The 144,179-nt window shown below is 38.5% G+C and overlaps 4 protein-coding genes across 5 annotated transcripts; 2 read left to right on the top strand and 2 right to left on the bottom strand.

Moving 5' to 3' along the window:
- Window positions 1-15,602: 15,602 nt before the first annotated feature.
- LOC6653163 (ras-related protein Rab-18) lies at window positions 15,603-16,425 on the top strand. The gene has a single exon (XM_002075512.4). It carries the CDS (start codon window positions 15,628-15,630, stop codon window positions 16,225-16,227), a length of 600 nt encoding a protein of 199 aa, XP_002075548.1. The 5' UTR covers window positions 15,603-15,627; the 3' UTR covers window positions 16,228-16,425.
- An 11,309-nt stretch (window positions 16,426-27,734) lies between these two features.
- LOC124459892 (myotrophin-like) lies at window positions 27,735-53,322 on the bottom strand. Its single transcript, XM_047009671.1, has 4 exons — window positions 53,232-53,322; window positions 50,398-50,508; window positions 27,898-27,981; window positions 27,735-27,821 (listed from the first exon to the last, which is right to left on the bottom strand). Exons 1-4 carry the CDS (start codon window positions 53,301-53,303, stop codon window positions 27,735-27,737), a joined length of 354 nt encoding a protein of 117 aa, XP_046865627.1. The 5' UTR covers window positions 53,304-53,322.
- A 559-nt stretch (window positions 53,323-53,881) lies between these two features.
- On the bottom strand, window positions 53,882-84,824 carry LOC26529313 (myotrophin). Of its 2 annotated transcripts, XM_047009934.1 has the most exons (4): window positions 84,669-84,821; window positions 76,261-76,371; window positions 54,067-54,150; window positions 53,882-53,990 (listed from the first exon to the last, which is right to left on the bottom strand). In XM_047009934.1, exons 1-4 carry the CDS (start codon window positions 84,750-84,752, stop codon window positions 53,904-53,906), a joined length of 366 nt encoding a protein of 121 aa, XP_046865890.1. In that variant the 5' UTR covers window positions 84,753-84,821; the 3' UTR covers window positions 53,882-53,903. The 2 variants fall into 2 exon arrangements, with proteins under 2 accessions (XP_046865890.1, XP_046865891.1); XM_047009935.1 differs by lacking the exons at window positions 53,882-53,990; window positions 54,067-54,150 and adding an exon at window positions 61,370-61,498 and having other exon boundaries at window positions 84,669-84,824.
- A 49,704-nt stretch (window positions 84,825-134,528) lies between these two features.
- On the top strand, window positions 134,529-136,331 carry LOC124459893. Its single transcript, XM_047009672.1, has one exon. It carries the CDS (start codon window positions 134,529-134,531, stop codon window positions 136,329-136,331), a length of 1,803 nt encoding a protein of 600 aa, XP_046865628.1.
- The last annotated feature ends 7,848 nt before the right edge of the window (window positions 136,332-144,179 follow it).

Consider the following 144,179-nt stretch of genomic DNA (forward strand, 5'->3'; position numbering starts at 1 on the left):
TTTAAATTTCAACTAGTGCGCCACTTTGCCCCACCCTTAGTTTTAGCATTTTAAACTAAATATTTTAAAAACGTGTGAATTAAAAAAAAAAACGAAGTGCACACCATAAGTTAATACATGTCGGAACCTGTTTTAGTTAACATCTATCAAAATTAAAAATTTATTCAATGTTTTTTGTCTTTCAGATCTCACTTTAATTAATTTTCTTTAATTAATACTTTTACATAAATTTGTCCATCATATTCGTCGTTTTAGCACTTCTTGCTATTTTTTCACATCATTTAGCTTAAGACTTCACATTTCTTAGTTATGTTGAACCGTTATATTTTTCTTCGTTTAAGTAAGGTTGAGCCCCCATATTTGTGGGATTGGTGCCCACAAGAATTAGAATAGTTGCTATATTAAGTAGATTATTTATTAAATTAGGTAATTAATAACGGAACAATAGGTTTTGACAAAATTATGTATTGACTCATTTTACACACACGTCGTTCATCGTTCTCTCTAGACTCCTCGTTTTCGACTCTGCCTTGCCACCTCGTCTTCTCTATCATTGCCACCTCGTCGATCAGCTGCTTCGGGAGTAGGTCTGGCCTTACAGCGTTACCATACCATCCCCACAGATCGGCCATCCTTAAATGCATTTGCCCCAAATGCGTCGTCGTCGTCTTCAAAGTCGTCATCATCGGCTTTGGAGTCATCTTCATTTTCGTCGTCTTCATCACTCTAGTTTTGGAGTCGTCTGTATCGTCGTTAGAGGTGTCATCATTAAATTCGTGGTTTTCCGCATCGCCTTCATGGTGGTCATCATTGGTTTTCAGCATCGTCGTCATCATCTTCGTAATCGTCATTCTCATTATCATCGTTGTAATCATCATTATCGTCATCTTCGGAGTAGTCATCATCATTAACGTCGTTGTAATCATCATTTTCATCATTGTATTTATCATCGTTAACAGCATTGTCCTTTCCTTTCGTAAGTTTTCTTAGTTATCAGCAATATCTTCATCATCGTCTACATAAGGGATCCATTTCTTCATATATTCGGCGCAAGTAGTTGTATTTTTTGGACCATCTACAAAGTGTGTATCTTTAGTGACATCATAAGTATCCTTTGATTTGACTTGAGTTATTCGATAAGGACCTAAATACTTTGGTTTTTACTTCAGTCCAACTCCGAATTAGTACGTTTAATTGCAACAAGATCGCCTTCTTTATGCATTGATGCATTTTTTCGTCGAAGATTATAAGTGTTCTTGTTTTCCTCTTGTAGATTTACGATTTGCTGCTTCGCATGCTTCCTTAGGTCATCTCTTTTTTCGCTAAACATAGCTATCATTTCCTCATCAATTATTTGCTTCAATTGGATAACAAACTTCGTACGCATTTTAACTCCAACTAATATCTCGAACGGCATAATATCTGTGCTTCTGCAATGAGTTGAATATATTGTTTGCTGAACTCTTCCAACAAACTTATACCATTTGCTCGGGTCATCAACAGAAAGCTTGGATAAAACAGATATAATAATAGCATTAAGTCTCTCTACTTGCCCATTTGCTCTAGGCAGTCCGGTAGTAACAGCGTGGTGAAGTATATTCTCTGAACGGCAATACTCCTTAAAGTCTTCTGATGTGAAAGCAGATCCTCTATCTGTAATAATCTGGACTGGGTTTGCAAATGTGAGACTTTGTGTTTGCAATCTCGATATAACTTCTTGGGCGGATGTCGTCTTAGTCGTATATAACCAGCAGTATTTGGTGAATGCATCTATAACAGCAAGGATGTGTTTGTATCTCTTGTCAGTAGATTCAAGCGGACCCAAAAAATCAATGTGGAATGTTTGCAGTGGTTCTTCTTCCTTAGGCAATGGATTTAACAGTCCCTCCTTTTTTCCTTGTTTGCGGTTTGAGATAATACACGGAATGCAGCACCTAATATGTCGTTCAACTTTGGCCTAAAGTTTCGGTATATAATATTCTTTCGCAATTATGTCTTTCGTCTTCCTAACAGAAAAATGTCCGATAATTGCTTTTATCTCGTCGTCATGTTCTTGAAGATACTTTAGTTTGCTGATTGCGCTTCCATCGGTGATTAACATTACTGGATTTCGGCTTAAGGCGTCAGCATGCCGAATACGTGTTCCTTCTCGATGCTCCACCTCGAAGTCAATTTCTTGCAGCATTAGGATCCATCGGGCCACTCGTGTGCCAAGGTCTCGTTTCTCCATGGTTTTGGTGAAAGCATTGCAGTCGCTTACGAGTTGAAGCGGATGCCAAGTAAGTAGACTCGGAATTTGTTGAGAGCTTCAATAACGGCTAGTATCTCCAGTTCGTAGCTTGAAAACTTCCTTTGTGCGTCCGTTGTGATCCTGCTCATATAATATACGGGGTGTAGTTGTCCATCTTCAGGTGAGACTTGTAAAAGTACTGCTCCAAACCCGTCAATCGAAGCATCGGTGTGGAGCTCCGTCTCATGGTTAAAGTTAAAGATTTTTAATACGGGCCTCTCTGTGATCAATATTTTTAACCTCTTGAATGATTCGATTTCAAAATCATTAAAGTGGAATCTAGCATTTTGTTTAAGTAGATTCGTTAGAGGCTTAGGTATTAATCCAAAATTTTTAATAAATTTCCTAAAGTATCCAACCAATCCTAGGAAACTTTGAAGTTGCTTCTGGTTTGTGGGCTGGGGAAATTTAGTTACAGCTTTGGTTTTCTCTTCAGAAATACATATCTTTTGGTCTTGGATTTCGTGCCCTAAAAACTCAACTCTTTTCTTTAAAAAACTGCATTTTTTTAGGTTGATCATCAGGCCGTAATTTTCACATTGTTTCAGGACTTCTTTGAGATTTGATATGGCCTCGTCTTCATCTTTAGCTGGAATAATGATGTCATCTACATATGGAATCGCAATATTTTTACGAGTCAGCTCTCGAAATATAGCATTGATGTGTCTTTGAAAAACACTAGGAGAATTCGCTAGTCCAAATGGTACCTTCAGAAACTGGTATTGCCCGTTGTGGGTTACAAAAGATGTATATTTTCTGCTTTCCTCCTCGACATCAACATGGAAGAATCCATTTTTCAGGTCAATAGTGCTGAATATCGTCGCGCTTACCAATCTGTCCAGTTGGTCTTCGATTAAGGGTAAAGGAAAATGGTCTCGTAATATTACCTTGTTAATCCTTCTATAGTCGATACATAGTCTTGGAGAACCATCTCGTTTTTTTACCAGGACTACGGGGCTGCTGTACTCTGACGCAGAGTGCTCGACTATACCTTCTTTTAGCCATTCATCAACTTTTTGGTCTACTACGGAACGTTCGTTATAGCCGATTCTACGCGGACGCGAGTAGATTGGGGTATCATCATTAACTACGATTCGCATTTTTACGTTTGTCGACTTTGCCTTTACGGGTTTATAGTTTTTTATCAGTTCGCGTACTTTATACTTTGCGGAATTGCTTGCATTAGCTTCGATATTTAAATCAATCTCGTTAACATTTGATGCATTTATTTTCATCAACACCGAAATTTCTGTTTCAAGCTCGATACTGTCACTCTTTCTTACAATTATCCCGTCACGATTTATTTTTACTTCCGCAATTTTACAAAATTCTTCACCTAACAGCAAGTCTTCATCAAGAAATTGTGCTTCGATTACTAGAAATACTGATTTGAATTCGTGACCGTCAATTACGAATAGTATTTCGATTGAACCCATGGCTTTGACCGCGTCGCCATTACCGAACCCGATTAAAAATTTGTTGCACTCACATAGCTTCGACTGTTTTATTCTTTTATAAATCTTTTCGGACATAAGATTGTATTTACTTCCAGTGTCAATAAAAGCATTCATCTTTAAACCGTCGATTGTTATCTCTTTATACATACGTGAGGTTGATGTGTTTAGTTTTCGTGTATTACTCACTTCGCGTTTTTCCGATTTCTTGGGACAATCTTTGCCAATATGGCCAAACATGTTGCATTCAAAACACTTTTTACCTTTGTTTTTATCGTCACAGTCAGCGGCTGTATGACCTCCATACAACATTGATTTGTTCGTACCACTGTCGTCAATACCATCAATAACATACTGGATCAATGCAGACTCTTCGATATTTCCTCGCGTGGATAACTCTTTCATCAGCAAAAAATATTCTTGTAAATTCTCGTTCTTTCTAATTTTCCGATCTGCCATCATTTTATGCAATTGGGCACTGTTTGTCGTCGATTTAAATTCATTGAGTAGCGCCTTTTTTAATTTTAACCAGTTAGAAATACCTCGTTCGCTCGCAACAAAAAGCTTTGCTAATCCTTTTAATGACCGTTTTGCGAATATAAACATATGTAAATCATTCCATTAATCCACATTCCATTAATCCACACTTCAATGGAAAGGGTATCTTCACCATTAAACGATCTAATTGAGTCTTCGACATCATGAAAATTTAAAGCAAATCTTGGAACACTTTGAATCGGAACGTTTTGAATTGAAACACTGGCTACTGAAGGGTTGTTTTTGTTTCTTTCTTCTTGTGCATCATTATCGTCAACGTCATTATTATCATCATCTTCGTTTTCGCTTTCGTCAGAGACTTCGTCATTCGCGGCATTAAAATCAGCATCACGCAGTAAATTTCCCTTTTGCAAATTACAAAATATAAAGTTAGGCAGGTCGCTCTCATTATGGTGTAAATGTAGCATATTACATATTACAGCTAAGTCATTATCAGAAAGTTCATCGGCAATATATGACATTTTAATTGCATACTCTTTATCTGTTCTTTCGTAGTCGTAACCTTGAAATTCGCGTAACCGTTTTCTGTTATTTCTGTCTCCATCCCTTTCGAATACATATTTGTGAAGCAATGCAATGTTCTGTCTCTTTTCGTACGCAGTTTTTCATTTACAGCACCGAAATCTGCGAGCTTTGCCATGTTCACTTTTGTATGTCTGTATTGGTAGCGTCACTCTTATATGTGTGTATTTTAAACGTTTGACAAATTCTTAGAACTGCGTTAAAACACTTTTGTTTTTTGTCTTTCAGATCTCACTTTAATTAATTTTCTTTAATTAATACTTTTACATAAATTTGTCCATCTTATTCGTCGTTTTAGCACTTCTTGGTATTTTTTCACATCATTTAGCTTAAGACTTCACATTTTTTAGTTATGTTGAACCGTTATATTTTTCTTCGTTTAAGTAAGGTTGAGCCCCCATATTTGTGGGATTGGTGCCCACAAGAATTAGAATAGTTGTTATATTAAGTAGATTATTTATTAAATTAGGTAATTAATAACAGAACAATAGGTTTTGACACAATTATGTATTGACTCATTTTACACACACGTCGTTCGTCGTTCTCTCTAGACTCCTCGTTTTCAACTCTGCCTTGCCACCTCGTCTTCTCTATCATTGCCACCTCGTCGATCAGCTGCTTCGGGAGTAGGTCTGGCCTTACAGCGTTACCATAGCATCCCCACAGATCGGCCATCCTTAAATGCATTTGCCCCAAATGCGTCGTCGTCGTCTTCAAAGTCGTCATCATCGGCTTTGGAGTCATCTTCATTTTCGTCGTCTTCATCACTCTAGTTTTGGAGTCGTCTGTATCGTCGTTAGAGGTGTCATCATTAAATTCGTGGTTTTCCGCATCGCCTTCATGGTGGTCATCATTGGTTTTCAGCATCGTCGTCATCATCTTCGTAATCGTCATTCTCATTATCATCGTTGTAATCATCATTATCGTCATCTTCGGAGTAGTCATCATCATAAACGTCGTTGTAATCATCATTTTCATCATTGTATTTATCATCGTTAACAGCATTGTCCTTTCCTTTCGTAAGTTTTCTTAGTTATCAGCAATATCTTCATCATCGTCTACATAAGGGATCCATTTCTTCATATATTCGGCGCAAGTAGTCGTATTTTTCGGACCATCTACAAAGTGTGCATCTTTAGTGACATCATAAGTATCCTTTGATTTGACTTTAGTTACTCGATAAGGACCTAAATACTATGGCTTTAACTTCAGTCCACCTCCGAATTGAGTACGTTTAATTGCAACAAGATCGCCTTTTTTATAAATTGATGCATGTTTTCGTCGTAGATTATAAGTGTTCTTGTTTTCCTCTTGTAGATTTATGATTTGCTGCTTCGCATGCTTCCTTAGGTCATCTCTTTTTTCGTTAAACATAGCTATCATTTCCTGATCAATAATTTGCTTCAATTGGATATCAAACTTCGTACGCATTTTGACTTCAACTAATAACTCGAACGGCGTAATATTTGTGCTTCTACAGTGGGTTGAATTTATTGTTTGCTGAACTCTACCAACAAACTTGTACCATTTGCTTGGGTCATCAACAGAAAGCTTGGATAAAACAAATATAATAATAATAGCATTAAGTCTCTCTACTTGCCCATTTGTTCTAGGCAGTCCGGTAGTAACAGCGTGGTGAAGTATATTCTCTGAACGGCAATACTCCTTAAAGTCTTCTGCTGTGAAAGCAGATCCTCTATCTGTAATAATCTGGACTGGGTTTCCAAACGTGAGACTTTGTGCTTGCAATCTCGATATAACTTCTTGGGCGGATGTCGTCTTAGTCGTATATAACCAGCAGTATTTGGTGAATGCATCTATAACAGCTAGGATGTGTTTGTATCTCTTGTCAGTAGATTCAAGCGGACCCAAAAAATCAATGTGGAATGTTTGCAGTGGTTCTTCTTCCTTAGGCAATGGATTTAACAGTCCCTCCTTTTTTCCTTGTTTGCGGTTTGAGATAATACACGGAATGCAGCACCTAATATGTCGTTCAACTTTGGCCTAAAGTTTCGGTATATAATATTCTTTCGCAATTATGTCTTTCGTCTTCCTAACAGAAATGTCCGATAATTGCTTTTATCTCGTCGTCATGTTCTTGAAGATACTTTAGTTTGCTGATTGCGCTTCCATCGGTGATTAACATTACTGGATTTCGGCTTAAGGCGTCAGCATGCCGAATACGTGTTCCTTCTCGATGCTCCACCTCGAAGTCAATTTCTTGCAGCATTAGGATCCATCGGGCCACTCGTGTGCCAAGGTCTCGTTTCTCCATGGTTTTGGTGAAAGCATTGCAGTCGCTTACGAGTTTGAAGCGGATGCCAAGTAAGTAGACTCGGAATTTGTTGAGAGCTTCAATAACGGCTAGTATCTCCAGTTCGTAGCTTGAAAACTTCCTTTGTGCGTCCGTTGTGATCCTGCTCATATAATATACGGGGTGTAGTTGTCCATCTTCAGGTGAGACTTGTAAAAGTACTGCTCCAAACCCGTCAATCGAAGCATCGGTGTGGAGCTCCGTCTCATGGTTAAAGTTAAAGATTTTTAATACGGGCCTCTCTGTGATCAATATTTTTAACCTCTTGAATGATTCGATTTCAAAATCATTAAAGTGGAATCTAGCATTTTGTTTAAGTAGATTCGTTAGAGACTTAGTTATTAATCCAAAATTTTTAATAAATTTCCTAAAGTATCCAACCAATCCTAGGAAACTTTGAAGTTGCTTCTGGTTTGTGGGCTGGGGAAATTTAGTTACAGCTTTGGTTTTCTCTTCAGAAATACATATCTTTTGGTCTTGGATTTCGTGCCCTAAAAACTCAACTCTTTTCTTTAAAAAACTGCATTTTTTTAGGTTGATCATCAGGCCGTAATTTTCACATTGTTTCAGGACTTCTTTGAGATTTGATATGGCCTCGTCTTCATCTTTAGCTGGAATAATGATGTCATCTACATATGGAATCGCGATATTTTTACGAGTCAGCTCTCGAAATATAGCATTGATGTGTCTTTGAAAAACACTAGGAGAATTCGCTAGTCCAAATGGTACCTTCAGAAACTGGTATTGCCCGTTGTGGGTTACAAAAGATGTATGTTTTCGGCTTTCCTCCTCGACATCAACATGGAAGAATCCATTTTTCAGGTCAATAGTGCTGAATATCTTCGCACTTACCAATCTGTCCAGTTGGTCTTCGATTAAGGGTAAAGGAAAATGGTCTCGTAATATTACCTTGTTAATCCTTCTATAGTCGATACATAGTCTTGGAGAACCATCTCGTTTTTTTACCAGGATTACGGGGCTACTGTACTCTGACGCAGAGTGCTCGACTATACCTTCTTTTAGCCATTCATCAACTTTTTGGTCTACTACGGAACGTTCGTTATAGCCGATTCTACGCGGACGCGAGTAGATTGGGGTATCATCATTAACTACGATTCGCATTTTTACGTTTGTCGACTTTGCCTTTACGGGTTTATAGTTTTTTATCAGTTCGCGTACTTTATACTTTGCGGAATTGCTTGCATTAGCTTCGATATTTAAATCAATCTCGTTAACATTTGATGCATTTATTTTCATCAACACCGAAATTTCTGTTTCAAGCTCGATACTGTCACTCTTTCTTACAATTATCCCGTCACGATTTATTTTTACTTCCGCAATTTTACAAAATTCTTCACCTAACAGCAAGTCTTCATCAAGAAATTGTGCTTCGATTACTAGAAATACTGATTTGAATTCGTGACCGTCAATTACGAATAGTATTTCGATTGAACCCATGGCTTTGACCGCGTCGCCATTACCGAACCCGATTAAAAATTTGTTGCACTCACATAGCTTCGACTGTTTTATTCTTTTATAAATCTTTTCGGACATAAGATTGTATTTACTTCCAGTGTCAATAAAAGCATTCATCTTTAAACCGTCGATTGTTATCTCTTTATACATACGTGAGGTTGATGTGTTTAGTTTTCGTGTATTACTCACTTCGCGTTTTTCCGATTTCTTGGGACAATCTTTGCCAATATGGCCAAACATGTTGCATTCAAAACACTTTTTACCTTTGTTTTTATCGTCACAGTCAGCGGCTGTATGACCTTTAAGACCACAATTGAAACATTTGATATCTTTATTTACACTTCGAACTTGCTTTGGCTGAGAATTGCGATCACTTTTCTGGATTTGTTTATTAAAACTTAGTACATTCTTATTCTCACTCTTAGATTTCTCCCGCATTATTTCGTAGCATTTCAATTTGTCTTTAAAGTCTTTTATGTTTTTAGCTCCATACAACATTGATTTGTTCGTACCACTGTCGTCAATACCATCAATAACATACTGGATCAATGCAGACTCTTCGATATTTCCTCGCGTGGATAATTCTTTCATCAGCAAAAAATATTCTTGTAAATTCTCGTTCTTTCTAATTTTCCGATCTGCCATCATTTTATGCAATTGGGCACAGTTTGTCGTCGATTTAAATTCATTGAGTAGCGCCTTTTTTAATTTTAACCAGTTAGAAATACCTCGTTCGCTCGCAACAAAAAGCTTTGCTAATCCTTTTAATGACCGTTTTGCGAATATAAACATTTGTAAATCATTCCAATACATTAGCTTTGCAAGATTTTCGAATTCATTAATCCACACTTCAATGGAAAGGGTATCTTCACCATTAAACGATCTAATCGAGTCTTCGACATCATGAAAATTTAAAGCAAATCTTGGAACACTTTGAATCGGAACGTTTTGAATTGAAACACTGGCTACTGAAGGGTTGTTTTTGTTTCTTTCTTCTTGTGCATCATTATCGTCAACGTCATTATTATCATCTTCTTCGTTTTCGCTTCATTATGGTGTAAATGTAGCATATTACATATTACAGCTAAGTCATTATCAGAAAGTTCATCGGCAATATATGACATTTTAATTGCATACTCTTTATCTGTTCTTTCGTAGTCGTAACCTTGAAATTCGCGTAACCGTTTTCTGTTATTTCTGTCTCCATCCCTTTCGAATACATATTTGTGAAGCAATGCAATGTTCTGTCTCTTTTCGTACGCAGTTTTTCATTTACAGCACCGAAATCTGCGAGCTTTGCCATGTTCACTTTTGTATGTCTGTATTGGTAGCGTCACTCTTATATGTGTGTATTTTAAACGTTTGACAAATTCTTAGAACTGCGTTAAAACACTTTTGTTTTTTGTCTTTCAGATCTCACTTTAATTAATTTTCTTTAATTAATACTTTTACATAAATTTGTCCATCTTATTCGTCGTTTTAGCACTTCTTGCTATTTTTTCACATCATTTAGCTTAAGACTTCACATTTTTTAGTTATGTTGAACCGTTATATTTTTCTTCGTTTAAGTAAGGTTGAGCCCCCATATTTGTGGGATTGGTGCCCACAAGAATTAGAATAGTTGTTATATTAAGTAGATTATTTATTAAATTAGGTAATTAATAACAGAACAATAGGTTTTGACACAATTATGTATTGACTCATTTTACACACACGTCGTTCGTCGTTCTCTCTAGACTCCTCGTTTTCAACTCTGCCTTGCCACCTCGTCTTCTCTATCATTGCCACCTCGTCGATCAGCTGCTTCGGGAGTAGGTCTGGCCTTACAGCGTTACCATAGCATCCCCACAGATCGGCCATCCTTAAATGCATTTGCCCCAAATGCGTCGTCGTCGTCTTCAAAGTCGTCATCATCGGCTTTGGAGTCATCTTCATTTTCGTCGTCTTTATCACTCTAGTTTTGGAGTCGTCTGTATCGTCGTTAGAGGTGTCATCATTAAATTCGTGGTTTTCCGCATCGCCTTCATGGTGGTCATCATTGGTTTTCAGCATCGTCGTCATCATCTTCGTAATCGTCATTCTCATTATCATCGTTGTAATCATCATTATCGTCATCTTCGGAGTAGTCATCATCATAAACGTCGTTGTAATCATCATTTTCATCATTGTATTTATCATCGTTAACAGCATTGTCCTTTCCTTTCGTAAGTTTTCTTAGTTATCAGCAATATCTTCATCATCGTCTACATAAGGGATCCATTTCTTCATATATTCGGCGCAAGTAGTCGTATTTTTCGGACCATCTACAAAGTGTGCATCTTTAGTGACATCATAAGTATCCTTTGATTTGACTTTAGTTACTCGATAAGGACCTAAATACTATGGCTTTAACTTCAGTCCACCTCCGAATTGAGTACGTTTAATTGCAACAAGATCGCCTTTTTTATAAATTGATGCATGTTTTCGTCGTAGATTATAAGTGTTCTTGTTTTCCTCTTGTAGATTTATGATTTGCTGCTTCGCATGCTTCCTTAGGTCATCTCTTTTTTCGTTAAACATAGCTATCATTTCCTGATCAATAATTTGCTTCAATTGGATATCAAACTTCGTACGCATTTTGACTTCAACTAATAACTCGAACGGCGTAATATTTGTGCTTCTACAGTGGGTTGAATTTATTGTTTGCTGAACTCTACCAACAAACTTGTACCATTTGCTTGGGTCATCAACAGAAAGCTTGGATAAAACAAATATAATAATAATAGCATTAAGTCTCTCTACTTGCCCATTTGTTCTAGGCAGTCCGGTAGTAACAGCGTGGTGAAGTATATTCTCTGAACGGCAATACTCCTTAAAGTCTTCTGCTGTGAAAGCAGATCCTCTATCTGTAATAATCTGGACTGGGTTTCCAAACGTGAGACTTTGTGCTTGCAATCTCGATATAACTTCTTGGGCGGATGTCGTCTTAGTCGTATATAACCAGCAGTATTTGGTGAATGCATCTATAACAGCTAGGATGTGTTTGTATCTCTTGTCAGTAGATTCAAGCGGACCCAAAAAATCAATGTGGAATGTTTGCAGTGGTTCTTCTTCCTTAGGCAATGGATTTAACAGTCCCTCCTTTTTTCCTTGTTTGCGGTTTGAGATAATACACGGAATGCAGCACCTAATATGTCGTTCAACTTTGGCCTAAAGTTTCGGTATATAATATTCTTTCGCAATTATGTCTTTCGTCTTCCTAACAGAAAAATGTCCGATAATTGCTTTTATCTCGTCGTCATGTTCTTGAAGATACTTTAGTTTGCTGATTGCGCTTCCATCGGTGATTAACATTACTGGATTTCGGCTTAAGGCGTCAGCATGCCGAATACGTGTTCCTTCTCGATGCTCCACCTCGAAGTCAATTTCTTGCAGCATTAGGATCCATCGGGCCACTCGTGTGCCAAGGTCTCGTTTCTCCATGGTTTTGGTGAAAGCATTGCAGTCGCTTACGAGTTTGAAGCGGATGCCAAGTAAGTAGACTCGGAATTTGTTGAGAGCTTCAATAACGGCTAGTATCTCCAGTTCGTAGCTTGAAAACTTCCTTTGTGCGTCCGTTGTGATCCTGCTCATATAATATACGGGGTGTAGTTGTCCATCTTCAGGTGAGACTTGTAAAAGTACTGCTCCAAACCCGTCAATCGAAGCATCGGTGTGGAGCTCCGTCTCATGGTTAAAGTTAAAGATTTTTAATACGGGCCTCTCTGTGATCAATATTTTTAACCTCTTGAATGATTCGATTTCAAAATCATTAAAGTGGAATCTAGCATTTTGTTTAAGTAGATTCGTTAGAGGCTTAGTTATTAATCCAAAATTTTTAATAAATTTCCTAAAGTATCCAACCAATCCTAGGAAACTTTGAAGTTGCTTCTGGTTTGTGGGCTGGGGAAATTTAGTTACAGCTTTGGTTTTCTCTTCAGAAATACATATCTTTTGGTCTTGGATTTCGTGCCCTAAAAACTCAACTCTTTTCTTTAAAAAACTGCATTTTTTTAGGTTGATCATCAGGCCGTAATTTTCACATTGTTTCAGGACTTCTTTGAGATTTGATATGGCCTCGTCTTCATCTTTAGCTGGAATAATGATGTCATCTACATATGGAATCGCAATATTTTTACGAGTCAGCTCTCGAAATATAGCATTGATGTGTCTTTGAAAAACACTAGGAGAATTCGCTAGTCCAAATGGTACCTTCAGAAACTGGTATTGCCCGTTGTGGGTTACAAAAGATGTATATTTTCTGCTTTCCTCCTCGACATCAACATGGAAGAATCCATTTTTCAGGTCAATAGTGCTGAATATCGTCGCACTTACCAATCTGTCCAGTTGGTCTTCGATTAAGGGTAAAGGAAAATGGTCTCGTAATATTACCTTGTTAATCCTTCTATAGTCGATACATAGTCTTGGAGAACCATCTCGTTTTTTTACCAGGACTACGGGGCTACTGTACTCTGACGCAGAGTGCTCGACTATACCTTCTTTTAGCCATTCATCAACTTTTTGGTCTACTACGGAACGTTCGTTATAGCCGATTCTACGCGGACGAGTAGATTGGGGTATCATCATTAACTACGATTCGCATTTTTACGTTTGTCGACTTTGCCTTTACGGGTTTATAGTTTTTTATCAGTTCGCGTACTTTATACTTTGCGGAATTGCTTGCATTAGCTTCGATATTTAAATCAATCTCGTTAACATTTGATGCATTTATTTTCATCAACACCGAAATTTCTGTTTCAAGCTCGATACTGTCACTCTTTTTTACAATTATCCCGTCACGATTTATTTTTACTTCCGCAATTTTACAAAATTCTTCACCTAACAGCAAGTCTTCATCAAGAAGACAAGAAGAGCAGGTCGCTCTCATTATGGTGTAAATGTAGCATATTACATATTACAGCTAAGTCATTATCAGAAAGTTCATCGGCAATATATGACATTTTAATTGCATACTCTTTATCTGTTCTTACGTAGTCGTAACCTTGAAATTCGCGTAACCGTTTTCTGTTATTTCTGTCTCCATCCCTTTCGAATACATATTTGTGAAGCAATGCAATGTTCTGTCTCTTTTCGTACGCAGTTTTTCATTTACAGCACCGAAATCTGCGAGCTTTGCCATGTTCACTTTTGTATGTCTGTATTGGTAGCGTCACTCTTATATGTGTGTATTTTAAACGTTTGACAAATTCTTAGAACTGCGTTAAAACACTTTTGTTTTTTGTCTTTCAGATCTCACTTTAATTAATTTTCTTTAATTAATACTTTTACATAAATTTGTCCATCTTATTCGTCGTTTTAGCACTTCTTGCTATTTTTTCACATCATTTAGCTTAAGACTTCACATTTTTTAGTTATGTTGAACCGTTATATTTTTCTTCGTTTAAGTAAGGTTGAGCCCCCATATTTGTGGGATTGGTGCCCACAAGAATTAGAATAGTTGTTATATTAAGTAGATTATTTATTAAATTAGGTAATTAATAACGGAACAATAGGTTTTGACAAAATTATGTATTGACTCATTTTACACACACGTCGTTCGTCGTTCGTCGTTCTCTCTAGACTCCTCGTTTTCAACTCTGCCTTGCCACCTCGTCTTCTCTATCATTGCCACCTCGTCGATCAGCTGCTTCGGGAATAGGTCTGGCCTTACAGCGTTACCATACCATCCCCACATTAATGCAAACCAAAAAAAAAAAACAAAAGGCAACATTACTCTTTACACATTTCGTTTTGTTCATCTGTTTTGCTCTTATTCGTAGACATAACGGTAATTTACCGTTAACTATGCTTTAAGAACTTCATCACGCAGCTGTTCTTTTGCATTCCCTTTGATTTGATTGTGAAAATTCACTGCGTAAGAATCGTAATCGTTATAGTACAGCATAACCTTTGTTTCATCGCACCGTACCAGAAGCGAAGGTAAAGCGCTTTTCAATATTAATTGAAGACAGTACGGGTATTAAATGGTGGCCAAACATATTTTATGTATCCATGTGAGCTCTGCGACAAGCGAGAAAGTTTTTTCGTCATCAGGCACAGTATAAAACGCAAAAGATTGTCAAGCGCGAATCTCAATAAGTGACTTTTTTTTGGTATGAAAGTGCTGCTTTGAAGAATGCCGAATTTTTATTTTTTTATTTCTACCATTAGTTATTAAATATATTTAATGTAAGTACTATATTTTTTTGATTACATTTTTTAAATTTTAGTATTTGAATTTTTTAGTATTCGAATGCGGGTAAAATTTACCTCTTGGGCCCATGGGGTGGGACGATTTGGGTGCAAAATTTCGGGTATTTTATTTTCAAAACTATCACATTACAGAATATCATATTCAGGTTATAAATTGCTTAAATACTGAGTTTCAGCCTAATAGCTTTTATGATGGCTGAGTAAAACGCAAAGGCACCGACGGACGGACGGACATGGCTATATTGACTTAGCTTGTCATGATGATTAAGAATATAGCACTTAATGATATAGTGGTCTGATCCTGACGATTTTATTTTCGACGTGTGTTATGACGATTTTCTAAACACATTGTTTTTTAATTCAATGTATTTCGAAACCGTAGAAGGGAGGGTGCGGTACACAGTCATATCGCAATTCATATCGATTTTGAATGTCAGACTCTACTCAAATTATGTGCACGAAATCCGATGTTAGTTCGGGTTTATTCATTTGTCTTGAATCGAATTTTACAAACGATCAATTCGGGTGAGCGTTTTTGCTACAACAATCAAGGTTGCGACTTGTTCGAAAAGCTAATATTATAGCAATTGATTCAAACCAATTGGTTGCGATACCGTGAATGATTTTTTCGTTTTAAGTGAGTGAGCGGAGTAAACCCACCCACACACATACATACCAATGCTCCATATTAATAATACTCCGCAACTTGCTTAAAACAATAGGAAATGATTAAATATAATTGCTGTAAATTGGCATAAAAAGTAGACTAATTGAATTAAACAATGGCAGATAGAGCTATCAAGTTGCTGGTCATTGGCGAAAGTGGCGTGGGCAAGTCCAGCCTCATACGTCGATTTGTCGAGAACAAGTTCGATGAGAATCATGACGTCACAATTGGAATGGACTTTAAAAGCAAAGTCATGAACGTGGATGGAATTGACTATAAGGTTGCACTTTGGGACACAGCTGGAGCAGAGAGATTTCGCAGTCTTACGCCCAGCTTCTATCGCAAAGCCTTGGGCGCCATTCTAGTATATGACATAACAAATCGTGACACATTGGTTAAACTGGAAGCCTGGCTGGCCGAATTGGATAGCTACAGTGATAATCCCAATATAGCTATTATTGTGGTCGGCAATAAGATAGATCAGGATCGTGTGGTCGATCGTCAGGAGGGACGTAACTTTGCACGTAAACATCGAGCCCTCTTTATTGAGACATCTGCCCGTTGTGATCAGTTTGTCAGCGATGTGTTCAAGGAAATAGTTGAGAAGATTGTTTCATCCGAATATTTTGACAATGGACAAATGAATCCCAATGGCATGGAAATCGGCAGCAACGATTCGGATCTGGATGGAAATGCATCAACATGTTATTGTTGATGTTCTTTCGTTTCTCGTCTTTTTTCTATTGTTCTGTCTATCATGTATTTATTCATTGAATTCATTGTTTTAATATCATTAGCATTAAAATTCAATTTCAAAACTCTAAATCTCTTGTACACGGTCTAAGGCTGCCAGTTACCACCCTTTAAATATATTTAATGTAAATATAAAACGATACAATATGATCTAATCTAAGCATATTTTTGAAATGGTTTTTGGAGAGAGATCTAAAAAACAAAAAATAAACATGTTGTAACATAGGTGTTGAGTGGTATGATTTGATTTTTTGAAGTTTGATTGATCCTTCTCAATCATACTCGTTGCAGTTCTCTGATTGATATAATAATAATAAAAAAAAAAAAGTTGATGTTAATTTTTAAAATATTTCGCTTAAAATGGAAGGCTTGCTGATTATTTTTGTGTATTTTTTTTTCTTATACACATATTTAATTAATAACAAAGTAAATAACATATTACATGTAAGCTTACATTAACATCGGCTCCTATATTAATGAGATATTGCAACACTTTGAGCTGACCGAAGTCAGCTGCATAATGTAAGTTAACAGCCAAGTCAACGAACGGCCTTAGCAATGATTTCGAGCAACCCGCGCGATACAAATGCAACGTAATCAAAATAGCATTGGCCGAAGCAACGGCCTGCCGTTTTAGTTGTGTCGCAAGCGTTGAGTTCTTGTTGGGAATATGCTGAGTCGGCTTTGCTGACCACAAGCCCGTCGCATGATTTTCTATGTACTTCTTATGTATTTTGTGTAGATTCGTATTTCCTGTTTTATGTACTTAGCTTTAGCCTTTATTTCATTCCATTCTTATAATCAGTTTCTGTCAGACGATTGACTAATAAAGATATTAATCATTTAACATTTACTCCGGCATACTGCCGTTAACTATTTGCTTATTAATACACCGTTGAGCCACAAGGCCAACCGTTCAGCAAGAGGACGAAGTCAAGTCCTCCACCATAATCATTTTGATATACAACTCTACCCGCCGCTACACCGGTGACGTCACAACTGCCGTCAGAGGGAAAAGTGGAAATAAATAATTGGCGCCCAACAGGCTTTATACTGGAATCCGTTAATCTTACGATATTGGAATACCATATACTACCATATACTATTATATAGGAATACCATGGCCCTAAACAAAAACATGTAAGTGAATGTTTGGTAAAAATTGAAAAAATTTTATGAAAATTTAAAAAATATAAAAATAAAAAGTAAAGAATTTGTGAGTGAATTAGCAGCGCGAAATTGTGCATTGCGGTACAGGTTAATTGTGATATTGTTGACATGCAAGTGCGTTTTTTTTTTTTTTTTAAATAAATAAAAAAGAAAAAAAACAAGAAAATAAATAAATATTTTGCGCTTCGTTGGTTGCTCATGACTTGGGCTTATAGAAATATAAAGGTAGAGTACGACAATGACGAAGAACAAGAAATAGGATTTAGGCCAGAAGTCAACAATCAATTAGAAATGGAAACGGCTCTGCTAAAAGCGTTAGTGGAAGGTGCTGTTAACAGTGCACTCTTAGAACAAGAGAGGAGACTGAAAGACGAGTTCCGAACTTTAAGGATAGAGACCCCACAGGTTGAGGTATATCAGAGAGTGACAATTGACCCTAGTGTGAAGTGTGAAGTTAAGTTAGACATTGTAACGTCAGTGCCTAGCTTTGATGGAAATCATGAGGAGTACGTGTCTTGGCGACAAGCGGCTACAGACGCATATGAAATTTTCAGAAGATACGAAGGCAGTGAGGCGCATTACGAGGCTGTGGCCATTTTTAAAAATAAAATCACTGGGCCGGCTCGAGCAATCCTTACGTCGCACAACACAGTGCTTAATTTCGACGCCATTATTGCCAGACTGGACTGCACATACGCAGACAAAACGTCCTTACGCGTACTAAGACAGCAACTCGAACTAGTAAGGCAGGGTGACCTAAGCCTAATGAATTATTACGATGAGGTAGAAAAGAAGCTTACTCTCGTGACAAATAAGATAGTAATGACACATGACGAACAGGCTGCGTCCATTCTTTGTGCAGAAATTAGAGACGACGCATTACATACCTTCATGGCAGGACTCAAGAGGTCCCTAAAATCCTTGGTGATCCCAGCGAAGCCCAAGGATTTACCATCCGCACTAGCAGTGGCCCGTGAGGCTAAAAATAGCATTGAAAGGAGTGCATTTGCTGCATCGTATGCCAAAGTAATAGAAGAGAGAAATCATAACAGTGACAATAATAAGTTTGGCAGTCGTAACCAGGCTAAACAAGGTAGGAGCCAGGAAAGAAACCCACATTTTGTTGGGAATCAAGGACAGAACAGGGCACAACAGGCTGACCCTAAAACCTCGTCGAAGGACAAAGAGGCACAGTTAAGAAATCAGGCTCAACCCATGGACGTTGATCCTTCGATGTCCAGGTTAAGACATAACACCAACTGGGGAAAGCCACAGGGCCAGTCTACACAAGACGGGGCTCAAAAGAGGTATAATAATTCGGAGCGTACATCTGGCAATAGGCGCCAGAGAGTTAACAATGTTACCCAAAAAGCACCTAGCCAAGACGATGAAAAATATGAAGAGATAGCCGAGAATACCCTTACAGAAATAGATGACGAGAGTGACGGATCTGAAAGCAACGATCTGTTGAATTTTTTAGGGGATGTTCCCAACTGCCGTTCGTCGAACGTCAGTTGGCTGGCAGAACATTAAAGATCCTTGTCGACACTGGGGCGGCAAAAAATTACGTTAAACCCGTAAAGGAGTTAAAAAACGTAACACCCGTCGGAACCCCATTTACTGTGAACTCCATTCATGGGTCCAGTAAAATCCAGCAAAAATGTTCAATGGTAATTTTTGGGAAGGTTGCCACGTTTTTCTTATTAGATACCCTGGACACGACGCAATAATAGGCTTCGATCTGCTCACGCTGGCGGGGGTAACCATGGACCTAAGGAAAAATACTATAAACTACGGTAATACTTCGGAGGTACTCAAACACCATCCGTGCGATAATGTGAACTTTACACGTGTCGATGATATCGTAGTCCCAGATTCTGTAAGAGCCGTATTTAAGAAAATGATACTAAAAAGAATTAGTGCATTCGCGACCCCTAACGAGGCGCTGCCTTATAATACTTCAGTCGTTGCTAGAATCCGAACTGTAGATAATAAGGAGATATATTCAAAGCTATATCCGTACCAGGTAGGCGTGTCAGATTTTGTAAACAACGAAATCGCACAGCTGCTAAAAGATGGCATCATAAGGCCATCAAAATCTGCGTATAACAGCCCGGCCTGGGTTGTTGATAAGAAGGGGACAGACGCCAACGGTAATAAGAACAAGCGGCTTGTCGTTGACTTTAGGAAGTTAAATGAGAAAACCGTCGCCGACCGTTATCCGATGCCAAGTATCCAACTAATTTTAGCTAACCTCGAAAAAGCTAAGTTTTTCACAACCTTAGATCTTAAATCCGGGTACCACCAGATTTACCTGGCGGAGGGCGATCGGGAAAAGACGTCCTTCTCAGTAAATGGCGGAAAGTACGAGTTCTGTCGGCTACCTTTTGGTTTAAAAAATGCGGGTAGCATTTTTCAAAGAGCAATCGACGATGTCTTGCGAGAACAAATTGGCAAGATATGTTACGTCTATGTTGATGACGTAATTATCTTCTCCGAAAATGCCGCGGATCACGTCCGCCATATTGACATAGTACTTCAGCAACTTTGTGAGGCTAACATGAGGGTCTCTAAAGAAAAGACAAGGTTTTTTAAAGAAAGTGTTGAATACTTAGGTTTTATTGTTACTAGCGAGGGAGCAAAGACAGACCCAGAAAAGGTCAAAGCGATCCAAGAGTACCCTGAGCCAAAAAATTTATATTCTCTGAGATCTTTTCTAGGCGTAGCCAGCTACTATAGGGTGTTTATCAAAGACCTATGCATCCATAGCAAGACCTTTGACTAATATACTCAAAGGCGAAAATGGCACTGTAAGCAAACACATGTCTAGAAAAGTAACAGTCGAATTCGACGAATCTCAGCGCGACGCCTTTAACCGTTTGAGAAACATACTAGCATCGGAAGACGTTATGCTTATGTACCCTGACTTCAAAAAACCTTTTGACTTGACTACGGACGCGTCTGCGATTGGCCTTGGAGCAGTGTTGTCTCAAGGTGGGAGACCAATCACCATGATCTCCCGAACGCTAAAAACGTGCGAAACTCATTATGCTACCAACGAAAGAGAGTTGTTAGCAATTGTGTGGGCTCTCGGCAAACTACAGAATTATCTTCACGGTACAAAAGAGTTGCATATTTTTACAGATCATCAACCGCTCACATTCGCAGTGTCTGAGAAAAACACGAATGCGAAAATCAAGAGGTGGAAGGCGTTTATCGAACAATATAACGCCCAGTTGCACTATAAGCCAGGGAAGGAAAATTTTGTCGCAGATGCCTTATCTAGGCAAGAGCTTAACGCTCTCCAAGACGGAGCGCAGTCAGACATAGCCACTGTTCACAGTGAGATATCCCTTACATACACTAAAGAAACTGCCGATAACCCATTGAATTGCTACAGAAATCAAATAGCTTTGGAGGAATCACGTTATTCACTGCATAGAAAATTTATTTTGTTTGGCAAAAAGACCCGTCACGTAATTCAATTTATAGATAAGACCGATCTTATAAAAACTTTAAAACTTGCTGTAAACCCCGACGTCGTAAACGCGTTTTATTGCGACCTCCCAACTCCAGCTGCATTCCAACATGAGCTAGTTGCACTGTTCCCGACAACCAAGTTCTGGCACTGCAAAAAGATGGTGTCGGATATCACTAACAAAGACGAACAGGTAGAAATAGTCAACACCGAACATAATCATGCGCATAGAGCGGCACAAGAAAATGTAAAACAAATACTTCGAGACTACTACTTCCCAAAAATGACTAAACTGGCCAACGAGGTTGTACTGAATTGTAAAGTCTGTGCTATTGCCAAGTACAACAGGCACCCCAAAAAACAAGAACTCGGGGAGACGCCAATTCCCTCATTTGCTGGAGAAATGTTACACATTGACATATTTTCTACCGATCAGAAGCTTTTCCTAACTTGTATTGATAAATTTTCCAAATTCACCGTTGTCCAACCTTTAGCTTCTCGAGCGATAACCGATATTGTCAACCCCATTTTACTGATAATTAATACCTTTCCGGACACAAAAACTATTTATTGCGATAATGAACCATCGTTTAACTCCGAAACGATCGCTTCATTGTTGAAGAATCAGTTTAACATCGACGTGGTGAGTGGAGCGCTTCCACAGTACATTACTAGAAATTGCCAGGTGTTTAAAATTGGACAAAAAAATTAGCGATACAGTTCAAGCTATCATGAGAGCAACGATAGAATATAATAAAACTATACACTCAGTAACAGGACATAAGCCACTCGATGTAATCCACTCTATACCAGATGAAACTAAGCAAGAAATCAAAAGTCGTTTAATAAAAGCCCAACAAGACCAATTAGCCAGATACAACCCAAACAGACAAAACAGGGTGTTTGATGTAGGTGAGAAAGTTTACCTCAAAAATAACAGAAGATTAGGTAACAAACTATCCCCCTTGTGCACGGAGGGCGCCATACAAGCAGACCTGGGAACGTCTGTACTTGTTAAGGGGAGGGTGGTCCATAAGGACAATGTGAGGTAAACATAGGTCATACCACATAAGATTATTACAGAAAGCTACTAAAATTGAGTCTAATCGTTTCATTCAGGTTCGTCGGAGTAACCCTAATACTTTTGGCCACAACTCGCGCACTTCTCACCGATTTCTCGCACGCAAGCTATATTCCTGTGTTGGATGGCAACGTCTTCGTATGGGAACAACATAATTACGTAAAAAACTCTACAAATTTATCCAATTTCGCGAGCATGATAGATAATACAATAAAATTGTCAGAACTTTTCCCTCAGTCACATATGCGAAAATTGTTAGATGTAGATATCGATCATATCCAGAGTATTTTTTCTAGCTTAACGGTACACCATAGAATGGCCAGAAGTTTAGACTTTTTAGGAACAGGGTTAAAAGTCGTCGCAGGCACGCCCGATGCGTCAGACTTAGAAAGGATTAAGATTACCGAAGCCGAGCTCGTAGAATCAAACAACAGACAAGTAATAGTAATCACTGAAGCGCAAAAACAAATCAACCTATTAACTGATACAGTAAATAAAATAATTAAAGAAAAGAAAGGCGAGTTTGTAGACTCCCCTCATTTGTATGAAACCTTACTTGCGCGCAATAGAATGTTATCCACCGAAATCCAAAACCTTATGCTCACTATAACGCTTGCCAAATCTAACATCATAAACCCAGCAATTCTCGACCACGAAGATTTGAAATCCATTTTTACCAAACAGCTCACAAAAGTCCCAATAGTTAGTTTAATGGCAGTGTCAAAAATAAAAATATTTCAATTAGATAGCGTAATCCACATAATAATTAATTACCCTAATGTTAAGACTATTTGTAAGAAGGTTATGATATTCCCTGTTGCCCACAATAACACTGTTCTGCAAGTACATGATAACGTAGTAGCTGAATGCAACGATGGAGTTTTAGCAGTAACAGAGTGCGCTACAACCAACTAAGCGACGTTCTGCAAGAAGTCGGCTCATGACACTTGCGCCAGCAGATTACACTCTGGAGGTTTAGCAGCATGCCACACACAGCCAAGCCACCTGGAACCAGTTACCGTAGTCGACGAAGGGATAATCATCGTCAATGAGATACCAGCAGGAATAAGAATAGATGACGGCCCACTGATGACAGTCAGAGGTACACACCTCGTCACATTCGAACGCTTCGCGACCATAAACGATACCACATACATTAACTACAACGGTGTTGTGAAAAAAAGTCCAGGCATCGCAGCATCACCATTGCTGAATATTACAGGACACGACCAAGTTCTTAGCCTACCATTGCTACAAAGAATGAATGAACATAATTTGCACGTAGTTCGACAACTAAGAGACGACGTGGATTCCGGAGGGGTCTCGCGAGTTTGGTTCATAGTCGGTATAACCCTCAGCCTCACCATTGGCTGCATTGGCATAATCTACCAGTACTGGTACCGGAGAAGATACTCCCTCAAGCTGCAGGCTGTGGTAAATGAACTAAGTGTCACCGAGGACGGCAACAAACTTAAGGGGGGACTAGTTAACAGCCAAGTCAACGAACGGCCCTCGCAATGATTTCGAGCAACCCGCGCGATACAAATGCAACTTAATCAAAATAGCATTGGCCGAAGCAATGGCCAGCCGTTTTAGTTGTGTCGCAAGCGTTGAGTTCTTGTTGGGAATATGCTGAGTCGGCTTTGCTGACCAAAAGCCCGTCGCATGATTTTCTATGTACTTCTTATGTATTTTGTGTAGATTCGTATTTCCTGTTTTATGTACTTAGCTTTAGCCTTTATTTCATTCCATTCTTATAATCAGTATCTGTCAGACGATTGACTAATAAAGATATTAATCATTTAACATTTACTCCGGCACACTGCCGTTAACTATTTGCTTATTAATACACCGTTGAGCCACAAGGCCAACCGTTCAGCAAGAGGACGAAGTCAAGTCCTACACCATAATCATTTTGATATACAACTCTACCCGCCGCTACACCGGTGACGTCACAACTGCCGTCAGAGGGAAAAGTGGAAATAAATAATTTGTATAGGGCATCGTCCTTCTATTTCCTCATTTACCTTATGAAGCTGTAGATAAAAATGATGACACTAGTTAAGCATATGAATCAATTACAGTCAATCACAAAAGTATATGTCGCTCAAAAATTAGACTTCTAGGTCGTCCCGACGACTTCGATATATATTGACTCAACTGACACTAGCTTTTATACAGTGGCACTTGTAAGGTGTCACAGAAATTGTGTTAGCAAAGTGAAAGATCATCGAGACTATCTACACGTAGATGCCTCTAATCCATTTTGGATCTATTCTCTAGTCTCTCTCACAAATGGTCAAGAATTTATAGTCCGTCAGTAGTAATGGACCAAATATTTTAGGCGGTAACCAAAAGAGCCCTAGCGTTTATGGTGGACTAACAGAACAGAAGCCATGTTTATTATACGCTCATGAGCTGGTCTACGATGAAGTCAAAAGATGCATTATCTATTCGGTGGCAATCCAGTCATTAATCAGCGTCAGCGTTCGGTTGTATGACCTGTGGCTAGTTTTTTTTGGAAAAGTAAATGCCCATACCGTATACATATACCCTTGCAGTTCGAGGCCAAAATATTTTTACATGTTCCAAAATCCAAAATTTTTCCGTAACTCAATTCATCAGTGCTTAGACAAAACCTTCCAAATATCATTTCCATTTCTTTTCCTTCTTCTTCCCTTGTTCATGCATGCCGTCATTGGCACGCATACACACACAGTTTATGTAGTGTTGTTTTACGTGCAAAACTGTCTTATTAGTAAAGTCCTTCACCGATTTCTATATCCTTGCAAAGAGCATTATAAAATTGGTCAGATGTTTGTAACGCATAGAAGCAGACGTTTCTGACCCCATAAAGTATATATATTCTTGATCAGAATGAGAAGCTGTGTCGATATAGTCATGTCCGTCTGTCCGTCCGTTCGTCGGTGCATTTTACTCAGCCATCTTAAGAGCTATAGCGATGAATCTTGGTATTTGAGCTACTTATAACCCGGGTAAGATGAAGTATGAAAATCATCAGGATCGGACCACTCTATCATGTAGCTCTAAAAAGAAACATTTCAATAAAAATTGCAGTATCCCCATGAAATTACTGATAGTATTGGATATTAAATCTCAGATCTCTAAATTTGAAGCTGATCGGATAAATAGAACACAAGTTACAGTCAATACAAATCGGCTTTGTTTGTGTATTGATGAATTGAGTTGCAGGGAAAGAAATTTCAAAATGATATTTTGTATAGCACTTAATGATATAGGTGTCCGATCCTGACGATTTTCATATCAATAGCTTTTAAAATTGTGGCGTAAAGTTAATTTGCACCGAAGGACGGACGGACATGGCTATATCGACTCAGCTTCTCTTGCTGATCAAGAATATATATACTCGAAAACGTCTCCTTCTGGGCGTTATAAACAATTGACCCATTTATTAATACCCACTCCAAGGGTATAACAATAAACCAAGTCGGCAACCCCTCAAAAAAAATTAGAATATAGTTCTTACTTTTTACCCTACATCGTTTGAGCTGGGATCCAAAAGTACATCTTCCATCTTATTCTAATCGACTTCAGTTAATTAACCCACCTTCTTTAACTAACGTTGGAATTATGATTGGTGTAACTTTTCTACACTAACTTTTAAATGTTGAGATTGACTCTTTCGAGATATTAAGCCAGATTAATATTTATGTTCCAGTCCGCAATTACACACCACTTCCTACCTGCGCAACTAACTTCGCACTGCTTAAACATTTTCGTATACTACACTACGACTACAACACGCTATCGGTTCAGGAACATGGCTTTTGGTTATAAAAAAAAGCGCTCTTGTCCTTCTTCTCTCGTTATTAATTGTATTCATATTTTAACCTATCCTATTTGTATACCCTCGCAAAAAGGCCCTTTGGTTCTGTATAACCTATTCTCTTATTCAGGTAAGTCACAGAAATCGATAACAACCTAAAACCAACCCAAAGGAAATGTGGGTGTCACAGAAATGTCGTTTGTCAGTTTTAAATGTCCCAGCTTTTTCTCCAACATTTGGATAATATTGCAGTTGTTGCGACTGTAATATAAAATAAAACATTGCTTTTTTGCATGGATCTGCATTTTAGCTATCGCTAAAGATGGTTGTTTTCATATTCAATTTATTATTTTACGAAAATGGAAATGGAAAAAAATCACAGTTTTTGGCTTAAAAAAGTTACAATTTTTTTTTGGGTTTTAATTATAACTTTTAAAGCTCTTAAGAGCTTTACAAGTTAATTCTTATTGTTTTTCAACGGATTTATTTCTTTTTAATAATGTTTCAAAAAAGCACACAAATATTAAGTTTAAAAACTGGTACATTTTTTTCTTACTATATACAACCTTTCTTGACTCATTAACAATCGAAATAGCAACTAACGTTTATCGTGGCAGCTGACAGTTGCTAGCAGTAACAGTGAATCAAAAAGGGTGACCAAAAATGAAATATCTGGGATTTCTGTGACACCGACATTGATTTGGTAGATTTCAAAAACAATCTGCCTTAAAATCTCTACAGATTTCTGCGACACACCTGATTACATTTAATATTTTCTATTTCTATAGTTTAATTTATGTTTTTTATGTAATACGCCTTTGCCCTTAGGATGGAGAGGGTAAAGGTTGTAAACACTAACTTTACTTAGGGTCATTCGTAACAGCTTACAATCTTCGGCTGGAGCTACGCGACGCGTATAGCATGACGTTTCATCATAAGTTTATTTGACATCTGTGTATCGATTTTGGTCAAATTTGGAACAGTCATGAACAGCTTCATTAAATCTTACATTCGTCGATGTATTTGTTATTTGTAACATTTCTAACGTAAATCGTTTGTTGTAGTGCCGTTCTTATCCTAAGATCTTGATGTTACGGTCATTTACAGGTATACATAAATGAAGTAAGCAAGTCGACTCGTAGACTTGGGTATACCATGCACCAGGTGAAACAAATATTTCAAATTTCGAAAACCAAATGTATGTCTGTTAAATTGATTTTACATGCCTCATACCACATGCTATCTCGCTCACTCACTCACACTAGCGCCGCCACGGCCAATTTTGCACTTATGGACCGCGTAGTAAAATATGTTCATACGCATATTTTGCATGTTTTTACTCCGATTTCAATCAAATTTGGTAGTTTGGTAGAAATAGACAAGATTAATTGGTCTGCCGATTGATTGTGATGGTCAAAAAATTGCAGCTGGTAATCGATTATTTTTAAATTATGGAGGCGGAATTGGCCGTGGAAAAATATTAAAATGTATAAATTCTACGCGCATTCTAAACGAATCTACATATTAAATTTGGTGACTTTAGTTTTGTTAGTTTTCGAAAAAATCAGTTTTATTCAATTTGCGGGGGCGGAAGTGGGCGTGTCAAAACTTTTAAATAATTAATATCTGCGCGTCTATTATGCTAGTTAACATACTAAATTTAATGTCAGTAAAACCGACGAAACTCTGGTTCAACCCCCGCCTGAAACTAGTTGGTTTTGAGTTTTTATTTTTTTTTGCTTTTTCAATAATTATTTTTGTCTAATAGCGTTATAGGTCTTATTAACGCTTTCTTAGAGATTAAACAAATATTTAAGTTTGTACATTATTAATATTAATTTTAATAACAATATTTTACATATATTTTTTCAAATACAGGGTTCAACTCCCTCAAATATTTGTATTGTACATGTTGCACACTTTTTACAAATTTCAAGAAAGTAATGTTTTTATTTCATCGTTTTTTGCTGCACTTATATAACTCTGTCCGTCAGGAGTATAGCCGTGTTTGTTTGCACCCTAGAATACATATTAAAAAATAATTAAATGTTGACTACATAAAATTGAATTGCATTCTAAACATTATGCATCTCACCTTTTCCAGAAGCAATTTTACACAACTAGTATGTCCTTCCCAAACTGCTCCTAATAACGGTGTAATCCCATGTTTAACTCGCTTCTTTAAAAATAAGTATAATTAATAATTGTTAGTGTCTCTTTGTTAATCTTTTTAGCTATACAAAATTAACATTTATGTATGCTCAAGGTCAATATATAAGTACATAAGCAAGTCTCACATTAGAGTACAAAATTTCAGAGAGTGAAATAAATAAGCGGATTCGTTTTATTTTCATTATAACGATTCGTGGCCCCAAGGTAAGTCAATTCAGGATTCATTAAGAAGGCATATTATTTTCAATCGAAATTCCAAAAACAAACTAATTCTAAAATGCCTGCCAAAAATAACAGGCTTATTCTTTTTATTTTTTGTAAAAATTAAAATGTTTGCCAATTCATTTATTTTATCACAAAAAAAACTGTTGAGCTCGCCTGATCTATTGTTATAATAAAACAGAATGCGTGTGGTTGGTTGTGCAGTTTATTCGCGACTAACTTCTATTTGTCTCTCATCGAGTCATTGTTCTCTTTAACGCATCTCGAGAGAGAGTATATAAAGTTACATATATATATATATTCGTATGTGTGTGATCATGCATGCATTGAGTTGAGAGAGAATTATTTCAACACCCTTCCTCAATGCAAGTATGTCCACAAATTTATCTTATACTTAACAAATTCCTAAACTCTACATGCTTCTTCTTCGCAAGATTCTTGGTTAGGATATCAGCTATCATTTCATTAGTAGACTTATACTTTAAAACAATCTGACCATCATTAACTACTTGTCTAACAAAATGATATCTAATGTCCACGTGCTTCGTCCTTGAATGGTGTACCGGGCTCTTAGCCAATTGCTGCGCGCTGAGGTTATCGCCATACAAAACGGTAGATGTATCTTCCTCTCCGCAACCAATCTCGATGATTAATCGACGTAATACAATGGCTTCTTTGCACGCTGTTGATAACGCCATGTACTCTGCTTCGGTGCTGCTAAGAGCAACACTCCGCTGCTTCTCCGATTTCCATGATATCGGACCGCCAGCCAGAAAATATACATATCCTGTATAAGACTTGCGATCAATCCTATCGCCTGCCCAATCTGCGTCCACGAAACCAGTAAACGCCGCATCCGACTGCTTGTAATGAATCTTGAAGCCAACTGTCAAAGCCAAATATCGTAAAACATGCTTTATGGCTGCAAGGTGTTCATTATGGGGGTCCTTGTTACGTTGAGCCAACTTCGATACTGAGTGGAGTATATCTGGTCTAGTAGTCAACGCAAGCCACATTAGCTCGCCTATGATTGACTGATAAAGAGTTGCATCAACCCTTTTACACTCCATTTTATCGCAGGCTACCTGATACCCTGCTTCTAACGGTGTTGCAGCTGGTCTGCACATATCGCTCCAGTAGATCCTTGATGTACTGTGAATGACCCAATGATATTTCGCCAAGTTCGCCATCACGGTGAACCTCCATGCCAAGGAACAGACGCACAGGTCCCTTGTCAACACATTTAAACACTGCCATTATAGCTGACTTAATCCTGTCAAGATCTGACTTCTCCTGGCATCCAATAAGAAGACCGTCTACATAGACAAGGATTAGTGATAGATTACCTTTTGCTTGCTGTTTGTATAGACATGGTTCATTGTCGCAAGGTATGAAACCATTAGCTCGCAAAACACTATCGAGTTTGGAGTTCCACTCCCGTCCAGACTGTTTGAGTCCATATAACGCCTTTTTCAACAGAAGTACCTTACTTTTGTCTTCAGTTGCGTATCCTTCGGGCTGCCTCATGTATACGGTATCGCCCAAATCACTGTTTAAGTAAGCCGTGCATACATCCATCTGGTGTAGATACAATTTTAACTGCGCTGCTAGGGCCAAGATGAATCGAACACTCTCCAAGCGACATACAGGCGAGTATGTTTCATTGTAGTTCACTCCATAGCGCTGTGAACATCCTTTTGCTACTAGTCTCGCTCGACTTCTTCCTTTGCATCACGCTTTACACTGTAGACCCACTTGCAGCCAACAGGTTTATACCCTTCCGGTAGCGTACTAAGCTGCCAAGTGTGATTGGACATCAAGGAATCATACTCCTTTTGCATAGCCTCACGCCAATGCGAAGCAAACGGACTACTAAGCGCCTCCTCATAGGTCTCTGGTATGATCACCTCACTTGTAATCAATGCGCTTAAAATATTGAACTGCTTTTTTGGTCTGCCAGGCCTTCCAGTTCGAATCAGCTTCGGCCTGCCGGGTCCAACACGTTGTTCAACCACAGGTTCTGCCACTTCTTGTTCAATTGCCATGTCTAAATCTTCGTTACTGCTGCCCTTCTCGCTGACCTCTGCATCAGAGTCGTCTGTACTGCTGAAGTCATCTGCTGCATCAACAGATCCTGAATCCTGATCATCCGCATATGGAAAATCAAACTTGACGATATCACCATTCGAATCGCCATTGCCGAAACGCTCGTCGAACAAAACGTCTCGCTTCTCAACAACTTGCCTGGTTTCGGCGTCGTACAACCGATACCCTTTCGCATTTCGAGAATAACCAACCATTCGGTATTCTTTGCCCTTTGGATCAAACTTGCCCTTATGATGTCCTTTGTCCAGTGCTACTGCAATAGACCCAAAAACTTTTAACCCTTTCGACCCCAACGTTGCCTGTGAGCAACATCAGCTGTTTAAGAGCGTACCGTTTGCTCTTCTTTTGTTTTTGTCTGCTCTTTCGCAGTGATAACGGTGCTTTCAAGTATGTACCCAAAATATGTGAAAAAAAAATACGTTTGAAGATCAGCTGGCAAAGTTATTTTCAATAAGCTGCACGTGCATCGAATAAAAATTTCATGTGAAATTTGGAAGATTTTGTAAAGGAACTGTTATACATATCTAAAACATATATTACAGACAAAGTTCGTTTGTAATATTTTTAGATATAGACTTAACTTAACGGAGCTGAAGTTAAATTTGATAAACATAAATAAATAATCAGGTGAGTAATTTTCAAAGTTCAATGTTGCTTGTGGGCAACCTTGGGCCATTGTGGTTATATTTATTTTGTTATTTAGTTATGAGACCGAAAGAGAAAGGTTTGTCGGATGAAGATGTTGCGAGAATTATCAACTTCGATTGGGATGCCTCAACTGACGAAGAAAGTGATAATGATATGGATGACATTTCTGCAGTGCTGGAGAAAAATTTGGAAGGAATCGTGGAAAGAGGGGAAACTTTAGAGGTTGACCTTCTAGAAAATTTGATTACGGAAGAATGTGAGGCGAAATGTCGTTTTGTTGTGGATAATTGCTTTGAAAAAGTTGACAAGAACACGGCTTAGAGCTGAAATGCACTGGTGATGATATCAAACGCTATATTGGTATTTGGTTGTACTTGGGTGTTCTAAAATTGCCGCAACTCAAAATGGCATGGTCAAATGATTTCAAATTGACCGCTATCACAGACGCAATGCCCTGCGTAAAATTTGAAAAAATAAAGAAATATTTACATTTCAACGATAATACCAAACAAAGCAAAAAAGGCGATTTGAATTATGACAAACTGTACAAAATACGTCCTTTACTAAATGGCCTCAAGGAAAATTTTGGAATGCTACCCCAGGAAGAACATCAAAGTATTGATGAACAAATTATTGCGTTCAAAGGTATACATTCATAATTGTCATAATGTCAAAACTATAATTCAATTTTTTGTTTCAGGTCGATCGTCATTCAAGCAATACAACCCAGCAAAGCCTCATAAATGGGGTCTAAAAATGTTTACACGTGCTGGAACCTCTGGATTAGTGTACGACTTTACGTTGTACGTTGGTGAAGGCACCTGTCCAGCTTATGGCTTGGGCCTATCTTCGGATGTTGTCTTATACCTGGCAAAAGGTCTTCCCAAGAACCAAAATTTCAAGCTCTATTTTGATAATTGGTTTACGTCAGTTAGCCTTCTGATCTCATTGAAGGAAATGGGTATATTTGCAACAGGAACTGCGATTGTTGCTTCGTACAATAAGGGTATGGGAGGAGTAGATTTGGCCGATATGCTCATGGAGTTTTACAAGGTCAACCACCGTTCAAGAAAGTGGTATATAAGAATTTTTTATTGGTGCCTTGGGACTTGTGTTACAAACGCGTGGCTATTGTACAGAAAGCATCTAAAATTGGCAAATCCGAGGCAAAAGCATATTCCTCTAATAAAATTTCAGTTAGAAATTGCTCATAAGTTGCTTACTACCAATACCTCGTTCGAAAAAAAGAGGGGTCGACCGTCGAATGTTGATAGGGCTAGCTCTGAAGCAATCCTGAGCTCCCCATCAAAGCGTGTCTTCTCAACCGTCAAAAAAGTTCAAGTTCCAGCCAAATCCTTCCATCTCCCAGCGAAATGATAATATGGAACATTGGGTTGTATTTGGTGAAAGAGGACGTTGCAAATTGTGCAAGACTGCGACACCAATGTCCAAATGCCGTAAATGTAAAGTCAACCTTTGTTGTAATAAAAACAAAAACTGTTTTTTGACTTTTCATACTTAATTATTTGAAATCAATAAAAATCATTTAAACAAAAAAATTTCTTTGTTTTGTATACCACCATGGCCCAATGTTGCTCACAAGCAACATTTCGTAGCCCCCAAACCGGTGGGCGTGGCGACTTAAAATTTTGTCCTAAATTCTTCTAAAATTGATATAAAAAGATTGTGAGTAAAAAAAAAATTTTCATTCCACAGGAAAAAAGTTGGGGTCGAAAGGGTTAAATGACTTATTGATGGTTTCTTACCATTCCATGCTTCCATTGGAGTCATGTTAACCAGGGCTCGAGTTGGTGACCTATTCCGCAGATAAGCAGCTGTATAAACTGCCTCAGCCCAAAGAGATTGATGTAGACCAGACTGGATGAGCAAGCATCTTGACATCTCCACAAGAGTTCTGTTAACTCTCTCTGCTACACCGTTCTGCTGCGGCGTGTATGGTACCGTGAGCTGCCGCAATATTCCATTGCCCTTGAGAAACTCGTCAAACGATTTATTGACGTACTCGCGACCATTGTCGCTCCGAATGCACTTTAGCTTCTTTCCAGTTTGCCGCTCTGCCATGTTTTTAAACTCGACAAACTTTCCAAATACTTCATCCTTTCCCTTCAGGAAATATACAAATATGCGACGTGACCTGTCATCGATAAATGTCAAAAAGTATCTGCTGCCTCCAAGGCTTTTTGTATCGAACGGGCCGCAAACATCTGAATGCACCAGCTCCAAGATTTCTGTAGCTCAGTTCTTGGTCGAATCTGGAAATGGCTGTACTATGATCTTGCTTACCATGCAGATCTTGCAGGGTTCCAACGACGTTGAGTCAAACGTTCCCATGCCACGGGCCAAATCCTTTAGTGCAATTTCAGCCAAACTGCCATAGTTGAGATGTCCGTACCTTTTATGCCACAAATCTTCGTAAGACTGTTCAATGGCATAGCATTCGCTCGCTGCTGTTCCAAAAATATACAAACGGCCAACTTTGTCCGCTTTCAGAATGCATTCACCCTTTTGGATCACTCGTGCATACTTTTGTCCAAATTCAACAATGCTTCCATGTTCAACTGCTTTACTCACCGACACGAAATTACCTCTTATTTTGGGTACATACAATACATTCTTTAATGTAAGTACACGTGAAACCATATTCAGCTTTACCTCGCCCTTTCCTTCAGCCTGAAGAAAGTTATTATCAGCCAAAACAATTTTCTCCGAATGTTTCACAAATGTTGAAAACAAATCTCTGTTACAACACATATGGCTGGTGGCGCCACTGTCCAGACACCAGTTCGATCGTTCAACACATTTCGCGTCCAACGCGTTCAGCAAACCTAACGATGACTGTACTGCCTTATTCGGGTTCGATGCAACCTTCCGACCTTTTACAACACTGGGACAATTTGCTTTAAAATGGCCTTTGCCACCACACGCAAAACAGTTCAAAACTTTTTGCTTTTCTTCCAATTGTCTCTCTGCATCGATTGCTTTTCCACCACTGTAAACGCTTTTGCGCTCTCGATCGGTTTTTCGCTCTCTCTTTTGCGCTCTCCTTCTTCTCTCAGCTTTATGCATAACATGTCGAAACTCGGCAAACTGTCGCGCGTCTTTATGGCGACAACGAAATTGTTCAAATTGGTCTGGAAGACTGGATAGCAAAATAATCGTTACAAGCTCGTCCAATATTTCAATTCCAACGCCAGCAAGTTTGTCCAAGATTTCCTTGAAATCCGACAAATAACTCTATATGCTTTGACCCTCCTGTATGCGTTTACTTAGCAATTTCTTGAAAAGAGCTACTTTTCTAACGGGTCCTCTGGGTTGATGAGCTTCCTGAAGCTTCTTCCAAGCCTCATGTGCACTTGCACAGTGCTTCACATGTCCCAACTGTGAAGTCTTGACGCTCAAGGTGATCATTGCCAATGCCTTCTGATCCAGCGTCGTCCATCCGGTGTTCTCCCCCGTAGTTGGCCTTGCCAATACGCCTGATGCCACATTCCACAAATCCGCATGCACCAGCACACTTTTCATCTGGATGCACCACGAGTCATAATTACTGTCCTCGAGTTTATCGATCTGATACACGCCGACATTATTCTCGTTTATATATACTTTGTGAAAAAACCGTCTAGAACACAGCGCGAAATCTAATTTCTTCTAGAAATTACCACAGCAACCACATAGGCACGTTGCCTGGGTCCATAACCTATTGTTATAATAAAACAGAATGCGTGTGGTTGGTTGTGCAGTTTATTCGCGACTAACTTCTATTTGTCTCTCATCGAGTCATTGTTCTCTTTAACGCATCTCGAGAGAGAGTATACAGTTACATATATTTTTTTTTTTTTTTTTTTTTTTTTTAATTCGTTTATTTGGTAAAAAAGGAATTACAAATAGGTTAACAAAAAAGAAAACAGTTGGCAACCAAGAAAGATAGGTTTAATCGAAAGAAGGAGAAGAAAGTGGGAGATTGAAGATATAGGAGACTGCGGGACCGCCTGGGGGTATTGCATCGCAGGGTGTGTGGGGGAGGGGGGATGTGGGCTTCTCAGACCCCGCCTGTATTGCGCTGCCTTTCGCGCGCGCGTAGCTTGCTGATCACCTGTTTCGCAAAGGTGCAAATAGCTGTCCAATTTCGTTGGTTTAACGTCATCAGTGGAACCAGATTCTGTGAAGATAATGGCTCACCACAGAGCAGCTCGGCCGCCTGCCTTTCTGTCGCAAACATAGTGCATGCGAAGAGAGCATGATCAGGACTCTCCGATTCACCGTTCCTGCACCAAGTGCATTCCGCACTCGCCTGGTGACCAAATCTGAAGAGATATTCCGCAAAGCATCCATGACCGCTGAGTATCTGTGTCAGCTCGAAAGTTACCTCGCCATGCTTCCGTTGCAGCCACATTTTCAGATCGGGAATAAGCCTGAATGTCCACCTGCCCTTAATCGAGTTCGTCCAGCGAAGTTGCCAAGCGTCCCAGCTTTCCTGACGTGCCGCAGCCTTGACAACCTTTAGCTCAGCAGGACTCGGCGCTGACTCCATCTTGGTGGCATAGATGCGTTGTGCTTCATGTGCTAGCAGGTCGATGGGCGTCATACCTGCTATGACAAGAGCTGCATCGTCTGATATTGTGCGAAAGCCGCAACAGACCCTCAGCGCCGCAAGACGGTATGTGGTCTCTAGGCGTCTCCTATATGTCTTGACCGTCATGGCATTAGCCCAGGCTGGTGCCCCATAGAGCATCGTGGACTTCATGACATTCATCAGGAGCAGGCGCCGACCCTGTTTTGGGCCTCTGCTGTTGAGCATGATGCGGCTAAGTGACCGTCCCAACTCAGCTGCCCTGGCTCCAACAAGCTCCAGATGCTCCTTGAAGGACAGGCGCGTGTCCAGGTGTATACCGAGATACCTGATGGCCCGTGAAGAGGTAATCGTGGTGGCGTCCACGATGATGTTGGCAACCTCAACCGTTTTACGACTACTTATTAGCACAGCTTCCGTCTTTTGTACTGCAAGCTCGAGACCTGCAGAAGCTAGCCAGTCCTTGGCCATTCCGATGGAACGCGCAGTTATTTCCTCGGCTTGTGCCAGATATTTAGCCACCACTACTATGGCAACATTGTCAGCGAAGCCCACCAGTCGCGCGCCACTCGGAAGTTGGATGCGCAGGATTCCGTCGTACATTGCATTCCAAAGTAGAGGGCCAAGAACGGATCCTTGGTGTACGCCTCCTTTTACATCATAAGTATGCGTCCCTCCGTTTGATCTGTAGTACAGAACTCTGTTTCTGAAGTAGTCCTCCATTGTTCTTGTGAGATACTCCGGGACTCTAAAGTTTCGCAATGCTGCAAGAATGTTGTTCCAATTTGCTGTGTTAAAGGCATTTTTAACGTCCAGCGTGGTGACAAGGCAATACTGCTTTTGCCCTCCCTTCCATCGTTGCCCCTCTATAGCCTTGGCAGCAGTGTCGACGACAGATTTGATGGCATCAACAGTCGACATAGCTCTGCGGAATCCAAATTGCATAGGCGAGAGGTCGCCAGCCGCCTTGATTGCTGCCTCAATTCTGGTGCTGAGTAGCCTCTCAAAAATTTTGCCTGCCGCATCCAGAAGACAAATTGGCCTATATCCAGAGGGGTCTTCTACAGGTTTATTTGGCTTTGGAATCAGTACCAGATTCTGTCTTTTCCATCTGTCTGGAAATGTACCTTCACCCATGCAAGCGTTAAAAACATCCGCGAATCTTTCGGATTGTAGGCCAATGGCTAGTTTTAAGGCCTTGTTTGGGTTGGTATCCGGGCCAGGAGCCTTGTCATTTTGCAATCTCGCTGCCGCCACTAACACCTCTTCTCCAGTGATGGGCCAATCTACTGGCAAAGCAGTATGCTGCATCTGTTTCGGGCCTATTGACGAGGTGGCCGGAAACAAAGTTTCCACAATCATAGCCATGCGCCCTTCGTCAGGAGCCGCCGGCTTAACAGCCCTAAGCTTTTTCATGGCTACTTTATAGGCCAAGCCCCAAAGACCATTTTCTATCGAGTCACAAAGTTCGAGAAAACAGGTTTTTTTTCGTGACTTAATAAGCTCTTTAAGGTCCCTTCTTCTGGCTGCAAATTCTGCTTGCAGCAGCAAGAACTCTGATCTGCCACGCGATCTTTGGTAGAGCCTTCTAGCACGAAGACACTTTTTTCTTGCCTCCGCAATGTTCTCGTCCCACCAGTAGACAGGGGCTCTATGTCGGCTATGCCCTCTTCGGGCCTTCATGCTAGCGTTGCATGCCGCCCTCACTGCGTCCATAATGGTGTCCGCCTGGCTTGAAGCATCTCCGTCTAGTCGGGGAATGTTGAGTGCCGACGTAAAAATAGATGGATTAAGAGTATCCACGCGGAATGCTTGGCCTCCTTGATCTGTTCGCGGTTGGTTGGGCATTTGGTGTGCGCTTCTATTGATGGAGCATATAATGGCCAGGTGATCGCTACCAGTGTAAAAATCGCAAAGTTTCCAGATTGAGTGAGGGAAAAGACAGGCACTTGTGAATGTAACGTCGATTACAGAGCCGCATCCTGCCCTACTAAACGTATGCTTGGATTTAGTGTTTAGCACAGCAATATCGAGGATCGCCCAGGATTCGAGAAGCGCTCTACCCCTAGCATTAGATGAACTGCTGCCCCATTCTTCAGACCAAGCGTTAAAATCACCTGCGATTATGACATTTTGCTTTGAACTTGCATCAGCGGCGATGGAGTCAATTATTCTCTCGAATTCCGTGAGTCTCAGGCTGGGGGCTAGATAGCAACTACAGTACCACATATCCCCGATTTTCGTGCGAACGTAGCCAAGGGACGAATAAATCGACTCCATAGCCGGTACGTTTTGTCCGCATACCCAAATGTCAGCTTTTTTAGACGAGTCCACTACCCACAGTGGGCCATCGCCTGTTTTATACGGCTCGCTCAAAATCGCTATATCGGCGTCTACTTCACGCGCTGTTTGCGCCAACAGATCCTGTGCCACTGCACAGTGGTTGAGGTTTAGTTGAATAAACTTCATCCCGGTTTGTTTGTTAGTTGGGCGCCAGATCTTGTCAACGGGCAGTCTTTACTGCCGGCAAAATGCTTCCTGTCAGTGCGGTTTGCTTCGACGCAGTTGTAACAATTTGGATCGTTTTCACAAGCCGCAGCTTTATGTCCAGGCTGCCCACATCTGAAGCACCAGCTGGTTCGGTCAACTGTGCTCTTGCAGTTGAAAGCCACATGTCCAAAATTGAGACATTTGTAGCATCTCCGCTGAGCCACTCTTTCCCTGATGTGGCAGCTGAACCAGCCCACTACTAGTGTTCTCTTCTTTACAAGAAAGGCCGCAGCTGTCTGTGGCAGACATACAACTGCCATTTGGGTCTCGTTGAAGGTTGGTCGCAGCGTCTTCACTGTGATGGCGCTTCCCAATATACCCGTTGCCTTTGTAATGGCCGTAATGATGTCAGTTTCCGTTACCAGGCAATCTAGCTTCCGCAGTTCGATGTATGACAAGTCAGTGACAGTTCGAACTTTGGCGTTCATGCCCAATACGTTGCATAGCTCCTCTTGTATTTTCCGGTCTCCATCTTTGCTTTTAAGCTCCAGAAGCAGATCGCCATTTTGTGTCTTCCTGGCCCTTACCACTTCGTCTTTAATGCAATTTAGCCGCCCGTCGTCCCGTCGGGTTACCATTTCCAACATTTGCGCATACGAAATGCCCTCTTCCGCCTTGATTATAATGGCATCTGGCCGACCTCTGCGCGGCTTGCGCCTCGCTGAGACCACTTGCCAATCTGGGGATGGCCCATGAGTACCCACAGTATCGCCCTCAATAGCATTAGCGCTTGTGGGTGCACTACCGCCTAACATGGCCGCATACGTGGGCCTAGACTGCCCGCTGCCTCGCTTTCTTTTGGGTGGAGTATTTCTCTGTCCGGGTGGCTCCTCTCTCGGGCGCTTTGGACTGTCGGAGTGTGCTACCGAGTTCTCAATACGCTTGGCTTTGGTTGCCGGCCATGTGGCCACATCCACTGTGGTGTTTTTTACGCATTCTCCGCCAAGAACTAAATGGCAGATCGCTGTTTGCAGCTCTATCATGCGCCTTATGTCGTGCATCGTGTTTTGATTCACATGCCGAACCTGCGGTTTGCCGTCATCCTTTTTCTTAAAAGTGTTCTCCAGTTGGCGTAGGAGATTGCCCAAGTCGTCAAGCTCCGGAATGCGCGATAGTACAACCGGGCTTAGTACCGGCGTCGCACTCGCATGACTATCAGACGGTGGTAACGGTGGCCTGGCCGGCGAAGCCACTGGCGACCGCGTCATCCTACTGCTCTTTCTAAACGCCATCTCTTCGCCCCCCTGAACAGTGGCCACACCATCCCAGCGGACTTGATCCATCGACGCAGTCATTTTGTCCATTTCCCTATGTTGTTTCAAAATTAAATTTGAATTTAAATTTAAAAATGCAACGGCAAGGGAACGGCGCGTAGGCGCCACCTGGCGAATGCAGCCTTGGGCACAGCCCAAAGCCTATTTGCGTTGTCCAACACTGGTCGCTCAGCTGATCAGTGGCGCTTTGAGGGGCAACTCTACAAGTTTATTTCGCTGCCACAATTGAACGTGCGTCCAGAACGGAGTGGATTCCGGATAACAGAGAGAATGGGAGAGATCTATGCACCAATACTATGACGAAGGCGGCGGCTGGAGACAAAAGGCGCCAAGTTCCCCCCTCCTCGAGCGCCAACGAGAACGAAGCTGGCTTGAAAAGTCCCAAAGCCCTCGCGATAGTGGCACAGCTGTTGGCCAGGTGCCGCCGATGTAAGCCTGCTTGGCGTTACATATATATATATATGTAGCGTTGATTTAGCGATCGTTACTATATTTATTTATTTATTAATATTTGAATTGTTTGATGACAATCGAGTTCAATATATTGTTAGAATTTAAACATACTTATAGAAATAACACTAAACTAATTATGGACCTTGACGTGCGACTCAGTTGACAGTCTCTTTGCGAATAATCCACGGCCTCTTTAACAAGCTCTCTCTCAACTTATATAATGATCCTATGCCCTGCTCTCTCTACTACTACTAGAATGTTCGGCCACTACGCGTTTGTCTTCTCTCTTCTATTACTTTTGATTGCTCCCTCTCAATACCATTTCCCACATTCGGCCCTCCTGACTGTACATTCGACCCGAATGACGGTCCCCACAATTTCATATATTCCGATACAGTTGATGTCCTATTAGGCCCTTCCGCCTGTCCAACTTTCTCTACTTCATATCTTCCATGATTTTTAATTGCCGTTACTTTATAGGGTCCTAAATACTTTCCTTTAAGTTTCAGACCAACGCCATATTGGGTACGCTTAATAGCAACCAAATCATTTATTTTGAATCGTTTTCCCTCTTTTCTCTTTAGATTAGCTGACTTCTTGTTCTCCTCCTGAATTTGTTTTATATTTTCAACTGCCTCCATTCGTATTTTTTTTCTGTGTTCTGCTAGTTCTTCGATTAGAAGATCATCGAGTAGTTCTTTAAGTTTTACATCCTCTGATCTACGCATGTCAATACCGATTAGGATCTTAAGAGGAGCTATCTTAGTACTTCTAGGTGCCGTATCGTTGATGATTTGCTGAACTTTCCCAACGTATTTATACCATGAAGCTGGATTATCTAAACTCATTTTAGCTAGCATTGGAATAACAATCTTGTGAATCCTTTCAACCTGCCCATTTCCTCGCGGTACTCCGGTGGTAATCAATAAATGCACGATGTCGTGATCCTCGCAATACTTTTTGAAAATATGCGATGTAAAAGCCGCGCCTCTATCAGATATCAATCGTACTGGGTTCCCAAAATTTGTTGCTTGAACTTCTTAACACCGTATCACTTCATCTACGCCTGTGCTCCTAGTGGGATATAACCAAACGTACTTAGAAAAACCATCTATAATAACCAACAAGTAATTATACCGTTTATTTGTAAGTTCCATTGGTCCGACGTGATCAATATGGTAAGAACAAAGTGGTTTGTCACCCTTTTCTATCGAAGTTAGATATCCCTCTCTTTTGCCAGCCTTTGCGTTAATAACAATACACTCCACACAACTATGTACCACACGAATAACCTTATCTCTCAATTCGGGAATATAGTATGATTTCTCGATTAAATCTTGCGTTTTCTTGACGGAAAAGTGACCCTGGGTATGTGCAAGTCTAATAATCTCATGTTCCATTGCCGAAGGCACTACAATCAATTCACAATTAGGGTCCTTAAAGAGAATCTCGTTCTCTATATAGAAGTCTTTATAACTTTCCTTTTCGACTAGCGTCCTTACTGCCTTGGTCCACTCATCTTGCAACTGAGCTTCTTTTAATCGATGTTTAATAGTGTCCTCAACAAGCATAAAACATGCAAAACGACTCAACGCATCGACGTGCCTCATTTGAGTACCTGATCGATGTACGATAACATAATCAAAATCTTGAAGATACATAGCCCAACGAGCAACTCTCAAAGGAACATCCTTCTTTTCGATTAATTTTCTGTAGTCACAGCATAAACGCTTCTGACCATTCTTTTTCGAGACTAAGACAACTGGCGACGCGTACTCAGAAGTACTGGTTTTAATTATTTTCTCTGCTAGCCATTCTTGAATTTGTTTATCAACAATTTCCTGATCACAAAGGGCTAAACGTCTCGGGTGCGCTCAATATAATTTTCATGCTTACTGGTGCGTTTGCATTTCCTTTTGGCTGGTAGTTCCGAATTAATTTCTCTACTTCCCCTTTTATCAAATGGTTTAAATGCGAAAGATTTATGTCTGGACTCTTATCCCTGTCTTCAATATTTGTGATGAAGATATTTCCAATATCTCCTGCCCACTGAATATCTGACTCATTTTGTTCTCTCTTTGACATACTATGGGTGTGACAAACTTCTATATCGTTGCGCATAGCAAACCTAGATCCATTTGCTGTTACATTTATATTGACAGTGTTCAATATCGTTCGACCCAGTATAGCATCAAAACTTATATCCTGATCTGGCACTACATGGAATTCTATGTTCATAACTAAACCATCCACTTTCACTGGTATGATAAAACTACCGAAAGTCAACACTTTGCTGTCGCCAATTCCTGTTAAGTGTCTAGCTCCGCCTAATAACGGTTTCGATCCAATCATAAAATAAATATTTCTTCGCATAAGACATAATCCAGCGCCAGTATCTACGAGTCCTTTAAATATAACGTTAGAATATACGATGTCTTTAAGTTCTAACCCTGACGGAGTAAATTCGCTTGACGGCTGTATTACTACATCTTCATTTTCTACCACGTTTGTATTTCTCTCGTATTTAATTGGATTTTCTAGTTTGCACTGTGCCATTCGATGTCCTACTTTACCACATTTGAAACACTTTTGGTCGTTCTTCGGACAGTCTCGTCTGATATGTGATGTATCACCGCAACTATAGCATTTCCGATTCTTAGATGTATCAATTATTTTACCCTGATTAATCTTTCCTCCTGACTGAGCCTCAAACTTGTTTAACGACTTGTGTGAAGCACGAACTTTCTGATACGTTTCTATTTGAAACTTCAGTTCTTGTAGATTCCTGGCTTGAAATAGAATAGCTTTATTTACTTGTGAGTCTGGAATGCCCTTTACAATGTATTCTATCAAGCTCTCATCGTCCAAATTCACTGGTTTGGCAATTTCCATTAAAGCATACAAATATTCATGCAAAGTCTCCTCTCTTTTCTGAGAACGTTGCGATAATATTCTATGAATCTCAGCTGCTGATCGTTTCAGCAGCAGATTTAGCTGCCGCAGCTAACAACTGTTTGGCGTATATAAAGGTCTGTAACTTGTCCCATTGTACTGTAATAGCACACTCTTCTATCTCTTGTACCCACGAATCAATGTCGGGACTACCTGAGCCGGAAAAATAGGATACACTGCCCTCAACATCTTTTAAGGTGTACCAAGATCGACTACAATTGTTTATGGGCAATTCGCATCTAGCTGTAACTACTGATTCTACTTCTTCATTCTCGCTATCTTGGTCTTGAATATCGTAATGAGTAAGAAGTCTATTCTGTAGATCACGTTTTCTTCCCACTGTGCTTAGGTTCAATTCGGCCAACTTATTTCGCAAATCTGCGACTCGCAATGCCATAACCTCGTCAAGCTCCATATTACAATATTTTCTTTGTTCAATACCAATAATTAATGCTAAGGTTAGTTTTAGTAAATTCAATTAAGGTTAGAACTATATAGGGACATATAGTCCCCAAAAAACTTACCCAAGTCCGCTCCTGTCCCACGAAGTCTTCGTTTAATTTCTGCCAGCAGGTTGTCTGTCCTCTTCTAACGTTTTGCCTCTTGCCGCGTCCAGCTTCTGCCTCTGCCAACGGGTTGCCTCTGCCTCTGCTGACGTTTTATCACACACCACGCCCAGCTTTGCCTCTGCCAACGGGTTGCCTCTGCCTCTGCTGACGTTTTGCCTCACGCTACGTCCAGCTTTGCCTCTGCCAACGGGTTGCCTCTGCCAACGGTTCGCCTCTGCCAACGGGTTGCCTCTGCCTCTGCTGACGTTTTGCCTCACGCTACGTCCAGCTTTGCCTCTGCCAACGGGTTGCCTCTGCCAACGGTTCGCCTCTGCCAACGGGTTGCCTCTGCCTCTGCTGACGTTTTGCCTCACGCTACGTCCAGCTTTGCCTCTGCCAACGGGTTGCCCCTGCCAACGGTTCGCCTCTGCCAACGGGTTGCCTCTGCCTCTGCTGACGTTTTGCCTCACGCTACGTCCAGCTTTGCCTCTGCCAACGGGTTGCCTCTGCCAACGGTTCGCCTCTGCCAACGGGTTGCCTCTGCCTCTGCTGACGTTTTGCTTTGTCACTTCGAAGAACTTTGTTTGTTGTCTCTTTCACTCACGCAGTGTTATATGTTTGTATGTTAATTTCTTTAAACAATATTTCGGGCGAGCCCCCAAAAATGTAGCGTTGATTTAGCGATCGTTACTATATTTATTTATTTATTAATATTTGAATTGTTTGATGACAATCGAGTTCAATATATTGTTAGAATTTAAACATACTTATAGAAATAACACTAAACTAATTATGGACCTTGACGTGCGACTCAGTTGACAGTCTCTTTGCGAATAATCCACGGCCTCTTTAACAAGCTCTCTCTCAACTTATATAATGATCCTATGCCCTGCTCTCTCTACTACTACTTGAATGTTCGGCCACTACGCGTTTGTCTTATCTCTTCTATTACTTTTGATTGCTCCCTCTCAATACCATTTCCCACATATATTCGTATGTGTGTGATCATGCATGCATTGAGTTGAGAGAGAATTATATAAACAATATCCATAAATTCTTAGTCACAAAAAACAGTTAAATTTGTTAAAATATGATTCTCTTTGAAACGTTTGAAACCAATTGCAAATAGGTTTGCAAAAAATTTACAAAAATAATAGTTGACCTCTGTGGGGACAAAAGTATGGTTTTTGAAGTTAAATTGTTGGTTCGGTATTTCGCCCGATATTAATGCAGGGATGTAATGAACAACATTAGAAATTTCCCCATGCCCGTTGCAAACAGATTGGAAGTGTGCATACATATATTTACATACAGTCTGTCAAGAAACACTTTACACACTGAAAAAAAAATAATTTTTTGACTTTAGATCCAGTATCAATTTTATTTTAAATTAAAAATATCAAAGAAGCTAACATCGGCTATGCCGAAGTTTATATACCCTTGCAGTCCTTGGTAATAATAATTTTACATGTTTGATTTCTGCAACTCAATTCATCAATATACAAACAAAACAATTTTACTCTCTATTTTACAATTTGTTCTTCTTCTTCCCTCATTCCCAAAGCAAAGCAACGCACGCATACACATACAGTTTATGTAGCGTTGCGTCTGTGTGTGTATGCATGTACTCTGTTGATGACGAAAGACGTAGTAGCCAGCAACAGCCCTGCCGGCAGAGCTGGGAGCAGAGCCGATTATTATATTGACTGTAACTTGTGTTATATTTATCCGATCACATTCAAATTTTGGGATCTGGGGTTTTATATCCAATATTATCACATATGTAAATTTCATAGCATACTCCAATTTTTATGAAAATGTTTCTTCTAGTTCTTCTAGAGCTATATGATATAGTGATCCGATTCTTATGGTTTTCATACTTTATTTTTCCCGGGTAATAAAAAACACCGAAAAAAAATTTCAGCCCGATACCTCTTAAGACGGCTGAGTAAAACGTATACGCACAGACGGACATGGCTATATCAACTCAGCTTCTCATGCTGATATGGGGTCGGAAACGTCTTCTTCTGTGCGTTACAAACATCTGACCAATTTTATAATACCCTCTGCAAGGGTATAAAAATAAAAACAAAATCATTAATGCAAACCAAAAAACAAAAAGGAACATTACTCTTTACACATTTCGTTTTGTTCATCTGTTTTGCTCTTATTCGTAAACATAACGGTAATTTACCGTTAACTATGCTTTAAGAACTTCATCACGCAGCTGTTCTTTTGCATTCCCTTTGATTTGATTGTGAAAATTCGCTGCGTAAGAATCGTAATCGTTATAGTACAGCATAACCTTTGTTTCATCGCACCGTACCAGAAGCGAAGGTAAAGCGCTTTTCAATATTAATTGAAGACAGTACGGGTATTAAATGGTGGCCAAACATATTTTATGTATCCATGTGAGCTCTGCGACAAGCGAGAAAGTTTTTTCGTCATCAGGCACAGTATAAAACGCAAAAGATTGTCAAGCGCGAATCTCAATAAGTGGCTTTTTTTTGGTATGAAAGTGCTGCTTTGAAGAATGCCGAATTTTTATTTTTTTATTTCTACCATTAGTTATTAAATATATTTAATGTAAGTACTATATTTTTTTGATTACATTTTTTTAAATTTTAGTATTTGAATTTTTTAATATTCGAATGCGGGTAAAATTTACCTCTTTGGCCCATGGGGTGGTCGATTTGGTTGCAAAATTTCGGGTATTTTATTTTCAAAACTATCACATTACAGAATTTCATATTCAGGTTATAAATTGCTTAAATACTGAGTTTCAGCCTAATAGCTTTTATGATGGCTGAGTATAAACGCAAAGGCACCGACGGACGGACGGACATGGCTATATTGACTCAGCTTGTCATGATGATTAAGAATATAGCACTTAATGATATAGTGGTCTGATCCTGACGATTTTATAGTACTTTATCCTACCCGGGTTATAAGTGGTTCAAATATCAAGTTTCATCCCAATAGCTCTTAAGATGGCTGAGTAAAATTGACTTGCACTGACGGACATGACTATATCGACTCAGCATCTCAAAAGTATATGGGGTCGGAAACGTATCCTTCTGTGCATAACAAACATCGGACCAATTTTATAATACCCTCTTGCAAGGGTATAATGAAGTCTGCAAGGCGTCTCGCCGACCGTTTCTTGGTAATTCATCCCTGAAAATCGTGTACAACCCTGCGTTTAAAACACTTCCTTAAGAGACTTAAGGACGTAGAACATTTGGTTTTATGATAAAGTAAGGTTTGTTAGTTCTTTATCTTGTACAATAGACATGCACACTAAAGTGTAAGTCTTAATCAAATATCCTGCATGCAATCTACGCTAGGATCCTCTAACTCACAACAACACCTACACCATTTAACGACTAACTCCGTACTTATGCCCCACCATGTAAAAACCTTGTATAAGTATAACCTTTATATTTCTAGTATGATCCTAGAAAAATTTAGAAAGTCGGTAGATATTATTAACAAAATTCAGGTGCAGTCACAAAAATTGAATTATTGAAATTATGTGATTTCCCGTTTGGTCGTGGCCGTGGCAAAAACTTGAAATAAATTTGATCTGCATGCACACTACGTAATTTGGGTGTCTAGCTGTAATAAGATCCCAGATCTCTAGATCTAGATATACAACCCAAACCACTATTAATTGGTACGGCAAGTCTTTTTTCAAAGTTCGAATTTCAATTGGTTCTATTTATTTCCGTTTGCTAATTCAACAAGTACAAGTACAATACAAGTTTATACTTTTTGGAAAGGTTATTTTATTATCTTTCATTTGGTATCAAAATACTAATTTGTTTCATATCAGAAAAACTTGAAAAGTTTATTTAAACGAAACCATGTCAATAACACCAAAAAATAGTCTGACCACTATTAATTGGTACGGCAACTTCATTTGTTATTAAAACTGTGTAACATCTCCTTTATTTAAAATGACTGCCTTAATTCAATCTCCCATAGTATTAACTAGGCTTTTACAATCTTCTGGAGTTTTTTAATCCCAAACTTCTTGAATTTTTGTCTTTAATCCAGCAAGGGTTCGCTAGGGGTCATTTCGCAACTTTTTTTTCATCAAACCCCAAATATTTTCTATTGGGCTCAGGTCTGGACTTGATAATGGTCAATCTAAGACATTAATGCAATTCACCTGAAGCCAATTTTTTGTGGATTTTGCGCTATGCGGAGCTGCACCATCTTGTTGGAAGGTATATTCCCCACGGTCAGAAAGCTTTGGTATTGATGGAATGAGGAACTTTTGCAATTTGTATTTTTCTGAATTCACAGTGCCATCTATAAAGTGGAGCTCTCCTACACCATTTCCAGACATACATCCCCACACCATTGTGATCTTGGGAAACTTTACCGTGCGTTATAAGCAATCTTTGTGATACGCTTCTTGCTATTGCGTATGACTGTGTTACGGTAATGGCCGGATTCATCGCTAAAAATAATACAGTTTTACACTGCATACTGGGTGCAGAGGCAGTGGCCTCTGTGTTTAGCCCATAGCAACCGCTTTTTCTTTTGCAACGATGTTAGCAAAGGTTTCTTTTTAGCCTAAAAGTTTGAATATACGAATATTACATGTGCTATTCTACATGGAACTGATGTAAATCATACCTTGTAGAAGCCATATCCCCTTATTTTCATTTGTATACGAGTCCATTCGCGTTTTACGAATTTTCCAATCATTTCAGACCACTTTGAGGACATATCTCTAGCAGTACCTTGCCCATTTTGCCTTATGAGAGTCTCCAAAGCTCTTTTGTCACGTGGAGTAATATTTGAGTCATGACCTCTGTTGGCTGTATTGTTATTAATGTTGTCATTCTTTTTGTATTTTTGCACAATATTCTGCACCGTTGATTTAGCAATATTAAGATTCTTCGATATTTCGGCATATCTGTTTCCCAATTTCAATTTTTCAATGATCAAACTCCGAATTTGCTCACACACCGGCTTGCCCCGAACCATCTTTGACGAAATTACATTAAAAGTCACATGTCTTTGTTTTCTTTTATCGTTACCTTCTATGCACCGTTATTTATGCAGTTTCTTTCCATATTTTTGCTTCTTCTCATGTTTTTTTTTAAATAAAGTTACAAATAAATAGTGGTCACACTATTTTTTGGTGTTATTGACATGGTTTCATTTAAATACTCTTTTTACGTTTTTCTGATATGAAACAAATTAGTATTTTGATACCAAATGAAAGATAATAAAATAACCTTTCCAAAAAGTATAAACTTTTATGTTGAATTAGCAATTGGAGATAAATAGAACCAATTGAAATTCGAACTTAAAAAAAAATCCTGCCGTACCAATTAATAGTGGTTTAGGTTGTACATACAGACAGACAAACATGGCTTGATGAATGCATGGTATAATAAGAACAAGCTAAAGTATTAAAAACGTCCCTTAAGGCTTACAACCGTTATTATTTCTAGAACGTCAAGTATAATGAAGATCAGAAATGCATAGAACTAATAATTAATTAGCAAAAAAAATAATAACAATGACTAAAATCGAATTATACACACATTTATAAAGAATGTCCTTATTATTTTTTCCTTGTCTTTGGCATTTTTAAACACGAGGGACCGGACAAACTTTATCCATTCCATTCTTAGAAAATAAGTTATTAAGACAAGTCACTGTTCGTTTGCGCTGATCCAGGCAGTCGGACAGACATATCTATATGAACTCGTCTTATCGTGCTGATCAGAAATATATATATTATATATATGCGGAGATGCTTACTTCTTGCCTTAGACACTTCTGACCAAAACTAATATACCATTTTTGCAAGGATATAAAAATCGATAAATGAATTGATTTACGTTGGAGATTAAGAATATTGATATCAGAGAACTACAATGAGTAATAAATTTTACGGTGCACTCAATCATTGAGTTTGATTTTGTTCTATGCGGTTCTATGTATTGAGTGAATGAGCTGTATCGGTTTGAATCGGACGCTCACAAAAGTATTGCTAGTAGTTCATTTTGTATGACCGCATATTTTACTACAACTTGATTGAGCGGAACGAATCTTTTGCTTAGGCAAATGGGAGTGACCGAGGATTTTTGTTTTGTTCGAAAGATTTATCGTCTGTTTGCTCACAATCACACTTTTCGATTGTGTGTGATTGACTGACTACATGAATTATTTATCGAATTTTTGTCATCGCCAAAACAAAAAATATAAGTTCTTGGAAAAAATCGAGGAAATTAATTCGAAGTTTATAACAGAGCAAATCGAAAATGGAAACTTTACTCTGTCCACCAAACGAAAAGGACGCAGTGCGATTTGGTCGATATTGTCGAAAATAATAGGGTCTGATAATACGAAATTACCAAATTTAGTATTTTGCTGCACTTGCTGTGCTGTTCTGAAATTCATGGCGAATCAGACATCCAATTTGGCTAGGCATGGCTGTTGCATAGTTAAACTTGTTTCTTATAACTGTAATAATTATAATTATTAAATAATACAACTTCTAAACACATTGTTTTTTAATTCAATGCATTTCGAAACCGTAGAAGGGAGGGTGCGGTACACAGTCATATCGCAATTCATATCGATTTTGAATGTCAGACTCTACTTAAATTATGTGCACGAAATCCGATGTTAGTTCGGGTTTATTCATTTGTCTTGAATCGAATTTTACAAACGATCAATTCGGGTGAGCGTTTTTGCTACAACAATCAAGGTTGCGACTTGTTCGAAAAGCTAATATTATAGCAATTGATTCAAACCAATTGGTTGCGATACCGTGAATGATTTTTTCGTTTTAAGTGAGTGAGCGGAGTAAACATGTTGTAACATAGGTGTTGAGTGGTATGATTTGATTTTTTGAAGTTTGATCCTTCTCAATCATACTCGTTGCAGTTCTCTGATTGATATAATAATAATAATAAAAAAAATTGATGTTAATTTTTAAAATATTTCGCTTAAAATGGAAGGCTTGCTTATTATTTTTGTGTATTTTTTTTTCTTATACACATATTTAATTAATAACAAAGTAAATAACATATTACATGTAAGCTTACATTAACATCGGCTCCTATATTAATAAGATATTGCAACACTTTGAGCTGACCGAAGTCAGCTGCATAATGTATAGGGCATCGTCCTTCTAATTCCTCATTTACCTTATGAAGCTGTAGATAAAAATGATGACACTAGTTAAGCATATGAATCAATTACAGTCAATCACAAAAGTATATGTCGCTCAAAAATTAGACTTCTAGGTCGTCCCGACGACTTCGATATATATTGACTCAACTGACACTAGCTTTTATACAGTGGCAATTGTAAGGTGTCACAGAAATTGTGTTAGCAAGGTGAAAGATCATCGAGACTATCTACACGTAGATGCCTCTAATCCATTTTGGATCTATTCTATATTTTAGGCGGTAACCAAAAGAGCCCTAGCGTTTATGGTGGACTAACAGAACAGAAGCCATGTCTATTATACGCGCATAAGCTGGTCTACGATGAAGTCAAAAGATGCATTATCTATTCGGTGGCAATCCAGTCATTAATCAGCGTCAGCGTTCGGTTGTATGACCTGTGGCTAGTTTTCTTTGGAAAAGTAAATGCCCATACCGTATACATATACCCTTGCAGTTCGAGGCCAAAATATTTTTACATGTTCCAAAATTCAAAATTTTTCCGTAACTCAATTCATCAGTGTTTAGACAAAACCTTCCAAATATCATTTCCATTTCTTTTCCTTCTTCTTCCCTTGTTCATGCATGCCGTCATTGGCACGCATACACACACAGTTTATGTAGTGTTGTTTTACGTGCAAAACTGTCTTATTAGTAAAGTCCTTCACCGATTTCTATATCCTTGCAAAGAGCATTATAAAATTGGTCAGATGTTTGTAACGCATAGAAGCAGACGTTTCTGACCCCATAAAGTATATATATTCTTGATCAGAATGAGAAGCTGTGTCGATATAGTCATGTCCGTCTGTCCGTCCGTTCGTCGGTGCATTTTACTCAGCCATCTTAAGAGCTATAGCGATGAATCTTGGTATTTGAGCTACTTATAACCCGGGTAAGATGAAGTATGAAAATCATCAGGATCGGACCACTCTATCATGTAGCTCTAAAAAGAAACATTTCAATAAAAATTGCAGTATCCCCATGAAATTACTGATAGTATTGGATATTAAATCTCAGATCTCTAAATTTGAAGCTGATCGGATAAATAGAACACAAGTTACAGTCAATACAAGTCGGCTTTGTTTGTGTATTGATGAATTGAGTTGCAGGGAAAGAAATTTCAAAATGATATTTTGTATAGCACTTAATGATATAGGTGTCCGATCCTGAATATAGAATATAGTTCTTACTTTTTACCCTACATCGTTTGAGCTGGGATCCAAAAGTACATCTTCCATCTTATTCTAATCGACTTCAGTTAATTAACCCACCTTCTTTAACTAACGTTGGAATTATGATTGGTGTAACTTTTCTACACTAACTTTTAAATGTTGAGATTGACTCTTTCGAGATATTAAGCCAGATTAATATTTATGTTCCAGTCCGCAATTACACACCACTTCCTACCTGCGCAACTAACTTTGCACTGCTTAAACATTTTCGTATACTACACTACGACTACAACACGCTATCGGTTCAGGAACATGGCTTTTGGTTATAAAAAAAAGCGCTCTTGTCCTTCTTCGCTCGTTATTAATTGTATTCATATTTTAACCTATCCTATTTATATACCCTCGCAAAAAGGCCCTTTGGTTCTGTATAACCTATTCTCTTATTCAGGTAAGTCACAGAAATCGATAACAACCTAAAACCAACCCAAAAGCAAATGTGGGTGTCACAGAAATGTCGTTTGTCAGTTTTAAATGTCCCAGCTTTTTCTCCAACATTTGGATAATATTGCAGTTGTTGCGACTGTAATATAAAATAAAACATTGCTTTTTTGCATGGATCTGCATTTTAGCTATCGCTAAAGATGGTTGTTTTCATATTCAATTTATTATTTTACGAAAATGGAAATGGAAAAAAATCACAGTTTTTGGCTTAAAAAAGTTACAATTTTTTTTTGGGTTTTAATTATAACTTTTAAAGCTCTTAAGAGCTTTACAAGTTAATTCTTATTGTTTTTCAACGGATTTATTTCTTTTTAATAATGTTTCAAAAAAGCACCCAAATATTAAGTTTAAAAACTGGTATATTTTTTTCTTACTATATACAACCCTTCTTGACTCATTAACAATCGAAATAGCAACTAACGTTTATAGTGGCAGCTGACAGTTGCTAGCAGTAACAGTGAATCAAAAAGGGTGACCAAAAATGAAATAGCTGGGATTTCTGTGACACCGACATTGATTTGGTAGATTTCAAAAACAATCTGCCTTAAAATCTCTACAGATTTCTGCGACACACCTGATTACATTTAATATTTTCTATTTCTATAGTTTAATTTATGTTTTTTATGTAATACGCCTTTGCCCTTAGGATGGAGAGGGTAAAGGTTGTAAACACTAACTTTACTTAGGGTCATTCGTAACAGCTTACAATCTTCGGCTGGAGCTGGACATCTGTGTATCGATTTTGGTCAAATTTGGAACAGTCATGAACAGCTTCATTAAATCTTACATTCGTCGATGTATTTGTTATTTGTAACATTTCTAACGTAAATCGTTTGTTGTAGTGCCGTTCTTATCCTAAGATCTTGATGTTACGGTCATTTACAGGTATACATAAATGAAGTAAGCAAGTCGACTCGTAGACTTGGGTATACCATGCACCAGGTGAAACAAATATTTCAAATTTCGAAAACCAAATGTATGTCTGTTAAATTGATTTTACATGCCTCATACCACATGCTATCTCGCTCACTCACTCACACTAGCGCCGCCACGGCCAATTTTGCACTTATGGACCGCGTAGTAAAATATGTTCATACGCATATTTTGCATGTTTTTACTCCGATTTCAATCAAATTTGGTAGTTTGGTAGAAATAGACAAGATTAATTGGTCTGCCGATTGATTGTGATGGTCAAAAAATTGCAGCTGGTAATCGATTATTTTTAAATTATGGAGGCGGAATTGGCCGTGGAAAAATATTAAAATGTATAAATTCTACGCGCATTCTAAACGAATCTACATATTAAATTTGGTGACTTTAGTTTTGTTAGTTTTCGAAAAAATCAGTTTTATTCAATTTGCGGGGGCGGAAGTGGGCGTGTCAAAACTTTTAAATAATTAATATCTGCGCGTCTATTATGCTAGTTAACATACTAAATTTAATGTCAGTAAAACCGACGAAACTCTGGTTCAACCCCCGCCTGAAACTAGTTGGTTTTGAGTTTTTATTTTTTTTTGCTTTTTCAATAATTATTTTTGTCTAATAGCGTTATAGGTCTTATTAACGCTTTCTTAGAGATTAAACAAATATTTAAGTTTGTACATTATTAATATTAATTTTAATAACAATATTTTACATAATTTTTTTCAAATACAGGGTTCAACTCCCTCAAATATTTGTATTGTACATGTTGCACACTTTTTACAAATTTCAAGAAAGTAATGTTTTTATTTCATCGTTTTCTGCTGCACTTATATAACTCTGTCCGTCAGGAGTATAGCCGTGTTTGTTTGCACCCTAGAATACATATTAAAAAATAATTAAATGTTGACTACATAAAATTGAATTGCATTATAAACATTATGCATCTCACCTTTTCCAGAAGCAATTTTACACAACTAGTATGTCCTTCCCAAACTGCTGCTAATAACGGTGTAATCCCATGTTTATCTCGCTTCTTTAAAAATAAGTATAATTAATAATTGTTAGTGTCTCTTTGTTAATCTTTTTAGCTATACAAAATTAACATTTATGTATGCTCAAGGTCAATATATAAGTACATAAGCAAGTCTCACATTAGAGTACAAAATTTCAGAGAGTGAAATAAATAAGCGGATTCGTTTTATTTTCATTATAACGATTCGTGGCCCCAAGGTAAGTCAATTCAGGATTCATTAAGAAGGCATATTATTTTCAATCGAAATTCCAAAAACAAACTAATTCTAAAATGCCTGCCAAAAATAACAGGCTTATTCTTTTTATTTTTTGTAAAAATTAAAATGTTTGCCAATTCATTTATTTTATCACAAAAAAAACTGTTGAGCTCGCCTGATCTATTGTTATAATAAAACAGAATGCGTGTGGTTGGTTGTGCAGTTTATTCGCGACTACCTTCTATTTGTCTCTCATCGAGTCATTGTTCTCTTTAACGCATCTCGAGAGAGAGTATACAAAGTTACATATATATATATATTCGTATGTGTGTGATCATGCATGCATTGAGTTGAGAGAGAATTATTTCAACACCCTTCCTCAATGCAAGTATGTCCACAAATTTATCTTATACTTAACAAATTCGTAAACTCTACATGCTTCTTCTTCGCAAGATTCTTGGTTAGGATATCAGCTATCATTTCATTAGTAGACTTATACTTTAAAACAATCTGACCATCATTAACTACTTGTCTAACAAAATGATATCTAATGTCCACGTGCTTCGTCCTTGAATGGTGTACCGGGCTCTTAGCCAATTGCTGCGCGCTGAGGTTATCGCCATACAAAACGGTAGATGTATCTTCCTCTCCGCAACCAATCTCGATGATTAATCGACGTAATACAATGGCTTCTTTGCACGCTGTTGATAACGCCATGTACTCTGCTTCGGTGCTGCTAAGAGCAACACTCCGCTGCTTCTCCGATTTCCATGATATCGGACCGCCAGCCAGAAAATATACATATCCTGTATAAGACTTGCGATCAATCCTATCGCCTGCCCAATCTGCGTCCACGAAACCAGTAAACGCCGCATCCGACTGCTTGTAATGAATCTTGAAGCCAACTGTCAAAGCCAAATGTCGTAAAACATGCTTTATGGCTGCAAGGTGTTCATTATGGGGGTCCTTGTTACGTTGAGCCAACTTCGATACTGAGTGGAGTATATCTGGTCTAGTAGTCAACGCAAGCCACATTAGCTCGCCTATCATTGACTGATAAAGAGTTGCATCAACCCTTTTACACTCCATTTTATCGCAGGCTACCTGATACCCTGCTTCTAACGGTGTTGCAGCTGGTCTGCACATATCGCTCCAGTAGATCCTTGATGTACTGTGAATGACCCAATGATATTTCGCCAAGTTCGCCATCACGGAGAACCTCCATGCCAAGGAACAGACGCACAGGTCCCTTGTCAACACATTCAAACACTGCCATTATAGCTGACTTAATCCTGTCAAGATCTGACTTCTCCTGGCATCCAATAAGAAGACCGTCTACATAGACAAGGATTAGTGATAGATTACCTTTTGCTTGCTGTTTGTATAGACATGGTTCATTGTCGCAAGGTATGAAACCATTAGCTCGCAAAACACTATCGAGTTTGAAGTTCCACTCCCGTCCAGACTGTTTGAGTCCATATAACGCCTTTTTCAACAGAAGTACCTTACTTTTGTCTTCAGTTGCGTATCCTTCGGGCTGCCTCATGTATACGGTATCGCCCAAATCACTGTTTAAGTAAGCCGTGCATACATCCATCTGGTGTAGATACAATTTTAACTGCGCTGCTAGGGCCAAGATGAATCGAACACTCTCCAAGCGACATACAGGCGAGTATGTTTCATTGTAGTTCACTCCATAGCGCTGTGAACATCCTTTTGCTACTAGTCTCGCCTTAAAACGCTCGACTTCTCCCTTTGCATCACGCTTTACACTGTAGACCCACTTGCAGCCAACAGGTTTATACCCTTCCGGTAGCGTACTAAGCTGCCAAGTGTGATTGGACATCAAGGAATCATACTCCTTTTGCATAGCCTCACGCCAATGCGAAGCAAACGGACTACTAAGCGCCTCCTCATAGGTCTCTGGTATGATCACCTCACTTGTAATCAATGCGCTTAAAATATTGAACTGCTTTTTTGGTCTGCCAGGCCTTCCAGTTCGAATCAGCTTCGGCCTGCCGGGTCCAACACGTTGTTCAACCACAGGTTCTGCCACTTCTTGTTCAATTGCCATGTCTAAATCTTCGTTACTGCTGCCCTTCTCGCTGACCTCTGCATCAGAGTCGTCTGTACTGCTGAAGTCATCTGCTGCATCAACAGATCCTGAATCCTGATCATCCGCATATGGAAAATCAAACTTGACGATATCACCATTCGAATCGCCATTGCCGAAACGCTCGTCGAACAAAACGTCTCGCTTCTCAACAACTTGCCTGGTTTCGGCGTCGTACAACCGATACCCTTTCGCATTTCGAGAATAACCAACCATTCGGTATTCTTTGCCCTTTGGATCAAACTTGCCCTTATGAAAGTCCTTTGTCCAGTGCTACTGCAATAGACCCAAAAACTTTTAACCCTTTCGACCCCAACGTTGCCTGTGAGCAACATCAGCTGTTTAAGAGCGTACCGTTTGCTCTTCTTTTGTTTTTGTCTGCTCTTTCGCAGTGATAACGGTGCTTTCAAGTATGTACCCAAAATATGTGAAAAAAAAATACGTTTGAAGATCAGCTGGCAAAGTTATTTTCAATAAGCTGCACGTGCATCGAATAAAAATTTCATGTGAAATTTGGAAGATTTTGTAAAGGAACTGTTATACATATCTAAAACATATATTACAGACAAAGTTCGTTTGTAATATTTTTAGATATAGACTTAACTTAACGGAGCTGAAGTTAAATTTGATAAACATAAATAAATAATCAGGTGAGTAATTTTCAAAGTTCAATGTTGCTTGTGGGCAACCTTGGGCCATTGTGGTTATATTTATTTTGTTATTTAGTTATGAGACCGAAAGAGAAAGGTTTGTCGGATGAAGATGTTGCGCGAATTATCAACTTCGATTGGGATGCCTCAACTGACGAAGAAAGTGATAATGATATGGATGACATTTCTGCAGTGCTGGAGAAAAATTTGGAAGGAATCGTGGAAAGAGGGGAAACTTTAGAGGTTGACCTTCTAGAAAATTTGATTACGGAAGAATGTGAGGCGAAATGTCGTTTTGTTGTGGATAATTGCTTTGAAAAAGTTGACCCCAAGACACTAAAGTGGAGAAACAAGCCATTTGTGCCTCCAGATATAAATTGGGAAGACAGTGCTGAGAAAGTCGCCGATTTGAAAACGCCAGAAGCATATTTCTGCACATTTTTTGATAGGAAAGTTATTTGATAGCAAATCAAACAGATTTGTTTGCAATGCAAGAACACGGCTTAGAGCTGAAATGCACTGGTGATGATATCAAACGCTATATTGGTATTTGGTTGTACTTGGGTGTTCTAAAATTGCCGCAACTCAAAATGGCATGGTCAAATGATTTCAAATTGACCGCTATCACAGACGCAATGCCCCGCGTAAAATTTGAAAAAATAAAGAAATATTTACATTTCAACGATAATACCAAACAAAGCAAAAAAGGCGATTTGAATTATGACAAACTGTACAAAATACGTCCTTTACTAAATGGCCTCAAGGAAAATTTTGGAATGCTACCCCAGGAAGAACATCAAAGTATTGATGAACAAATTATTGCGTTCAAAGGTATACATTCATAATTGTCATAATGTCAAAACTATAATTCAATTTTTTGTTTCAGGTCGATCGTCATTCAAGCAATACAACCCAGCAAAGCCTCATAAATGGGGTCTAAAAATGTTTACACGTGCTGGAACCTCTGGATTAGTGTACGACTTTACGTTGTACGTTGGTGAAGGCACCTGTCCAGCTTATGGCTTGGGCCTATCTTCGGATGTTGTCTTATACCTGGCAAAAGGTCTTCCCAAGAACCAAAATTTCAAGCTCTATTTTGATAATTGGTTTACGTCAGTTAGCCTTCTGATCTCATTGAAGGAAATGGGTATATTTGCAACAGGAACTGCGATTGTTGCTTCGTACAATAAGGGTATGGGAGGAGTAGATTTGGCCGATATGCTCATGGAGTTTTACAAGGTCAACCACCGTTCAAGAAAGTGGTATATAAGAATTTTTTATTGGTGCCTTGGGACTTGTGTTACAAACGCGTGGCTATTGTACAGAAAGCATCTAAAATTGGCAAATCCGAGGCAAAAGCATATTCCTCTAATAAAATTTCAGTTAGAAATTGCTCATAAGTTGCTTACTACCAATACCTCGTTCGAAAAAAAGAGGGGTAGACCGTCGAATGTTGATAGGGCTAACTCTGAAGCAATCCTGAGCTCCCCATCAAAGCGTGTCTTCTCAACCGTCAAAAAAGTTCAAGTTCCAGCCAAATCCTTCCATCTCCCAGCGAAATGATAATATGGAACATTGGGTTGTATTTGGTGAAAGAGGACGTTGCAAATTGTGCAAGACTGCGACACCAATGTCCAAATGCCGTAAATGTAAAGTCAACCTTTGTTGTAATAAAAACAAAAACTGTTTTTTGACTTTTCATACTTAATTATTTGAAATCAATAAAAATCATTTAAACAAAAAAATTTCTTTGTTTTGTATACCACCATGGCCCAATGTTGCTCACAAGCAACATTTCGTAGCCCCCAAACCGGTGGGCGTGGCGACTTAAAATTTTGTCCTAAATTCTTCTAAAATTGATATAAAAAGATTGTGAGTAAAAAAAAAATTTTCATTCCACAGGAAAAAAGTTGGGGTCGAAAGGGTTAAATGACTTATTGATGGTTTCTTACCATTCCATGCTTCCATTGGAGTCATGTTAACCAGGGCTCGAGTTGGTGACCTATTCCGCAGATAAGCAGCTGTATAAACTGCCTCAGCCCAAAGAGATTGATGTAGACCAGACTGGATGAGCAAGCATCTTGACATCTCCACAAGAGTTCTGTTAACTCTCTCTGCTACACCGTTCTGCTGCGGCGTGTATGGTACCGTGAGCTGCCGCAATATTCCATTGCCCTTGAGAAACTCGTCAAACGATTTATTGACGTACTCGCGACCATTGTCGCTCCGAATGCACTTTAGCTTCTTTCCAGTTTGCCGCTCTGCCATGTTTTTAAACTCGACAAACTTTCCAAATACTTCATCCTTTCCCTTCAGGAAATATACAAATATGCGACGTGACCTGTCATCGATAAATGTCAAAAAGTATCTGCTGCCTCCAAGGCTTTTTGTATCGAACGGGCCGCAAACATCTGAATGCACCAGCTTCAAGATTTCTGTAGCTCAGTTCTTTGTCGAATCTGGAAATGGCTGTACTGTGATCTTGCTTACCATGCAGATCTTGCAGGGTTCCAACGACGTTGAGTCAAACGTTCCCATGCCACGGGCCAAATCCTTCCGTGCAATTTCACCCAAACTGCCATAGTTGAGATGTCCGTACCTTTTATGCCACAAATCTTCGTAAGACTGTTCAATGGCATAGCATTCGCTCGCTGCTGTTCCAAAAATATACAAACGGCCAACTTTGTCCGCTTTCAGAATGCATTCACCCTTTTGGATCACTCGTGCATACTTTTGTCCAAATTTAACAATGCTTCCATGTTCAACTGCTTTGCTCACCGACACGAAATTACCTCTCATTTTGGGTACATACAATACATTCTTTAATGTAAGTACACGTAAAACCATATTCAGCTTTACCTCGCCCTTTCCTTCAGCCTGAAGAAAGTTATTATCAGCCAAAACAATTTTCTCCGAATGTTTCACAAATGTTGAAAACAAATCTCTGTTACAACACATATGGCTGGTGGCGCCACTGTCCAGACACCAGTTCGATCGTTCAACACATTTCGCGTCCAACGCGTTCAGCAAACCTAACGATGACTGTACTGCCTTATTCGGGTTCGATGCAACCTTCCGACCTTTTACAACACTGGGACAATTTGCTTTAAAATGGCCTTTGCCACCACACGCAAAACAGTTCAAAACTTTTTGCTTTTCTTCCAATTGTCTCTCTGCATCGATTGCTTTTCCACCACTGTAAACGCTTTTGCGCTCTCGATCGGTTTTTCGCTCTCTCTTTTGCGCTCTCCTTCTTCTCTCAGCTTTATGCATAACATGTCGAAACTCGGCAAACTGTCGCGCGTCTTTATGGCGACAACGAAATTGTTCAAATTGGTCTGGAAGACTGGATAGCAAAATAATCGTTACAAGCTCGTCCAATATTTCAATTCCAACGCCAGCAAGTTTGTCCAAGATTTCCTTGAAATCCGACAAATAACTCGATATGCTTTGACCCTCCTGTATGCGTTTACTTAGCAATTTCTTGAAAAGAGCTACTTTTCTAACGGGTCCTCTGGGTTGATGAGCTTCCTGAAGCTTCTTCCAAGCCTCATGTGCACTTGCACAGTGCTTCACATGTCCCAACTGTGAAGTCTTGACGCTTAAGGTGATCATTGCCAATGCCTTCTGATCCAGCTTCGTCCGTCCGGTGTTCTCCCCCGTAGTTGGCCTTGCCAATACGCCTGACGCCACATTCCACAAATCCGCATCCACCAGCACACTTTTCATCTGGATGCACCACGAGTCATAATTACTGTCCTCGAGTTTATCCATCTGATATAACGCCGACATTATACTCGTTTATATATACTTTGTGAAAAAACCGTCTAGAACACAGCGCGAAATCTAATTTCTTCTAGAAATTACCACAGCAACCACATAGGCACGTTGCCTGGGTCCATAACCTATTGTTATAATAAAACAGAATGCGTGTGGTTGGTTGTGCAGTTTATTCGCGACTAACTTCTATTTGTCTCTCATCGAGTCATTGTTCTCTTTAACGCATCTCGAGAGAGAGTATACAGTTACATATATATATATATTCGTATGTGTGTGATCATGCATGCATTGAGTTGAGAGAGAATTATTTCAACAATATCCATAAATTCTTAGTCACAAAAAACAGTTAAATTTGTTAAAATATGATTCTCCTTGAAACGTTTGAAACCAATTGCAAATAGGTTTGCAAAAAATTTACAAAAATAAAAGTTGACCTCTGTGGGGACAAAAGTATGGTTTTTGAAGTTAAATTGTTGGTTCGGTATTTCGCCCGATATTAATGCAGGGATGTAATGAACAACATTAGAAATTTCCCCATGCCCGTTGCAAACAGATTGGAAGTGTGCATACATATATTTACATACAGTCTGTCAAGAAACACTTTACACACTGAAAAAAAAATAATTTTTCGACTTTAGATGCAGTATCAATTTTATTTTAAATTAAAAATATCAAAGAAGCTAACATCGGCTATGCCGAAGTTTATATACCCTTGCAGACCTTGGTAATAATAATTTTACATGTTTGATTTCTGCAACTCAATTCATCAATATACAAACAAAACAATTTTACTCTCTATTTTACAATTTGTTCTTCTTCCCTCATTCCCAAAGCAAAGCAACGCACGCATACACATACAGTTTATGTAGCGTTGCGTATGTGTGTGTATGCATTTACTCTGTTGATGACGAAAGACGTAGTAGACAGCAAGCAGCGCTGCCGGCAGTGCTGGGAGCAGAGCCATTATTATATTGACTGTAACTTGTGTTATATTTATCCGATCACATTCAAATTTTGGGATCTGGGGTTTTATATCCAATATTATCACATATGTAAATTTCATAGCATACTCCAATTTTTATGAAAATGTTTCTTCTAGTTCTTCTAGAGCTATATGATATAGTGATCCGATTCTTATGGTTTTCATACTTTATTTTTCCCGGGTAATAAAAAACACCGAAAAAAAATTTCAGCCCGATACCTCTTAAGACGGCTGAGTAAAACGTATACGCACAGACGGACATGGCTATATCAACTCAGCTTCTCATGCTGATATGGGGTCGGAAACGTCTTCTTCTGTGCGTTACAAACATCTGACCAATTTTATAATACCCTCTGCAAGGGTATAAAAATAAAAACAAAATCATTAATGCACACCAAAAAACAAGAAGGAACATTACTCTTTACACATTTCGTTTTGTTCATCTGTTTTGCTCTTATTCGTAAACATAACGGTAATTTACCGTTAACTATGCTTTAAGAACTTCATCACGCAGCTGTTCTTTTGCATTCCCTTTGATTTGATTGTGAAAATTCGCTGCGTAAGAATCGTAATCGTTATAGTACAGCATAACCTTTGTTTCATCGCACCGTACCAGAAGCGAAGGTAAAGCGCTTTTCAATATTAATTGAAGACAGTACGGGTATTAAATGGTGGCCAAACATATTTTATGTATCCATGTGAGCTCTGCGACAAGCGAGAAAGTTTTTTCGTCATCAGGCACAGTATAAAACGCAAAAGATTGTCAAGCGCGAATCTCAATAAGTGGCTTTTTTTTGGTATGAAAGTGCTGCTTTGAAGAATGCCGAATTTTTATTTTTTTATTTCTACCATTAGTTATTAAATATATTTAATGTAAGTACTATATTTTTTTGATTACATTTTTTTTAAATTTTAGTATTTGAATTTTTTAATATTCGAATGCGGGTAAAATTTACCTCTTTGGCCCATGGGGTGGGTCGATTTGGTTGCAAAATTTGGTGTATTTTATTTTCAAAACTATCACATTACAGAATTTCATATTCAGGTTATAAATTGCTTAAATACTGAGTTTCAGCCTAATAGCTTTTATGATGGCTGAGTAAAACGCAAAGGCACCGACGGACGGACGGACATGGCTATATTGACTCAGCTTGTCATGATGATTAAGAATATAGCACTTGTTGGTGTTTAGATTATATAAAATAAGCTAACATTAAGCCAATTATAATATAGAACGAATGGAAATGTATGTCAATGTTAAGTATGTAACCCGATTATAGATATCGATGGCTCATCAGCCATAAGTAGATCTGATATGGTCAGCAGTAAACAATAAAGACCTAGTTAATCAATAAAAACGTACTTTGCTGACCTAACACTATGCACTGGTGAGCTCGCTATTTTGTACTATAAAAGAAATGCATTATTCTTAGTAAGATCAGATACCAATTGTAGCTACATCGGGTGTGCATCGCTGTGTCTTTGGCCCCCATCTCTACCTTTGTAATCTCACTCCGAGGTCCACCCAATTTATGTGTTGGTTGCGACAACCTTTAGTCACTGGTTTATGTGCTAGTGCCTAGATATATATATAAATAAATAAACATTTAATAACTTCAAGAAACACTAACGTCTTTCATTGAACATTTTGGTGACCCCGACATTGGCGGCTCCAAGTTAAAAGAATCACAGACTTGGTGAAACCGTCATCAAGCGAGAACATTTGGTCAACTCAGGCGACCAATCTCTCAACAAAAAGGAAACTGGTCAACTAGGCGACTACTTTCTTTGCACGCTTTGGACACGACAATCCTAAGCGAGGGCACAAATTGATGAACATCTCACATCAATCTGGGGTCCCGACTAAAAACATCGCAATTGATTAACTTGGCAATCATTGCGTAGCCACCTTGGCGAATAAAAAAGATTTATTGGAAAACTAGGAGTTGGTTTTCCGCAACGGGGTAGCAGTGCATACCCATTGAATAAAAGTTGATCAACTAGGCGATCACTTTATAAAAAACATTTAACAACGATTTGTGTCAACGAGGCGACCAAATCATAAAAAGTTATTTTTATATAAAAATAAAGTTTGATCAACTCAACTCTGTTGCATTCCCTGGCGTCAGCAATATCTGACCTAGTTAACTCGGTCAGTAACCCAGGTAGTACGCACGAGTATAGATTTTGGCATTGATCAGCAATTTTTTAAACAAAGAAAAGAAACTCAAAAAATTGGTTTCACTGTCGTGGCAGTTATCAGTGTAAAAGAATAGGTATATTGGAAATAAAAATAAAAAATAAATAAAAATAAAACTATTGTTAAAACACTAATCAAAAGGCAACTTCGATTTATTTCTTATTCTTATTTGTGCTACACTTGACCAATTTTAGGAACGAGTCGGAGCGTTCCCTGTCTTTGACAAAATAAATAAACTCCCATCGGGTCAAGTACTAGTACAGATAAGCAATTACATAAGAATATAAAAGAACATGGAGGAGTTTTATAAACAGCAGACAGAACGAGGAGAGGCAATCCAGGCCTTTATTCGGAATACCAAAAAAGATTCTTTCGCCAGGAAAACGAAGCCATCTTATTTCGAGGAGAAACTTGAGCTCCTGGAATACATGTGGGAGAACTTCGAGAAAAGTCATCAGGAGTTGATGGACAAATTAAATAACGTGCCAACTGAAGATGACTACTTTGTAACGGACTATTTCAGCAAAATGAAGACGGTTGTATCTAATATAGTGGAAGATTGGAAGGACCATTTGGCAAAAATAAAGCTAGAGAGGCAAGCTCGCCAACGAGAGGAAGAGCGAGTCATGATCAAACCACTGGTTCGTAAGCAAAGTGCTCTGCTGGAGTCATTGTCCAGGACATTAAGACAAATTGTGCCTGAAGATAAAATGACTTACAAATCGGTAGTCGACAAATTATGGATACAAATTGAAGAAATCCATTATGAGATTCATCGGCTAGCTGAAAATCCAGCCGAAGCCGGATACAATATAGCTACGTTTGTGGCCGCAGAAAATACAATGCTGAAATTCTGTGTGGCACCAGCAGAAAATGTAGTGATACAATCACCACCTGTATTGCAATCGATACAATCATTGCAACTACCCAAAATTCCCATTCCAAAATTTGATGGGGATTATCTGAAATGGCAACAATTTCATGACATCTATAAAAAGGTGGTTCATGAGTCAAATGCATCCACGATAGAGAAAATGTGGTACTTAAAATCAAACCTTTCTGGAGAAGCAGAGAGATTGATACGGCACCTGGAATTAACAGAAGCCAATTACAACACTGCTTGGTCAGTGTTGCAGGAACGTTTTAATAACAAACGAGTTCTAGTAACAGCCATACTGGCAAAGCTGTTTGATCACCCAAATGTGGGAAATGACGCAGCTTCTATAAAGAATTTGCATGATAACATTTTTGAATCATTGCAAGCCTTAAAAAATGTAGGCGTCAATTTGGAATCGTCAGATGCTGTCATAATGTTTCATATGACAAGAAAATTGGATAGATTCAACCACGCACTATATGAGCAATCTCTTTCCAACACAAGGGATCTGCAGGAAGTAAAGGACTTCCTATCCTTCTTGGAACAGCGCTTCCTAACATTAGAGGCGATTGGGAAACCAAGAAACGAAAATCGCAGCATTGAAAAACCAAGTCCAAGGAAGACATGCGCAACAGCATCTGGGACAAACAGTACCCTGTGTGCTTTCTGCGAAAGAGCAAAGCACAAACTCTTCCAATGTGAAAAGTTCAAAATCAAATCCGCAGCAGAGCGGCTTAATTGGGTGCAGAGACACAAATTGTGTGTCAATTGCTTCAAGCCGGACCATATGGCAAAAAATTGCTCTTGGAGGGGATGCTTTAAATGCGATAAAAAACATAACACAATGTTGCATTTAGAAACAGGCAACCAAATTGCTACATCTGCTTCTGCAGCTTCTGCGTATGGAATTGGCAGAAAATACACCCTGTTGGCAACGGCCAAGGTAGTGGTAAAAGGGATCAATGAAAGGAAAGGAGAATTTCGAGCACTCCTGGATAGCGGCTCTCAAGTAAATCTCGTCTCAGAGAGACTGGTAAAGAAGTTATCGTTAAAAATTAGCGAGACTCATGTGCATATAAATGGAGTGGGTGGTCAACCACAGATAAGCAAGGCGCGAGTAAGCTTGGTTGTAAGGTCAAGATACAACAAGTTCGCAATGCTAGTTGAGGCATTTGTATTGCCACACATAATAGGTGACCAACCCACAGAACAAATAACGCAGAAAGTCACATTACCAGACAACATTCAATTAGCGGACCCAACATTTGATAAACCCGGAAAAATTGATATGCTGTTGGGAGCTGATGATCACTATGCTATGCTGCTACCAGAAAGGAGACGGGGCAATCGAAACCGTCCAACATTACAAAACTCAGAGTTTGGATGGATTGTTGCTGGCAGAATTAATATGTCAACGTCAGCTTCAATCACATGTATGGTAGGCATGACGAATCCAGAGGAATCACTGGAAAGATTCTGGCAGCTAGACACACTAGAGCCAATAAAAAGGTACAGGAGTCCGGAGGAAGAGTATTGTGAAAAATTCTTCCTCGATAACCTACACACGGCGGCGGACAATCGACTAATTGTAAAGCTTCCATTTGCTGAAGAGGCGTCATCTCTTGGAGAATCTCGGGAAGTAGCCATAAGAAGATTCATGTCATTAGAGAGGCGAATGAACCCTGACATAAAAAAGGAGTATGTAAAATTTATGTCAGAATATGAACAGCTTGGACATATGAAGCAAGTAATGGTAGAACAAATTCCCAAGAACCATTACTTTATACCGCATCATTGTGTACTAAAACCAGAAAGTACCACCACCAAGCTTAGAGTGGTATTTGATGCATCATGCAAAACGTCATCAGGAAAATCACTGAACGACATTTTATATCCTGGACCAGTTGTACAGAGTCAACTCTTCTCAATTCTTCTGCGGTTCAGGACCCACAAATATGTGTTTACGGCAGATATTGAAAAAATGTATCGTCAAGTTTGGATAAACCCTGCCGATCAATTCAATCAGATGATTGTGTGGAGAGAGGATCCAAGTCAAGAACTAAAGTTTTATCGTTTAAAAACGGTGACTTATGGAACCACGTCAGCCCCATATTTAGCGACGAAGTGTCTGGAATATTTGGCACTGAAAAACATTGAAAAATTGTCGTCTGGAGCATCAGCATTAAAAAATGACTTTTATGTTGATGATTGTCTCACAGGAGCAGACAGTTTACCAGAAGCCCTGCAAATAAGACAAGAGCTTCTAGAAATCTTGAAACCTAAGGGTTTCAACTTACGAAAATGGTGTTCAAATAGCAGTCAACTTCTAAAGGAAATTCCAAAGGAAGATACGATTGCCGACATCAATCTCGGTGACACACTGGAACAAACAAGTGTCAAAACATTGGGAATCATATGGGCACCCAAAGAAGACCAATTATGTGGAAAGGCTCAAAGACATACAAAAGGAATAACCAGACGAGTGGTGCTATCCGAAGTCGGTCAAATCTTTGATCCTCTAGGACTGTTCGCACCGGTAGTGGTAAGAGCGAAAATGTTTCTTCAACATGTTGCTACCGAACGAATTGAGATGGATGGTGACCTACCGCCGTATTTGGAGAAGCAATGGGAAGCTTATCGAGAGGATGTACAGGCACTAAACCACATGAAAATTCCAAGGCATATTTTTGATGGCAAGGTCCCCACTACAAAGGAATTGCATACATTTGTTGATGCATCAGAAAAGGCGTATGGTGCGGCAGTTTATGTCCGATCAACCTATAAAAATGGCCAAATTTCGGTCAGATTGTTGTGCGCCAAGTCGAGAGTGGCTCCCCTGGAAAAACAGACACTGCCCCGGCTGGAACTATGTGCAGCTGTACTTGGAGCTGAACTCACGGATAGAGTTCGACAGGATCTCCAATTCGGATCAGAAAGTGTGGAATCATTCCTCTGGTCAGATTCAACAGTAGTACTCTCGTGGATTAATTCACGGGCATCACATTTCCACACGTTTGTGGCTAATCGGTTGACAAAAATACACGCAGTATCACATCCAAGGCAATGGCGGCATGTGTCATCAGCGCTCAACGCAGCTGATGTTCTATCTCGAGGCATATCAGCAGCTCAGCTTAGCACACATACATTATGGTTGTATGGACCACTATTTCTGCATGGACCACAACGTGGCTGGCCAGCGCCTACAGAGCACACGATGGATACCGCTGAGAAGAAAACCAAGGTATTCAGCATGGTGACTGCCACGGCAAACAACAAGAGTGAATGGATATATACGGTAACTCACAGAAATTCGTTTTACCGGCTACAGCGAATAGTGGCGTATGTGCTACGGTTTTGTCACAAGCAGAACAGGAAACCAACGGCTCAGTTAGAGTTGGAAGAGTTGGACCAAGCACGGAGAGTGATCATTAAGCAAATTCAAGAAACAGGATTTGCATATGAATTACGGCACTTAAAGAAACGACCTGATCAACCGCTAGATCGCAAAAGCACGGTGGCAACGTTGCCACTAATACTGGATGAAGATTCAATCATACGAGTAGCAACTAGGCTACAACAAGCACCAGTATCAACGGAAACAAGGAATCCATATCTCTTGCCGTATAATGATCCGGTGGTAAAAATGATGCTACGGAAACTTCATGAAGAAAATCTTCATTGTGGACATGAGGCACTACGCGGAATAGCTCGGCAACAGTACCACATCATTAAGGTGAAACCGATGGTCCGGAATGTGATCCAGGGCTGCGTAGTATGCACCAAGTACCGGCCGCAGTTCTTTAAACAAGTCATGGGTGACTTACCTGAGCATCGGGTATCTCAGAATAGACCCTTTCTCAATGCCGGAGTAGACTATTGTGGACCATTCTGGATCCACCATAAGGTTCGAGGAAAACGTCCCGACAAGGCCTACATTGCAGTATTTGTATGCTTTGCAACCAAGGCAGTACACTTGGAGTTGGTCGGAGACCTGTCCACCTCCTCATTTGTGGGCGCGCTTCAGCGCTTTATTGGGCGCAGAGGAAGATGCCAGACATTATACTGCGATAATGCAACAAACTTTGTTGGAGCAAACAACCAACTTAAGGAACTGACCGATACAATACACTCAGAAACGGCAGCAGGTAGTATCAAGGAATTTTGCAATCAAAAAGGAGTGCAATTTAAGTTCATACCACCACGGTCTCCACATTTCGGAGGATTATGGGAAGCTGCGGTAAAGTCCGCTAAGCATTTACTGTTGAAAAACGTATCGACAGCAAACTTAACGTTCGAACAACTGTCTACCATCATTGTCAATGTTGAAGCAGTGCTGAACTCTCGTCCGTTAACGCCAAACTCAGACGATCCCAACGACTTAACAGCTCTAACCCCAGGCCACCTATTGATCGGAGAACCATTAGTAGCCCAACCAGATGCAGAGCCAATAACACAGCGATCGATTCCAGAGCAATGGGAATTAGTGCAACGGCTTAAGCATACATTCTGGACACAATGGTCTCAAGAGTACCTACAAGAACTGCAGGGTACATCCAAGTGGAAAAAACCATATAACAATGTCAAAGAAGGCATGATGGTAATTCTAAAGGAGGATAATGTGCCAATTTTGCAGTGGCCAATTGGACGAATTGTTAAACTATATCCAGGCCTGGATGGATACGTCCGCGTGGTAGACGTTAAAACAGCCAGAGGCACCTACAAGCGGGCTATCCATAAATTGGCCCCCTTGCTTAGAGAGACGGCGACAAAACGTAAAATCGAGGCAGATGACACAGAATCGAATTCCCAAAAAGACCCTGGTATCGAGGACAACGCAGAACCAAAAACAAAAAGACGCTTATCGATCGGTCTGCCACCGTTGGCAATGACGATCTGCCTAATGCTGTTATTATTGCCTATAGCATTTGCTCAAAGAACTAATATAACTCGATTCAACCCCAAACCAGGCATATACTATGAAAGTATTGGCACAGGAAGGATGGCAACGTCTGACTGGACTATTGTGGCATTCTACGATCTCGAACCATATTGGGCCGACCTGAAGACATTTTCAGACGGAGTAGTAAAGGTTGGAGAAATATGCGTGTTAATGAAGGTTCCAGAGGCATGCACCGCAATGCAGAGGCACTTCGAGCATGTCAACTCAGAGCTACGGACAGGAAATGATCTCCTTCACATAGAACGCCAACGACGATCGCCCTTAGATATAATTGGGAACATTGCGAACGGCTTATTTGGTGTGCTGGACTCAAAGTATGCAACAGAGATGTCAGGCACCATACGAAAGGTTAAATCAAATGAAGATTACTTATTAAACTTGCTGCAAAATCAGACATCTGTAATTGATTCAACGATAAATATCATTAAGCGAGATGAAGCCACAATTGAAAATCAGATGAAACTAATGGAACAACAAATGAACGACATGACCAAGGTCCAGGACAATGCAGTAAAGGCATTGCAATGGTATATCACGCTAACTACTCAGATGACAGTTATTGCAGGGAATTTGCAACGAATTCAAACCGAAATTTCCCGAGTATTTACAGATGCCCATCATAGCAAAATAAGCCCGTTACTACTATCACCAGGCCAGCTTCGGGAACATCTGAACCAACTGAAGAGACATCTTCCGTTTGGTTTGGATTTGCCAGTTCCAGATAACGACGTCTTGCAATTATATGGCTTAATGAAGGCACAAGGCACAATCGCAAACAATCATGTGATATTTAAGGTCACATTTCCATTAGTGGCAACGCAGGCAGTGCAACTGTATAACCTGGTACCCATTCCAGCAATTGGAACTCATGGGATTGTAATCATGAACATTAAAATTCCCATCATTGCTGTCAACAAGGAACAGAATCAATACATTAGGCTCTCAAGAGCCGATTTGGAACAATGCCATCAGCTCAACAACGAGCAATATATTTGTTTTGATAAACAAACGACGTTTTCGGCTAATAGCAACTGTGAGTTCCAGCTATTCAAAAACACAAAATCATCAACTTGCCAAATACAACACACAAACAGATCATTCGTGTGGTACGACATGTATCACAAAAATCAGTGGATTTTTGCCACCACTAGACCAATTGAACTCGCAGTGACCTGTGACGATAATATACAAGATGTCACTATTAAGAAGACTGGATTGTTAACTCTAGACCCGACGTGTACAGCTAGGAGTTCTGCTATACGAATAACAGGTCACCGTATAACTACGACAGACACAATGAAATTGTCATATGTCCGATTTGGCAACTTCAGCATTGGCCCAACAAAAGTAGCGCCAACAACAACACAATTCACAAAGATGCAGCTAAGCTACGACGAACTAAGCAACATTCAAGGAAAACTGGAAACTAAGCAAAACTGGAAATTGCCAGAAGACCCCAGCCAGCCGGCTCACCATGTTATAGTCTCCTACGTAGCGCTAACAATACCATTGGTTCTTGTGATGGTATATGGAATAAAAAGATGCTCACAACCCCCAAGACACAATGGTCCAGAGCAGACGACCGTGAGGATCGTCAATCCCATACCGACTCCTGCTGCAGTAAGCCCAGCCCCCAGCAATTTTGCGGTCAACGTTGGATAACGTTGAACAGGTGTTCAACGGCCGGGAGTATGTTGGTGTTTAGATTATATAAAATAAGCTAACATTAAGCCAATTATAATATAGAACGAATGGAAATGTATGTCAATGTTAAGTATGTAACCCGATTATAGATATCGATGGCTCATCAGTCATAAGTAGATCTGATATGGTCAGCAGTAAACAATAAAGACCTAGTTAATCAATAAAAACGTACTTTGCTGACCTAACACTATGCACTGGTGAGCTCGCTATTTTGTACTATAAAAGAAATGCATTATTCTTAGTAAGATCAGATACCAATTGTAGCTACATCGGGTGTGCATCGCTGTGTCTTTGGCCCCCATCTCTACCTTTGTAATCTCACTCCGAGGTCCACCCAATTTATGTGTTGGTTGCGACAACCTTTAGTCACTGGTTTATGTGCTAGTGCCTAGATATATATATAAATAAATAAACATTTAATAACTTCAAGAAACACTAACGTCTTTCATTGAACAGCACTTAATGATATAGTGGTCTGATCCTGACGATTTTATAGTACTTTATCCTACCCGGGTTATAAGTGGTTCAAATATCAAGTTTCATCCCAATAGCTCTTAAGATGGCTGAGTAAAATTGACTTGCACTGACGGACATGACTATATCGACTCAGCATCTCAAAAGTATATGGGGTCGGAAACGTATCCTTCTGTGCATAACAAACATCGGACCAATTTTATAATACCCTCTTGCAAGGGTATAATGAAGTCTGCAAGGCGTCTCGCCGACCGTTTCTTGGTAATTCATCCCTGAAAATCGTGTACAACCCTGCGTTTAAAACACTTCCTTAAGAGACTTAAGGACGTAGAACATTTGGTTTTATGATAAAGTAAGGTTTGTTAGTTCTTTATCTTGTACAATAGACATGCACACTAAAGTGTAAGTCTTAATCAAATATCCTGCATGCAATCTACGCTAGGATCCTCTAACTCACAACAACACCTACACCATTTAACGACTAACTCCGTACTTATGCCCCACCATGTAAAAACCTTGTATAAGTATAACCTTTATATTTCTAGTATGATCCTAGAAAAATTTAGAAAGTCGGTAGATATTATTAACAAAATTCAGGTGCAGTCACAAAAATTGAATTATTGAAATTATGTGATTTCCCGTTTGGTCGTGGCCGTGGCAAAAACTTGAAATAAATTTGATCTGCATGCACACTACGTAATTTGGGTGTCTAGCTGTAATAAGATCCCAGATCTCTAGATCTAGATATACAACCCAAACCACTATTAATTGGTACGGCAAGTCTTTTTTCAAAGTTCGAATTTCAATTGGTTCTATTTATTTCCGTTTGCTAATTCAACAAGTACAAGTACAATTCAAGTTTATACTTTTTGGAAAGGTTATTTTATTATCTTTCATTTGGTATCAAAATACTAATTTGTTTCATATCAGAAAAACTTGAAAAGTTTATTTAAACGAAACCATGTCAATAACACCAAAAAATAGTGTGACCACTATTAATTTGTACGGCAACTTCATTTGTTATTAAACCTGTGTAACATCTCCTTTTTTTAAAATGACTGCCTTAATTCAATCTCCCATAGTATTAACTAGGCTTTTACAATCTTCTGGAGTTTTTTAATCCCAAACTTCTTGAATTTTTGTCTTTAATCCAGCAAGGGTTCGCTAGGGGTCATTTCGCAACTTTTTTTTCATCAAACCCCAAATATTTTCTATTGGGCTCAGGTCTGGACTTGATAATGGTCAATCTAAGACATTAATGCAATTCACCTGAAGCCAATTTTTTGTGGATTTTCCGCTATGCGGAGCTGCACCATCTTGTTGGAAGGTATATTCCCCACAGTCAGAAAGCTTTGGTATTGATGGAATGAGGAACTTTTGCAATTTGTATTTTTCTGAATTCACAGTGCCATCTATAAAGTGGAGCTCTCCTACACCATTTCCAGGCATACATCCCCACACCATTGTGATCTTGGGAAACTTTACCGTGCGTTATAAGCAATCTTTGTGATACGCTTCTTGCTATTGCGTATGACTGTGTTACGGTAATGGCCGGATTCATCGCTAAAAATAATACAGTTTTACACTGCATACTGGGTGCAGAGGCAGTGGCCTCTGTGTTTAGCCCATAGCAACCGCTTTTTCTTTTGCAACGATGTTAGCAAAGGTTTCTTTTTAGCCTAAAAGTTTGAATATACGAATATTACATGTGCTATTCTACATGGAACTGATGTAAATCATACCTTGTAGAAGCCATATCCCCTTATTTTCATTTGTATACGAGTCCATTCGCGTTTTACGGATTTTCCAATCATTTCAGACCACTTTGAGGACATATCTCTAGCAGTACCTTGCCCATTTTGCCTTATGAGAGTCTCCAAAGCTCTTTTGTCACGTGGAGTAATATTTGAGTCATGACCTCTGTTGGCTGTATTGTTATTAATGTTGTCATTCTTTTTGTATTTTTGCACAATATTCTGCACCGTTGATTTAGCAATATTAAGATTCTTCGATATTTCGGCATATCTGTTTCCCAATTTCAATTTTTCAATGATCAAACTCCGAATTTGCTCACACACCGACTTGCCCCGAACCATCTTTGACGAAATTACATTAAAAGTCACATGTCTTTGTTTTCTTTTATCGTTACCTTCTATGCACCGTTATTTTTGCAGTTTCTTTCCATATTTTCGCTTCTTCTCATGTTTTTTTTTAAATAAAGTTACAAATAAATAGTGGTCACACTATTTTTTGGTGTTATTGACATGGTTTCATTTAAATACTCTTTTTACGTTTTTCTGATATGAAACAAATTAGTATTTTGATACCAAATGAAAGATAATAAAATAACCTTTCCAAAAAGTATAAACTTTTATGTTGAATTAGCAATTGGAGATAAATAGAACCAATTGAAATTCGAACTTAAAAAAAAATCCTGCCGTACCAATTAATAGTGGTTTAGGTTGTACATACAGACAGACGAACATGGCTTGATGAATGCATGGTATAATAAGAACGAGCTAAAGTATTAAAAACGTCCCTTAAGGCTTACAACCGTTATTATTTCTAGAACGTCAAGTATAATGAAGATCAGAAATGCATAGAACTAATAATTAATTAGCAAAAAAAATAATAACAATGACTAAAATCGAATTATACACACATTTATAAAGAATGTCCTTATTATTTTTTCCTTGTCTTTGGCATTTTTAAACACGAGGGACCGGACAAACTTTATCCATTCCATTCTTAGAAAATAAGTTATTAAGACAAGTCATTGTTCGTTTGCGCTGATCCAGGCAGTCGGACAGACATATCTATATGAACTCGTCTTATCGTGCTGATCAGAAATATATATATTATATATATGCGGAGATGCTTACTTCTTGCCTTAGACACTTCTGACCAAAACTAATATACCATTTTTGCAAGGATATAAAAATCGATAAATGAATTGATTTACGTTGGAGATTAAGAATATTGATATCAGAGAACTACAATGAGTAATAAATTTTACGGTGCACTCAATCATTGAGTTTGATTTTGTTCTATGCGGTTCTATGTATTGAGTGAATGAGCTGTATCGGTTTGAATCGGACGCTCACAAAAGTATTGCTAGTAGTTCATTTTGTATGACCGCATATTTTACTACAACTTGATTGAGCGGAACGAATCTTTTGCTTAGGCAAATGGGAGTGACCGAGGATTTTTGTTTTGTTCGAAAGATTTATCGTCTGTTTGCTCACAATCACACTTTTCGATTGTGTGTGATTGACTGACTACATGAATTATTTATCGAATTTTTGTCATCGCCAAAACAAAAAATATAAGTTCTTGGAAAAAATCGAGGAAATTAATTCGAAGTTTATAACAGAGCAAATCGAAAATGGAAACTTTACTCTGTCCACCAAACGAAAAGGACGCAGTGCGATTTGGTCGATATTGTCGAAAATAATAGGGTCTGATAATACGAAATTACCAAATTTAGTATTTTGCTGCACTTGCTGTGCTGTTCTGAAATTCATGGCGAATCAGACATCCAATTTGGCTAGGCATGGCTGTTGCATAGTTAAACTTGTTTCTTATAACTGTAATAATTATAATTATTAAATAATACAACTTCTAAACACATTGTTTTTTAATTCAATGCATTTCGAAACCGTAGAAGGGAGGGTGCGGTACACAGTCATATCGCAATTCATATCGATTTTGAATGTCAGACTCTACTTAAATTATGTGCACGAAATCCGATGTTAGTTCGGGTTTATTCATTTGTCTTGAATCGAATTTTACAAACGATCAATTCGGGTGAGCGTTTTTGCTACAACAATCAAGGTTGCGACTTGTTCGAAAAGCTAATATTATAGCAATTGATTCAAACCAATTGGTTGCGATACCGTGAATGATTTTTTCGTTTTAAGTGAGTGAGCGGAGTAAACATGTTGTAACATAGGTGTTGAGTGGTATGATTTGATTTTTTGAAGTTTGATCCTTCTCAATCATACTCGTTGCAGTTCTCTGATTGATATAATAATAATAATAAAAAAAATTGATGTTAATTTTTAAAATATTTCGCTTAAAATGGAAGGCTTGCTTATTATTTTTGTGTATTTTTTTTTCTTATACACATATTTAATTAATAACAAAGTAAATAACATATTACATGTAAGCTTACATTAACATCGGCTCCTATATTAATGAGATATTGCAACACTTTGAGCTGACCGAAGTCAGCTGCATAATGTATAGGGCATCGTCCTTCTAATTCCTCATTTACCTTATGAAGCTGTAGATAAAAATGATGACACTAGTTAAGCATATGAATCAATTACAGTCAATCACAAAAGTATATGTCGCTCAAAAATTAGACTTCTAGGTCGTCCCGACGACTTCGATATATATTGACTCAACTGACACTAGCTTTTATACAGTGGCAATTGTAAGGTGTCACAGAAATTGTGTTAGCAAGGTGAAAGATCATCGAGACTATCTACACGTAGATGCCTCTAATCCATTTTGGATCTATTCTATATTTTAGGCGGTAACCAAAAGAGCCCTAGCGTTTATGGTGGACTAACAGAACAGAAGCCATGTCTATTATACGCGCATAAGCTGGTCTACGATGAAGTCAAAAGATGCATTATCTATTCGGTGGCAATCCAGTCATTAATCAGCGTCAGCGTTCGGTTGTATGACCTGTGGCTAGTTTTTTTTGGAAAAGTAAATGCCCATACCGTATACATATACCCTTGCAGTTCGAGGCCAAAATATTTTTACATGTTCCAAAATTCAAAATTTTTCCGTAACTCAATTCATCAGTGTTTAGACAAAACCTTCCAAATATCATTTCCATTTCTTTTCCTTCTTCTTCCCTTGTTCATGCATGCCGTCATTGGCACGCATACACACACAGTTTATGTAGTGTTGTTTTACGTGCAAAACTGTCTTATTAGTAAAGTCCTTCACCGATTTCTATATCCTTGCAAAGAGCATTATAAAATTGGTCAGATGTTTGTAACGCATAGAAGCAGACGTTTCTGACCCCATAAAGTATATATATTCTTGATCAGAATGAGAAGCTGTGTCGATATAGTCATGTCCGTCTGTCCGTCCGTTCGTCGGTGCATTTTACTCAGCCATCTTAAGAGCTATAGCGATGAATCTTGGTATTTGAGCTACTTATAACCCGGGTAAGATGAAGTATGAAAATCATCAGGATCGGACCACTCTATCATGTAGCTCTAAAAAGAAACATTTCAATAAAAATTGCAGTATCCCCATGTAATTACTGATAGTATTGGATATTAAATCTCAGATCTCTAAATTTGAAGCTGATCGGATAAATAGAACACAAGTTACAGTCAATACAAATCGGCTTTGTTTGTGTATTGATGAATTGAGTTGCAGGGAAAGAAATTTCAAAATGATATTTTGTATAGCACTTAATGATATAGGTGTCCGATCCTGAATATAGAATATAGTTCTTACTTTTTACCCTACATCGTTTGAGCTGGGATCCAAAAGTACATCTTCCATCTTATTCTAATCGACTTCAGTTAATTGACCCACCTTCTTTAACTAACGTTGGAATTATGATTGGTGTAACTTTTCTACACTAACTTTTAAATGTTGAGATTGACTCTTTCGAGATATTAAGCCAGATTAATATTTATGTTCCAGTCCGCAATTACACACCACTTCCTACCTGCGCAACTAACTTTGCACTGCTTAAACATTTTCGTATACTACACTACGACTACAACACGCTATCGATTCAGGAACATGACTTTTGGTTATAAAAAAAAGCGCTCTTGTCCTTCTTCGCTCGTTATTAATTGTATTCATATTTTAACCTATCCTATTTATATACCCTCGCAAAAAGGCCCTTTGGTTCTGTATAACCTATTCTCTTATTCAGGTAAGTCACAGAAATCGATAACAACCTAAAACCAACCCAAAAGCAAATGTGGGTGTCACAGAAATGTCGTTTGTCAGTTTTAAATGTCCCAGCTTTTTCTCCAACATTTGGATAATATTGCAGTTGTTGCGACTGTAATATAAAATAAAACATTGCTTTTTTGCATGGATCTGCATTTTAGCTATCGCTAAAGATGGTTGTCTTCATATTCAATTTATTATTTTACGAAAATGGAAATGGAAAAAAATCACAGTTTTTGGCTTAAAAAAGTTACTTTTTTTTTTTGGGTTTTAATTATAAGTTTTAAAGCTCTTAAGAGCTTTACAAGTTAATTCTTATTGTTTTTCAACGGATTTATTTCTTTTTAATAATGTTTGAAAAAAGCACACAAATATTAAGTTTAAAAACTGGTATATTTTTTTTTTACTATATACAACCCTTCTTGACTCATTAACAATCGAAATAGCAACTAACGTTTATAGTGGCAGCTGACAGTTGCTAGCAGTAACAGTGAATCAAAAAGGGTGACCAAAAATGAAATAGCTGGGATTTCTGTGACACCGACATTGATTTGGTAGATTTCAAAAACAATCTGCCTTAAAATCTCTACAGATTTCTGCGACACACCTGATTACATTTAATATTTTCTATTTCTATAGTTTAATTTATGTTTTTTATGTAATACGCCTTTGCCCTTAGGATGGAGAGGGTAAAGGTTGTAAACACTAACTTTACTTAGGGTCATTCGTAACAGCTTACAATCTTCGGCTGGAGCTCGGACGCGTATAGCATGACGTATCATAAGTATGACATCTGTGTATCGATTTTGGTCAAATTTGGAACAGTCATGAACAGCTTCATTAAATCTTACATTCGTCGATGTATTTGTTATTTGTAACATTTCTAACGTAAATCGTTTGTTGTAGTGCCGTTCTTATCCTAAGATCTTGATGTTACGGTCATTTACAGGTATACATAAATGAAGTAAGCAAGTCGACTCGTAGACTTGGGTATACCATGCACCAGGTGAAACAAATATTTCAAATTTCGAAAACCAAATGTATGTCTGTTAAATTGATTTTACATGCCTCATACCACATGCTATCTCGCTCACTCACTCACACTAGCGCCGCCACGGCCAATTTTGCACTTATGGACCGCGTAGTAAAATATGTTCATACGCATATTTTGCATGTTTTTACTCCGATTTCAATCAAATTTGGTAGTTTGGTAGAAATAGACAAGATTAATTGGTCTGCCGATTGATTGTGATGGTCAAAAAATTGCAGCTGGTAATCGATTATTTTTAAATTATGGAGGCGGAATTGGTTGTGGAAAAATATTAAAATGTATAAATTCTACGCGCATTCTAAACGAATCTACATATTAAATTTGGTAACTTTAGTTTTGTTAGTTTTCGAAAAAATCAGTTTTATTTAATTTGCGGGGGCGGAAGTGGGCGTGTCAAAACTTTTAAATAATTAATATCTGCGCGTCTATTATGCTAGTTAACATACCAAATTTAATGTCAGTAGCTGTCATATTTTTTTAGAAAATCTGTTTTATGTAAATTCCGGGGGCGGAAGGGGTTGTGGCGAAAAGTTTGAACAATCAGTTTCTGGGCGCTAACTAAACGAGTATATAAACCAAATTGGATGTCTCTAGATGTTATACATCTAGAAAGAAAGAGATCTGCGTGTTCATACAGACGGACGGACGGACGGCTGTTGATCTTGATCAAGAATATATATACTTTATGGGGTCGGAGAAGCTTCCTTCTGCCTGTTACAAACATTTTGACGACTTTAATATACCATTTCACCCTATGAATGCATGGTATAAACATAGTTTTATGATAATGGCTTAGAAAGTAACGAAGTTATTGAGAAAGTCACTGTTCGTGACTTTGCCATTTGTATGGGAGCTGCAGTGTTTACAAACCTACATGCAAAACTGTTAGTTTAACGGTCTAGGAGTGTGCGCTGATCCAGACAGATATGAAATCGTCCCGTCGTTCAAGAGTATATACTTTTTATTGTCGGAGATACCTTTTTCCATGCGTTACACACTTCCAACCAAAATTAATATACCCTTTTTGCAACAGTATAAAAAGCAACAGTATAAATATCTGCTAACTAAACGAGTGTACATATATACCATATTTGGTATGTATATTTCCTTAGTAAATGACCACAGATTTTGCCAGGCCCCTTTTCGCCACCGTAATGTGAAACTCGATTATCTCCCGTAATTTTCTTCCTTGTGCAATGAATTTGGCAAATTAATATCCTTAAATTTGATATTAATATCCAGCAAAAAAAACAAATTTAATCCAAATCGAACAAAAAACAACCAAGTTATGCGTATAAACGTTTTTACATAAGGCCGGAGATGGCCATTGTGGTAGTTCACTTTCACTCGTCGATGAGTGTTTTTCTTGCGAATAAAAACTTTCAAATTAATTTTTTGCTAGCTGTTTTCCCTAAAATTTTGTTTATTAAATAACTTGGGTGCCGAGAAAATCAACTTCAAAGTTTAAAAAACCTAACCTACTGACCACCACTGTACCTGCTCAAATGGATAAGTTGAAAGTTTCCACAATAGATTGCTAGAGACAGCTACACTGATTTAAAAGAAAATATTAAAGACAGGATAAACAAAGCCCAGCAAGACCAACTCAAAAGATGCAACTCAGATAGGCAAAACAGAGCATTCGACGTTGGTGACAAGTACCTATTCATTAAAAATTAAGTAAGTAAGTAGTCTCGCCGACTTTGGTATACCATGCACCAAGTGAAACAAATATTTTAAGTTCTGAAAACCAAATGTATGTCTATAAAATTGTTTTTATATGCCTCCTTGCATATGCTTTCGCGCTCCTTCTTACAAACAAACGAGCACTCTAGCAACGGCACTAGCCAACGGCTAACTCAGCCCCTATTAAAACTCGTTTATACGAATATTTTTTTATGTTTCTAGTCCGATTTTAATCAAATTTGGTAGATCGGTAGAAATGAATAACCCTAACCTGCCAAATTTGGTTACAATAATTCTCTAGCTCTAGACAAATAATAAGAAACACAGAAACTCAAAGGCAATTAATTAAATTACAGATGGAGTTAATAAAATCCAGGAGTGGTGACTTATGCGAAGCTTTACTAGCGAGAAACAGAATACTAATTACAGAAATTCAAGACCTTACTATCCTGCTTACTATCACACTTGCCGAATCAAATATAATAGACCCATCTATTTTCTACCAAAATCTAAAATCTATTTTTACCGAACAGTTCAAAGAGGTCTCCATAGTCCGTTTAATGGGAGTGTCCAACATTAAAATATTTCAGTCCGATAGCACCATCCACATACACTGACGAGCAAAACTGTAACACCAGCTTGCAATCTTCAGTTGCGTAGCTCATAACTCTTTTCGGAGTTAACCTACAATGATGATCCTTCTACGATTTGATTTTGTAACTATTTAGATCTCTTGTCCAAAAGTTGGAAGTGATTTGGTCACCCAGACTAGAAATGGTAAGCAAAATTGAAGAAAAAGCCAAATGTTACAGTTTTGCATTAGGCATTAGGCATTAGTTACGGCCGTATTATTGAATTGTGTGTGGAATTTTTGTTTCTCTCAGAAAAAAAACTGTTCAAGTAATAATATTTTAGTATAAAAAAATAATATTTTAGCAAACTGCAGGAAAAACACGCCTTCAAATGGGGTGAAACATAGGTCCTGGCGTTTATAAATCAATTTTTTAACACTATTTCGACCAATATTTAATTAGAACCCAATATTATAAAATCAGAAAATGGATTTTATGTTGGCATAAATAAATCCAAATGAAATTTAAAAAAAAATTCGAGTAATTAAATAAGAATTTCCATCTTTTGGCTTGATAAAGTTAAGGCAATACCAAAGGATATATAAGGGCTAATCTACTGAAATTTTATTCGATGATGCTCTTAACATATGTGGAGTTGAATATTTTATACAACAAAAATTTTAAAAACACTTAATACCCTTTAAAAATTAAAAAAAAAAAAAAAATTTATTTAAAAACTAAGAGAGTGCAAAACTGTAACATTTGGCTTTTTCTTCAATTTTGCTTACCATTTCTAGTCTGGGTGACCAAATCACTTCCAACTTTTGGACAAGAGATCTAAATAGTTACAAAATCAAATGGTAGAAGGATCATCATTGTAGGTTAACTCCGAAAAGAGTTATGAGCTACGCAACTGAAGATTGCAAGCTGGTGTTACAGTTTTGCTCGTCAGTGTACATGTATATGGCACATCGCGAGACCATACAACAGATACACGACAACGTAGTAGCGGAATGCGACGACGCAGTGAAGGCGGTCACCGAATGCGATACAAACAATCACGTACCATTTTGCAAGCTGGCTACCCAGGGCAATTAGTTATATTCCGTACGTAGCCCAGTCCCCTAAAACCCATTACAAAGGTTGACGAGAGAACAATCATGCTCAAAAAGCTTTCGAGCATCAGCGTAGATGGCGGCCCCACAATGCACGTCAATGGAACTCATCATGACGTTTGAGAAGAGCGCTATGATAAACGGGACCATGTACCTCAACCACAACCAGGCTGTCAACAAGGTTCCTGGCATTTTGGCTTCCCCTTTGCTGCATATAACGGGACACGAGCCTCTTTTTTCTACACAGAATGAAAGCACACAACGTAAATGCCATTCGGCAAGTGGCTTCATCGTAGTTAATATACATACATACATACATATAGTGAATGTCACTGCAAATCGTACACGTATTGTGGATTTACCATTTGCTTCATAACTTTTAAAGTAAACATATTTGTACAAAATATGCTTTAACACAGAGGTAAAGTAAAATACTTTAATAATATAGTCATAAGAACAGGATTGGCAATCCAATTTTTTCTCAAAATCTCTCAATACTCCGAAATGTACGAAAACATGCTGTCGCTGAAAATGGTACAGTTGACTGTATAAATTCATTTTTTGGAAATTATTCGGCTTTTCCAATTTAAATTTGGAATTTTATTTACTTATGTTTTAAATGATTTAACAATATTTTAAAATAGTTTATAGCACTAGTGGCTTTGTGTTATGTCCAAAACGAAGCAAACCATTCTCTAAAACCGAAAATTAGATATCCAAACACAGTAATGTTTGGCCATAAATTACAGAGATTATAACTAGGGGTCTCAGGAATATTTCCAACATTTTACTAATATAAAAGGATACTAACAAAATTACCAATAAAAATAAAACACCATCAAATAGGACGTTAATAGATAGGCTTAAAGCGACGATAGTCTAAAATATTATAAATAATATTTTCACCAAAATTTAACAATGAACCAAAATATTAATTACTTATGAATGTCATTTTGGTCAACAATTTGAAAAATCGTTCGAAGAACTAACTTTCTTATGATATTTGGTCCAAAGAAGCCATCTATCTAATTAACAGAATTGGGTCAGTGGACTGAACTTCGGTTTGACATATACATATGTATGTAAATATAACCCACAAAGTCTTGAAACGATCTTATTCTTAGAATTAACTACAGTTAAACGTATTTGCAACGGTTGTAAGGCAAATTCTGTGGAGAAAGTAAAAGAAAGAGACTGACACAATGACTTCCCGACCAACTGTGGAGCAAAAGTTGTGCAGCTACATATTATGGTTGGGGCCTATATGATAGCCCAAAAAACCCAAGAATTTTATTTTTGTTGATATCACAATGTAGTGAAGTGATTCTGTGATGATTTCTTAAAGTAGTCCACTAGCTACTGCCGAAAAATTGGGGATCCGAAATGCTTTATTGTTGAATGGAGTCGATAATCCTTAATCCAGACAGTGTAAACTTGGTATATTCACTAAATATGAATATCCTTTATCATATTTAACTTATTTAAATACCAATTATGGGAAATTGACACATTTTTGACAAGAAGGATCTACACAAGCCTCCTTAAAAGCAGTGGCAGAAAAACAGACCAAAAAATATGTGAACTTGAAATAAAAACAAAATCATATCCTCGATAAAATTTTAGTCGTTCCAGCAAAGTATTATTATTTTATTTATTTTAAAATATTATTATTTTGCGCCTAATTTTCCTATTTTTAACAAAAATGACGGCTGTACGATTTTCAGTGACAGCCACTAGTGCTATAAACTATTTTAAAATATTGTTAAATCATTTAAAACATAAGTAAATAAAATTCCAAATTTAAATTGGAAAAGCCGAATAATTTCCAAAAAATGAATTTATACAGTCAACTGTACGATTTTCAGTGACAGAATGTTTCCGTACATTTCGGAGTATTGAGACATTTGGAGAAAAACTGGGATTGCCAATCCTGTTCTTATGACTATTATTAAAGTATTTTACTTTACCTCTGTGTTGAAACATATTTTGTACAAATATGTTTACTTTAAAAGTTATGAAGAAAATTGTAAATCCACAATGGGTGTACGATTTTCAGTGACATTCACTGTATGTTCGTACACACATGCATATACATGCATATATATGTATGTACACACATATGTAAATATGAACGTGTAAGAAACATTTAGCAAATGATTCTACTTGATTGACTGGCGAGGACTGATGTGACTGACTGCAAGTATAATTTAAAATACCATACATTATTCAAAAAAGTCGTTTGCACAGCATCGAATTCTCCATTTTTAATTGTCCAGATAACACTTTCATTGCTTTTGTCACACATTTTATACACAACTCGAAACAAGCTTCCAAGCAGATTGTCAACGGATACACAAACATGTTATCGGAACAGCCAAATTGCAGGGCCATCCATAAGATTCAATTCCACAACACACGTTTCACCGACCATATTCCCCTGTTACATCCGCTTCCCACTAAAGCCGTTCACTATATCTTTGGAGAATGTGGCATTCGTGCCGAGTCCCACTTGTTCCACGGTCGGAACGGTTGGGAAAAAGAAGAATGCGAAATAGTGATTCCCACTAACACCCTTCACCATCACTAATAGCTGATTTTACAGCCTCCACAGACAGACTTGTTGCAAAGTGCAGCGAGAAAAATGAATAATTTGGATTTTCTGCAATTGTTTTTACATAAAAATCCAAATATTTTCAATATATAGTCATGTCAAACACTTTTTAATATTAAAAAAGGGAAAAACTTATAGCTCTTGATTAGCATTTGGACAAGTTTTCGATTCAAGGAAAATCATAATAAGAACGAAGTGATTCGTCTTCTCAAAATACAGAAGTCTAAAAGTTTAAATGCCCATTTTAGCGAAACCTGAAGGAATATTTGAATGATTTATTTTGGAAACGTTCTGATTTCATGCACATAAATAGTGATTCTTACCCGATTCAAAAATCTTAAGTAGTTTTTTAATATTTAATTTTTAGAACTTTCGCACGAGTCATGTTGATCTAGAACTTTTTTTTTCATCAAATATTTTACGCCTTCTTCTATACAGTGGTTTCCAACTTACAGTTCTTCTAACTGAATGTGAATCTGTTACTACCAATGGAAGATCATTTATCAAAAGAGTTAATAGCAATGGACCAAATGACCCAATATGATTAACAGAGTAAAAAACCTTGCTGAAGTCAGTATAAATGACGTCAGCTGTCAAAACAGTCTCGAATCCTTTGATCGAGTGAGAAGTAAATTCTAATAGATTAGTTGGCAGTTGTAGATCTACTATTCTTAAACCCTTTTTTGGAATGAGTAAATAGTAGAGCTACAAAAATTTCGTTGGGTATGACAGACAATGTGGAAATACCCCTTTAATTGGAGGTTTCGTATTTTTTTCCCCCTTTTTATGAAGAGGAAGGAATATGTGATTCCTTTCAAATGAATGGGCAAGCGGAAAATATGACAAAGCACGCTAAGAACCACACTTTCATCGAACACAGGGTTAAAGATGCAATTAGCCTATTTTAAGTGAAAAGGATAAATAGGTTGGCTGGATAAATGGTAAAGAAATAAGCTTTTGTGAAAAAGTGGAAAAAGTGTTCAGTGTCAACTTTATTGTTTTCGAAAGACACTTAAGACGGGTGCACAAAACGTTATGTTGACAAAGTTATAAAATTGCTTAGGATCGCGAGAAAACCTGACTTTACATCGCTGAAGATAATCTTCCCCTCCCTCTTTCGCGTCGGAGATTCAAACAAAAGTTTATAACGTCTGAATTGAACATCCATCGCCAAAAGCTATTCTTGGAGCTTATTAACGGCAGCTGACAGGTTCGAATGCATACCTAGATGGTATTGCACCCTTTGCAATACTATTCCGCACCATGACTGAAAAACCAGCACATTTAAAGTGCATTTCATTATCACACAGCCAAAAGAAAGTCTTTACTGGTCTTGCTGGGATTGTTCCAATAATATATGCAGCAGACAGATATTATATACTAATACATTTATTTATTTTTTTATTTATTTATTTACGTCAACTAACACAGCAGTCGACGAAAAAGATTAAGTTAAATAGATAACCATTAATTGAAGAAAAGTAAGCTTAGCCATATATGCAGCCAAACATCCCCAACTCGTGGGAGGTGTTTTATTTGCACAAGGGGCCAGCTATGCCCCGATTCACAGCCAATGTTGTCAGAAAAAAGGGACAAGCACTGTCATGTTTCCGTGTGGATACTATGCGCAGTACGTTCAAGTGGCCCCTACGACATGTCGCGACACAAGAAAAAAGCTTGTTGCGCGCGAGTCCAAGCAGATTGCCGTCCACCTCCCACCGGGGGTGGGACACGATACACACTAGAAAAAACAGACAAACAAATCATAATACTCTAGCTATGGAGGGAAGTTTATCTATTTTTAAATAGATGCTTAAGGAATAGTAATAGAAGACTCTGAGCAGAGTACAGGTAGTAGAAGGTTGTAATCAGAGCAGATGACGCTTAGAGGTTCATGTATGGCATAGTAGAACAACGACTAAGGGTTAAAAGTATAGTTGGATGTCTATTCCGTCTACATGGTACCGACAGATTTACCTGAGCCAATAACCTAGGCGAGTTAATTTCACCATTAATTTAACACCAAGCATTATTCTATTGGTAATTTAGGAGGGAATGTTAATCAATTGTTTATAAAAAAGTTGACCAGTTGATGAGAGTTACGATGAAAAGTCATTACCTTATATTTGGTAGTGTTAAGATTTAATAAATTAAACTGTCACCAGAATTGAAAATTTTTAAGATCAGCTTGTAGACGACTAAATGAATCTATTTCTTTATAAGTGAGACAAAGCTCGACGTCGTCAGCATTAATAACCAGCCGCGAAAGAATAATGACTGATGAATAATGGTTAATGAATAGTGTGAAAAGCAGAGGGCCAAGACGAATAGAATTGGAATAAGAATCATTCTACCTTCTTTATTATATTTCCTAAATATTCTCGATTCCAAGAAAGGAAAATTATTTATTTTACTTGGTTAATCGTATACCTAAGTTGGCGAGACGACTTACTTAATTTTTTTATATAAATTAACCGGAAAATCCCACAAACCTTGCTCTTACCTTGCAGAATTATTTTTAGAAAATTCAAAGCGAGCTGAAAATGCAGACATCTGAATGAAATAGGTTAATATTTCGAAAGAACTTCGTATTGAATAGCTTCTAATTTTTGAAAGCTCATTTTAAATGCAGACATCTGAATGAAATAGCTTAATATTTTTAATCACTAATTTGTAAAACTACCAGGAATACAACCACACCTCTAACAATTGCAATGTTAGGTCCAGTGGCGGACCGTGCATTCGATTTTGGGGGGGGAAATCGAAGACAAAAATTTTTGTAGACCAAGTATGGAAAAAATTTCATTTTATTACACTAAGTCAAAAATAATATATACATACATACATACATAGAAGTGTTTTCAAACTGGATTTTTGGTATATTATATTACGCGTAGATGACAAATCTACAATTCATCAAAGAATATACGTTAATGAGATTAATAACACAAATAAGTTGCTGTCTCAAACATAAATTACAAAACCATTCGGTGTGCTCCTAGATTTGCAAACCGTTGAATGATATCTTCTGGTCTTGCTTCAATGTCATAATGAATATTCAGCAGTGCTAGGCCTACCAATCTATTCTGTAGCATGGTTGTTCTTAGCCATGTTTTCATACGTCGCAAGGTTGAAAAGGACCGTTCGGCGCTTGCATTTGTGACGCACAGTGTACATAAAATTCTGAGCAAAGCGTGAATTGTAGGATAGACATCTTTGTCGCAAAGTTCCAATGTTTCCAAAGCACTAACTGGTATCGCAGAGTTTTTCGGAGAAATCTGGGTTATTTTATTTTTCCAAAAGTACTGCCAGTGGGTCATTTCTCCTTTGAGTCTCAGGTGCAAAAGTTTTTCTGGTTCCTTAAGTAGAATGCCGAATCGTTGAATTAAACAGTTGATTAAATCTGTATTTTCGTTTGATGTCATATCCTTAACATTGTCATATCCTTGTGTCAATGTAGTATTATTTTCGGAAGTAGTATCCGAAACTTGATCTTCGTCAACATGATACGTTTCATCTGAAGCGACGTCTTCTAACTTTTTTTTTTGAGAGGTTGAAAAAAAGTGGCAATCGAAGGCTGCTGGCGAGACTGAAATTAATCAACTCTATGAACATTTTTTCTAATCACTCATTATGGATTATTTTTCAGAGCCACTATGGCCATCCCAGAAAAACGCATATGTTTATACTCACCATTTTCTAGAACGTTTCATGTGCCAAGAAGGGCATTCCATACATTGAACGCTTCAGCACTCAGTAGCGACAAACAATAGCTATACTATTGCATAAATCGATTGCACAGTACTTACAATTAGTTTAAATATAAATTGAAATGAACTCGAAAAACAAAAGCTCCTTTACTTTGATGTGATCTAACTTGTGGTGAAATCTGGCAGTGTACGCACAGCTGAGTTAAAACGATGATCGATTAATCAATACATTAGCGCGCATACGACTATCGATTTTGCCATGTGCTTCAGTGACATCACGCGTGATTAACACGCGTGATAGCAATTTAGCACCCATCAAGCTCTCAACTGGCTATCTAGAATGTTTTGGTCTGTTTTTTAACTGTATATTGTAAAAATAAGTCAATACATACATATATCTTATGAACTTAATATATTCACAAAAAGTCTCGCAATCCACGCACAAACAAGTAGTTGAATTTGTCAACCAAAATCTGATATTCTATCCGACTCGGAGTTTTGGGGGGGGAAATTTCCCCTATTTCACCCCCCGTAGATCCGCCACTGGTTAGGTCAGTGTGTGTTGGCTGTGGCGAATATCATAAAGATGGCATTTTCACCAAGGACAGAAATAACGTCGCACCAAGACCATGCAGTAACTGTGGAGGGAACCATATAGCCAGCTATAGAGGATGTCCTGTCTTTAAGGACCTTAAATCACACCTAAACGGGCGCGAACCTCCAGCTGGACCAACGGTTACCTACAACACCTCCCAAACTTCTTCGCAAAGGATGTTAGATAATCTACCATACCTTCTTCAACTAGCCCTAGTGTTTTCTTTGCTAGCTTGCTTCGAACTGGACAGACGGAGCCTGCTAAAGAGACTCCGTCCCTTCACTTATTTAACCCAAATATGAACACCTTTATAACATGCATGCAGGAGCTAATACGGACCAACACGTGCAAATATAGAAGCTTATTGAGAATAAATAATGGCTTCCCTACGTCTATTTCTTTGGAATGCTAACGGCAACTCCAAGCACAAAAACAAACTGTCACTATTTCTTGACTCAAGTGAAATCGACATCTTGCTGATATCGGAAACACATTTAACAAATATGTTTGAAACACAGTACCTACAAGCAACTGCTATAAGTGTATAATGGTTGCACTGTACTGCCCACCACGCTTCTCAATCTGTGAAAAGGAATTTACCGATTTCTTTAACACACTCGGAGATCGCTTCCTTGCAGCAGGGGACTATAACGCCAGACATACTCACTGGGGATCTCGCCTGGTAAATCTTAAAGGCAAGCAGTTATACAACACATACTGGCCCACAGACCCACGTAAAGTGCCTGACTCGATTGATTTTGCTGTAACCAAGAGGATTCCGCGTAATCAGATCACTGCGGATACACTGCTAGATTTAACTTCCGATCACTCTCCAGTGCTATTCACACTATAAACAAGACCTTAAGTACTTGATCGCCCATATAGGCTTATAAACATCAAAACAAATTGGCTTAAATTTAAAATTTACTTAAGTGCCCACATTGACTGTTCGGCGAAACTGGATGCTGCATAGTGTGCGTCTCTGCGCTTGAGTCAATGCTGGGAGCTGCAGCAAGAGTATCTACTCCACCTGCCTCTACTTACAATAAACCTGTTGACAGTCCTATGAACCGGCGGATTGAAAACGACGTCTAACAAGAGACGCTCACCAGCAATCGCAACCCCTTTAAGGCGTTAAGACAATAAGAAAGCTGGGCTCAAGGGAAATACATAGCAAAGCTCAGTCCAAGCAGTACTAAGCATCATCTTTGAAAAGCCCACCCTACTTTAAGCGCTCCTACAGAGACAGTTTCACCGATAAGGGGTCCAACCGGACCTCATTTGTACTTCCCCTTTCGAGCACATTAACGGATAGTGAGTACTCGGAACTCCAATCGGATGAGATCTCTGCAGTTATTCAAAACCACTTCAAGCCGAAAAAAGCCCCTGGCCATGACCTAATTACACCGAAAATGATCCTAGAACTCCCTATCAACGCCATACAATACATCTGCAAACTGTTCAACGCTATAATAAGAATTGACTACTTCCCAAGAGCATGGAAAAGGTCCACTATCATCATGATTCCTAAAGTGGGCCATCATCCTATAGGCCAATTAGTTTGCTGCCATGTCTTTCGAAGTTTTTTGAAAAGGTCTTTTAGATCCGATTAACTACGAACAGCATTCGAACTAAAAGAATACTGTGCGGCTGTCTTTCTCGATGTTGCCTAGGATTTCCAGTTCCTCCAGAGTGAGATATGTAGCGTCGAAAAGCTTCTCATTAATGCGGACTTGCCCGCAAAGATCTGGGTGTTTTTCATTATATTGTATTAAGTTATGTTCCAATTTTATATTTTTAGATAGAAATAGTGAAAAAAAAGTTCGCATGTACAAAATATTTGTAAGAGAAGTTGAGTTTGTGTGTAAATATAATGAACTTGATATGTTATAAGAGATTACTCTCAATAATATTTAGGACATTTGGAGTTCTCTTACCGTAAAGTTTCTGTTCTTAAATTAAACTTAGATAAGTGAACTAACTATGAAAAATATAAGGAGAGCCATAAGATTTCAAATTTACCTTAATTTTGTTAAGTCATTTGTTTTCTGTTAAGTCATTTTTGTTGTCGTGTGAGTGACCGAAAAACATTAAAAGTTGTCTTAACGTGTACATTTTTTGAGAAAGATAGATGAAAATTTATTATTTATGTTAAATTGGATCAATAATCATAAAAATAAAATAAGATAATTATTTTTTCAAATACCTTTTTTTATGAATTACGAAAGTTTGTCGTGTGAGTGATCATAGGAGTGATCATAAATTTAAGTTTGCATAGTTATTGAAAGCGTTTTTTAATTGAAATTTAGATATAGCAACAAAAAATAAATTTTAAAAAACTGAAAACCAAAGGCGGTATATGAAGAAAATAAAAAATGAACTACAAAAACTGTCGGATTACAAAGCAGGGGGGCAGTTGGTGGAGTGGGTGCCGTTATTAAAAGAAAAGTGTGACAGATACAAAAAACTATAAACGATGCCCTTCACAGTACCTTTTTAAATTTATATACCTTTCTGTTACATCAAATGAATAGAGTGTTTATTAGTCTTTAACACCTCATGACTAACCCTTTAATATTTTAGTTTGTATTAATAGCTGAAATACTAATGTATTAACTAAAATTGTTTATGTAAATGCATTGAAAACTGTACTGGTAAAAATGTCCTGTGAGTGATTCAGAAAAATAATTTTTAAAAAAAGGTCGATGCCAATATGGAAAAATCAAAAGTCTACAAAAAAAGTTTAACATTTCTAAAATATGCAAAAAATATTTAAAGTTTAAAATTCTCAGACAATTCGCAAAGTTTGGCGACTGTTAGCAATGATGTCTAAGCCCATGTATATTTGATGTCATGTGAGTGACCGCTATTTAAAAGCTTTTTTCTCAACAGATAAAAGCAGGATTTTTTTTTACAATTAATAGTACTCTAAAAGTATTTCAATAAATTATTGGTGATGAACTGGAAAAAATTGAAATTTTTTTGATTTATGTCACGTATAACAATTTATTCTGCTTCCGAAAGTCGTGGGAGTGATTTCGGAATAGCCCATATATTGTTTATTTTTGTGGTTTTTATACCCTTGCAAAAAGGGTACATTATTTTGGTCAGAAGTGTGCAACGCATAGAAGGAAGCATTTCCGACCGTATAAGGTAAGGTATATAGACCGTTGGAGCTACAGACCTGAAATTTGGCATGTAAGTTAACAATTAACACTTAATATAGGATATTTTATAAGTTTATAATCTACCCTCGCTATCGCGTGCTCTATAAGTTAAGTAGCAGCCCTCGCAATTGCGACATTGCATAAATTGTATCAGCGCGCTATAGCTGCAATGGTCAGCGACGGTAACCGGACACTTTTGTTTTGCTGCAAGAGTTTCCGTTATCGCCGAAGATTTGCTGAGTCGGCTTGCCGACCATGACATTGTGGCGTGATGCGAATTTTGGCTTAGCTTAAGTGGAATATTCTATGTTTTAAGAAATCAGTTTGAATACAGCGCTCTTCCAGTAAGTCGCTTAAATAAATATTCACTCCGGCACTTAGCCGTAAAATAATTTGTTTTATTGTCTGAGCCCAAGGCCAGCAATAAGAGGCTCAGTTTGCCTCTCAACCTAATCTTCACCCTTAACAGGACTGGAGTATTGTAATTGGCGCCCAACGTAGGGCTTGTATATAATTCAGGGGTTGTATATCTTGGATCGGATCACGAACAGTGACTTTTCCAAAAACTTCGTTATTTTCTGAGCTATTGTCATGAAATTTAATATTGGTTAGTTTATTACACCTATAAACGACTGCGCCAAATATGATCAAGATAGGGTGACTATATCATATAGCTCCCACAGGAACGATAATTCGAAAACAGTGAATTGTCAATAACTTCGTTACTTTTTAAACATATTTCTCAGTTAAACATAGCTATTAATAACTGTGCCAAATTAAAATTAAACATTTGTTAATAACTGTGCCAAATTTGATAAAGATCGGGTGACTACATCTTATAGCTCCCTTAGGAACGATCTGTGGTAAACAATGATTTTGATTAATAATTTCGTTATTTCTTATGGTAAGATTGAAGGATATTTTTTCGCATTAGGATTTTTAGATAAAACTTGTCCATGTTTAAGGCTTTAGTTTAGGAAAGAATGCCACAATAAACTTGCAAGGGTATAGAAACTTTGGCGCAGTCGAAGTTAGCCCCGGCCCGCTGGATTTTTTTTTCATTTTAATGTCATATGCTTTTTGCGGAAAAATGGGTTAATGAGAAAGGAGGCGATTTTTTGGCTATTTATTCCTCGTCTTAAATGAAGCAATTTTTCTGTCTTTGTTTTTACTGTGGCCTTTCTATCCTCCTGAATTTGTTCTGGACAAGTTTTTATTTTTTTCCCTCAATGCAATTGCTTATTCCTTATCCTTTCCTTTCTATCCTCCTGAATTTGTTCTGCATTGAACAAGTTTTTCTTTTTTCCCTCAATGCAATTGCTTATTCCTGACGAAAACTTTTTCTCCTGGTTTATATTTAACCTGTTCTATTTTCCCAACATTGCGTCTGCGGATAACTACCTCCTGTTTAAGCTGTATCAACATGCTTATATCCTCTAGAGTGTTGTGCCTTAAAACTGACAGTTCTTTATAATTTATCCTAGAAGTCCTGTCTAGGAAAATATCAACTGACTTCCTTCCAATAACGGAGTGAATTGAGTTATTGTATCTATCAACTGCCTTGGATACTAGTTCGGATACCATAAGGGTTGGGAACTCGGATCTAAGGCGACTATAGATTTCGAGAAATGTCGAATGAAATCGTTCTACCAGATCATTGACCTCGCTTCGTTGGATAGTTCTTGACTAATAAAGTTTCTGTTTGCGACAGTGTCAATAAGAAACTATCGCAGTACCCTATACCTTCGTATTCTATGATGGTACGCCACAAGATACCTTCGTATTCTATGTATGTGGATCACAAGGTTGCCGGGGTGCTGTAGGGGGCACACCCTCGCATCCCTCACTAACCGGGATCGCCGGCATTTCTTCATAAAGTGGTTCAGTATCTAGGCCTGGCCTAAAGTTGCTGCTTCCATTTTGATAGGCGGTCTAGTAAGTTGTTGGCTTCGGTACGGTACGGTAGGGTGCCAATAGGGCCTGGTATGGGACCGGGGTCCTATGATTTGCCATGGGGTTGTTGAACCTTGGGGAGGAATTGGTTGGTGAATATTGTTACCGGTAAGCGGGCCGTGGTTGATATGGTGGCCAACCGGAAGTGCTTGGGGAAGCTACATTTTTTGCATTTATAACATTGTCTAGCTCTAGGGCAATCAAAAATGCCTCTGGCAAGGTTTTAGGGCGATTCACCTTGATGAAGCCCGACATCTCCTGAGATAAACCCGCAAGGCTCTTTCGTGATACGAGCTTATGAAAGCTTTGAGGACTCCATTATCGGGTCACGCCTTCCTGAGTTTCGCTACAATTAGTAAGAGGTGCCTATTGATATTGTTGTAAAACGCATCTAGGTTCATAGGATACTGGGCAGCTTCCCCGTGAAGGGCCTTATCTCCTTGACACAATCTGGCAGAGCTGCTGCTATCTGCCTCAAATTAAATTCGGTAAGAGCCCTAGAGAGCGGCCTATTCACCACAACTACGGGGTCTGAATGTTTTTCTTTTAAAGTCAATGCCTTCTTTTTCTTTTTATTTTTTCAGCTCCCCCGTAAGGGTAGCCACCTGAGCTAGCAAATTAGATTTAGATCCCTCTTTACAGGTTCAGCGTATTTCTGTTAATAAAATTTAAGATTGTTAAAATTTTGGTTTTGAAAGCATTTAGTTTTTGGCCCGAGGTTGAAATATGTTGCTATGTCCCCCTTTGCTTAAAGTCCGGCTGCAAGAGGTTTTTGTTTTTGATTTGGTTTTTGTTTTTCATACTTTTCTTTTCCTTTTTTTGTTTTAATTTTTTTTTTTTTTGACTGGCACTGGTTTGTACACTCACGATTAGTTCTGAGGCGGTCCCTGCTCGGGCGCCAGTTAACTCTCACACAGTAGTTTAAAGTAAGAATTTTATTAATGCAGTTGGGGGAAATTACCTAATGATCAATCCAATTAGTTTCCAACACATTACAAATGTTTTAATTTAATTTACAAATGTTTTTACAAATGATAGTGGCTTTCTTGGTTGTCTTTTTTTTACATTACTTTTTCTTTAGCATTGAACAAACAACAATGCTAATTGATGAACAATAAACCACTGTGTTTAATATCTCATAAGAACTTAACTTTATTTTTTCTTCAATGTTACTGAACTGTGTCTGCCACTGCCAGAACACGTCTTGATCGTTCGTTTGATTGCTTATTACTAAATTTTCAATTCTTACGCAACTACGTAGGACATATAGGTTTATAAAGAGTGACAGAGACAGAGCATACCAGACTGGCGCCAGTATATTCTAGAAAACTTAAGAGAAAATACAAAAACAAAAGCATTGTGAGATGTGCAAGATCATTCATGAGTCTTTGCCTTGCTGCGTATAGCAATGTAAGTTAAATGACAATTGGTTCCTCAACATCCCGCCCCCCCCCTTAAACTCCGTTTCTGAACCCGGTAGGGCTGCAATCTTTGTGATAGGGCGAGTGACTTCTCCTGATTTGGTGAGAACCTGAACCGCTCTGACGAGGCCATCATCTCCTGTGAACACCTGAGTTACCCGTCCTAAGAGCCATGCCGATGGAGGCGCGTTAGAGTCCTTGATCAGTACAAGATTACCGATCGCAATGTTTGGTAACTTGGTGGTCCATTTCGGGCGCTGTTGTAGCGATGTCAAGTATTCTTGATGCCAACGTTTCCAAAATCCTTGAAGCATTGCTTGAACATGCTGCCAGTAGCTCAATCGATTGGTCGGAATCTGCAAATAGCTGTCTTCAGGAACTGCTGTATATGTTCTGCCAATTAAGAAATGTGCCGGTGACAGGTAGGCAATTTCAGTATCCGATGCTGTGCACAATGGTCGCGAGTTAACGACAGATTCTATTTGCGAGAGCAGTGCATCTGCTCAAAGGTGAGGACGTTCGTTCCTATTACACGTCGCAAATGCAGCTTAACCGAGCGTACTGCCGACTCCCACTTACCACCCCAGTGTGGTGAATATGGAGGAATAAAATTCCATTTGATGCCTTGATCCGCAAGCGCTTTTGAAACGACGTCATTGTGCTCGCGTGAAGCGAGAAGCTGTACCATTTCGTCTAGTGCACGTTTTGCGCCAACAAAGTTGCGTCCGTTATCGCTATACATTTGGGAGCATTTCCCACGACGAACCATAAAACGTTTTAATGCCGCCAAGAATGTGTCGGTGCTGAGATCAGTGGCCAGCTCCAGATGAAGAGCTGAAGTAACCATACATACAAACAGGCAAATGTAGCCCTTTTCCTTCCTGGGGTTTCGTCCCTTGTGAACCTTCAGCAAGATAGGTCCAGCATAATCGCATCCAGTATGCTCAAATGGAAAGGCTTGTCGCACTCGAACAGCCGGTAAATTGGCCATAAACTGATTTGCTGTGTGATGGCGCTGTCTAAAACAGTTTAAACACTCATGTGTGATACGTCGAATAAGATTTCGTGCGCCAATGATCCAATATTTCTGGCGAATTATTACAAACATTGCTGAAACTCCTGGATGAAGATTGACCTTATGCTCATGTTTCAGCAGCAATTCCACAAGGCGATGTTGTTTCGGCAAAACTACTGGATGCTTGGCATCTGCAGGCAATTGCGACCTTTCCAAACGTCCACCCACACGTATAATTTCATCTTCGTCAACGAAGGGACATAGTTTGCTTAAAATTGATCGTCGCTCCAAAGATTGCTTCCTCAAAAGCAGCTGTCCATCGTCATTGAATTGATTTTGTGCCTGTCGTAGGCACTTGCTCTGGTAATTTCATCGAACTTTAGAGGTCCTGAATATTTAGACTTGCTTGATTTGATTCGATGAACGAAGCGGAATACATATGAGACCACTTGAACCAGTCTGATCCAAGATGATGTTTTTTCGAGTAGTACCTCAAATCAATATATCATATCAATATCATTGGAAATGGTTGTCAAGATTTTGGTTTTGAACTCAAGTTCTGCTGCTGGCTTGAGCTGGCTGGAATTGAGCAGCAAGTTGGTGGTCTATTCATTGTCTCTGAGTATAGTGTACAGTCGTGCAGCCAAGATGGTCCCTTCCACCATAGATCAAAGTTAATTAAGTCACTCGCTAGCATGCCTCGTGATGCACAATCCGCAGGATTCTCGTTAGTGCTGACATGTCTCCAAGCGCTACGTGGTATGGTCTCTAGTATTTCTGCCGTTCGGTTGGCAACAAATGTTTTAAGTTTACAGGGTTGATGCGAAAGCCATGACAAAACGATTGTAGAATCGGTCCATGCGTGTATCTTAACATCCTTCTGGCGAAGACCAGACCTTACTGCTTGGAATAAACGAGCTAATAGTAGAGCTCCGCAAAGTTCCAACCGTGGCAACGACTTCTGCTTTAATGGTGAAACTCTTGTTTTAGCTGCAATGAGTGCCACTCCGATGCTTCCATCTAGGTGTGTCACACGGTTGTAAATGACAGCAGAGTAAGCCTTTAACGAAGCATCTGAAAATCAAGTTCCTTAACGTGAAAATGTCCTTTCTGAATGTTTGCCATAAGTGCGCTTGCTTCGTTGGCAGTTCCGAGTCCCAATCCAGATTAAGCAGCCATAATTCTTGGAGCAGAATTTTAAACTTGATCACCACTGGCGCCAAAATGCCGAGTGGGTCAAAGATGCGTGCCGTGTCAGATAGCACTTGTCGCTTCGTACAAGTCATATGTTCCGATAATGAAACCTTATATGTTAGGACGTCTTCTCCAGGACGCCAATGCAGCCCAAGCACCTTTGCTGCCATCTTTGAGAAATCGATTTCATTTCCCTCGTTGCTGGCAATTCATTTACTATTCGAGACCCATTTGCTTAGCTCCAATTGTGCCCGTGACATAAGGAGTATCAGCTCTTCCTTAATGTCGAGCAGTTCTTGTTCGTTCATGGCTCCTGTCAGTACGTCATCGACGTAGAAATCATCCAAAAGTATCCTAGCCGCCCTTGGAAACTCGTAATCGTGATCAGCTGCCAGTTGTTCCAGCACTCTAACTGCCAGAAACGGTGCACATGCCGTGCCATAGGTGACTGTGGTCAACTTGTAATGCTTCAATGGTTCCTCAGGGTCTTCTCTCCAAAGGATTCGTTGAAAATTCTGATGTTCAGGGGCCACTAAAATCTGTCTGAACATTTTGACGATGTCCGCAGAAAATACGAATTTGTGCATTCGAAAACGCAGACAAGCGTTGAAGAGGTTGCGTTGTATACATGGGCCAATGTGAAGTGCGTCGTTAAGAGATCGTCCATCCCGATCTTGAAATGATCCATCGAACACCACCCGCAGCTTGGCGCCTATGACTGGATGGTGTGGCAAATAGAATGACTTGTTACATACGTTTGTGGCTTCGTCTGCAGCTACTTCCTTCATGTGACCCAGCTGGATATACTCCCTCATAAACTGAGTATATTTTAACTTCAAGCTGGCATCCTTCATTAGACGACGCTCGACTGCGAGAAAGCGCGATCTCGCTCCTTGAAATGTATCCGCAAATTGTGGGTTTGGTTCCTTGAATGGGAAATCGACTATGTATCTTCCATTCGAGTTGCGGTTGTGGGTACGCCGGAAGTGCGTTTCGACCTTTTCATCCTCTTCGTTTACAGTTGTGTGTGATGGAACTTCCTCTAGTTCCCAAAATCTTTGCAGTATTCCATCTATATTAACCGTAGTCAGCAATGACGTAGATGACGTTTGCAATCTTAAAGTGTACACCGATGTGATTACCCATCCAAATATGGTGTTAACTGCAATAGGGTGCGCTTGACCATCGCATAACTTCTCTCCGGTGAGAACTAACCAAATGCAATTATTGCCCAGCAAAATGTCGATTGAGGCGTTAGTTCTGAAGTCAGGGTCAGGGTCAGCCATTTGGTATCCATTAAATACCGACAGTGATGAAGCATCAATGTTTTCACGTGCCAATGGTGAGGTGATCTTTCCTAAAATGTGAGCTTTAATATCGATGCAATGACTCGACACACGAGACATGATCTGAAGAGAGCAGAAACCTCTGGTTATTCCCGCCTTGACGTCTGAGATGCCCGATGTGGCAACTCGAAATGGCGAACGTGCAAGCCCCAACGTCTGTACGCACCGTTCCGAAATGAATGACAAGTCTGAGGCGCTATCCAATAAAATACGGCACGTCAGCAAGGCTCCTTGAGAATTTCGGACGTGTACCAATGCAGTAGGTAGAGTGCTTCTTCGTTGGCCATTTGGCTTACTAGGTCTGGTAACATTCAGCATTGCTATCGCTGATGCCGCTGGGGACTCCTCAGAAGCCTGGCCTGAGTTGCCTTGGTGCTGCTCTGAGCTATTTTGCTGTGTAGAATAGCCTTCAGAATGCAGCATAGAATGATGGCGGCGCTTGCAATACTTGCAAGAAGACTTCGAGCCACAAGCGCTTACTCCATGTCCAGTTCTCAAGCAATTAAAACACATATGTTTCTCCTTCGCAAAGGTGTAACGTTGCTTGACATTCAAGCTCTGGAATTGAGGACAAGCCGACAGTATGTGCTCAGTACTATGACATTTCATACAATTACCTGTAATGGCAAGCATGGTGCGTGCTTGCCTTTTTCATCCCTCGGTTTGCTCGCTATATGATCGATAACTTGACTGAGCTCAAGGCGATCGCATCGTGAGTCCAAAAACTTGAGCAACTCTTCAATGGTAGGATTTTCGATATCTTGGCTTTTGTCGATCCATTCACGTCGGGTAGCCTCATCAACCTTGTTGATGAGCAAGTATATGAGCCAACAGTCACGGCCCGTTTGTCCAAAAGCGTCTAAAGCCCGAATAACATCACTGGCTCCGCAAGTCAGAGCGCGTAGCGATGATGAGTTTTGCCCAACAGCTTTTGGCAATACGGTGAATGTGTCCATCAGTAAATTCACCAAGTAACGGGGCTTTTCATATCGATCACTCAATGATTTCCATGCAACGTCGTAATTTGATGCCACCACGGGCAAATGTTGGATGAGTATCGCTGCTTCTCCTATGACGCATGACTTCAGGTGATGAAACTTTTGGATATTCGTCAAAGTTGTCTTCCTTGGAAGAGCGAACCATCGTTACCAGCCGCGCCGATTTCTTCCAACTTGCCAGACGGAGCCAAGGCAGCTCGTAAAGCCTTAAGGCGGGCATTTGCTATTTCATATTTCTCCTCGTATATCCCGAAGTCTTCGGTAGGGTCCACATAACCCTCTAGTTTGTCGTATTTGGCCAATTCGTCGCCAGACTTCACGAACTCGTTCCACGCATTGGACAAAGTTTCCAATTTGGTGTCAATTGCGAAGACGTCGGCATCCTGTGCAGGATTCTCTGCATATCCATATATGCGAGTAATGGTTGTCTTCAATCTCCCTCTGGCCTTTATGAATATTTTCATTTCCTCCATGATGAGATGTCAAGAAATTTCCACTGCTTGTGTGGACCAAAAATTTCAAGACGCGTGTTTCTCCCAGAGATGTGTTCCCTCACGATCTCGTCGATTATATCGATAACAGATACCGATAGGCGAGTGGCGCCACCGTTTGTCCGCGCTTTTTCCAATAAGCACGCGATTGTCTATTCGATAGTAGGCCAGAACTATCGACTACTAACTTTGAGGTTAACAATTAATTGCAACCACGTTGCAACAAATTATTAAGCAATGAGTAACAAACAAACAATGCCCAACGATCCGGCTCGAAAGACCAAATTATGATGAACAATAAACCACTGTGTTTAATATCTCATAAGAACTTAACTTTATTTTTTCTTCAATGTTACTGAACTGTGTCTGCCACTGCCAGAACACGTCTTGATAGTTCGTTTGCTTGCTTATTACTAAATTTTCAATTCTTACGCAACTACGTAGGACATATAGGTTTATAAAGAGTGACAGAGACAGAGCATACCAGACTGGCGCCAGTATATTCTAGAAAACTTAAGAGAAAATACAAAAACAAAAGCATTGTGAGATGTGCAAGATTATTCATGAGTCTTTGCCTTGCTGCGTATAGCAATGTAAGTTAAATGACAATTGGTTCCTCAACACTAATGAAATTTTTCCATTGGTATTAAAAAGAGTAATTCTAATGAAATCGATTTTCATTGGCATTGTTAATAAGTAACTGGAATGTTCAGTGGCCCTTCAGCCACTCCAGCCTCCGTTGCTCCGTAGCTGAGAAATTTAATATACGATGTTTAATATTCAATATTTAAATCAATAAATAAATTTTCAATACTATCAAGTAGCATTACAACGAGCAAGGCAATGCAAAAACGAAAAGACTTGAGTTTTTTTTTTGGTTGCAATATAGTAGAAGAAATTGTTATAAAATGAACGCGCTTCTGCGAACGATTGTCTGTGTTGGCAGTAGCAAAAAAAAGAAGAAAAATACAACATAATAGCCAAATTGAAGCGCAACTTTTGCGACGTTCTTATACGGTATTCTTTAAACTCAAAGTAACACAAACACAAAAAACCATCAATACGAGCGGTCAACGTCCAAAGAGATCTTTGTCGGCTTATGTGGTGTGACTAAACGAGAATCGTGAACAGATTAAAAAAGATAGTCCTGACAGCAAGGTCACAGATATTGCAAAATGTGGCGGTGAACTTTGGCTCGGCCTTAAGGATAAGACAGAATGGGAACAGAAAGCCACCCAACAGATGGAAGAATACAACAAGGAGTTAAGGAATATAAGGCAATTCGGTGCAACAAGCCGGAGTCAAAGGAGGCCAAGAGGAAGAAAAGGACAATGAGAGCGAGTAGTTTAACCACAAAGCCACACACATTCCCAAAAAACATTTACTCCACCACATTCTCCTCCCGCCACCAATAATACAAACAAAATAATACAAAGAAAACCCTTTGCTTCAGTTTTGAAAAACATTTCATAAATAACATTTTTTAAAGTAAAAAATGAGCAAGAAAAATTTAGAAAACTATAAAAAAAATATCAAAGAAACTAACTTCGGCTATGCCGAAATTGATATACCTTTGCAGTTCTTGGCAATCATTTTTTTACATTTTGAAATTTGTTTCCCTGCAACTCAATTCTTCAATACACCAACAAAACATTATTTCTCTTTTTACTACAAGTTTTTCTTCTTCTTCCATCATTCCCTAAGCAAAGCACGGCACGCATACACATACAGTTTATGAAGCGTTGTGTCTGTGTGTGTATGCATGTGCTCTGTTGATTTGATGATGACGTAGTAGGCAGCGCTTGAGCCGATTTATGTTGACTGTAACATGTGTTCTATTTATCCGATCAGATTCAAATTTTGGGATCTGAGGTTTTATATCCAATACTATCATATTGGCAATTTCTGCAATATGTTTCTTTAAGAACTATATGATATAGTAGTCCGATCCTGATGATTTTGATACTTTATCTTACCCGGGTAATAAAAAGCCCCCCAAAAAAATTGAAACTTTTTCTAAAATTTAAAAGAAATATAATAAATAAAAAACTCCAAAAAAATATTTCATATTCAGCCCCCTACTAAAGTTATAAACTCTGCTCCCTATCTAAAACTAAAAAAATTGAATGAAATGATTTTTTTTTTGTAATTTTTTCACATATGGTTCGCTATTGATTTTTTATCGATAATTATCTTCGTGCTGTGTATTTAAATTTTTCTTTATATTCTTATATATATAACTTTTTTTTTTTTTTTTTTTTTAAAAACTGGTTTGCGACTTCACAATGCAAATTACTGTATAGCCAAATCTCAATTTTGTCTTTTAAACACTCAATGCTACAATAATTATATCGTGCGCTGTAAGGTTGAGTTCTAAAGGAAAGCTAAAAGATTTTACAACTTTGTTAATTCTAAACATCGCTCTAATTTAATACCTTCCTGAATGTTTTTTCCTAGTATTACTGAAGACTGTATTATCTCTAGCTTGTCATCTATGACGTCTTCCTTCGTTCCCGGGCCTGATAATATACCTAGTTACATCCTTAAAATGTGTTCGATTTCCTTATCTAAGCCTTTATCTCGGTTATTCTTTATATCGAGTGAGACTTGTAGCTTTCCTGATATTTGGAAAGAGTCTTTTATTATTCCGCTTTTTAAAAAGGGTAACAAATCGGATGTTTCTAAGTACCGTGGCATTGCCAAACTTTCGGCAATACCTAAGCTGTTTGAGAAAATTATTACTTCTTCCCTTCAACACCTATCCAGATCCACTATTTCTCCTTGTCAGCATGGCTTGAGGAAAGGTCGTTCGTCGTTTACCAACCTTCTAGAATTGACTACCCTAGTACACCATAGCTTCCGTAAAAAGTGTCAAACTGATGTTATTTATACTGACTTTAGTAAGGCTTTCGATACGGTTGATCATTCTATGCTTCTCGCAAAACTTAAAATCATGGGTTTTTCCCCGAAACTATTGGCTTGATTAAAGTCGTATCTTATTGGCAGAACCTAAAAGGTGTCTTTTCGTTCCTCGATATCTAAAACAGTTCGAGTTACGTCAGGTGTACCCCAAGGCAGTCATCTGGGCCCACTGTTATTTACACTGTTTATAAATGATTTGCCTTTGGCCTTGGCTCATTCACGCGTGCTCATGTTTGCGGATGACGTCAAGATTTGTTATTCCTATAATGATTCTTCTTTCCAAAAGTACTTGCAATCAGATCTCGATGCGTTCTGTGATTGGTGCCACGTTAATAAATTACACCTTAATGCCTCTAAGTGTTCTTTTATGACTTTCAGTCATTTGTCTTCGTTCCTAGCTCATTACTCTATTAAGTCTGTTCTGTTAGATTGTGTACCATCGTTCAAAGACTTAGGCGATATGTTTGACCCAAAACTTTCATTTAATGTTCATATTTCTTCAATTGTCAATAGAGCATGCAGCCTTCTTGGCTTCATTAAACATTGGGCCAAAGAATTTGATGATCCCTACGTAACAAAGGTTTTATACACTTCGTTAGTTCGCCCTACTCTCGAATATTGCTCGCCAGTATGGAACCCGCAATATGATCCTCGCCTACCTTCTTATTCTGACAGACTTCTTATTAATCTTCCTTCACTTTAGGCTCGTAGGCTCGTTTTTGGCATTCTCTTTCTCCATAAACTAGTCAACGGCGAAGTCAATTCTACTAATTTACTAGATACGCTATATTTTTGTGTTCCCTCACATCGGACGAGAAACTTTTTTCCTATTCACCTTAGTAGATGTCTGACTAACTACTCTCTTCACGAACCTTTTCGTGTTCTTTGCCAATCATTTAACAACCTTTCTCACCTAATTTCTCCACATTTTGCTGTCACTTCTCTTTGCGCTATACTTTTTAATCATCTACAGCGAAAGCTCTGAAAATATTCTATACTTGGATTGGCTGCAACTCATCCCTGACCACATTGGCTGTGAATCGGGGAAAAGCTGGCACCTTATATAAATAAAACACCTCCACCGGGTCGGAGATGTTTAGTTGTGTATATAGCTAAACTATCTTCTTCAATTAATCACTATCTGTCTTTAGCTTAAGCTTTTTCGTCGACTGCTGTGTTAGTTGACGTAAATAAATGAATAAAAAAATAAATAAATAAATAAATATTATTTAATATATTATTCTTAAAGATGATCAACGTTTTTATTAAAAACAGACTTATTTTTAGGGCGTAACTTTCATTATCCCGTTATGAATGGATCCGAAGAAAGAAGTAATCGATTGAGTAGATCTTCATTACTTGCTATTCGAGAAATTTTTCTCGTATGATTTAAACGAAATTTCTTAATGTCCTTATTTCTCGACTCAGCAGCTTCCTCTGACCTCTGAACTCACCAATCAACATCAGAGCGTTTTCAATTATGGATGGTCCAAGAATTAAAATTTTATGAACAGTCAGCGGAAGATAATACCATGAATATGTCCTTGTAAGAGCATTCGCTGTTTGGTGTGCAAATGTCTTAAATTTTTCAACATTAATTTTGTATCCTGAAGAAAGTGCTTGCAATATTGTTGCACACCGTTCAATAAGGTCTTCATTTAGACCTGTTATTTCGGCGGATAACCCAGGATTGCTAAAGAATTTTCTGGCAGTGTTTGCATCATTCGATGTTCCACATCCACCACCCTTGGGGTTATCAACAATCAATCCCATTTTTATACGGAATTCTGTTTAAATTTTTCTTTTGCTTTCCAAAAATTTTAGTTTTCTTTCGTCCCCTCTAACTTGCCGGACTTGAACATCAAGTCTGTAGGATAAATGAATGAAATATTCAAAAAATTTTATATATGCATGAAGTGGTAACAACCCGAATTGAAACCGATCCTGATAAGCCAATCCGAATGCTTTTGCAAAACGAATGCTTTATTTCGCTTACAGTCACGCCGAAATATAGCAATTCTTTTGCAGCAGTAATCAATGCGTTTTTCTAAGTGGTCCAAACATTCAGCTCCCACCATATAGCCATCATTCTCTATTCTTAATTTTAAAGATTGGAAAATGCTTTGAACCTTGATTGCATTTGCACCTGTCTCGGAACACAAATATCAACGCTCTCTGCAGTCTGTTGTGTGTCTGTAATTTAGACACTATATCACTTAGTCAGTGCTCTCTTTCTTTTAACCCTTGTGCACCCTCAATATCTCTCTTTCTTATTATTTCTGGACCTCAAAGTGAGTTATATATTTTAATACCAAAACATTTCTCATTTTTTTTTGTTTGGTTACTAATTTATCTTATTACCTCATAATGCCTGTCTGTTTGCAGCCCGCCCAACCCCTGCCTTTACATGCAGGGTAAAGCATCTTTTAAATCAAAAAAAGGGTCTCAAATGGGGATGTGATTCATGCGGATCGTAGAAGATGAAATGGAACTTTTCATGCGGCAAAGAAAGCATAACCTGATGAGTCTTTCCACCAGTTTTCTTAAACTCTCCCAAGAGTTTAAAGCTGTAGAGTCTCAGTTAAAGTAGTTTAACGCTACTGACTGAGTCTCGAAAGCGTAAGAAGGCATGAGAACAGACTTCTGATTTGTCCTTGCGTTTGCCGGTCTCCACATCTATATCGGTTCCGACCCCTTCTCAACCAATGCAAACTTTAATCCCGCAGACGATGTCTGTAGTGACCGTTTAATCTGGGAAAGAATCTACACCCATGGATTTTGCCGACAGGGATTCTAGTGATAGTAGTGCCACCTATAAAACACATTTTTGTTTCGAGACTTTTCCCTGATGCTACATCGGATGATGATATGGCCCACTATCGGGCTAAACTGAATGTCTCCAATATATCCATAGAAAAGTTTAAATTTGCATATTCTAGAGAAATTTCATCTTTTAAAATCAGTGTTCCAATTGAGTTCTTTGACTGTATCTGCAGTTCTAGCTTCTGGCCGAAAAGTTTAATTGTGAAGGAGTTTATATCCAGAAAAAAGAAGACACGGGGCCAAACAAGGATTCCTTCACCATCTATTCCTCTTTCTTCTTCATCTATTCCCACTCCTTCCTTATATATTTCTTCTACTCTATCAAAAAACTAACAACTTCCTTCTCTGTCGGCTATCAGAATGTCAGAGGCCTTAATACTAAACTTACTTAACTCTTTGTAGATAGTCTGTCTTTTGATTTTGACCTAATTGTCTTTACTGAGACTTGGTTAAATCCTGACGTTTTTGACGCCACAGTTTTACCATCTAATTTCAATATTTTTAGACGTGATCGTACTGATCGTAGGGGTGGTGGAGTTCTTATTGCTGTAGATTCCGCCCTATCATCGGGTCTGATAACAATACCTGTCTCAAGTAGTATCGAATTTATATGCGTTAAGGTATCTTTTACTCGTTTTTTCATTTTTGTTACCTGTTCTTTCATTCCGCCCCAATCGGAATGGCCAACCTACTTAATACACTTAGAATCTATTAAATTTATTTTTGAACTACTTTCTGACAGAGATTTATTAATTGTCCTTGGGAACTTTAACCTGCCCACTATGACTTGGTCAACCATTAAGTATGGTAGCAAAACGTTGCTGCCCTCTGGGTGTCACGATTTTATTGATGGTATGCTTGAGCTTTCGTTGGCCCAGCTGAATTCGATTTCTAATACGTCTGGGAGATTTCTGGACCTGATTTTTACTTCTGATCCTAGTTTCTGTGAAGTATCTAGAACTAGTCCAATGGTGTTCCCAGAGGATAGTTATCATCCAACGTTAGAGTTTTCTGTTGAGTTTCCCAGCCGCTAGCCCATCTCCGAGTGTGATCCTACGGTACGCAATCGATGTTTTCGGAAGACTGACTTTGTCGCACTAATCAATGCCTTTCTTAATACCGATTGGACTAATTTATACACTTGTACGGATATGAATTCCGCCATTTCTTTATTTTATACCACTGTTGACTCAATCTTTAATGACTGTGTACCCCTAGTGTCTCCTGTGGTGATGCAACCATCACCATGGTTTACGCAGAGGCTGTGGAAACTGAAGAATCTTAAGTCTAGGTACTACAAAAAGTATAAAGTCACGGGTCTATCATCGGATCTTTCTCGTTACTTGGTTGCTAAATCGAATTTTATTATTTCTAATTCTAAATGCTATAATAATTACTTACAACGTTGCAAGTTGCAATTCTCCGAAAATCCTAAAGAGTTTTATAGTTTCGTTAACTCAAAGCGAAATTCTATCTCCCTTCCATCGTTTGCAGTTTTTAATAATGTTTCGGACTCTTCTAATCAATCTATTTCTAATTTATTTGCTAACTTCTTCTCGACTACGTACATATCCACTAAGTACAACTCTAGTTGATCTAGATTCGTTTATTTTACCTCTTCACAAATGTGGCAATAAATCCGATGTCACTAATTACAGAGGCATTTCTAAATTGTCAGCGATACCTAAACTGTTTGAGAAAATTATGACGTCTCAAATGCAGCATTTATGTAAATCTATTTTTTGCCATAGCAGCATGGGTTTGTTTGGATGCCAAGTCAAAATTTGAGAAATACGTAGCCAGGCTCCAAAATCTACGTATTTTTACGTAGCACAATTTTGCTGAAATACGTAGATCTACGTACTATTTTTTAAAGCTTAAAAACAATAAATAATAAACCATTAAATTTTTAAATTAACTATATTGTACTTCGTTGTTATTAATTTCATTTGTCGTTTTAGAAAGCAAATTACATTGTTACATTATACATATTAATTTATGTACATGTTTTACAAAAATTTATACATGTTTTGATTAAAATATTTTATGTGTTTGTCAGAAGGCTCTAACTTTTGCTATAATCCACTTTTGGTGTGAAGCAATCCTTTTAAAGTCTTCGTGTCTATTTTGTTTCTTTTATTTGTCTTAATTAAATTAATTTCTGAAAATAAACGCTCAACATTAGCACTGCTATGTGGGAAAACAAATTTTGGGTTAACTCCGTCAAGATGGGAAACATTTGGGTTGAATTTCCGTTTTTTCGAAACGGAAACGGAATTTAGTGCTGCTAACCCAATATAATCATATCATCTTTTTTATTTAATTCATAATATCAATATATTATGAATTAAATAAAAAAGATGATATTATATTACCCAAAAATTTTGGGTTTTAAGTTTTGTTTTCAATATTTTTTAAAAGTACGTAGTTTTAGTCTCTTCGTACGTAGATACGTAGATCTCCTTCGAAATGCGTAGATCTACGTACAAATACGTAGACTTGGCAACGCTGACCACAACTAACGTTTTACGGTTTACATCTTTTGTAATCCAAGGTTTTAAGAAACAAAAGCAAACTGATGTTATATATACGGATTTCAGTAAGGCTTTCGATTTGGTAAACCATGCCTTACTATTACATAAGCTGAATTTAGTTGGCTTCCCGGATGCTCTGCTTGCTTGGATTTCACAATATCTAAGCAAAAGGAGGCAGAGGGTTCTTTTTAGGTCCTCTCTTTCTAAGGTCATTTGTGTTGAATTAACGAGTTACTTTTTAAATAATTTTCCGTTAGAAAGAATTAATAATACTTCCTTAGTTGTAAAAGATTTGGGGATCTTAATAGACCATAAACTTAGTTTTAATCAGCATATATCGACTACTGTTAGTAGGGCTAAGAGTGATCTTGGCTTTATAAAGCGCTGGTCGAAGGAGTTCAAGGATCTATATACTACCAAAATACTTTTTACTTCTTTAGTGCGCCCCGTATTGGAGTATGGATCTTGTGTTTGGTCTCCTTAATATGCGTTTTATCAAAACAAATTAGAATCTGTACAAAACCAGTTTTTACTCTTTGCCTTTTGGGATCCAACTGTACAACTTCCATCTTATTCTAGTCGACTTCAGTTAATTAACCTTCCTTGTTTAACTAATCGTAGAACAATGCTTGGTGTAACTTTTCTTTACAAACTTTTGAATGGTGAGATTGACTCTTCCGAGCTGTTGAGCCAAATTAACATTTCTGTTCCATCTAGAAGGACCCGCAATTTCACACCGCTTGTACTTCCCACTTGGACAACTAACTTTTTTCTGCATGAACCTTTTCGTATACTATGTAGTGACTACAACAGACTTTGGCACGTTATCGGTTCCAAAACATCGCTTCCGGGTATAAAAACTGCGATCTTGTCCTTCCTCGCTCGTAATTAGTTGTAATCATCTTTATTTTAACCTATCCTGTTTTCTTTTTAAGTGTAACCTATTATCTTATTACATTTAATATTTTTTATTTCTTATGTTTATATATGTAATACGCCTATGCCCTTAGGTCAGAGTGGGTAGAGGTTGTAACATTAACTTTACTTAGGGTCTTTCGGCCCGGGCCTGGTGTCATATGGGCCACTTGTTCGTACTGAGCGTTGTACGACTACGTCTATACAAAAACAAAAAAAACACCACTTATTAAATATATAAGTATATACGGTTAAATTCACATTCGTATGAAGCTCCTATACAAATATTACTATATGAAATAATATTCATAAATTGAAATTAATAATATGTATAAATAAATAAAAGAAAATGAACAAATAAATAAAAATGACAATCACAAAACAACACAACAAAACACACAAAGACGAAAACAAAGACAGTTACGAAAAAAGGAACAAGAAAACAGCAAGACCGCTTTGGTTTTTTCAAGATTACGCAGCGGCTAGCAAAAACTGGCAGCTGAAATTTGCTCAAAATAATCTGTAAGCAAGTAAATTAATGTTTCAGTATAAAAAGTCTAATTGTAAGTAAAATTTAAGTTGACATATAAATTGTTAATGAAATTAAACCTAAATTACATTAATTATTAAATATATTATTATAAACATAAAATACTGGGTTGATGAAAATAATCGACCTCAATTTAAATTGATTTAATTATTTTACTTGTAATCTCGTATTGTGGTTCTTTATATTTAACAGTTATTCTTGAGGAGGACAGCGGGAACAAAACAAAAAGAACAGCTGATCTATTAAATTTGTGGTGTTGCCACAATTTAAGTAATAATTTTAACTTTTTTTTTTTATTTTTGGCCGATGGGGGCGACCACTGTGGGTTGGAAACGTCTGCTTCTGTGCGTTAGAAACTAGAATCAAGGGTAAAATAAACTGAATAAAAACTGAAACGCTAAGTGACTACGAGATAGTCCAAAAAGATGGCAATGAGACACACGAAGATGTCATGAAAAAACTAACAAAAAACAAAAAACCGAATCAATCACTTCCAAAAAAGACCAATTGGGAGAAGCCAAATACTTCTCTTGTCTAGACGTAATGTCTGGATTCCCTCAAATCGAATTAAAGAAAAGTTCTAGAGAATTAACATCTTTTTCAACGAGAAATTGCTCGTATCGATTCACCAGACTACCATATGGTCTTAAAACAGCGCCAAATTCTTTTCAGAGAATGACACTTATGCCTTTCTGGACTTATGCCTTCGCAAGCATTCGTGTACATAAATGACTTAATAGTCATCGGTTGTTTCGAAAACCATATGATTTAAAATTTACCAAACGTTTTTGATCTGTGTAGGAAACACAACCTTAAATTACATCCAGAAAAATGCATTTTCTTCATGCAAGGTATCTTGTATGATAATAGAAAATATGACGTCATCGAAGTATATCATGTCCCTACAGACGCAGATAGCGCTAGAAGGTTCGTTGCATTCTGCAATTATAACAGACGTTCCATCAAAAATTTACAGATGCAAGTAAATACGCCTATAGAGCTGCCCTAACACAAAAATATGGAGATAAACAATTCCCAGTTGCATATGCTTCACGCTCATTCACCAAAGGTGAAAGCAACAAATCTACAACAGAACATAAGTTAGCAGCAGTTCACTGGGCAGTTACACATTGACTAATATTTCCTAGTAAAAACAGACCATAGGCCATTAACTTATCTATTTTCAATGACAAGCCCATATCTAAATTGACCAGTATTAGATTAGAACTCAAAGAATATGATTTCACAGTAGAATACCGTAAGGGAAAAGACAAAATCGTGGCATAATTTTAGGATTATAAACTGCAAAAACTCAAAAACTCCTATGACCCTTACCGAGACACCAGTAAAACCTTTCAACATAGTGATAGTGGATACAGTTGGTTCACTGCCGAAATCGGAACATGGCAACGACTATATAGTCACATTATATGTGACCAAACAAAATAGTTAGTAGCGATTTCAATCAAAAGCAAAAGCGCAAACAAAGTCGCCGAATCAATTTTTGAAAACTTTATACTCAAGTAAGGTCCACTGAAGACGTTTATTTTGGACATAGGAACACAGTATAAAAACAAAGTTATGCGAGTACATGAAGTCAAGAATATCACCTCTACTGCATCGAACATGAATAACACACGAATACATTCGTTCATATATCTCTGCAGACAAAACTGATTGGGTCGATTGGACTCCATATTTCACTTATTGTTTCATTACGACACCATCATCAAAGTATGAGTATTGCCCATACGAACTCTTATTTGGCAGATTATTAAAGTAGTTCATAGATTTTAATAATATAGATAAAGTAGATGATATTTACAATATAGATGACTATTCAAAGGAAATAAAGTTTAGATTAAAAACAGCATAGACTAGAGCTAGAGTTATGTTAGATAAAGCCAAGGCTAATAGGAAATAGAGTTATGTTAGACAAAGCCAAGGCTAATAGGAAATTATTTATTGACGAAAAAACAAAGAATTTCAATTAAAGTGTAGGAGATAAAGTACTAATAAGAAACAAAGCAGATCATAAACTAGACCCATTTTATTTAGGACCAGAAGAAGATAAGGAAAACATAATTATTAAAAACAACAATAAAAAGAAACAAAAAGTTCATAAGGAGAGATTAAAAAAGATTAATGATTGAAAAAAGGATTTCACGGAATTGGCCTGATCAACCAAATAAGAAAAAAAAAGAAAAAACCATTTCTTTTTAAAAAAGTTCATAAATCAAAAGAAAGATTTTTCTCTCCATCAACAAACAAATTTTCCCTTTTTAAACAAAAAATCTAATAACAAAAAAAATAATAATTTTTTCCATATAATAATTAACATTGAATTAAAAACCAGAGGGCCGGGGCTAACTTCGACCGCGTCAAAGTTTGTATACCCTTGCAATTTTTTTGGTAACTCTTTTCTTACCTATAGCCATCAAAGTGGAAAAACGTTTAAGCAAAAGAGGCTAATGTTTCCGAAAGAACGGCCTACATAGGAAATAACGAAGATATTGATCAAAGTCACTGTTTTCCACCGATTGTTCCTATGCGTTGATCCAGACGGACGGACGGACGGACGGACGGACATGGCTATTTGAACTCGTCTCGTCGTGCTGATCAAGAATATATATACTTTATATGGTCGGAGATGATTCCTTCTATGCGTTGCACACTTTTGACCAAAATTAATATACCCTTTTTGCAAGGGTATAATAACAGCTAACAAAACCAAATATCATATATATTATATATAATATTTATTATTAATCAACTAATTGAAATAAGTCCATAATATTACGTTATCTTTTTTAAAAAGGGAAGTGTAGTATGCTCAATAACATACATATTAATAATACTATATGTTGTGGAATTGGCCGTGGTTTTTTTTATTATTATATATTTTTTAGAGAGCTTTATTGTTTTATTCTTTTAGGCACGTTTTTCTTCGCCATCGTTTTTTATAGAGTGACCATCTCTTTTTACAACAAAAATGATAATTGACTTATATACTAGATTCATGAACGGTAATGGTATTCTTCGGTAATATAGCTTAAATATAAATAAAGTAGTATTTTCTGCGACATATTTCCGCCCCCTAGTGTTGAACCAAGTCTTCAGCACGATCCTTTATGTCGCGGGATTCCAGTCCTAATCTGCATAGGTTTCTTACTGGCCGACGATAAGTGTTTTTGGTTGTTTTTATGTCTGCTACTCTCACAATTCCATCTTGTCCTGGGTGTGTTTTGAGTACTATTCCAATTGGCCATTCACCTCTTGGTGTCATGCATTTTACTACGACGAGTTCACCCTCTTTCAGGTTGTCGCAATTCTTTTCCCATTTCGATCGGTTAACTAAACTTGGGATATATTCCTTAATGAATCGTCTCCAGAATGCTTCCACTAACATTTGCGTCATCCTCCATGTCTTCTTTTCACTGGATCCGTTAATTTTGCATGGTGCTTCAATAGATCCACTTTGTTGTATGATTATATCATTGGGGCATAATCCTAAGCCGTCATCTGGATCATCCGATTCGAGAATATACGGTCGACTATTTACCAAATGTTCCGCTTCACAAAAGAGAGTTTGCAGCACTTCGTCAGTGGGATTACTTTCGACGGATAGTACGGCCTCTAATGTTCTTTTAAAGCATCCAATTAGCCTTGCCCAGCAACCTCCAAAATTTGGTGAGTTTGCTGGTATAAATTTCCATTCGATTCCCTTTTGTGTTAGTTCTCCGCGCGCTGCTTGTATATCTATTTCCTCTAGAGCTTCTGTTAGTTCTCTTGAAGCGCCTCTAAGATTAGTACCATTATCGGACCATAATGTTTTAATTTCGCCTCGCCTTGCCATCATTCGACGGATTGCCAAAATGCACGAGTCTGTAGTCAAAGAGTGTGCGATTTCCGCATGTATTGCTCTAGATGTTAAGCATGTAAAGAGAACGCCATATCGCTTTCGCAGACATTTATTGTATCTGCCGCTGGAGCCCCGACCATCTTTCGTATAGAACGGGCCGAAATAATCCATGCCAACGGATGTGAATGGTTTTTGAAATGTAGAGAACCTCTCCTTGGGTAATATACCCATTTGCGCTTTAACCGGTTTGGCTTTGCGTCGTCTACACCACATACATTCGTTGATAATTCTTTTGATCTTGGTATTCATCTTCGGCATCCAATATTGCGACTTGAATTTATGTACGACGACTTGTATTCCGGTATGCTGCACTTCGTTGTGAAAATGTTGTACCATCAACTTTGTGAATACTTGATCTCCATCCAACACAATAGGACTTGTCGCGACGACGCCTTCTGCACGTATTATTCGGCTGTTTATACGTAGAATTTCATCTTCACTCATAGAAAGACAATATTTAGTGAGGCGTAAGCCCCCTGTGATCTTGCCAGTCTTAGCATAGATTATGTCATTGTGAAAGCATTCCGCTTGGACATGGAGATACCATTTTGATAGAGACCAATTATACTCCTCCACGACGATATCGCCCCGACGGAGTTCCATCTTACAACGTTTCGCTTTCACATTTTCTATAAATCTTTTGACCCATGCTGTGGCTCTTACCAGTTTTGTGAACTTCGAAATTCTATTTTCCAGTATTTTAAATGGGTGGTCATCTTGGTGAACCAGCATCATAAGCCCTGGTTCGGTTGGTGCCTTTAATTTTGGCTGTGGCCACATCTTTTTATCCAGACCAAGAAAGGCTGGACCTTGTTGCCATCTGTCTGTGGCAACTTTTATTGGCGAATCTCTTGTTATGATGTCAGCAATGTTTTCCATGGTTGGAACCCAGTTCCATTCTGCCCTCTTGGACTTTTCGCATATTTCGCTTATTCTGTTGGCTACGAAAACTTGCAGCCTTTCGTTACTGTTTATCCATGAAATCACTGTTAGGGAGTCTGTCCAGAAAAACCTTTTATCAAATTTTAGATGCATTTCGTTTTCAATAGTTTCCGCCAGTCTACATCCCATCACAGCTGCCAATGTTTCAAGTTTTGGAATGGTAACATGTTTCAAAGGTGAAACTCGAGCCCGAGATGCTATAAGCATGACGTCATATTTTGTTGCGGCTTCTGCATCCTTGTAACTTACTCGAATATATGCTGCTGCAGCGTATGCTTTACTGCTAGCGTCGCAAAAAACCTGTAGTTCGACTTTCGTAGCAATAGATAAATATTGGGAGTAACATCTTGGTATACTAACATCATGTAGTCTTTTCAGATCGTTTAACCACTCTTGCCACTTTTTGACAGGGTCGCCTTTAATCACATCATCCCATCCAATGTTAAGTTCCCAAATACTACGCATCAAGATTCGACCTTTTATTGTTACTGGAGTCACCATTCCCAAGGGATCATATATTGAGTTGACTGCTGCAAGCACCTTTCTTTTTGTAGGCATCCTTGTTCCATTCAGTATATCCTCGCTTATGCTGTGCATTGTAGTTGTTGAGAAAATAAATATGTCTTTTTGTGCGTCCCAAATCATGCCGAGAACCTTTTGAGATATGTCTCCTTTTTCGCCCAATCGAATCCGTGTTAACGGACCACGTAGATCTTCGGGTATTCCCTGTAAGACATCATGATTGTTACAAATAAAATTTCGAATTTGAAAATGTCCCGCTGCGTGTATTTTAATTACTGCATGAATTATCTCAACAGCTTCGCGAACTGTTGCTTTTGAATCCAGATAGTCGTCGACGTAATGGTTTTCAATGATGACTTGAGCTGCTTCTGGTGCCTCATTTTTATGTATCGCTGCATTGTGGTTTTTTACAAATTGTGCTATAAATGGTGAGGAGGTTGCTCCGAATATCATTGACGTCATCTGGTAGACTGTTGGTGGTATTTGGGTATTCATATTTCTCCATAAAAAGCATTGTGAGACTGCATCTTCCTTGGCGATTTTTACCTGGTTGAACATTTCTTTAATATCTGCAGCAAAGGCTATAGTGTTTAATCTAAATCTTATTAGCACGCCTACGATTGATGAAAGCCAATCCGGCCCAGTTAGTAGATTTTCGTTTAAGGAAGTGCCATTACAAATAGCTGCTGCGTCGAACACTACTCGAACTTTTCCCGGTTTCTTGGGATTAATTACTGCAAAATGTGGCAGGAACCACAGTTTTGGGGACTTAACCAAGTTGACATTAGTGACTATTTTTGCATAACCATTCTTGAGTAGCTTCTCCACTTCCTTTTGGTATGCTCGCGCTAGTTCGCTGTTTCTGTTCAGTTTTCTTTCTAAACATTTTAGTCTTTGTTCTGCCATTTGGCGACTATCGGGGAGTTCCACCATGTCGCTTTTCCAGGGTAAGTTTACCTGATATTGTCCATTTACTCTTATTATAGATGAGGATATCTTGCTAATAGCCAATTTTTCTTCTGTTGATTTAGTTCTGTCCGTTGCTGGTTTACAGACACCAAATCCTTCTATGCTAAATTGGTTTTTAAGCATATCGCCCAGATGTTCATCCTCGATTTGGCAGCATACAAAGTCTGCTTCTCTTACTTTTGCTTTTATCGGACCGTGTATGACCCATCCGAGCTTGGTTTTTGCCATAATCGGACCCTTTGGATCTACATTTAGTATGGTTTGAGTTGTAAGGAGTGTTGCATGTCGTTGTCCAATGAGGAGATGAGGCTGAACATTCCGAATCGAGTTCAATTTTGCCATTTTTGTATATGGAAACTCTTTCTGTATAGCTTCGTAATCGATTCGTTGAGTTGGTAAATTCAAATCCTTGATAAGACGTACATTTTGAAGCTTCTGAATTTTGCTATCGCCAGTAATATCAATATCTGCGATTTCTGAAGTTTCATCATATCTAGAGATTCCTTCAGTCCATCCAAAGCAATACGGTTCAGGTTTCCCAATTATTCCGACCTCACGTGCTACATTAATATCCAACATTGTTGTTGTGCTCCCATCGTCGAGAAAAGACAGAATTTCTTTTTCACCAGTTGGACCACGTAATATAACTGGTAACATTTTAAGAATTGCTGCTTCTTGGACTTCTTGAATGCATCCGCTAATAGCTTGCGGCAAGGATTGTAGATGAGGCTGTTTTGCCTTATGTAGTAAGCGATGATGATATCGTTCACAGGTGTCGATCTTGCATTGCTCACGATTATTGCATTGACCCTTATGAAATTTTAGACATGTGAAGCAGGCGTTACTTGTGCTTGCGTAATCCCACCGTTTCTTCACTTCTGCTTTTCTGAATTTACTACATTAATCAAGGGAATGCTTGTCCTCATCACAAATAAAACACTTGCTGGTTGAGCGAGTTTGTGTAACCTTTTGTGATTGAATTTGTGATCCGAACTTCTTTTGTGCTTCATTATCTACGTTATTGATTGTAATTATCTTCTTATAAAAACATATATCATGATACAATCTCGACTGCTCCTGCGTCCATTCAGCAAATATTTCAAAATTACATTCTGCAGCTCTTAATTTTCGAGCGTTTAAAAATGATCCCCAAGAAAAGAAGAAAACTTTCATCTAGCCGCTCAATTAGGGTTGCAAGCAACTTTTGTGTATCGATGAACTTGCATTGTACAAACTCCAGCGCTGAATTGATATTTTGAACCGAGCAGTTGAACTCGTGAAAATCTCCAATTTCCTTTACATATTTTATTTCCTGTGCTTTTGCCATCAGTTCGAACGCCACATTTTCTGGAGCTCCGTATATGTTGTCCAAAATGGCTAGAATTTTCGATGGCTCCTTGGCCGACATTAACAAAATGTCAACCTTCTTACGCGCTGCCCCTTTCAGTGACTTATCGAGATGATATACATCCTCTTCTCCAGAATACTGACACTCGCTCCCCGATTTTATGAACTGCGTCTTAAAATGTCGCCAAGCCAAATGAGAGGAACCGTCAAATTCCAGATTTTTATTGCCTAAGCTTTGTCTGGCTAACATGGTGATTACAGTGCTTTGTATGTTGTTGTCGCCGTTGGAGATCGATAGCGATTCATTTATCGGTTGGTCTCCATCAGACATTACAGATTTTTGTGAGGAGGTAGACGAACGAATTAGTGCTACAGTAGTGTTCAAAGTATGTTTTTTGCTCACCAAAGCTTCCGCGCGTGCATTCAGAACTTTCACCTCTAATGACAGCTGTTGTATTTCATATTCATGCTCTTCGATGACGTCAGCAGAAGCGCCCCCAGTTTGGGCTTTGCTTAGCTGTCTTTTTACACCAAGCATCAATATTTCCTTTTTTGAGATTTCGTCTTGAAGTTCCACGTTTTCTACATCGATGGCTTCTATTCCCCTTAATACTTCCAACTGGTTCATGTTTTCAAACTGGTTCTCGGACTGGTTCGCGTTTGATGCTTGTATGACGTTCCCGCTTGATTTTCCAGAAGTTTCGTACGAAATGGCGTCATAAATTTTTGAGGCCATCTCGGTACAGTCTATCCCTTCTTGCGGCGAAATTTCTAGGAATTGGCATACTCGTTGCAAAGCGTTTGCGCCCAGCTCTTTCGAGATGCAGTCGATGTGTTCCAGCCTCTTTTTGGAATCGTAAGGTAAACCCTTGAATTTTCGTAGTTCGCGCTTTACGAAATTATCTCTAACAAATTTTGTATATATGGCGAAATGAACATCGCGCAATTCTTGCGACTTCAACGCCTCCAATTTCTTTTCTACCACTTTAGGCCAACTCCACATTTTTATTAACTATTGTGGACTGTATTATGCGCGTTAATAATCCGGTTCGAAGGACCAATTTTATGTTGTGCAATTGGCCGTGGTTTTTTTTATTATTATATATTTTTTAGAGAGCTTTATTGTTTTATTCTTTTAGGCACGTTTTTCTTCGCCATCGTTTTTTATAGAGTGACCATCTCTTTTTACAACAAAAATGATAATTGACTTATATACTAGATTCATGAACGGTAATGGTATTTTTCGGTAATATAGCTTAAATATAAATAAAGTAGTATTTTCTGCGACACTATACATAAACACGTATATACTATATGCGCACATAGTGACACTTTGTCACTATGCACAAACATATACAATACATAACATAACCAATTGAAATACGATCAGCCATTATGTATGGTCTGACCAGCAGCGTGGGATTTGCCGCGTCTGCGTATATGTCCTTTGCATATACGTACTGCGCGTCATCAGGTTAGCGCCCCCCTCTCTCTACATATTTTTTCTAATTTTGACTTTCCTAATCCACTGTTTTTCGTAAAATTTTGTTGTTGTTGTTACAAAACTCATTTATGATCTTTATGACAAGAGAAGAAAGCTTCTTAGAAGAACCGTAATATTTTTTTTCGCGTTTTGCTTCATTCTCGACGAAAAAGCTTGCACTTATTATGCATCATCAGATTAGCGCCCCCAAATGCAATTTTAGTTATCTCGCTTAATTTGGCAATTGCAGACACCAAATTTTTTGTAAACCTCAAAGTAATCGATATCTTTAAAAAAAAGTACACTATGGGTAAAGGAACAGTTTTATCATTGGTTGAAAAATCAAAGATTGAGGCATACTTTGAATCTGGACTATCCTACCTTAAAATTGCTGAAAAGACAGGAAGACACAGAAAAGCAATTGCCAATTGTATGGTGTGGGGAGCAATATCGTACTGCGGCACTTGCGAGCTTCAATTTTTGACATCGCGCATGAACGCACAGGACTACAACAACGTGTTGAAAACGGCTTTTCCGCATTTCCAGAACGTTTTTCAAAATCTACAGTGGACTTTCCAGCATGATAATATGCCAATTCACACCGCCCGATCCGTGAAGTCATGGATTCAGGGCCAAAAAATTGATCTCATGGAGTGGCCACCATACTCACCCGACCTTAACATCATTGAAAACGTCTGGGGATGGTTGGTCAGAAAAGTGTATGAGTCCGGAAAGCAGAATACTACAAAGACAGAGTTAATCGAAGGTATCAAAGACGCTTGGTCAACCATATCATTGAATTATATCGAACAACTGTATAATTCAATTCCCAATCGAATTTTTGAAGTAATTTCAAGTAAAGGCGGAAACTACTAATATTACTTAAAAATTATAGAAATTTTATGTACAGGTGTCATAAACTAAAATAATTGGTCATCAACTTAATTAAATTGAATTTAACGCGGGGGGCGCTAACCTTATGTCCAAATTTTTGTTACATTTTTTTTTTTTGTAAATGATTGTAGCACAATATAAAAAAATCTTAAAGCTGGAGCTCTGATGGTTTCGATTTAATGGAACATTGTCAGTGAGCGTGAAGGGGGGCCCTAACCTGATAATGCGCAGTATATACATATGAATACTATGCTCTCCCATTCTGTCGCTGCTCTTAGCGACAAAACTTTATATACATAATGTATTTAGGTCAGGGGTAGGCACCCTTAGCCTGTGCGGACACTTTTCTTCGGCATTTAATCGTTTTGCATTCTGTGTGCATCCCGAAGTCAACACGAAGTGCACTTGAGAACTTAAAAACAGAATTAGTCTGTTGCAGCATTACGACACGAGCGTGTCTATGTCGCTTTGGTGGAAAGATGCACATGAAAATATGAATTATGGAGTTGTTTTCCCTATTTATTTTATTGTATTAAATCGACGGGTTCGATCGTTTGAGCGATTGAGGCAAATATTGTTCATTTTGCGAAATGTAAAGCACACACATACATTGACAATTTTCGTTAACTCTCTTTGTGCTTACCCCTGATTTAGGCAAAGCATACTTCATAGTTTGAAATAACGAATCGTTCGATATTTAAGCTTAAAAATGAGCAGACGCTCATCTATTCATTATTATTAAAACACATAAAAGATATCCACTTAACTATGTAAAAGTATTCTCACAATCAATTCCAGTGGCCTACCATATGTCCTTCGGTAATGGTCTAACTTAAGCCAAAAATGGCCAATCATCATTAATAACTGAACATTTTTTTTAAATTTCAGTTGTATTCTTTTTTAATTCGGGAAAAAACTTTCACTCGTTGCAGAGGACGGACGTGTTTTTTTTGCGCTTATCAACTTTTATTTTTTCTCGCGATTAAATACTTTTATATAACTCTTAAATTATCGGTTTAATTAATAACAATTACAACATCCGAATTTTATTTTCATTTCGCGAATTCTTGCTGTCGTTTTTGTTTAAATTTAAATAAAATCAAAACTTACAACAATACTTGCATTAGCGGTGTTGTTGTTTTGTTTATCTCTTTTGCTTTTGTGTCTTTACCGTTTTAACTAACTCTCGCGCTCTTGCGTACAAATTGTTGTTGCATGTGTTCAATTTGACGCGCTCTCCCGCTCTTTCCTATTCTTGATTGATTTGCGCTCTCGCCTTTTGCCTACCCGGGACTCTGTGATACGTGTTTTTGTTTTTGTGTTTTCATTTCTTTTTATTCTTTAGTAGTGAAGGCTTACTCTGCACATTAACTCTTGTGTCAGAACTGGTCAGTATATTCTTATACACAGATTTTTTACCTTTAGAATTTTTATTTTTTATTTTTTTGTATTTCCTTTTGTAATTAAATTAAACTTTTGATAAAATGGTTGTCTGCTCAAAAAATAATTGCATAGTTGCCACTAATGCGGTTGACTCCCAAGATTATATTCTTTGTTGGTTGTGTGACAATGCGGTTCACGTCAAGTGTGCAGGTTACACAGGCAGAATCAAGGAGTCTATTGCTAAAGGTGGTGGCTTAAAATATGGATGTGATGCTTGCCGGGAGGTCGAGAATGAGATGCGCTCATTCATGAAGCGGACTAGAGATAGTTTTGACACTTTAAGGGCAGGTTTTTATAAACTCCAAGCGGAGTTTACTGCGGTGGATACTCAGTTCAGAAGTTTATCGCTTATGAATGAGTCTCCGAAACGTAAAAGAACCAGTCCTTGGGGTGTTTCTGTATCTGTAGATCCGCCAGCGTCTCTTATCGTCCCCGACCGGTCTCATGCACCGTCCACTCCTAATGTACAGCAATTGATATCGTTTAAGAGTCCGGTTGTGAATGCTATTAGTAATGAATTACCGGTATCACCTGGGAATGATCTCTTAAAAACGATGCCTATTGTAGTGTCCGATGTGTCTGGGCAATTACCCATTCCAATGGAAATTGCCGATAGTTCTAAAAGTATCGAGGGCCCCGTGAACAAGTTGACTGCTGCAGTGGGTGACTTGTCCAACGTTACTGCTGCGGCTGACGCTTCGGGACCGCGGCCTCTCGTTGGCATACCACCAAAGAAACATATATTTGTTTCTAGGCTAGACCCTGTTGTCACATCTAATGATGTAATAGCCTATATTCGGAAGAAAGTTAACGTCTCGAATATTGCGGTGGAGAAGTTTAAATTTTCTTATTCTCGGGACATTTCGTCCTTTAAAATTAGTGTTTCTGCCAATATCTTCGACACTATATGTCGAGAAGATTTTTGGCCTAAACATATAATAGTTAAGGAATATACTGTAAAAAAAAAAAATCGGCAACCGATTCGCTTGCCTACAACAACAACTAATACTAGTCCTGCCACATCAGCATCTGCTGGTGTGTCAAAAAACTAGCTTCGTCCCTTAACCTGGGTTACCAGAACGTTAGAGGACTGAAATCTAAACTTCCTAATCTCTATGTAGATAGTCTTTCTTTTGAGCATAACATTCTAGCTTTCACAGAGACGTGGCTAAAACCTGATATTGCTGATGCATCGGTTTTTTCCACAAACTTTTCTATTTCCAGACGTGACCGGATTTCTCGCATAGGTGGTGGCGTTCTGATAGCTGTTGATGCTGCTTTATCATCTGAAATGATTCAATTTTCTAGTACCCAGGAGATTGAGTTTGTCGGTGTTAAAGTAAATTTTAAATCTTTTAATGCTTTCATTACTTGTTCCTATATTCCACCATTGTCAGACATGGTGGTATATTTAAATCATTTAGAGGCAATTCAGTTTGTCTCCTCTTTAGTTTCGAGTCAAGACATGCTCATAGTTGTAGGTGATTTTAATTTACCCGCTTTAGCATGGTCACTAACAGATGAATCTACCACGTTGCTGCCCTCTTTGTCACATGACTTTATTGATGGCCTTCTAGGCTTATCTTTATCCCAAGTCAATCCTGTCTTAAATTCTAATGGAAAATCGTTAGATCTTATTTTTGTATTGGATTCTTTTTATTGTGAGGTTTCTAGGATCGAACCATTTGTTCTTCCAGAAGACAAATTTCATCCTACATTAAATTTAAAAATTGATTTGCCCTTGCTTTCACCATTGCTTGGTTCAAATGAGTTACCTCTAACTAGGTGCTTTCGTAAGACTGACTTTGCCAGCCTTAATGAAAACATTGCTACTACCGATTGGTCTTATCTGTACAATTGTAGTGATATGAACTCGGCTGTTCGTTTTTTCTATGATACTCTGAATTCACTCTTTGATATTTGTGTGCCTCTTGGTAGGCTGGAGCGGCTTAACAAACCTCCCTGGGTCTCTCGCGAGCTATCCAATTTGAAAAATGTGAAGACACGATATTATAAGAAGTTTCAAAAAACACGTCGTTCATCAGGTTATGCTCTGTATACAGTCGCTCGTTCAAAATTCATGATGCTTAATACACAATGCTATAAGAATTATCTTCAGCGGTGTAAGCTTCAATTTTCTTCTGACCCTAAACAATTTTATAATTTTGTTAATTCTAAACGTAAGACCTCTGTGCACCCATCTTTTTTGTCTTTTCAAAATAAAAAAGCGAGCACTGATCAGGCAATTGCCGATATGTTTGCGAGTTTTTTCAAAACAACTTATTCCTCAACGGAATATCGAGCAAGTCCGTATCCTTATCATTTAAAAAAGGTTAATTGCATTTTCAATCCAGTGATTGATGAAAGTTCTATTCTTAGCGAACTTAAATTAGTTAAACCTGTTTATTCTCCGGGGCCAGACGGTATTCCTGGATGTATACTCAGGTTCTGTGCAAACGCATTATGTAAACCCATTTTAAAATTGTTTCTATTGTCTGTAGAATCTTCCTCTTTTCCATCTATTTGGAAGGAGTCGTATATTATTCCTCTGCATAAAAATGGCAAAAAGTACGAAGCCTCTAACTATAGGGGTATCTCAAAATTGTCCGCTATTCCGAAAGCTTTTGAGAAAATTATAACTTCTCAATTGCAACATTTTTGCAGCTCTATTATTTCGCCATCCCAACATGGGTTTGTGAAACGTAGATCTACAACCACTAACCTTTTAGAATTTACATCAATAATTATCAAGGGGTTCAAAAATGGTAAACAAACTGATGTTATATACACTGACTTCAGCAAAGCCTTTGATTCCGTTAATCATACCCTATTACTTTCTAAGCTGAGCGACATTGGGTTTCCACCCCTTTTCCTTTCTTGGGTTCGAGAATATTTAATAAATAGAAAACAGAAGGTACTTTTTAAGTCTTCTTTTTCCGTTTCCATTTCTGTGACTTCTGGTGTACCTCAAGGTAGTCATCTTGGCCCTCTGCTCTTCACACTATTTATTAACGATCTTCCATCAGTCATTGTTCATTCGCGTGTGCTTATGTATGCTGACGATGTCAAGCTTTGTCTTACTTATAAAGATACAGATTCATCAAAAGAATTTGATGACCCCTATACAACTAAAGTTCTTTTTACTTCGCTTGTCCGACCTATTTTAGAGTATGGATCTTGCATTTGGTCACCTCAATATGAGTCGCACCAGATTAGACTAGAATCCGTTCAAAAGCAGTTCTTGCTATTTGCTCTTCGTGGCTTAAACTGGGATCGCAATATCAATTTGCCTTCGTATTCTAGTAGACTTCTCTTGATTAACCTTCCGTCCCTAACTAACCGTAGAATTATGCTTGGTGTCATTTTTATGCACAAGCTCCTAATTGGTGATATCGACTCGCCTGAGTTATTAGCTCAGGTGAATCTGTCGGTACCATGTAGACAGAGTAGACATCCTTTGATTCCTTTATCCCTTAGTCGTTGTTCTTCTAACTATGCTATGCATGAACCTTTTAGGGTCCTCTGCTCTGATTACAATCTTCTATCCCCTGTAATCGGCTCAGAGTTTTCTATTAATATGCTTAAAACATCTATCCTATCCCATTTAGTTAATAGATAGCTATAGTATTATGTGTTTGTCTGTCTTTTCTATTGTGAATTTTGTCCACGCGATTCGTGCCGTGCGTTATACGGCTGCACCCCTCGGTCGGTCGGGTGGGAGGTGGGCAGTTATCTGCTTGGGCTCGCGCGTAACAGGCTTTGTCCTGGTGTCGTAGGGGCCACTTGAACGTACTGCGCATAGTATCGTCAACGTCCGCTAAAATTCTTTCTCTTTTTTCAAAAGCTTCTACTCTCTGACGTGACGGTCGTGTTTTTGCATAGCTCCTGAGTTTTTATTAATATTTATTGTTTTCTCTCAGTTTTGAATTGTGCTTAGTTTTTTTTACGCTTTCACTGGTGTTTTTCGCTTGACACCCTTGTATTTTATTTCCATAATTCGCCAAATTAAATAGTTTAAACAGTTTTTCTGTTTCGTGATTAGTGTTTGGTGCATTTAATTTTTTTCTTTTTATTTTTTTTTCTCCATCGTCATTGCTTCTGCAGTTGCTTCCCCTCATCGCCCCCATCATACCATCAGTGCTAGTGGCTTTGTTGTTCTATCTGCTTTGTGCTTGTGGTCAGCTTCTCTCCCGCGTAATCCATTTTGTAAGGCCGCCTCTCAAAGCTCGGCTTATAACTGTTCTTGCACTTTCTCTTGTGCTGTGCACTCTAGCTGTTCTCTTTGTTTTATTTGTAATTATTGATTTTTTATCGATAAGTATCTTTGTGCTGTGTATTTAAATTTTTCTATTTATTCTTATATATATAAATTTATTTATTTTTTTTTTTTTGCCTTGTGTTTCTTTTGGCTTCATAATGGCTTGTTGTCTACCTACTTGCAAGCATTCTGATCGTTTTGATGATCAGTATAGAGCAATATCTTGTTGGCTTTGCGATAATCTTATTGACTTAAAATGTGCTGGCCTCAATGGCTGCGACTACGACAAATTTTCTGGTTTGTCTGTGTCAAAGCCTGAGCTTGGCTTAATGCGCTGGACTTGCCCATCTTGTGCCAGCCAGCAGCTTGATTTTAGCCGTATGTATAGGGATATTCGTTTAAAGTTTCTTTCTTTAAACAAACTGGCCAAACAGCTGTCTAACGAGTGTGACTCTAGCGTACATTTATTGTCGCAATTCAAGTTTGTTCCACCCTCTGAGAAGTCGCCCAAGAAATGTACCCTTGAGTTGCCTCGCAAGCAGTCGCCAGCACTCTCTATTACATCGTCTCCCATTTTACTTTCGCATACACCATCTTCTTGTCCCTCTTTATGCTCTTCTTTTCATATTGAAGTACCCATTAAAAGCCCTGGTGTACCTCATTCTATCCCTCACGGGAACTCTGATCAATCACAGGATCATGCTAGCTCTCAATCACTAGCGGATCCCAATGCTCCTCCGCCTCCACTAACTGTAGTGCCTCATCGTAAACAATTATTTATCTCTAGGCTTGCTCCTGATACTTGTGAGTCGTGTGTGGCAGCTTACATTAGTAATATATGCCCTGCTAAAGTTTTAATTCAAAAGTTTAAGTTTTCTAGGCCTCGCGAAATTTCCTCTTTTAAAATTACAGTACCTAATGAGTATTTCTCAACTATGGTTGACACAAATTTCTGGCCAGAGGGCCTAGTTGTACACGAGTTTGCGCCCAATAAGCGCTAACGTCCGTTGCCTGTCCACCTTCCTAATTTATCTTCTGCTTCAAAAAACTAATAACGTCTAGTCTTTGCATTCATTATCAAAATGTAAGAGGACTTCTTACCAAGCTCTCGAACCTGTTCTGTGATAGCCAAACCTTTTCGGCTGACATATAAGCTTTCTCTGAAACTTGGCTTAACTCCTCTGTTTTGGATAATGAAATTCTTTCTAATAACTTTATTTCTTATAGGCTTGATCGTGTTGGTCGTCGTGGCGGTGGAGTCCTTATTGCTGTCAACTCGAATCTGCGTTCAAGTGTTGTGCCGATTGATCTGCCCTTAGGTGTTGAGTTTATTTGCGTCGAAATTACATGTTCCAACTTTAGCTTATATATTTCTTGTTCATATATTCCTTCAGCTTCTGATAAAACGACCTATATGCATCATGCTGATGCTTTGCAAACTATTTTTAATCGTCTTAAAGATCGCGATTTCCTTATAGTTTTAGGTGATTTCAACTTGCCTAATATTTCTTGGCTTGTTGATGATAATCTATCTTTCTTAATTCCTTCATCTCAACATGTTTTTCTTGATAGCCTACTTGAATGTCCGCTATATGAGTTAAATTCTTTCCTTAACTCTTCTAAAAGAATCCTTGAACTTGTTTTTGTTTCTGATCCCACTGTTAGTGCTGGATCCCGAACACAGCCCCTAGTGAAACCTGAAGATCCCTATCACCATACCATTGAACTTACTATTTCTTACAATTCCGTTACTAATTCATTTAATAACATCGCAAATTCTCGTCGTAGATGTTTTCGTAAAACAAATTTCAATCTTCTTAATAGCCTTATTTTCTCTTTTGATTGGTCATTTCTATTTGAGTGCTGCGATATAGATCGTGCAGTGAAGTTTTTCTACTCTGCTCTTAATTCTCTAATTGATAAATGCGTTCCTTATATGAATGTCTCTACCGTCTCCAGCGCGCCAGTCTGGTTCACACGTAGGCTCTCTAATCTCCGTAACATTAAATCGAGATATTTTAAAAGATTTAAAAAAACTGGTTCGCGTCTTGACTATGCAAATTACTGTATAGCCAAATCTCAAATTTGTCTTTTAAACACTCAATGCTACAATAATTATATCGTTCGCTGTAAGATTGAATTTTATAAGAACCCCAAAAGATTTTATAACTTTGTTAATTCCAAAAGACGCTCTAATGAACTACCCTCCACCTTCAGACTTAATGACCAGACTGCTAATAATGATTCAGATATTGCAGATCTGTTTGCTAAATTTCTTTCAGTCGACTTATTCTACTACTGTTTCGGAATCCACACCCTATCCCTCATTTAAATTGTATGTTTTTTCCTAGTATTACTGAAGACTGTACTATCTCTAGCTTGTCATCTATGACGTCTTCCTTCGTTCCCGGTCCTGATAATATACCTAGTTGCATCCTTAAAATGTGTTCGAATTCCCTATATAAGCCTTTATCTCGGTTATTTTTTATATCGAGTGAGTCTTGTACCTTTCCCGATATTTGGAAAGAGTCTTTTATTATTCCGCTTTTTAAAAAGGGTACCAAATCGGATGTTTCTAACTACCGTGGCATTGCCAAACTTTCGGCAATACCAAAGCTGTTTGAGAAAATTATTACGTCTTCCCTTCAACACCTATCCAGATCCACTATTTCTCCTTGTCAGCATGGATTCATGAAAGGTCGTTCGTCGCTTACTAACCTTTTAGAGTTGACTACCCTTGTACACCATGGCTTCCGTAAAAAGTGTCAAACTGATGTTATTTATACTGACTTTAGTAAGGCTTTCGATACGGTTGATCATTCTATGCTTCTCGCGAAATTTAACATAATGGGTTTTTCCCCAAAACTGTTGGCTTGGTTAAAATCGTATCTTATTGGCAGAACCCAAAAGGTGTCTTTTCGTTCCTCAATATCTAAAACTGTTCGAGTTACGTCAGGTGTACCCCAAGGCAGTCATCTGGGCCCCCTGTTATTTACACTGTTTATAAATGATTTGCCTTTGGCCTTGGCTCATTCACGCGTGCTCATGTTTGCGGATGACGTCAAGATTTGTTATTCCTATAATGATCCTTCTTTCCAACAGTACTTGCAATCAGATCTCGATGCGTTCTGTGATTGGTGCCACGTTAATAAATTACACCTTAATGCCTGTAAGTGTTCTTTTATGACTTTCAGTCGTTTGTCTCCGTTCCTAGCTCATTACTCTGTTAAGTTTGTTATGTTAGATTGTGTACCATCGTTCAAAGACTTAGGCGTGATGTTTGACCCAAAACTTTCATTTAATGTTTATATTTCTTCTATTGTCAATAGAGCATGCAGCCTTCTTGGCTTCATTAAACGTTGGGCCAAAGAATTTGATGATCCCTATGTAACAAAGGTTTTATACACTTCGTTAGTTCGCCCTACTCTAGAATATTGCTCGCCAGTGTGGAATCCGCAATATGATGTTCACCAGCGTAGTATTGAATCGGTACAGAAGCAATTCCTTAAGTTTGCGTTACGCGGTCTTAATTGGGACCCGAGTCTTCGCCTACCTTCTTATTCTAGCAGACTTCTTCTTATTAATCTTCCTTCACTTTACAACCGTAGGCTCGTTTTTGGCATTCTCTTTCTCCATAAACTAGTCAACGGCGAAGTCACTTCTACTAATTTACTAGATACGCTATATTTTTGTGTTCCCTCACGTCGGACCAGAAACTTTTTTCCTATTCACCTTAGTAGATGTCTGACTAACTGACTTCATGAACCTTTTCGTGTTCTTTTTTAACAACCTTTCTCACCTAATTTCTCTTCATCTTTCTGTCACTTCTCTTCGCGCTATACTTTTTAATCATCTACAGCGAAACCAATAATAATATTCTGGACTTGGATTGGTTGCAACTCATCCCTGACCACATTGGCTGTGAATCGGGGCATAGCTGGCACCTTATGCAAATAAAACACCTCCACCGGGTCGGGGATGTTTAGTTGTGTATATAGCTAAGCTATCTTTTTCAATTAATTACTATCTGTCTTTAGCTTAAGCTTTTTCGCCGACTGCTGTGTTAGTTGACGTAAATAAATAAATAAATAAATAAATAAATAAATATTGGTCCAAATATAATTTAAAAAACGCTTTATAAACGCCAGGATCCTTGTTTTTACCCCATTTGAAGGCGTCTTTTTCCAACAATATGTTAAAAACTTATTATTTTATATTAAAATGTTCATACTTTTCTTCGAAAAGGAACACTTTGGTAATATGGCTCTAGCTCGTGATTAATTTTGTCTGAACTGATAGTTTGTTAAACAGTTCAGTTCCAAGGCACTCCAAATGTCCACAATTACTTTAATTATTTTGAGGAGATATTACCTCTATAAGGATACTGTTGACCATTAGCCGTCTAAAATCCAGTTTTGATTAATTGAACAAAATTAGATTTGTTTTGGCCATGTGTACCCTCACCACCCAGATTCTGTCTAATAGGTGCAGTCGTATATTTACGCGCCATCACTGACAACAAGTAGAAAAAATTGTTAATTTGTTTAGATACCCAGAAATACATATTAAGTATTTTAACAACTTAAATATTGGCTTTCTTTTTACTCGTTTACTTAATATCCAGTCGTAGATGGTGAATTACTGGAGATGGTTTGGTGTTGAGAACCAGATTGAGCGTCATCATTTGAGTTTCCATTATTGGGCAACAGTTCATTCGATGGTATCTTCTTGGCTCACGTTTAGACTGCTTTTCCGCCTATTTCCAAAAAACCACACCTCACTTTCATTTCATTCAACGACTTCATACTCAGTCGTTTAGAAGTTGGATGTCAATTCGAAAGAATATATAACAATGTCACCAACCTTTATATCGGCCTTCTTAGTACTTCTAATTTTAACAGCACCTGCAACCTTTCCTTTTCCCTTGATGAGTTGTCTACTTTATCTTCTATAATGTCTCGAATATCCCGCAGGATAGTTATATTGCGCATAAGTTCCGAAGGTGCAAAGCCTGTAGTAGGTCCTCTTTTAAATTTTCTTCATTTTCCGTTTTTTTGCTTCATAGCTCGCTGGGAATTTTGACATTGGTTTGAAAATCGCTTCAAGCGGCTTGTGATCAGTGATGATCTCAAATTCGAGACCAGAAAACGAGTAAGGCCTTTGCATTCGATTTCTTGCCGATTCTTCAGGCCTACCACAGAACTTTACTATTGGCCTTAAGTACTGCTCTTAACAACTCTGCAATATTTGACAGGTGAGCAATGAATTTTCCAAAGTATTTGCACAGTTCCAGAAAGCTTCTCAGTTCCTCTTTTATTTGTTGTCTTAGGTGGTTGAAATTTCAAACTCAATTTTATTTTCTCTGGATCCGTATAAGCGCAATTATTTTTGTACAACAGACTCCCCAATAAAAGTTTCGAAGGTTAATAGCAGATAAACTGCTGTTGGATAATCCAGATTGCAAAATATTGATCTGTCTTTTCTTTACTTGAATGTGCTTCTAGTTGTAGAGAATACTTCAGTTGCTTAATCCTTTTTTTGATTTTATGCTATTATATTTTTTTTCTATAACCAAGTTTTCGACTGTGGGCGTCCGCCAGAGAATGACCTCTAGTTCGACTCTCTCTGCAGAAAATCTTGGACAGCTGAATAGGACAAATTCCGTATGCTCGGTGATGCCATTCCGGCAATTGGTGCATTCGGGGCTTCTTTCTTTGCCAAATCGGTGAAGGTATAACCTGAAACAGCCATGACCACTTAAAATTTGGGTTAACTCGAATGCTACCTGTCCATGTCTTTTGGAAAGCCAATACTTAAGGATAGGATCAGTCCGTCTACCCTTTGTAGAAGCGGACCATCTACTTTGTTTTCCTTTTCGCCAACTGTGTCCATGCCACGGGTTGCCTCCTTTTAAACACGAACTCTGCTTCGTGTGCAAGGAGGTCTTTTGAAGTCATCCCCTCTATGATCCCCACGAATTACCCGAATCGCTGTCAGTCGGTATGTTGACGTTGCATTTGCCTTGGGCGCCTGTTTTTGAACAGGATGCGGTTTATAGCTATCCCTGTGTCTGCAGCTTTTGCGTTGGCGTGGTCCTAGTGCTCTCTAAAGCTAAGTCGAGTATCCTGCATTACTCCCAGTATTTTATTGTCCTCACAATTTTACTTATTAACGCAGCCTCTTTTTTGTGGTCTGACAGTTGGAGCCGCTGCTTGAAATTTTCTCCTATGCCTCGTGCATGTGTTACGCTACAGCAGTGAGCGCCACCTCATCAGAAAAACCAATAATTTGCGTCCCAGGTGGTAAAGACAGTCGCAAAACACCATCATATATTGTGGACCTAGAACTGATGCCTGGGCAACATCTCAAAATATACCTCTACTAAGTAATTTAGGTGGTCAAGATCTTGGAAAAAACGCAGAGCATGCAGAATTTTGCTCTAATTGGCCCGTGAAACGCATTCTTGAAGTCAAGGGTGGTCACTAAACAATATATTTATTGGTACCACCTTTCCACCGTTTTCTAGCCTTCTCGATGGTCGCGATCCACCAATAGACTCTGTCTTCAGTTTGGTGAGGCGCCTTTGGGTCGCCATACTGGCATCGCACAATTTTGAGATTGCGTCTATAAGCAGTTTGGCACAATTGTTAGCGTCGCCAGTTAGTTGCGGAAACTCGAAAGAAGCCTTAACTTGGGGCTTAGCGTTTCCACCTGGTACATTTTAACATTTTTCCGTGCAGCTGGGTTGTTGGCTAAGTTCCTCTCAATTGTCCACATTATGGCCAAGTGCAAAATGGCCAAGCTTAAACTGGATACGAAGTCTCCATTCTGCTTGCCAGGCCGACTGTCTGATTCAAATTCCATGTCACTACCAGATGCAAGGTCTTTGGCACTATACTGCTATAGCACGCCGTTGAATTGACTTTTTTATTTCGTCTACTGACGCTAAATCGCCGAGGTTCTGCATTTCGCGCCACACCTCGGCTGCAGCTGCTCGTTCTGATGCTTGATGGCCCAGAACTTGACTCACATCCTCGGTAATGTTTTTGCTGTTGGCGTTTTCACCCGTTTTGAGCCCGAGAAGTAAATCGCCCGTAGCCGTTTTTCCTGTCCTTTTGGCATTATTCTTTACATAATCGAACTTGCCGTCCGGCCTTCTTGTGACTAGGCTCAGGATTTTGGCTTATGTCCAGCCCTCTTTCGCTTTAATTGGGATGACCTCTGGCCCGGTTTTCTTCAAGTATGGCTTGCTTACTCTGTCTGCCAGTCTCCCTCTGTCGTTTAGGGGTGTTCCCCATCCCATCTATCTATATTAAGGTCATTAAAGATGTTCTCGTTTCGTATGTAACACGGATATTTTCGATTTCTTTGCTTCAATATGGTTACGCCAAGTTAGCTTTCTGTCTATTTGGATGACAAAATGAATGATGTCGTCGGATGGGGTAATTGGAACGTTGTTAACTGTTCCAAACAAGAGAGCTTTCGGTGGCCTGCGATCAACACACAGAAAGCTCCGCGGCACAAGCCACGGAATGAGCTTTAGCGTACAAGCTTTGGCATCGGTTTTTCATTCCTTTTCACTTTGATTCTTGGCGGCAAGCGCAGCAGAAAACATTTCAAACAACACTTAAATAAAGTAATAATTAATTTGTTAAAACCGAAATAACTTGACATTTCTAATTGCTGTGTCGACGAGGTAAAAAGGAGGAAACACAGAGAAGAAGGAATACGCGGCTTAGGAAAAAAAAGAGAAGTGAGGTTATACACGAAGCAACGCGTTGTGGCAGGCCGCGTCATAAAAAAAAAATATATATAAGTGCGTACATGTAAGTATACAATAGTGATGGAAACAAAATATAAATTAATTATCTGCATTTGACAGAGGCTGAGTCGAGAGAGTGCAAAGGCGACTCTAAGACAAGCCAAGAGAAAAAAAAGCAAACAGCTGAGCAAGGCAGAACTAAAAAAGGCTGAAAATATCTGGCCAAGCGAAATCATCTGAAAAGAATCAGAGGCTGAGCACGAAATAATGTGTAAGCTAAAACAAATCAGCAGGATGACGGAAATCAAACCATTTCTGTGCGCCAACACAGAAAAATCGTTGTGGCGCAACGAGTGGAAGAAATGGCTTCGGTCATTCAATATCTATGTGGACACAGAAGAAATTTCATCGGTAATTAAAAAGCGGAACAAATTACTGCATCTCGGCGGACCACAGCTACAAGAGGTGGTGTACAGTCTTCCAGGCGCGTTAGTGCCGTACGATGCGACAAAGGAAAATGATGTATTTACACCACTGGTGGATAAATTAAATGAATATTTTTCACCACAACGTAACGCCGTATTCGAAAGGCACATGTTTCGCAGCATGGTGCCCCGCCAAGGTGAGTGCTTTGCCGAGTTCTTGCTGCGGCTAAGACAACAAGCCAGTAAATGCTCTTTTGGAGCCACCAAGATCGAAATAAAGGAAATCTGCATCGCTGATAAAATCATTGATGCCTGGGCTAAGACTGCGTTGAAAAAGAAGCTATTAGAAGCGGAGCTCAAGCTGGAGGAGACAATAAATACGTGCACAGTTGAAGAGCAAGTGAATCAGCACCAAACAAAAAGAAATGACAGGACAAATGATGTGTGTGGCCGGTGTGGAGCAGCAGACCAAGATGAACGCAGTATGGCATGCCCGGCAAGAAACTCAAAATGTAACAAATGTTCCAGGTTCAGACATTATGCTCGGATGTGTAAGACCACATTGAAGAGACGTTTTGGAACACCATATGATAATCAACGCAAGCGACCACGAACCTCACAGTCCCAGGTGCGCGCCATCGATGAGGAGGAGACTAAGTGTCACAGCGACAACAGTTGGTCGAACTGTTTTAAAATAACTGGTGAACCAGAAGGAGAAAAAACCGTATCATGTCTAGTTGGGGGATCCCAGCTGCAAATGATAATTGACTCCGGATCACGGTACAACCTGAAAGGCCGTGGCGATTGGCTGCAACTGAATAGTGTACATGCGACAGTGTTCAATGTTCGTACCAACTCATCTATCCAGTTACGAGCCTATGGTTCGGATGACGTGCTAAGGGTGACTAACGTTTTTGAAGCTCCGATAAGAATTCAGGAAAGACCAGAGATGATTGCTACATTTTATGTAATTGAAAATGGTAGACAATCGTTTCTAGGACGGGACGCGGCCGTACAACTCAACGTCCTAAGATTTGGCTTAGGCGTAAATAGAGTGGATTCGTGCGCACATTTTCCGAAATGGAAAGCTTCACCTGTGAGATTGGCCATAGACCACAATGTGAGACCAGTGCAGCAGCCAATGCGGAGATTTCCGACTGCGTTAGAAGACCAAATTGCAGAAAGGGTAAGCCAGGCTGTGCAGCAAGACATTATAGAGCCAGTCCATGGACCGAGTTCTTGGATTTCACCTGTTGTAATTGCGTATAAAGGAAGCGGCGAGATAAGGCTATGTCTGGACATGCGAAGGGCAAATTTGGCCATCTTGAGGGAAAACTACCCACTTCCAACATTCGACATGTTCATGACCAAACTACGGGATGCGAGATGTTTTTCCAGACTGGATTTGAAAAATGCTTATCACCAATTGGAGCTCGATGAGTCAAGTCGGCAGATTACCACATTTATTACACACAAAGGACTATTTCGATATAAAAGACTGTTTTTCGGAGTTAACTCGGCTCCAGAAATTTTCCAGAGGCGGCTGGAGGAATTGTTAGCAGGCTGCCCCAATGCTTTGAACTATATTGACGATGTCATCGTCTTTGGCAAAAACGAAGAAGAACACGACAAGGCGCTAACTGCGGTTCTGATACCTACAACGTTGTCTTGAATAAGCAAAAATGTGTGTGAAATTTTACCCGATCTCCCCAACACAACGGAGCCACTGAGAAGATTAATAAAGGCGAATACCAAATTTGATTGGACCAACAAAAAACAGCAAGCCTTCGATACGTTAAAGAAAAAAGACGTCGAGGTGACAAAGCTGTCATACTTCAATAAAAATCTCCGTACATGTCTTATAGCCGATGCAAGTCCAGTGGCACTGGTACAGATTGATAATCACAACGACCATCATATCGTATTGTTCGCCAGTAAAAGCCTAAAGATATTCGCAAACGGAGAATAAAAGCTTGGCACTGGTATGGGCAGTGGAGAAGTTTTACTTCTACCTAGCAGGACTGGAATTCGATCTAATAACGGATCATAAGCCATTGAAATCCATCTTCAAACCAACTTCGAAACCACCGGCACGTATCGAACATTGGTTACTACGCCTACAGTCCTACCGATTCCGAGTCATCTATAAAGCAGGAAAGGAAATAGTAATATTTTGTTGTTGTTGTTACAAAACTCATTTATGATCTTTATGACAAGAGAAGAAAGCTTCTTAGAAGAACCGTTATATATTTTTTCGCGTTTTGCTTCATTCTCGACGAAAAAGCTTGCCCTTATTATGCATCATCAGATTAGCGCCCCCAAATGCAATTTTAGTTATCTCGCTTAATTTGGCAATTGCAGACACCAAATTTTTTGTGAACCTCAAAGTAATCGATATCTTTAAAAAAAGTACACTATGGGTAAAGGAACATTTTTTTATCATTGGTTGAAAAATCAAAGATTGAGGCATACTTTGAATCTGGACTATCCTACCCTAAAATTGCTGAAAAGACAGGAAGACACAGAAAAGCAATTGCCAATTGTATGGTGTGGGAAGCAATATCGTTCTACGGCACTTGCGAGTTTAAATTTTTGACATCGCGCATGAACGCACAGGACTACAGCAAAAACGTTGAAAACGGCTTTTTTGCATTTCCAGAACGTTTTTCAAAATCTACAGTGGACTTTCCAGCATGATAATATGCCAATTCACACCGCCCGATCCGTGAAGTCATGGATTCAGGGCCAAAAAATTGATCTCATGGAGTGGCCACCATACTCACCCGACCTTAACATCATTGAAAACGTCTGGGGATGGTTGGTCAGAAAAGTGTATGAGTCCGGAAAGCAGTATACTACAAAGACAGAGTTAATCGAAGGTATCAAAGACGCTTGGTCAACCATATCATTGAATTATATCAAACAACTGTATAATTCAATTCCCAATCGAATTTTTGAAGTAATTTCAAGCAAAGGCGGGCACTACTAATATTACTTAAAAACCAGAGGGCCGGGGCTAACTTCGACCGCGTCAAAGTTTGTATACCCTTGCAACTTTTATGGTAACTCTTTCCTTACCTAAAGCCATCAAAGTGGAAAAATGTTTAAGCTAAAAAGGCTAATGTTTGCGAAAGAACGGCCTACAATCTTAGCATAGGAAAAAACGAAGATATTGATCAAAGTCACTGTTTTCCACCGATCGTTCCTATGGGACCTATATGATATAGTAACCCGATCTTTATCAAATTTGGCACAGTCGTTTATATGTGTAATTAACTCACTAATACTAAATTTCATGACAATAGCTCAGAAAATAACGAAGTTATTAAGAAAAGTCACAGTTCGTGACTTTGCCTTTTGTATGGGAGCTATATGATATAGTGATCCGATCCGGCTGAATCCGAGATATACAACGCCTGCAGTATATACAAGCCTACATGCGAAATTTCAGCTCTGTAGCTCCAACGGTCTAGGAGGAGTTTGCGTTGATCCAGACGGACGGACAGACGGACAGACGGACGGACGGACGGACGGACGGACGGACGGACGGACGGACGGACGGACGGACATGGCTATATGAACTCGTCTCGTCATGCTGATCAAGAATATAGTCGGAATATGTCGAATATGGTCGGAAATGCTTCCTTCTATGCGTTGCACACTTCTGACCAAAATTAATATACCCTTTTTGCAAGGGTATAATTATAGAAATTTTATGTACAGGTGTCATAAACTAATATAATTGGTCATCAACTTAATTCAATTGAATTTAACGCGGGGGGCGCTAACCTTATGTCCAAATTTTTGTTACATTTTTTTATTTTGTAAATGATTGTAGCACAATATAAAAAAATCTTAAAGCTGGAGCTCTGATGCTTTCGATTTAATGGAACATTGTCAGTGATCGTGAAGGGGGGCCCTAACCTGATGATGCGCAGTATACACATACATGAATACTATGCTCTCCCATTCTGTCGCTGCTCTTAGCGACAAAACTTTATATACATAATATATTTAGGTCAGGGGTAGGCACCCTTAGCCTGTGCGGACACTTTTCTTCGGCATTTAATAGTTTTGCATTCTGTGTGCATCCCGAAGTCAACACGAAGTGCACTTGAGAACTTAAAAACAGAATTAGTCTGTTGCAGCATTACGACACGAGCGTGTCTATGTCGCTTTGGTGGAAAGATGCACATGAAAAAATGAATTATGGAGTTGTTTTCCCTATTTATTTAATTGTATCAAATCGACGGGTTTGATCGTTTGAGCGATTGAGGCAAATATTGTTCATTTTGCGAAATGTAAAGCACACACATACATTGACAATTTTCGTTGGCTCTCTTTGTGCCTACCCCTGATTTAGGCAAAGCATACTTCATAGTTTAAAATAACGAATCGTTCGATATTTAAGCTTAAAAATGAGCAGACGCTCATCTATTCATTATTATTAAAACACATAAAAGATATCCACTTCACTATGTAAAAGTATTATCACATTAAATTCCAGTAGCCTACCATCTGTCCTTCGGTAATGCTCTAACTTAAGCCAAAAATGGCCAATCATCATTAATAACTGAACATTTTTTTTAAATTTCAGTTGGATTCTTTTTTAAATATTGGTCCAAATATAATTTAAAAAACGCTTTATAAACGCCAGGATCCTTGTTTTTACCCCATTTGAAGGCGCCTTTTTCCAACAATATGTTAAAAACTTATTATTTTATATTAAAATGTTCCTACTTTTCTTCGAAAAGGAACACTTTGGTAATATGGCTCTAGCTCGTGATTAATTTTGTCTGAACTGATAGTTTGTTAAACAGTTCAGTTCCAAGGCAGTCCACATGTCCACAATTACTTTTATTATTTTGAGGAGATATTATCTCTATAAGGATACTGTTACCATAAGCCGTCATACCATAAGCCGTCTAAAACCCAGTTTTGATTAATTGAACAAAATTTAATTTGTTTTGGCCATGTGTACCCTCACCACCCAGATTCTGTCTAATAGGTGCAGTCGTATATTTACGCGCCATCACTGACAACAAGTAGAAAAAATTGTTAATTTGTTTAGATACCCAGAAATACATTCTAAGTATTTTAACAACTTATTTTATTGGCTTTCTTTTTACTCGTTTACTTAATATCCAATACATTATTCGATTTCGTAGATGGTGAATTACTGGAGATGGTTTGGTGTTGAGAACCAGATTGAGCGTCATCATTTGAGTTTCCATTATTGGGCAGCAGTTCATTCGATGGTATCTTCTTGGCTCACGTTTAGACTGCTTTTCCGCATATTTCAACGACTTCATACTTAGTCGTTTAGAAATTGGATGTCAATTCGAAAGAATATATAACAATGTCACCAACCTTTATATCGGCCTTCTTAGCACTTCTAATTTTAACAGCACCTGCAACCTTTCCTTTTCCCTTGATGAGTTATCTACTTTATCTTCTATAATGTCTCGAATATCCCGCAGGATAGTTATATTGCGCATAAGTTCCGAAAGTGCAAAGCCTGTAGTAGGTCCTCTTATAATTTTTCTTCATTTTCCCTTTTTTTGCTTCATAGCTCGCTGGGAGTTTTGACATTGGTTTGAAAATCGCTTCAAGCGGCTTGTGATCAGTGAGGATCTCAAATTCGAGACCAGAAAACGGCCTACCACAGAACTTTGCTATTGGCCTTAAGTACTGGTCTTAACAACTCTGCAATGTTTGACAGGTGAGCAATGAATTTTCCAAAGTATTTACACAGTTCCAGAAAGCTTCTCAGTTCCTCTTTTATTTGTTGTCTTAGGTGGTTGAAATTTCAAACTCAATTTTATGTTCTCTGGATCCGTATAAGCGCAATTATTTTTGTACGACAGACTCCCCAATAAAAGTTTCGAAGGTTAATAGCAGATAAACTGCTGTTGGATTACCCAGATTGCAAAATATTGATCTGTCTTTTCTTTACTTGAATGTGCTTCTAGTTGTAGAGAATACTTCAGTTGCTTAATCCTTTTTTTGATTTTATGCTATTTTTTTTTTTTTTCTATAACCAAATTTTCGACTGTGTCCATGCCACGGGTTGCCTCCTTTTAAGCACGAACTCTGCTTCGTATGCAATGAGGTCTTTTGGAGTCATCCCCTCTATGATCCCCACGACATACCCGAATCGCTGTCAGTCGGTATGTTGATTGCGTTGCATTTGCCTTGGGCGCATGTTTTTGAGCAGGATGCGGTTTATAGCTATCCCTATGTCTGCAGCTTTTGCGTTGGCGTGGTCCTAGTGCTCTCTAAAGCTAAGTCGAGTATCCTGCATTACTCCCAGGTATTTTATTGTCCTCACAATTTTACTTATTAACGCAGCCTCTTTTTTGTGGTCTGACAGTTGGAGCCGCTGCTTGAAGCCGCAGAAATTTTCTCCTATGCCTCGTGCATGTGTTACGCTACAGCAGTGAGCGCCACCTCATCAGAAAAACCAATAATTTGCGTCCCAGGTGGTAAAGACAGCCGCAAAACACCATCATATATTGTGGACCTAGAACTGATGCCTGGGCAACACCTCCTTGTACCAAGTGCATTCTGGAGCCGGATATCGCAGGATACGGTTTCCAAAATATACCTCTACTAAGTAATTTAGGTGGTCAAGATCTTGGAAAAAACGTAGAGCATGCAGAATTTTGCTCTAATTGGCCCGTGAAACGCATTCTTGAAGTCAATGGTGGTCACTAAACAATATATTTATTGGTACCACCTTTCCACCGTTTTCTAGCCTTCTCGATGGTCGCGATCCACCAATAGACTCTGTCTTCAGTTTGGTGAGGCGCCTTCGGGTCGCCATACTGGTATCGCACAATTTTGAGATTGCGTCTATAAGCAGTTTGGCACAATTGTTAGCGTCGCCAGTTAGTTGCGGAAACTCGAAAGAAGCCTTAACTTGGGGCTTAGCGTTTCCACCTGGTACATTTTAACATTTTTCCGTGCAGCTGGGTTGTTGGCTGAGTTCCTCTCAATTGTCCACATTATGGCCAAGTGCAAAATGGCCAAGTTTAAACTGGATACGAAGTCTCCATTCTGCTTGCCAGGCCGACTGTCTGATTCAAATTCCATGTCACTACCAGATGCAAGGCCTCTGGCACTATACTGCTATAGCACGCCGTTGAATTGACTTTTTTATTTCGTCTACTGACGCTAAATCGCCGAGGTTCTGCATTTCGCGCCACACCTCGGCTCCAGCTGAGCTTGCCGTCCGGCCTTCTTGTGACTAGGCTCAGGATTTCGGCTTATGTCCAGCCCTCTTTTGCTTTCGTATTGCACCTCTGTTCTTATTATTCTGGTAACTGGATGTCTTTTCCCATCTGCTGTGGCCACACTTGAAACAATAGTTGAAAATCCGGGATATTTCGTCCAGTCTTTTGCTGCTAAATCTGATCCGATACAACTGATGTTAGCTCCAGTATCCAATAGACCAAGCTCAGAAAATTCGAAAAACTTGACTGGAGCATAGAAACGGCCATCTGAGGCTTCGTTTATCATAGACGCTATTATTCGTTTTTGGACTTCTTTTCCTTTCGTCCAATAGCGACGCAGGCGTTCGCTTGAGCGACTTCTAATGAAGTTGCAACCTCCTGTGCAAAGATTTTTATCTCGAATCGTTAAATAGTTTTGCAGCCGTTGATGGTATGGAAGTCTGGGAAATGGCTGAATTTTATTTTCTTGCCGCTTCATACCGGTACTATCTGTCAAGTCTGGTGTTTTGTTGTTTGTCGCTGTATTATCCGTGACATCTACTGAGGGTCCACTCGATTGCAACGGAATGATGTGCCCTGATTGGAGTTTTTCGAACGGGATAGGCATACATCACATTGTGGTTTGTAGACATTTTTCTTTCCACATCCGTAGCAGAAAATACGGCGCTCTTCTAAGCACATGTCCCATCCGTGTCCTTCGATGTCACAATTCCAACAAATGTATTTCTTTTCCTTGGGGTACTTCCTCGGGATTTTAGTATGTCTCTTCGCGTAAAGCAATATTCTTCCTAACATTTGTATACTTCGTAATGCGTTTTCCTGATTCTTCACGGCTAAATTGCTCTCGGCGGTGCACCAACTGGCGAAGTTTAGATACCGATTCGATTGGAACGTATAATAAAGCTTCTCGTACTTCTGAAATCAGATCTCTTTGTAGCTGATGTACGAGTCGTTTTTCCTCCATAGGTATTACCAATCTCGATATCAAAGTCATTACGACTTCATAGTAAACATCAAATGCTTCACCATTCCTCTGTTTTCGTCTTTACGTATTTCTTCAAGAATAAAATCATCATCCTTAAAATCGTCGTATTCTTGTTTTAAATCCATACAAAACTCTTCCCAAATAATTTTGTCTTGTTCTTTTCGAAAGCGCCAATACCATTCCTTGGCTCTTCCGGTTAACAATAGGTGCAAATTTCTGCATACCGGTGTAAAATCACTCTGAAAATTGTCTACAGTTAATGCTTTTATTCTGTATAGAAACTCTGATACTGTACCTTTAGGAGACGCATTAAATTTAATACCCCAACTTTGTACTAATTGGGCGGCTTTTCCACGATTAATGTAATGGTGTGATATTGAATATGATCTTGGGGTTGGAACGCGATGCCCAACGTGGTTGCTAGATCGTCCAACTGAATTATTTAAATTCAAATTTCCCAATCTCTGTTCAATTAAATATTCCATTCTTTCAAAAATAGCATTAAAATTTATCTCAGCTGTTCGATTTGAAGTTGATTGTTGCTGTGACAGAGTTAAACGCTGGCTGGGTTGATTCGAGTTCTCCGGTTTACGTGGCGTTGAAGATTTATGTTTTCTACCGCTACCTCCTGATTTTACCTAACTAGCCGGAGATGCTATATTACTTGATTGTGATTGAGCTCTAGTATTATGGGTCTGCTTGTTTTTATTACTTATGGGACCCGCGGCTTGATCTGACATTATAAATTGGACTAAATCATTCTGGGGGGTTCTTTGGACCAGCATTACTCATTACACCCGTAGTACATAAAATTAAACAAAGTCCCTAGAGCACCATTACTTAACCAAAAGAGATGAACTATAAGGATAGAGAAAAAGAGTATATTAGTATCGCACGAATAGGGAAGCTATGGGGATGTTATTATAGCTTCGCGTCGTATTCTTGTTTTAGGGTTTGCCCTCCCAACCAATGATTTTTCTTTCGCAAGATTCTGGAAAATCCCAAAACAAATTCAGCTCACCACTCACATTTCGCTACAAGGAAGATTACACAACTTTTACTCAAACATTATAAAATGCATTAATTCAGAAGGGTTACGGAATACCAAAATACTTCAATAAGTCGGAAACATAATCCGAGTTAACTAAACTAAAATTATGATTCTTATATAATACGGTAATCAAATTAAATAATTGGATCTGTTTTGCTTTGTTGAATCTTAATTGTAAGGTGGATATATAAAAACTTATAGATATTCAAAAAAAAAAAAAAATGTCAAGTGGAATTTGGAAGTCTCCAA

This window comes from Drosophila willistoni (assembly GCF_018902025.1).
Source record: "Drosophila willistoni isolate 14030-0811.24 chromosome 2L unlocalized genomic scaffold, UCI_dwil_1.1 Seg168, whole genome shotgun sequence".
Classification (NCBI taxonomy): domain Eukaryota; kingdom Metazoa; phylum Arthropoda; class Insecta; order Diptera; family Drosophilidae; genus Drosophila; species Drosophila willistoni.

Excerpts from the sequence above, each read along its gene's own strand:
- LOC6653163 (XM_002075512.4), top strand. The coding sequence starts at position 15,628 with ATGGCAGATAGAGCTATCAAGTTGCTGGTCATTGGCGAAAGTGGCGTG.
- LOC124459892 (XM_047009671.1), bottom strand. The coding sequence starts at position 53,303 with ATGCAAAATATGCGTATGAACATATTTTACTACGCGGTCCATAAGTGC. Across the intron at positions 50,509-53,231 it reads TTGGCCGTGGCGGCGCTAGT|CTTCATAAGGTAAATGAGGA; the intron begins GTGAGTGAGTGA and ends TTTTATCTACAG. Across the intron at positions 27,822-27,897 it reads TAAAATTGCTTCTGGAAAAG|GGTGCAAACAAACACGGCTA; the intron begins GTGAGATGCATA and ends TATGTATTCTAG.
- LOC26529313 (XM_047009934.1), bottom strand. The coding sequence starts at position 84,752 with ATGTGTGACAAAAGCAATGAAAGTGTTATCTGGACAATTAAAAATGGA. Across the intron at positions 54,151-76,260 it reads ATATAGGAGCCGATGTTAAT|AAGCGAGATAAACATGGGAT; the intron begins GTAAGCTTACAT and ends TTATTTTTAAAG. Across the intron at positions 53,991-54,066 it reads TAAAATTGCTTCTGGAAAAG|GGTGCAAACAAACACGGCTA; the intron begins GTGAGATGCATA and ends TATGTATTCTAG.
- LOC124459893 (XM_047009672.1), top strand. The coding sequence starts at position 134,529 with ATGACGGAAATCAAACCATTTCTGTGCGCCAACACAGAAAAATCGTTG.